At 39.4% G+C, this 129169-nt stretch overlaps 1 protein-coding gene across 2 annotated transcripts; it reads right to left on the reverse strand.

Moving 5' to 3' along the window:
* Positions 1-16611: 16611 nt before the first annotated feature.
* Positions 16612-121491, reverse strand: LOC100704748 (contactin-associated protein-like 4). Of its 2 annotated transcripts, XM_005464217.4 has the most exons (24): positions 120979-121491; positions 98345-98455; positions 80217-80410; positions 76354-76501; positions 74856-75062; positions 63988-64163; positions 63429-63575; positions 59870-60137; positions 58701-58850; positions 54120-54291; positions 46860-46966; positions 43145-43264; positions 42796-42996; positions 41918-42080; positions 40761-40888; positions 39959-40129; positions 37864-38082; positions 29834-30073; positions 26596-26820; positions 24547-24680; positions 23745-23832; positions 18785-19000; positions 18317-18388; positions 16612-17497 (listed from the first exon to the last, which is right to left on the reverse strand). In XM_005464217.4, the coding sequence occupies exons 1-24, from the start codon at positions 121058-121060 to the stop codon at positions 17301-17303; spliced, it is 3936 nt and encodes a 1311-aa protein (XP_005464274.1). In that variant the 5' UTR covers positions 121061-121491; the 3' UTR covers positions 16612-17300. The 2 variants fall into 2 exon arrangements, with proteins under 2 accessions (XP_005464274.1, XP_013122106.1); XM_013266652.3 differs by lacking the exons at positions 74856-75062; positions 76354-76501; positions 80217-80410; positions 98345-98455; positions 120979-121491 and adding exons at positions 64645-64723; positions 65907-66055.
* Positions 121492-129169: the final 7678 nt, after the last annotated feature.

Raw genomic sequence — 129169 nt, forward strand, 5'->3', positions numbered from 1 at the left:
TGCATTTCAAAAAGTAGGTCCTTCATCGCTTATTAGATGACAGATGGAAGTGAAATGCAAAAGGAGAGCTCATTGACCAAAGTTAAGTCAGACTTATATTTTACATATTTTATATATTTTATAGTATATATTTTACTGCTATTTTAGATATTTTTTTTTATATACTAGAGCTTCATAAATATTAATATTTACATTTCAAAAATTTAACTTATTAATTAAATTTTTTCAGCTTCTAATTTTCATTACTCAGGAAAGAAAGATGTGAGGCTGGCAGCTGACCTTAGATTCACCTGTACTTGTCTTCACTTCACACTTTTCATTATACATTATACATTTACGTTTCACATAAAAGATGGAAAGCAGGAAAGAAGTAGCAGCGTTGAGTGCTTCAAGATACGTTTGACAAATTTATCTTGATCCCCATCATGGCACTTATTGCTATGCACAGTTACTGAGTGAAAGAGTGTTCACGAATCTCTGTGAACATGCAGTCGGCACTCTTAAGGCACCTTTAAGTGTTTGTTATATTAATAAATTAAATTTATATATAGAGAGAGAGCTTCTTGATTAAATTTTACAGTTAACCATCCCAAATTCCTAATCTTATTTAGGAAAGAACGTGGCAGTTCACATTCAGTCCAAAATTCCTTTCATTCAAGCAGGTTATTTAACCATGTTACACTGACTGTTTCTTCTTCACTCACCTCTTTTCACTCTCAATGTGTTTTTACATCACTCTGCATTTAATCATTAGTTAATCATTAATCTCTGGCTTTCTTCCTCATGTCACAATCTGCAATGGCAGATCGTGTGGAGTGAATGAGGTGTGGACCCATAAGCAGACGATAAGACGCAGAACTGGACTTAACAAAAGGTGAACCTTTATTGCGGCGGATACACAAACGTAAACCAAATGAGGGAAACAACTAGAGGAGAGACTAATGTAAAATCTAAAGTGGGAAAACCTAAAATACACAAAACCTGGAAATAGTTGAATATCTGAATCATGGAAACACTGGGGAGATTAGCAGACAATCCGACAGTGAACAGAGGGAGACAGTGGACTTAAATACACAGAAAGATAAAGAGGAAAGTGGAAACACACGGGGAACACAGCCGACACAAATGAACAGGACGCCACGGGGGAAGCAAAACTAGACGTACTGAACATGGAACACGAGACTGTCAAAATAAAACAGGAAACACTGAGATGTAGACTGACAAGTGAGCTTCACACAGAAGCCGAATGTTAACTCAAAAAAACTCAGCTTTATTGCTGGATAATAGAAAACAGAAACCTAACTTAACTGAGAACATAAACTAAGCAACAAACCAGTCGACAGGCAAACCACACAGCATGGTGCACAGTAGACACAGACAGAGGAAAACACGGGACTTAAATACACAGAGGGAACAATCAGTGAATGAGAAACAGGAGGGAAACACAGCTGGGGCAAACGAGACAAGGGAAGCAAAACCTGATACATTAACCTGAGACACAGACTTCAAAGTAAAACAGGAAACATAACACAGAGATGCAGACTTGACAAGGAGATACACCAGACAGGGGAGACAGCAACTAATGAACACAGTCAGATGCCAAAAGACTAAAACTCTAACATAAACCACACAGAGAACCTAAACTCAGAACAACGCTATAACCCATTAGACAAAGAAAAAATATAATAAACTCAATCAAAGAACCAAAAACACAAAACCACTCGGTCAACGACCCAGGCCCCCCTGACAGAGGGGACACAAGAGAGTACATGTGAAAGCCCAACACAACAATGACATGACATGGAAGACAGGGGAAACGTTGCATGAATCATAGGGAGGGAAACAAGAACAAGGACTCACACAAACACACACAAACACAGACACTCAGAGAGGAACACAGGAAAAAGACACAAGTGGAGCCTAAATCAGAGTCAACTTAGGGCTACTAAATGAACTTTAAATAATATATCATAATAATGAATGACTCAGAACTACGACACCTCAGTGTGATTTTTGTTCTGTCTCCCTCCCATCACCCCCAACTGATCACAGCAGAGCCTGTTTCTACTGCTGTTAAGGGGGAGTTTTTCCTTCCCACTGTTGCCAAGTGCTTACTCATAGTGGGGTTTTACAAAATAAAGGGCCGATTGCTGTTCTGATTTGGTCCTATTGAACTGAACTCAACTACAGAGCTATGAAAGCCTCAAGGAACAACTCAAGCTAAAACCCTGAAGACTGCCGCTGCAAACTTCTTTTATCAACTGTGGCAAGGCCATGAACCAAAGAGGGAGGCGTTTGAGGCAGAGCTTACAAGAGTGTTTATTTTATACGGATGTTTGAGTGAAATGCGGCTGAACACAGCCTGAGGCAAACGCAACCTTTTGAGTTCAAGGTGATCTGAAGATTATCTTTATTTTTTTTAAAGCAGCTGAATGGCCTATTGTCCTTTAGCAGCACAAACCAGAATCACACTGGATTCTGAGATGATGGAACAAGGCTGAATGATTAGGTGTTTAGGTAAAAATGAAAAGTGCAAAGAAGAATTACTCAGGGGTGAATTGAATCAATGTTCTTAGCCCTCACAGGCACACTGCAACAATGAAATGTCAATGAAAAAAGGCCACTGTCTTCACAAATTCATCTATTGTTAACAACTGCTAAAGGACCCATTTTCATCAATTTGATAAGGTAATTGTGATTCCCGAAAAAGCAAAATCCATTTAGGTTTCCTTTAGCATTCGAGATGTATGTGATTTAGCGCTGTGTTTACTGCTTACGAGGGCTCACATCACAGTGCAACACTAGGAAACACCGAGGCCATATTTTCAGCCCGCTCCTCTCAAGTGTCAGAGAAAAGGGGTCTCAAAAAGTCAGTTTTTTTGTGGATTTGCTGAAATGTGTCAGTGTCGCAGAGAGTTCAAAGCCTTGGTAACTATTAATCCATCACAGGCTTGGCTCCCTAGCCCCTCTGCTCTGACCTTGGGCAATAAACAGCATTACTGATGTATTACAGGAGCAGAAACTGAATAATTACATGGAGGAGTTGAGGGAATTTGACACACAGCATGACAGGCTGGATGCTGCCAGCACAGATGGGTATAAATAGTATATGTCATTGGAACCTTAAAACGCCCACAGATCTGATTGTATTGTGGGGTAAAATCAGTGTGGGTAGTGATTATGGATGCAAGGAGTTTCACAGTGCTTAAGGATATTATAAGTACAACTGACCAGATATTCATGTTTGTATGTTTTCTACCAAAATTTTAATTCTACTCACTATTTTTCGCAAGTGAGACTATTTTAAAGAGCTATAGAGCAACGTGTAGGAATGTTCACACTTGGACTAAAACCAGACATTCACACAGAAATCTTAGAATATAAGCACCTTATCTCCTCTTGTTGCAACATTCAGCATTTGGTCTGCACAAAGTTTGTGTTACACTCTTAAGTTGCCATTGTCAGCACTCGTTTCAATACATGCTGAGTCATTAATACCTCCTGCTCTCTTTATCCAGTGTTTGTCCGCCAGTGGGTGTCTGCATGTTGTCTGTTTCTCTCTTTCATTTGTCACTGACGGTGACAGCAGATGTTAAAACCAACAGCAATGCTCCATATTCATGGTAGGAGGCTCAAGAAATAATGTTCATCAGCATATACCAAATCTGGACATTTAAATATACTTACTGTTTAGACTATTTTAGAATGGTAGGTAGCAGGTTATGAAATTTACAGGTTATAAAAAGCACAAAACACATAAACATTGATGAAAATATGGAGGAAAAAAAGCATCCTCTCAAATCACCATGAAGAATTAAGGCAGTTCTGAAAGCACAAGAGAGCCCAGCCTGGTACTAACTAACAGTCCTGTGAGCGTGTACAATATCATGCTGGCTTGGAGCTCACGTCCCCTCCTTGTGATGACATATGTTTGTTTTGCACTAATATTTTGTCAAGTGCACATTATATCTTTCACTTTCACCTGTGTGTGTGTTTCTGGATACATACTGATGTGACCGTGTTTCATGCATTCAAGGAAAGGAGCTGGAGCATCATCTACTGTGCTGCCGTTCAGTGTGTCTGACAAGGAAATTAAAGTGTATTCTTTTGCCCCACCTGCGTCACCCTACTTCTACAGCTGTGCCCCCAACAAAACAAACCGGTCAATCTCATATATGTATATATATATGTATAAAAATAGAGAAAGAACGCTAGTGAGATTGAATTAGGGCATCACAAGTAAGCTTTAAATTTCCAATTCATCAAATTTCACATGCCGAGCAGACGTAACCTTTGAAAATATCTCATCTTCTTCTCCTTTCCTGTGTTTCTTAGACCTTTCTCCATCTCTGAGAGTGTCGCACATCATTTTTTTCTCTCCCTGGTGAATATAGCAGTAAATTTAGCTATGGAGACATAATGTGTGACAAATTGCTCAGAGACATTATGTGTTTGCTACTATTTTTTGAGCTATTTGGAAAGTTACATCTGAAATAACCTGCCACTTAAAAAATGTTACTTCATCTATACTCATTTCTTTTCCATAGTGCTGGTGAGATGCTGAACTTTGACATCTGCACCAAAAACTCATAACATAACAACAGCATGAGATGTGTTGAAGGTGTGATCGGTGATAGGTTTGTAGCTTGAACCTATTCGCTGGAACGTTGAAGGCAATGTGATTACACAGCAAGCAAGACACGAGTAGGCAACATTCTTAATGTTTCACGTGCACGGGAGAGAACTGGACAGGCGCCGTTCCTTCGCTTGACCCCAGTTGCTCTCGTCCGCTCCCCCGTAACACTGCTCTTTTATTGTGGTTACATGAATATGCATAGGTTCATTAACATATGACATCTTATAGGTATGCATGTGAACAAAGAATACCCTGAGTGTGTGTGTGTGTGTGTGTATCTATGTGTGTATGGGGTCAAGATGTAACCCCAGGAAGACTCCCCAAAGCTGGTGCCAGGAGTCTAGCGGTACATCTGAACAAAAGGCTCTTAGACTCAAACAGATATACGTGTGTTTGCTATACCATATATCAGCAAGAGAAGATACGACCTCTCCTAGGAGGTGTGTGATCTATGCCAGAACACTCTGAAGAGGAGTGAACGCACTCCCCTCTTCATGCTACACAGAGTTGTTACAGACCTCCTAGGATGAGACATTCTTTCAATCTACAAATGATTATATACTTCTAAGCATATATGAGTAAATATTTCTAAGCATAAATGACAATCACAATACAAATCTAACAATCGGGACTGTGGTATGTCATTTTCTGATTATGGACCGAGTATCTCCAGGCGTGAAAAATGATATCACTCAACAGTATTATGCATTAATCTGCCTGTCAGATTTCATTACTCAGTAAATCCTAATTGTTTTGGCCCATTTTAACCCCTGGGTATTCTCCTCTATAATTTGTGCTCTGTTATTACTTGTTACTACTACTATTATACAGTTATTGCTCTATTCTTTAACCTTATATGCAATGGTGTTAGTATTGTTCATGTGACCTGGGATAGCTTGATAGTCCGATATAAATTTGAAACTCCTTTATGTCTAAATTCCATCATGCAATTCATTTAAAAAACACATTGATCAAACTTGTATTTCTCTGTCAGAAAGACAGATAAACCTGCAGAAATTACTTGTTTTAATTTGATTTAAATGCACCTGTTCGCTATTCAATCTCATGCTTTTCAACTTTAAACACCTTACCCCCTAAAAAGTTTCTAGAAACTTTCTAAGTTCCCTTGGAAGTGCGGGATTGTTCACATTAAACTCTCCTTAGTGGTAAGAAAGCCTTGGCGAGCACTGAACTGTGCCAAGTGAGGTTAAAATCCTTGAGACTGGAGCCAAAAACAAATCATACCCAACAAGGCCAGAGCCTACAGCGGAAGGCAGTAAAGACTAACAGGATCTTTTATTTTAAACATTAATTTTAACTAACTAGATTGTATGAATAGGACTTAGTGTTTCATTAAACACATATTAAATACAGAGGACAGGTGTTTTAGTTTAGGTAAAAGAACATTCCAGTAGTATGAGACTGCTGTCAATGAAAGGCAAAACATGAACCCATCATCCCAACACTGAGGAGTGCTTTTCTGTAAAAACATATTTTCGCTGGAAAAGGTTCTGCATTATTAAAATATGAAACTACAAAAGTCCACGAAGTACATGTTCAAAAACATAGGCTGAAAGACACAAAAGGAAATAACATGTTGCGCATGCTCATATACAAAGGGATGTTTTGTGTGTCATGTGACTTTTCTTCAACACAAAATGATCCCTGTGAGAGCCTCAATAATCAGGGACGTTATTGAGATGATGATGATAATATATTGATAAAAATCTACGAGGAACATAAAAAATTCAACAGCAAAATGAAACATTAAAAATAACATATTTAATGTGCAGTCAGTACATATAAATAACAGCATTAAACTATAATAACTCAAGTTAACTTTTATTTGACTACTCTGTGTGCTAAACCCTGTCACTAACTAACTGCAGCTTTAATGTCTTGTGTTATTTACAGTAGTGTTGCATTCTGTTCTTATATTTTGTATATCCCCATTGTATCCCTTGTATCCCCATTTTTCCATCATCATCATCATCATCATCTGATATTTGATTCTAGTGTGATCATAGGGGTAATTTTATGGTCAGATGATATATGAAATCCAAGAAACACAGAATCCAAAGCAGAAAGCCTGGCCTAACATGGTAAGATGGATACCAATGATATCCAAATGGGGTTTTAGGTTTTCTAAAGAGAGTTAAAACAAATAAAGCCTGACTGGCTGAGTGTAACTTCCTTTCCCCTCTGCTGTACCTCTTCCATAATAGGCCTTCTGTGTATATACACTCCAGTCCTCCCTGTGTCCTTTGTCATTGTGACTGTTGAGCTGCCGTCTGTGTTTCCTGTCCTGCCCTTGCACTTGTGTGTTTACTGGCACCTCATTGCTGGTTTTGATTTTGGTTTTGTTGGGACTGTTTGTATTAAATTTAGAATATATCTTTGTAACCAAAATGGTGTCCAGCTGATTCTACTGCAGATATTAACATCCCGTTAATGTATTTATTCAATTCAATTTAGTTTCACTGGTTTTATTGCACCAAACACATCAACAGTCACCTCAAAGTGCCTCATTAATTAATTTATTATCCCTGAAAACATGAAGGTAGCTCTTACCTACTAGTAATTTTTAAAATAAGGTGAATTATCGAACAATTAATAAGGATCAAGTTCTGACCCGCTTCTGTCTACTATGTACTTCGTATACACAGGTTGGTCGACAGGGTCTTTTGAAATTCATAACATGAAAGTCTAATTCTATTAAGTATGCCAAAGTTATTGTGTGAAAAATTACGACTTCATGAAATGACCTGTCAGTTTTGTATCTCAGACAATTGGATCTCTTCATTCACCTGATTGTTTTCTTTTTCCTTTTTTCTATTTTTCTCTTTTTTCTATCCTGTTTTCTTTTCTGAAAGATGACAAGAAGTTTGCAGGAATCATAAAATAATGATTTTTACACTCTTACCTTTATCTGAGCTTCCATTCTCTTGTCCTTGTCTCGTCCTTGTCCACTAAAGTTCTGTGATAAGCAGCTTGAAGAAACTCTGTTAACATCCTTCGTCTCGTTTCATAGTTTTGAACCTCTTGTGTAATATCTTTGACCTTTTTGTTTGCCTCACAAGCTCAAAAACAAGATTCACACACGTGCTGTACATTGCTACCACTTCTGCCTTCCATCATCTGTCAAGACACTTGGAGGTCGAAAAGGTGAGACTGAGGTCCTGTTGACATTCTGAGAGATGAGCTTTAGCGGTGAGCGGTCAGAGGGATGAACTCTGGCTGTTTGCAAGCACAATATCAATAATACATGAGGTGTTTAGTGAGTCTGTGTTCCCCAGATCACTTTTATTTATGGAGCTTCTTCTGCATAATGCAGCTGAAGATGTAATCAGTGGAACAGCAAAGCCGAGTGATCTATGTCTGCACTCTTATCGGATCACTGAAAGGTTGCACGCTGGCCGGGTGGGGACGATATGTACCAATATTCCTAATTAATGGTGGACATTGTGTAGATGTAGCGGTGTCAAAAACCATCCTCAGCCCTTCACCTCCTTCCACGTCATTATCTGCTGTGGCGATAAGAGACAAAGGTGATGTTGAAAAGTGTTCAAGAAAATTTATTATCAAACTTAGAGTCCCCAAGGTGGCTTGGTGTTGATAATTGATATGTATCAGGAGAAATATTAAATCCTCTTATGGAGGTAATCAGGGCAGACCATGAAGAGATGGCTAATCTTGAAACTTTGTCCCTTACTATCACAGTGCCCTCCTGGTGTAATATACGAATATTTCTCCAGCACAAGAAAATAACTTCATAATAGTTTGAACTTTTATCTTGTATGAAATATTTGATGAAATTACAAGAAAAGGTTATTTTTATTTTTAAAAATTTGTACGTTCCAACCCATTTACAGTCATTAGCGGTAAAATATATTGTGTCAAGTTAGCTTATTACTGTAAAACGATGTACAGGGTATTTATGAGCCGCGGAAATATAGCTGGAAAAGGACCTTAGTTCAAGGAGACCACTGAATAAATGCTTGCATCAGCTTACATAGGTCTAAGTCATGCCCTGTATGAGGATTACTAAGGATGCTTTTAAAACTGTCACTTCTCACATGCTATGCTGTTGATTCTCTCACAAAACCCTGCTCGATGCCACACGTCCCTCTAGTTTGAAAACTTTCCCTCATTCTTGAAGTTGGAAATGAATTATAGTTGGTATCAAAAAGCCATCTATAGTCAGACAAAAGCTTCAATATTCAACCTTTTCATGGAAATATGTGAATGGATGCTGCCTCCACATGTGTGGAACCAGATTCTTCAAAATATTCTTTAATCACTTGATTCTTTTAAATTTTTGTAAAAATTATTAAAATTTTTACAAATTGTATGTGTGATATTTGCACAGGGTATATACACCATGAAGTTTTTGGTTAGGGAAATAATGTGTTGTTCAGGTCAGGCAAACATAATACTTGTCCTCTCCATGTCATTGTGGGTTCTATCTTGGTATTCCAACTTCCTCCCAGATTCTCGATGACCCCCAAATTTTGATATCGATCCGATAAATAGTAAATATGGCGCCGGTATTGCCAATAGCAATGCTGATACTTTTAACCTATAATGGCAGCTTATGTAGGGGAGAGGTGTGTGACCTGACTGAGATCCAGAATGGTATTGGAACGTAAATGTGCCTGTCTCTAAAGCACTTTAGAGCCTATCCGGTCTTTAAGTCTGACGTCATTAGCCGTGCATGGGCCCAATCTCTGCTGCAGGTCCCTAAGACCAACGATCACTGCGTCATCACTGAGAGTTAAAAACCATCTAAATCCTTTCACCTGTAATAAAATGATCAGCGTTGCTGCTCTACCAGGTGTAACAAATAAAAACCGAGAGAGGCCAACAGTGATCACTGACTGTTTTTAGGGGCTTGTTGAGATTAAATAGAACAAGATACAAAGCATTAAAACATGTAAAAAACACAAAGGCCTTATTAAACGCGGAGTCATTTGGGCCCGGAAGCAGGATTCAACACGTCATCACTTAAAGACCGGATAGCACTGCTATTGCCTATAAATAAAATACACATGATTCTATCAACAGACTGAATGTTTCTATGTTCACCCTTTACTTTGTGTTTACTACAGTGTACATGGGATGGGCATAAAACATACTGCATTGTGCACATTTATAGTAATGGTATGGTATGATATGATACTGCATGAGATTTTTATATTGCACAACAATGGAGCTCCATCACACACAAATAAGCTAGTTAACTGCACGCCTTGGTACATGTGTTGTATGGGAAGCAATTCACTGTTTGTTTTATTTGGATTGTGACAAGAAAATGATATAATACTACCAGCCTTATCCTGCAAAACAGTGGAAAAATGGAGATATTGGGCTAATGTCACCTGCATTACCCTATGTTGCAACCAAACTGCTGGAAATGGCTGAAATAGCACAACAGAGTTCACATATCTACCTGTGTGCTCTTTGTTTGTTGCTCATGTTAGATTCACTTGCTTAATCATGTTTTTAAACTTGACAGTGTTTTGCCACCATAGAAGCCACGCTGCAATTCCAGATCAATTTTCCAGAACAATTATGATGGATACAAAGTGACAACAGAGGTCTGCGATGTCGTATATAATCAGGCGGGTGGCGATGTGTTTTCTGCCTCTAGTGCTGCAGTCTCATCAGATCACTAATCAGGGAGAAGGCTGCTGGTAATTATCCATCAGATCTCCAAAGTGCAACAGGAAACAGCAGCAGAGAGTCAACGCTCTTTCTCTCGCCTCTTGATTGCTGCTGTTTCACGGGAACGCATTAATCAACTCTCTTCATTCAGGTGAGAGCACGTTTATTCATAACACTTGACACCAACCTTGAGTGAGCAGCGTGTTAAATTCAATTTAGTCCACATGTTACATTAGAGATGAGTGGAAATCCTAATGGTATTTGGGTAATTTAGAGTCATGTGAGCATGGAGTGATACTGAAACAAAATGATTATTCAAAAGTGCCAGCAGTTACAGAGGATACTCCACGGGAGTGTGAAATAATCTGACAGACATGCAGATAGAAACAAAAGTGGGCAATACCATACATGAAACACACAGAGGCCCACCTTTTAGATATTAAGTAGTAATCCAAAGAATGTCAAGTAGACATGGAGACAGATTTAATTTGTACAGTGATTATCAACTGAACAGTCTCCCAGCAGCAGGTATATTATTCGTTCGTTATTAGTATTCAATCCACAGTAAAATAATTTCTTTGTTACTGAATGAAAAAAATAATAAACTGTTGATTTTTCTCAAAAATTATATCAATGATTTCTGAGAACATTATCCTTAATTAGTTTTATGTTTCTTTGTCTTCAGTGACTTAGAAAAACAAAAAGAAAAATAAGTGGGGACTACAGCTCAGGCTTTTGTTTTTCTGTCCACTGCCCAAGAGGTTGCCGGTTTCTCCCACTGGGTAAACAAAAATCACAGACATCACTCGATCAAAACATGCGACATCACCTTATGAGACCTGAGATGACAGTTTGAACAGAGAATCCAGTCTTTATTCAGGAGACTGCATTCTTACATAATTATCAAGTAACCATATAAATCTTGAGCAGAGAAAAAGAAGGAACATGTAAAATGATGTCTGCATTGTGGAGGGTGTCTTTGCCTTTAACACAGAAAAATAGGTGGGGAGGGGGTTAAAGTGGGACTGAGCAGGTATGGAATCGTAAAATCAGTTGTATTGGTTCAGAGTGCGGAAAAAACTCACACTAATTTCTATGGAGAGCTCCAGTAGATTTTCTTTATGTACAGGCTGTGATCAGCTGATCTGGGCTACTGCTGCTCTAAAGTTTACTGCTCTTTGTGGATTTACACATCTGAATTTAACAAGATGTTTCATAAGATGTCCTGCCTCATTTCCATCCTCTATACTGACAGTGCACTGTTTATACTGTCTTTATATTAGACAGTATAAAGTTGGTATGAAGGTGGAATTCAGTGGCTGAATCTCAGCATAATCAGCTTCTGCTACACTTCATGTAACCTAACTCTGACATGAAACCACAGCCACTATGCACCAGTCACAAATGCTTCTTTACTTTAAATCCTTCACATTACAGCAAACTAACCTGTCTATCCTGCACAAACCTGCAGAGGATTTTCATGCAGCCTTTAAATATCAGAAAGTCTACCTCAGTTTGTTTTGCAGCACAATTCATAACATAAAAAAACATAATGTCACAATTCTGTTTTGAAAACGTAAGGAATAGAAAGTACAGATATTTGTTTAAAATTTAGAGCGTAAAAGTAAAAAGTTGTCAAAAAAAAACCCAACTCAAGTAAAGTACAGATACCTAAAAATTCCACTTGGCTCTGGGAATGCCTTTGCTGTTTATTGTGATACCAGAAGTTCTAATTCACCTATCCGTGATTTGGACTGAGAAAACACACAAAATTCCAAATTTAATGCAAACTTGTTGTAATGAATGAATATACACACTGAAAAAATTTGCATTCAAAAACAGAGTTTGGAAAAAATTTACTTTTACATCAAGTAATAATGAGCTAATCCAGATGTTATGAAGAAGAAACTGAGATTCCAGGTTGGATGATTGTATTCTTGCTGCTTTTTTTGTACTTCTGTCACAATTGCTTAGGCAATGAAAGGTTGCAGGTTCGATGCCAGGCGGAGACAGGGAAGAGCATCTGGTGTAAAACTCTGCTATACCTGCTATAGCAACACCTTGTGTCAAGACAGCAGCTGAAATGAGCATATTCCCTTGTCAAAGTTTTCTAAATGACTTTGCTTAGAAGTTAATTTGCTTTCGGAACTTCTGTTAGCCATGTGAGTCATCTTTCCAGGATTTGCGGCCTTAAACAAGATGAATTAATTCCTGTGAAAGTTTGGACCAAGAAGTAACTTCTCTTCACTCTCCAAATTTTGTAATTTGGAAGGAATTTGGTGATTATAAAAAACACTTCGTTTAGTCAGCTTTGATTTTTATCTGTGTCTAGACTGACAGAAGCATATTAATACCCATCAATAATATCCCATAGAGCATAAAGAAAACCTTGCCTTAAAAGTTTAGGAACAACAATATGTGATGTAAATTTATGTTAATTTAATTTGCTCCAGAGATGCAAAGTACTGCTGTGTTTCAGCTTCATTTAACAGGGAAACAAAAGACCTCAGCTGCCTCTAAACACAGTTTTTCCACTGCATTTTCTGCCACAATAACATTTTTTTTTTAATTCAACTGGATTTAAACATATAAAGAATCATATATACAATGTAAAAGTTTGCTTTAAGGTCGTAAGTGGTGATTATGAGCACATTTGACACAAAGATGAGCCAAAATAGAACTGATCTGTAAATATCGGCAGGACTCTGGTTCAAAAAGAAACACATAAAAGTAACTTTAACCACCCATCCAAACAGCAACGGCTTCGTTCCAACACCAGACACAAATGCAGATAAAAAGCTTTGCATCTCTTCAATCTGACTGGGGGACAGAGACTAAACAAGCTCTCAGAGGGATGGAGAGGAAGTCGTTAAAAAGCAGTTACGCCACTTAAAAAGACGGTTTGCAGAACCCATATCGTGTAATTTCCCCAGTTGGTCCCAGGAGGAAATTTATTACCCTTTAACCTACTTATTCACCAGAGACTAAAGCTCTCAGCCTAGGTCTCACTCAGATGTCTGAATCACCTGGGCTGCTTCTGACAGCTGGACCCTAAACTAGCAGCTGTTATAGGACATGCAAGCAATATAGTTTCGTTGAATTGTTGCTATTTCTCTGTGTGAGGACAAATAGGAATTCAGGATAACAAAAGTAGGAACATTTTTCAAGCATTTTGTGTGTGTTTGAATCTCAGTTGGAACAACTTAAAATCCATACATCCTGTCACAGGTAAACACAGTTTCCTTCTGCACAGTGATAAGGCTGGCTGGTCTAATACGGCAGACAAATTAGTTCCTACGAGAAACTACTTACAGGGTTTGTCGAAATCTTTGAAGTTACAGGGTCATGATTTACACAAAGCAACATAGATACTGAGTTTTTCTTCTTGCTTTTGGTTTACATTAATAACTGGCCCTAAAAAAAACAAGTCGATGACAGGGTGAAGTTTCTCTTTAAAGGAGTCCTATGCTTTTTTACTATGCTTTGCTTTCTGTCATTGGTATTCTAAAGCCATTCTGGATACTAATGTCAAATACAGTCATTCACAATAATTTGGAATAACAGCACTGTTACATCACCCTGGTTAAAGGTTCTTTTTTTCTGCTTCAGTTCTCATCAGGAACTTGTCAGTACATGAAAATAGTCCACTGTCAGCTAAAACTGGATTCTTTCACCCCAGTTTAAATATGCAGATAGTAGTAGTGCTGGTATGTGATTGACAGGTGATTTGTGTTCAAACATTAATCTGCCTATTCCCATAATCCAAAGTAGGGAAACACGCCTACTGATGTCATTAAGAGAAGCAGAGTATTATAAAATTATGGGATACCTTGTGGATGTAAATACCTTACTCATTTTATGGGTGTGTTTGGGCAAGGTTTTGAGGGTTCAGGAAACCTACGTTGAACAGAAGTATTCCAGCTTTCAAAAAATCTTTCTTTCAAATACTTGGTGAATAATCAGGCCCCATCACATTTTTAAGACCTCATAGTAGCACCACGCAACACGTGGTACCTGAGATATTTAAAAGTAGAGTGGGAGGCAGAGCCTTGCGATTTCAGGCCCCTCTTTTGTGGAAGCAGTTCCCAGTTTGGCACCCTCTCTACTTTTGAGATTACGCTTAAAACTTTCCTTTTTAGTTAAAACTGGATCAGGTGACCCTGACTCCTTTCTTAGCTACACTGCGATAGGCCTAGGCTGATTGGAGCTTTGCTGCACTGAGCATTTCTTCTTCACTCGCCTCTTTTCATTTTTATACACCTATTTGGATTTAATATTAATTAATATTTAACTATAACTCTCTCTCACTCTCTTTTGTCCTGTCTCCCTCCCCTCACTGCCAGTGAGTCACAGCAGATGGCCTCCACTCCCTGAGCCTGGTTCTGTTGGAGGTTTCTTCCTGTGAAAAGGAAGTTTTTCTTCCCTGCTGTTGCCACGTGCTTGCTCATGAGGAGTCGTCTGATTGTTGGTGTTTTCTCTTTATTATTATAAGATCTTTCCCTTAAAACATAATGTACCTCGAGACAACTGTTGTTGTGATTTGGTGCCAAATAAATAAAACTGAACTGAACTGAAGTGAAAAAGTAGCTGCAGCTATAAAGGTTAGTACAGACTGAATAGATTAACTAATGCATATAAATGATGTTGCTATGACTGTTCGGTTGGTGAGTCGTCATAATTTTATTTATAGGGTCAGCATTTATAAATGCCCCACTGTCTACAGTCTGCAGTGAATTAATCACACTTTTCTCCATGAACAAGAAAACTGTAAAAGAAGTACAGCCTTTGTTGTGTGTGACTTTTAGATTTATTATTGGTATGTTGTTAAAGAAAAACATTTGCTTTTAAGAGACTGCAGGCTGAAGGAGCAGAGACTCAGCTATGAAGCAGATCTAGAAGTACTGAGACCGGGTACTTTGCAGGAGAACATTTCTCATTTTCTTGGGATTCACTTTATACACTTTTATTTTATTTCATCAACCAAAATGCAGACGACTGCTGTTTTGTGTAGAAGACTTATTCATAGTAGTCCTCTGACAGGAGCTGTGTGAAACCACAAAAATTACTTTCTTTTTAAGCTATTTTTTCTGACATCATCCATACCGTTCCTCTGTTTACCTCCCCTCTCATTGGGCATCGCTGTGCTGTTGCTTTCCTTTGATTTTCTAAGCATAAAGTTTGCATTTGGAGCACTTTATGGTTTCTCAGCTACATTGGAAAAGACAATGCATCTCTTTATTTGCTCCACGGGAAAGACAAAAACACCAGCAGTCAGCTGATGTGTAGAAGAGCAAGTAACCACTTTCATGAAAAATGTATCATCGCATTTGCGTGGATGTTCTGTGCTAAAGAGCATCAACAGAGACATTTATTTGAATGGCAATGACAGCTTTTGAGAGAAATGAGCGAAAAAGAACAAATAGCTAAATTCTGCAGTAATGACTTCATGTTGTGATGCATGAAACCATTAAGGAAATGAAAAAATAAAAGCACTCCCTTTTTTCACTTCTTTGGTCAAAATCCCTCCAATGCATCAGAGTTTTGCATAAAGAGTGAAAAATATATATAACAAACATCAATACTGAGTTGGTTGGCTTTCATTGCATCATTTCTACACAGCTGTCTCCTTGAGTTCATCCTAATTCTTTTTCTGATTATCCTTAAGGGATCCTTTCTCGAACTGGGGTGCACCTGCAGCAAGGCTAAGATGAAATGATCTATAGCTCTGCAGCGATAGACAAGTTTGTAAAAGGACCACCGGGTAAACATAAAAGGGCCGATGAATGTACACCAGATGTCACAAAACTTGAACATGTTTTTATCTACAGGCTGGGGCGCTGCCAGGCTCGGCTGCCTCGTACATTGATCGTGCACATTTGTCCCTCCCCTCACCCCCCACTAGCCTGACTCACACTGCGCTTAACTTTCAGAGTCTGAGTATTCTTCATTTTTCCTCTCATATTCCCCATCATTTGTACCCATGCTTCCTTTCCTTTATCCCGAAGTGAATGGAGCATTAAAGCTTTAACTTCATGGATTATTTGGGTGATTTTTGGAGGGCACACAGCAGTCTCACTAGTCAAACAAACTGGACTTTGGGGGTCAAACATGCTCGGGTGTGGTAAGAATGTTCTAGTGTGGTTATGTCCTCAGGACACTTATCAGGCAAAGACAGAGGCAACAGCAAAAACAGATGAAATGTCTGCAGAGTGAAAGCAGGGAGATGGTGTTTTATGGTCCGTGTCGCTTTGAGTTCTCGGGCTGGCTGCTCACTGCAGGAGGTACAGGTAGGCAACTTTAAAAAAAAGACCCTTGGTCTCATTGTAAAGCTTTTATTTTGTTCATGAAAAAGTACACGGAGTAGCATAAAAGCTTTCCGACCAACTCAGTGACAAAGGGTTGACGTAAAGCTTTGGACTGACTGACAGTTTATTATTTATATATACAGCAGGTGTTGAAATTATGTTAAGTTAAAACAGATGGATTTTGTTTGATTCTTGCACTGTGCTTTGGCTGAGGTTTCACATGTTAACCACGCATATCAATTCTCCTGTCAGTAAAGTCCATCTTCCCATCTTTTAAAACATCCTATGGCTCTGATGTCTCAATTTTTTTACATAAAAGTCATCATCCTCGTAGAAAAGTGTTTCTTTTTTCTTTATAAATCAAGCATAAATGTGCCATTGCCTTTTGATCGTCTGTTTTTCTGTTTAGTAAATTAATTGTAGCATTTCACAATGGCAGAGAATTCGAGTAATAAGCACAGAAATCACCATTTATTGTGGATCTTTAAATATTATGTACATCAAATTAACACCATTGATTACTTCCAGGGGAATGGAGTCCAACACATTTCCCAGTTTTTCTAGCAAAGTGTACAATATTTACAAAAAAAAAAGGTAACAAAGAAAAAAGCTCAGTGGTATTTTGTAAAGCACTGAGAGTAAGTCCTCCTGATCTGTACAGGGTCAGGTCAGTGAGCGGTTATTTAGCAGTCCTGCTAAATAAAATACTCCTTCTGGTTTTCACTGGGAGCGCTCGGAGAATCCGGCTGGCCGCTGAAGGGGAACTCGTTGCTGTCTTCAGGTTGAGCTGCTTTTACTTCCTGGTTCCGATATGTTTCTTTCCTGCTGCATATGAATCTGGCCATCACTGCCAATGCGGATAGGGTGACAAAAATCACAACAGCAATCACCCCTAAAAACAACAGAAAGGTAAGAAAAAGAAAAATAATTGTTAAATTGTTTCAGATGTTGTGCACTTGTGTTCATTATTGTCAAAGGTTAAATAAACTGAAAAAAAAATCGCTCTCTAATTTTTAACCATATGTTAAAAATCACATAAGAGTAGCATGACATGTTTACTTTGATTGCACAAACATAGGAAACATACCTAAACATGGGTAAGGCAAATTTCAATGGATTGTTAAGTTGGCCCGACTCTACACGCCTACAAAGTTTTATTCATTCAAATTTATTCAAAACTTTTCAAGCTTACAGACAGAGTGACACCGTGCATGCAAGTGTTACCAAAAACAAAACCTCCTTGATGGAGGTAAGAGCAGCTTTCTGCAGAGTTGAAGAATGTGCCCACCAGCACCTCTAAAACTAACTTTCTCACACTTGTTTAATCTTTAGCCAGAGAAGACTGCAGGCCAACACTGTGTGTTTAGATGCACTTAAAGAATGGATTAAAGTCTGCCGTCCGCAACAACCTGTCATCGTGGCTGCCCCGCAAATGAGAGACTTGGTTTCTATAAACATGGTGCAGGACAGAGAGAGAGACCTGGCAGTTCACAAAGTTTCTGACTGCCTTCAAGCACACATACGCACGACGAAACAGCAGTGAGTCACACATGCAAAAGAAAGCTCGCATAAACACAGTCACAAGAAAAACTGATGAATAGCCAAAAGAAAAAGTGTTCAGTTCTACAGAACTGCATCTTCCCAAAGGTTTTGATTCAACTTTTATAATCTTTTGATTTGTTCTTATTCCTGCTGAGAAGAATAGCATTACCTCCAATTAGAGCGGAGTCACTTCTGATGGTGTTGACTAAAGGCTGACCTGGATCCACTGAACCAGGCTGGCCTGCAAATAGAGGCAGAGGAGAAAAATGTGTAGAGTGAAGATGAGAAGGCAAGAACACACACACACATCTATATATATGAAGTAAAGCGACAGAAGGTAGAGTTACTGAGAAAGCCATCAGTCAATACTGAGAGTGCTTGTTTAAAGTCTCAGCACAGCCTTAAAGGACCTCACTACAGTTGTCTGACTAATCTCATCTGTCGCTGTACCATCACTCTGTTTACCGAGGAGGATGGTTAATGAGCCAATAAGAAAGTCTAATGAACAGCCATAAGAATAATATTAAAGGCGTACCAGACAGATTCCCACACCAGGAGAAGGTGGGTGGATGGGAGGGGGCTGGCCAATGATATATACATAAACTGAGCACACAGAGGCTGACTTTGCTCCCTGTACCTGACAAGGAGTGTGTTGTTTCTGCTGCGTAGGTGTTGGCTGGAGAAGAGGAACCACAGCTTGATTGCACCAATGGGCCGGTGACAATAACAGGGCTGTCAGGATGGAGCAGAGCAGCTTTCAGAGGACTGATGGAGTTAAAATGAACACCTGACAGGCAGCCAGTGAACCCAAGGGAGGCCAGCTCGGCCATCTCGGCATCCAATCCATCAGGCTCTGAATCCAGAGAGAGAAACACACAGCAAAGAGAGGGAGAAGGGGGGCAGATAAATAAAACCTCGACTCTGACGACAATGAACAACCACTCATTATGTTCAAAGTGTTTGATTGCTTTGAAAGAGTTATACAGTTATACAGCATTTGTGCACATCAACTGCAATATGATGACAGTATCAAAAGGTTGGGAAAGTGAAACAAACTTTAAAGAAAAAATAAACGTCAAAGGGCCGTGATGGTCTGCTTGCCTTTGTCGCTGCTCTATTTCTTTTCTATTTCCAGCATAGCGTATGAGTGGGGCAGGATAGATCAGGCTAGTTGGAGACACCTGAGCCCAGGGTTTCCTATATAAACCCCACTCTTCCTCACACCTTTGAGTGCTCTTCTTCAACATGTTTCATAGTTTTGAGTCTCATGATGATTCGACCTCAGCACTGTTCACTCATCCACTCACACACCCTCACTCCTCTTCTTAATAATAACACCTTGTCTCTTTCTGCTTGTGTTAATTCGGTGTTTAGTTTTTTCTTAAATGATCATTCAGCCTTTAACCTGCATGTTTCTCTTTTTTGACATGGTGTCTGAGGCGGGTTGTGACGGGGCATAAATCATAGCATCCAGCATCAAAGCCACACAAATTATGTTGTGCATTCTTGTGCCTGTCGTGCTGCATCTGTACAAAATAGTGGCAAAGAATTTTAAGTTACATTGAACGTGGCACAGTTCTTGGTGCCTGATGAGGCTGGTCTAAGTATTACAGAAACTGCTGATCTGATGGTATTATTGGGGATTTGTAACACTTCTGGGGTTTACAGAGAATGGCCTGAAAAAAAGGGAACATATCCAGTGAGCGGTGGTTTGCTGCAGTGAAAATGCCTCAGAGAAGAGAATGGCTAGACTCTTGCAAGCTGACAGGAAGTCAACAGTAACTCAAATAACCACTTGTTACAAGCAAGGTATCCAGAAGAGCTCTGTCAATGCACAACAGGTCAAACTTAGAAGCAAATTGGCTACAAAAGCAGAAGACCACACAAGGTGTCACTCCAGTCAGCTAAGAACAGGAAACAGAAGCTACAATTTGCACAGGCTCACCAAAAGTGAAGATTTGAAAAACATTGCCTGGTGTGATTCTTGATTTCTGCTGCAACATTCGGATGGTAGAGTCACAGTTTGGAGTAACAACATGAAACAACATGCCTTACATCAACAGTTCAGGCTGCTGGTGGTGTAATGGTGTGGCAAAGATTTTCTTGTCATATTTTTGGGCAGCTGAGCATCATTTAAACACCACAGCAAACCTGAGTACTTTTGCTAACTGTCTCCATCCCTTTGTGACCACAGTGTGCCCTTTAAATGGCTACTTCCAAAATGATAATGCACCGTATCACGAAGCTTAAACACGTCAAACTGGTTTCTCAAACATGGGCAGTAAGTTCACTATACTCAAATGAGCTCCACAGTCACCAGATCTCAATCCAATAGACCACCTTTGAGATTCAGTGCAATGAAAGATTCAAATCATGGATGTGTAGCCAACAAATCTTCAGCAACTGTGAGACACTATCGTGGCAATATGAACCAGTTCTCAAGACAAAGGCAGGGTCCAGCCCAGCATTAAAAAAACTGTACCTATTTCTCATGTGCATACCTCTTTAAGAAGTGAATCTTACTTTCTAATATAGTCACATCCCCGCTATGTGTGGCAGCAGGTGCTAAATAAAATCTTAAGCAGCTATAAATGTCAGTACAAACCACAATTATTCCTGCAGTGCAATTTGATTACACAGCACATCACTGGCAGTCATCTAAGTTATTACCAGAGAGAAACAACTTTTCACCACATTAATGGGACACTGCAGAGTGGCCTGGTTGGAGAGGCCAGTTTATCAGCTGCATATTTGATCAGGCGTTGAGTTTTTAAATTCAGCGTAAATTGACTTTGATTTAAGTATCTTGTGTCATGTGCATATATGCATGAGTCAGCAAGGTATGACTGAGGACAGGAAAAAAAATAAAAGGGAAAGCTGTGGTGGTAGAATAATGGATGTATTTGAAAGAAAACTAATTTCTTTAACACAGCGTGCAGGCTCACAAGTCTGATTACCAATGTATTAAGAAGACAACATCTCCTCTTGTGCGGAAAAATATACAAGAATATATATAAAAATATATATTAAAAAAATTAAAATATGTGGAATTGAACATCTCAAACTCAACATGTATTAGTAAAATTACAGCTGATGTGGCAAAAGTTTTGATACTATTCTTACACAATGAATAATCCTTGGGTGCAAAATGCTAAAAAGAGTCAAAAGGTGTTTATGTAGCCAAACCCTGACAGTATATGAACTGAAAAAACTGCTGTTCACCTTTACTTCCACCTCCTTTCACTGTCTCTCTCTCTCTCTTTCTGTGAGCATCTGAATCTCTCCATTCTTTCTTGGTCCATTAGTTAGGCTGATGGATGACAGGGCTGGCAGGGAGCGACAGTATATCAACTATTTTGCTGCCTCTCTGATACTGATATGACTGCCTGAGTCCTCTGGCTCAGCATGGGGGCAGCGGGGTTACATACTAACACAGCCTGGGTCAAGAATAAATTTTAAAAAAAAAAACATAACAAGGAGAACCTAAAAACAGCAACAGCATCAATTTATATCTGTTTCTTACTTGTGAACCAAGTGCAGGAAGGAGTTCAGTAGCTTCCTGACAAAAACAAAATACAGCCCCCATTGCTTAATAAAGTTGGGACACTGTGTAAAACATCAATTAAAACAAAATGTAATTTAATCACATTTTATTCACAACACAACACAGAAAGCAAATGTATTTTATGTTCATTCCATTTATGCTCCTCTCCCACTCATTGTCATATTTCATCAAAAGTAAAGAAAAAAACCTACACACAGATTTATAAGGGAATAATGAAATGAGAGGCCTGATTTGCAAAAAAAAATGTATGAGTCAAAACTGGTTTCAGAAAGCGTTGCTAACCCCTTGGCTCATGTATGTAGGGTCAGGGTTAATGGTCAAAAGTACTGGGCCACTCGATATCACGGCAAAATAGGCACGCCGGTCCAAAGCATGAAATGGACACAGATGTAGAAGTTGCAGTAACAGCAGAGGGAAATATTTTGTTTTCAGCTGACATGAAAATAACCAAGGGAAAGCATTTAGATAGACATTGTTATACATGTTAGCCATCTAACTTTCTGTCGATTAAGCACCCTGGAATAAACTTTATACTTTTTTTGTTCACTACCAGCCTCTTGGCTTTAGATATTTTATCGCCCCCACTAGTATGCAACTTCTGCATGCAGCAATACAATTCCTGCATGCATGTCCAGTTAACACTTTGGAGAGACAAAGCGTCAAATGGACTGGTGGGCAATTTACACATTTTGCTGTGATACTGGGTTGTACTGGGCCTCCTACACATTACACCTACAGAAGCTGCTTGGCCATGGAAACCCATGCCCTGAAGCTCCTGGCGCATACTGTTTGTGCTGATGTTAATACCAGTGGAGGTTTGGACCCTGCAGTTATTGAGTCAGCAATATGCAATATTTACGGGGTGACCCCGTTCTGTTACTTTAGATGGTCTGCCACTGTATGGCTGAGTTGCTATGATTTCTAAATGCTTCTAAATGTTTGCAATAACAGCACTTACAGTTAATTGTAGAGGGAAGAAATTTGACAAACTGACTTGTTTCGGTGGTGGCATCCTATTATAAGACCACACTTTAGTGAGCTGTTTATAACAACCAGTCCTTTCACAAATGTTTGTAAAGACAGACTGCATTGCTAGGAGCTTGATGTTTTACACCTGTAGCTTTTGAACTGAAAACACATGAATTCAAAGGTTAAGAGGTGTTGCAGCGCTTTTACCCTGTGCTACCGCCATCCTTTAAGAAACAGTGCTGTTCTAATTTAGCAATATAAAATCCTTTCTAACGTCCACAGGTTCTAGCAGCAGTGGAAAATCCCAAGTGATGCTATTCAAAAACGGCGTAGGGAGTTCACTTAAGTGTTTCTTTCTTAATGAGAACCCCTTGCAGATAAATCAGCTGTGCAACTACTGCAGCGATGCTGAAATACAGCATTCTGTCATAGAGGAATAGGGGGATCGGCACCTCCTGACTTCCTGGTTTAGTTTGACCCTACCCACTGCAGCTCAGATTTATTATTATTTTGGTTGTTATGCTGAATCGAAGGTGCTGACTCCAATCTTCTAAGTAATTTGTTCTTTTCATTCTCTCCTCATTACCATACAAAGTGAAGGACCTTTTTCTGAAGTTGTTATGATTACAGCTGTCTGAAGCCTCGCTCAGCTAGACAGATATAAAGACTATGTTACTCACCGCCCTGATACCACAGATAAAACTGCAAAAACACGCAGGTATATTCTGAACTTCTGCACTACTGCCATTTACACAATTATCTTAACCTACCATACTTTTAAATGCATCTACATCGCAGTGACTTTCGCAGAGTGCTGTCCTTTTCTAATCTCTTCAAGAAAGTGCTCTGTTTGTGACCAGCTGAATATGGATGTTAGCTTGATTTGCTTCACAGAGTCACAGCTGTTGCTTGGGCTGCAGCTTTCCCTCTCTTCCATACAACATGATGACCAGAGAACAGCACAAGGATCCAGAACACCACTTTGCCACATGAGGCCAAATATCTCAGTACTGTTATTCAAATGAGCCAGTACTGGTGCATGTCCTAACATAGCCGCACTCACCCTCCACTCTGCCCAGTACGAGTGATTTGATGCTGTTGAACTCCACATCAGATGTCAAGTTCAAGTTCTCTCTGGCGTTCTGGTCAATCTGAAAACAACATTAAGCAAATACTTTTATGTCAAGTGTTTAAATGATGATGGCTATGTGAGCCACAGTGAAGGAAAAAGCATAACATGTGAGGATTATATGCTCAGCCTGTAGCCTGATCTGCATATTCTAATGAGAGGCAGTCTGAAATGCGACTGTGCACTGCTGCTGTTCACAGCCGCTGAGCAGGAAAAGACTGAGGTGGCAAACGTGTCTGAGAGAGATCCTCTTTATTAAAAAAAAAAGAAAAAGGAAACAATGACATTTGGGCTTTAGTCTCATTTGTCAATAAGACATTTGCTAATGCTGAGACTTAAGTGGAGCGACAGAAAACAGAGAGGCTGTCATAGCTTGACTACAGAGAGGAAATCTGCCATTTATTACATTTTATTCTACTTCCAAAAGCATCCTTGTGGTCAGGGTTGGTTTTTAAATTAAAGAAATAGCTCCAAGCATCAGCCCACAATACTTTCCTTCCACTCAGAGTCTGCCAGCAGACTCCTCTTAGCACCAGCGGCTAAAGCAGTGTGAGCAGCAGATTAATTAAACAATGTACTCTTTAGCTCTTAGACTTAAATGTTGGTGGAGTTCTGGGGGAAGAAAAACCTGTGTGTCCTTCCATTTGGTGGTAACAGCCCAGCTTGCTTATGTCCGCAGAAACAGCAGAAACCTGTAAGAGAGAGTAAGAAAAATCTCCCGTGTGTTTGTATTCACCTGCACAGAGACGATATCTGCCAGTCTCCTGACGGTCACTGTGTGCAGGCGCCCATCAGCCACGTTTATGACTATGCTTCTCAGCGTCTCCACATCTCTGCCGCTGTGCAGCTTGTACCTCAGTTCCAGCTCGTCTTCACAAATACAAAGCAACAATACAATTGTAGTCGAATGGATACACAATAAAACAGTCAGAAAGTCGAAAGCGGTCATTTGGTCAAAGTGTTCTCAAACGATGATGAGAACGCTGTTACTTCACCTCTCAATTGACATTGAGGTTCAGGAAAAATATAATTTTTTTAAAGACCACAATCAACAAAGTAGATCTATTCATGGAATAATGCAAAATATGAATCTGTATTATTCTTTAAATGCTGATCTTTGGGCTCAACATGTCTGTGGTTAAGATTGCAGTTGGCACAAATGGAGCGAAGCCTGTGATAAAGTAATTAAATTTAACTGCACTGTGTCAGACATGCGCACATGCCTCACTCTCTTCACATCCTATCGCTGCAAAATCCCCCTCCTAACATGCTAGTGTCCCTCCTAGTATGTATCGTGTTGCAGGGTTGAAACAGCAGGCAGTGCCGCACCCCACCCACACCTGTAAATCCTTTTCTCATGACTTCCCTTATTTTTTTTTTTTTATTATTTTTTTTTCCTTATTTTAAACGCATGAAGTGATGAGCTCAGAGGCCAAATTTGACTGTATTTTACTACTATAATAAATGTTAGATGTCTGACTAAATTAATGGTCTCTCATTGCATCGCCTCCTCTAACTACTCATAATCTGGCCTGACAAAACAACTGCAAATTTTCTCAAACCTGAAAACAAACAAGTTGATGTGCGGGAGTCGAGTTCTACAGTCACCTGATTCACAATATGCTGAATGGTTATTGGGATGTTAGGTTATTAGGCCAAAAACTCAGGTTAGCTCGGGCTAGTAGATGAAAGAAACTATTGTTTATTAGCACTTAGGGCACAAAACCAAAGAAGAAAACAAGCCACATATCTGAATATTTTAATAGATCGTTCTACAAACCATGCAATACTGTAAGGATTAACACTTTATATCTAAGAATAAAACTCCATGATACAAAATTGATTATGTTTCAGTGTTACATTTATATCCCTTGGCTGCGGATATAATTTGAATGTTCTGAGATTCTTGCAGGCTTAAAAGATGAACAGAAATGATAAGAAATAATCTTTCTTTAGAATCACTACACATATAATTTGATACTCTATGCTATTTCTCTCATTTTGACTCTTTTTTCAGTATGGGCTATTAGTGATTAATTCCCTTATCATAAAGCAATATATTTATAATAAAAGACTCTTACAGCTGGAGCAGTGTCTTGCAGGCTTTCAGTAACTGAGTCAGATGGGAAAGTTTGTCTCTGTGCAGTAGAAGAGGCCTTAAGGAAATTGTTTTGATTTGTGCTTTGGCACAATCAAAATAAAAGTCTCCCTGGGATTTAATTGGATACTTCAGCAAGAGTTCAGATACATGATATTGGCTTGATCAGCTAATTTAAACCTGCTTTCTTTGTGTCATTAAAAAGCTTCAATATTGTGTCTACAAAGCAACAACAACTCTATTCATAACAGTGACAAAAAAGTATATTTTCAGTGGCTTAGATGATAAATCTAAATATTTTAATCAGCTCTTTTGGAGTTTTGATTCTGATTGGTATTTCCTATAATGCCAGTTTACTTACTTTGAATGCAATAAATGACCTCAACAAACAAAACAAAGAAAGAAAAATAAATAATTCAAAAAAGACCTCCCTCTCAAATAAGATTTATCATTTTATCATATCTGCACCAAATATTTTTTTTCAAACCCAACCCCGCTAGTCAGGCTCTGTGGAAAAAAGCAGCACAGGACAGACAGAGAGGGAGGAGAAAGCAAAGGAGAGAGGAGAGGCTTAACTCAACTAATTGCAGGAACAATGAGATGAGAAAATAGGTTGCAGAATTAAAAAGAAGCAATCATTTATCAACAAAAGACAGCCAAGAAAAAAAGCCATTTGAGAGTCCTCACCATTCTTGTTGATGAGCAGGATCAGGTACTCTCTGTAGAACGAGCTGACATAGAGCAGAAGAGCAGGACTCTGATTGGTACTGAAGCTCAGGGAGATGTTTTCTCCTCTTAGTGTGATATCTGAGTAGATGGATGAAGGCAAGCCACTGCTGTTCCTGCTTAGTTCAAAGGGCTCCTTCAGGATGTAGGTGATGGATGTTGTTGACTTAAAGCTGGCTGAAACCTCTGGGAGTTAAGAAGTTAGTGAGAAGTGTCACTGTCAGAGCTGAATGTGCTGGTTTAAAGATTAAATTCAACCAATGCTCTTTGCAAATTCTGTTTTGATGATAAGCATCACATCAACTGAAGAAAGTAGAAAATATTTTTTAAAACTCCAGGTGGATTGTGGGTGGACGAAATGGATGCAAAAATTCAGACTTGACATCTTGAGCTTCATATGATAGAGCTAAGCAGCAAATCATTTTGGTTGAGATTAGGGAAACAGTGTGGCTTTGATTAAATGTTAATGAGCATCTGGTTGAATACTTTAGTAAATTTGGAGTTTTTCAGTATCTGAAAATGTCTATTTTGTAAGTGTTGCAAGTGACCTACCATAACCATAGAAAAGCTTCTGTTTAGTTACATAAAGAACAGAAAAATATTATCTTTGGTTCAGTTTGCACTTTAGTAAAAGCATTTTTTCACATTCTTTCATTGCAAATATTTCTTCATCATGGCTTTTAGAAAACAAAAAACAAAAACAGGAAGAATTGTGTGTGTGTGTGTGTGTGTGTGTGTGTGTGTGTGTGTGTGAGAGGGGGGTGGGGGGGCTGTCCACACCCACACAGTCCTGATCCAGTAGGTCTACATGAAAGGTTGTTTGTATGTTTTTTCGATATGTTGGTATGTACTGGAACACAAAACAATACATTGCTAATATTATCTAAGTACTTTTTGATGAATAACTCAACAAGTTGCTTTGTGAGTTAATGAGCTAATTAAATGTCTTAGTTTAAACAGTACAACATACTTTACCTGTGGCATTTTATCACAGCAAGCAACCAACATCATCTGATGTCTTCCTTTAAGTTTGTGTTTTGAGCAGTATATAAAGAAATTACAGGTGAATTGAGAATTTTGCATAATAATGTATATTAATGTCTCTTCAGTGGTGCAGAAGGTTAAGATAGGTCACTGAGTGCTTTGCCTCACACAAATCAACACCTGCTCTATTCTACTCCCCTATCAAATTTCCAAAAGTTTTTATTTAGTTTCTCTTGTTTGCTCTTTCTCTCTCTCAGGCATGTCAGACCTGACACACTTTAATTACCCCCTATAACAAAAACTAAGTGCTGTCCTAATGTGTGGACAGTGTGTTTGTGTCCTCTACTAGAAGTTGCAACATTGCCAACACCAGAGTTTGCGTTTTCATTTAGCTCTTCCACTGCATATAGTGTTTCTCCACTGCATGCCCTGAACGCTGCCAAAGCAGATTGTAGGCTAATATTAGCTGCCCTTACCCTACTGCTTTTAGAAAAGGTCAAACTCATTAACCTGAATAGTGTAACAAGACAACACATGGTCCTGATCTTTTCTGGTGTAGCATTAAAAGTGAAGCATTATGTGTCAAAGTATGAATAGCAAAGCATAAATCAAACTTTTGATTTGAAGTTTTATACTTTTTTCTTCTTTCTTTCTTCTATTTCCATGTTTACTATAACAGTGGGTGTTAGAAGATGTCGTTCCATTGAGAGTTTCACTAATGTAATGCCTGCGACTGATATATAAAATTGGCCAGCAAATCTCTTTCGCTTTATTTGGAGAGCAGCTCTACAGGATGCGCAGATTTAACTGTCAAAATAAAGTGCCATAAAAAAACATAATAAGCTGCTGTTAAGACAGAAGAAAATCACTCTTGATTTTCAAAGTCATTCAAAAGTTGGTACAAGTGTTATAAAATGTGATGAAAGCATCAGGAATATATAAATGTATAAAGTACCAAGATGTTCATTTATTACAGAGAAAGAGAAAAGAAAAAGTCTCTAAACATATTTTATTGTACTTATAAAATGTTGCCATTCAAGCCTGAACCAGACATCAATAATGCCAGAAAGCTGATTCTATTTTTCTGGATGTAGCATTTCAGTGGGAGAAACATATGAGAGTCAGAAGTCGACCCTTGGACAGGTGATGAAATATTTCTCCCATGGACAACACTACATCCAAAAGAACAGAATCAGCTTACTGTGATCTGAGCCAGACACTTTCTAGGTCTCTCAATATTACAGGAATATTATGCAGGGTTGTAAAATACAACACTGTGTTTCAGAATAACTATTATCTTCAAGCCATCAAATACCACCCTAATATTTCTTTTTCATTCCTTATCTCATGAAACATCCTGCATCTAAAAGTGTACTCTGCCTTCCTTAGACACAAACCTATAATGAATTTTATGCTGAATTAGTCTTTCATCTCTTATGCACAAAAAAATGAAATTGTCAAGGCAATAGTAGGGACAAAAATATGGAGGGAGCCAATTTCAACTCTAGAGATTTCCTTTCAATTTCATTATGATATCAGACCATGGCTCCCTGAGGTGTTTGCTGCTGCAGCTTGTGATCTTAAAATATTAGTCGCTCTTGTCTGGAGGCTGCTGGATATTGAGATTTCTGGGTCTGCAGTTATGAATAAAGTTCATGTTAATACTTTTGTTTAATCTGTTAAATATAGAAGGAAGCCTTGCATTTGCTTTCAAATATATTTAGTAAGGCACAGAGCCAGAGATTGTGCACATCCTAGCTTGAATTGTCAAGGACTTTGACCGTCGCCATCTTGGTCCAAGGGTCACTGCGCACTGCTACAGTGGTGTTATATTAATCAAAAAGTAGGCCAGCTCGAAAGCATACCTTGCTTTCTTTTTGTTTTTCTTCTTATTTTTTTTGACTCAAATGGATACAATGATGTATGAAATAATTATCATCCTGTATTTTATAAGACTTAAAAGAAGGTATTAAGACAATAAAGTGATACAGTGTTTACTGAGCTCATAAATCAAGTGATCCATACAGCCATTTTCTCACAGGCGTACATACAAATACAAAGGATGTAAGAAGGCAGGTTTGCCATTAGGTTTTCAGGCCAAGAAGCTACGTCAGTCTTTTATAAACAATCTGCACAAACAACATCAATGAATTGAGTCTTTGGATCTGTGTAATCAGTGGCAGAAAGTCTCCACTGTCAGTGTTAATGTCTGTACCTTTGTGGCAGAAGGCTCCAGTGTAGGCAGAGCGTCCACAGTCGCAGGAGAAACCGTTGGCTTTTTCCTCACAGCGACCCTCGTTTTGGCACAGTGAGCCATAGCTGCTGCAGTGGCCTGGGCATCCAGGTAGGACTCCAGGCGTGATCTTAGCTCTCTTCTCCAGGTCCAGAGTGACGCCATTCAGCTGCAGAGAGCGGATACAGCCCAAAAAGCCTTTCTGTCTGGATGCAGTGCCTCCTGCCAGGAAAGAAATAACACTTGATACACCATTGCTCTTTTTCTGCCTACTCAGACTCAAACCTCTTAATGAAAGTTCTATGCAGTACAATCTAGTTCCTATAGACTGCAGATCTATAGTTTTTCATACTTCTCAGCAGTAAATTATGATTGACAGCCATAAGTTGCCACTGTGGCACAACACCATGTCTGCACTGCAGGGCAGACACAGTCACACAGCCTAAAACTGGTCCTGGCTCTTGATGGACTAACTACTTGGCTGTTGAGCCATCTGGTGTGTGCTGACGAATCCCTGCTTCCTTTCATTTTCCTATTAACATTCGAATATAGGCAGTTCACACAGGGTCTGGGCACAATTACAGTTCCAAGCTGGCTGCATCTATTCCTGACAGTTATTATTGTTTTCATAGACAGTTATTGGCAGGGTATTACTGTCACAGTCGATGTTCGGCCAAAGCGGCTTTTCATACCGCAAAATCGATAACCTCTGTGTGGCTCCGGCTTCCTTCTGCAACAAAAGTTATAAAACACTGACACATTATGAGCACACAGGGTAGGAAAATTAATTAACATCTTTTAACACGTTCTGTGAAGATAAGCTTGACTACAAAGAATGAAATACAGAGAAAGGAAAACTCCTGCTTAATGATGATTTAAAAAGCCAAATCTACACTGTGATTCTAGAAAGTACTGGTTGTGACTGTTAGGAAAGGAAGAAATCACAGTGCACAAAAAGAACAAGGACGGGGTCCTGAGGGGTGCCACCTCTGACCAAGGGAAGAAACAAAGGACAGATGCTGCAAGACGAAGAAGTGCTGTAGGAGGGAAAAGAAAAGCCTTGCATGACAACATGAATTTCAGCCATTTAAGCAGATTTACTTTCCCACTTTATGGCGAATAATCCAGATCCCTGTTTTAACTCCAGTGCAACAACAAGCTCAGAGTTTTCTTTTTAGGTCATTGCTACGTGCTGTAAGTGCAAAAGGGCAGGCTGAAGTGAATTATAAATCAGATGAAATGACGTGACTAATAATTTCACTCTTATCCAATCACTTCACCAGTCTCCTCACTGCACAGCTGAGACAATCACAGGTTTCAACAGCTCAAAAACTGAGAAGTTACTTCTGGAGAACTTATACAAAGCTTAACAAATGTATTAGACTAACTGTGAGAAAAACAAGAAAACAAAAATCATTTAGAAATCTGTCAAAAGAAAACTTGTTTAAAACTAAAAATTGAAATGTTTTTTTTATTGGAAAATTGAATTCCAGGTTCCAATTTGAGCCTGAAGTCAGAAATTAATCAAGGACTAAAACTAATTTTTCTGTTTATTAACGCAAGTGAATAACTGCAATTTGGCAACTTTATCAAAAGATAATAATGTCCTTTTCTACGTCTCTTCTCTTTCAGAAATGAAAGATTGTAGCATTAAAAATAATAATTTTGATTAAAGAGCTTGCACATACTGGTGGAATAACCATAACAGATGATAACAAACAAAATAACAACATTAAAAAATGATTTTGGTAATCACCAGTACTGTTTATTTAGGGTAGTTGTGATATAAACTATGCACTGGGTGGTTCTCAAATAAATTTGTTAAGCAGTATATGTTTAAAGCAATGGCACACAGTACTGCTGTTAAAAGAATAGTAAGAACACTGAACTACAATGCTTAATATTCAATGCTGCAATGCTTAATGCTTTGGAACGGCACCACTAAAATCAGAGGCTGTGTATTTTTCCACCTTTGTGTCCTACTGCTTTTGAATGGCTGCAGACATTTAATAAATGGAGGGGAAAGTTTTTAATGTAGCACAAAACGCACTGCAGGCTGATTTCGACCAAATGTGCTTCCTGATCGAAGCAGCCTATGATGGTTTGCCTAGTCCTGCAAATTTTCACTCTTGGGGAAAAGACCAACACGCCTTGGGTACAATGTTTGGGTGGAGGATTCAAACCCATCTTCAGCAGCTGCCCAAAGAAAGGATGCTCCCGGTGGTAGCACAAGCAGGTGCACAAAGCAGATGCTGAGACGCCAAACCTCAGCAGTCAGTTACAGCAACAAACATAATCCCAAGAAGACCAGCGCTTTGATCAAGGCTGAAGAGAAGCTCCTCGCAGCTAAAAGCACAGACAGACTTTCGCAGCTTGGAAGAAGATTGGCAGATGGAGCGAAAGACCATACTGCCATATCAACACTCCGCTAGAATACTGGCTGTGAGCTGACTGAAGCAAGCTGCTGAGGCTTTGCAAGATGGTCATTTTGCAGAGTTTTGACCTAATTCAGCATGGCTGGGCATGTGGGCATTTAAACAATAAATGCACATCCATTTTCTGGTGCTTATCCTTGTCAGGTTTGAGGGGGGGGCTGAAGTCTATCCCAGCTACCATAGGGCGAGAGGCAGGGTACACGCTGGACAGGTTGCCAGCCTGAATTTGCTGATTATCGGCCATATAAATACAAAGCTGCCTTCCTCTGTATAGCCTTAAAAGAATCAACCAGAAAACAAAAAAACTATTACACAACCATGACCAACAATAAATTACAGGGTTATGAACACTTCATTATCAAGCTACAGAGATTTAATAGCCCAATACTCGTTCACCGAAGCAGTATGCACCATTAAAGTCAGATATGCCATGTACCAGTACGCTCACCTATGATTTATTAAAGCATTGATTAATGTAGCTACATCCTAGGCCAAGTAACAATGATGCAAAACATAACCCATAATGACATCCTCCTTAATTTTGCTGAATTGACTGTATTATATTGTTCATAAACTGCAAGCCTAAAAACAAGGAAATATTAAGGTTTATTTATTTAAACTAGCAAACATAATTTCTTATTAAGTTACACAATTTTATATATTACAAATGAGATCCATTATTCATAGTAATGTCTTTGCAGTACTGTGAGTTATGATTCCACAGAGGGCATGCTGTGAACACTGGATTAACAATAAAGCTGCAGAAAGAGCGCAAAGGCACCCAATCCCTGACGTTTTACTGAAAACAGAGTCACGTTTTTAACAGACAAAAACACCTTCTTAAAAAGCATTGTCCTTCAAAATCCTTTTAATCACATTTCTATTCAAACAAATATGTCCCCGTGCGTTGCCGGTAAATCCCGCCCAAGTAAAGAAAATGACTGATGTTCATTTCTTTTTTAGCTGCTCAGAGCGGATTATTAGCTTCACACTACCAGCAACTCAATTCCCGCTTCGATCTCTCTGCAGCCTCTCAGTCTCATCACACTTTGTTCAATGATTTTGTTTCTCTTCAAAAATTTAACACCTACAAATATAAATGAACCAGTGTTCATAATATTTGAACAAAGCCAAAGCCCTACAGTACAAGACTGATTTTCAAGCACAGTTCAGATAGATTAATGTGTAGGCATCTGGATGTGTTCGGAACAGACGGAGGGAAGTGGTGAATTTAAGAGGAAAATGGTGGACAAATGTATGCAACATCTCCTAAAAATGGCCCAAAGCTATTGATTTAATAAAAAAAATGCTCAGTCAGTTTAAACTGTAATGATAAAGAGGCAATATTACATCTTCAAAAGGAGTAAGTGCTGCTCATACAGTTAGGTTTATCTCCTCTAAAGGATAAAGCTGCTTCTTACAAATCTCATGAAAAGAAAAACTGCTAATAAGTATTCACATATAGCCAAAGTCTGACATCGCTCATTCCCCTGTGCTGCTGAGCTCTGCTAATGCCTCAAAATACACAGAGCTGCATTGTCACACCAGGCGACATGCTCCTTCATTGAACACAAGTGATTTATTTTGATTCAGTCCCACAAACACTCCCCTGGTAGTATAAACACTCACTAGAGGACCAAATGACATCTTCAGTGTTTCCTGTTGTTTTGGTAATGTTAAAAACTACAGCACATAGCTTCATTTGCCATTTGAATTTACATGTAACGTTAAAAGTGTGACCCATTTTCATTTGTGTTTTAGTGGAAACTATCCAACTTTTGGTTACACAGAGTGGGTAATGATGAAAATCAGACAACACATCTGTTTGGTTTTGGTTTCTTCTCAGGATTTATTTGGATTTGACATTTAGGTCCCATGGGTCACCTAACAGTTGCCTCTGGCTGTCCCAAGAGCGAGGCTGAAGAACGGGGAAGGTCTTTTCAATAAAAGCCCCCAAACTTTGCTTCTGTATGTGAGGTACAGAACAGCAAGTGTTTGCAATAACTGACTATGAGTCTTTCACTTCCCTGTGGAGGAATTTTGGCCCACTCTTCTTTGCAGAATTGTTTTTAATTCAGCCTCATTGGAGTGTTTTCCAGCATCAGCGGCCTGTTTAAAGTCTGTTTAAAGTGTTTAAATTCATGCCAAAGCATGTTAATTGGATTTTAGTCCAAACTTTGAGTAGGCTTTCAAAACCTTCAGTTTTATACGCCATTCAGAGGTGGACTTGCTGTTATGTTTCAGATTATAACAGCACATAACCCGATTGTGCTTAAGCTTCAGGGGATGAACTGATGAACATTTTCCATCAGGATTCATAATTTCATCAATAAGGGCAAGTTGTCCAGGCCCCGAAGAAACAAAGCAGCCCTAGACCATCATACTATCACCACCGTGTTTGATTGTTGCTATGATGTTCTTTTTATGAAATGCTGTACTAGTTTTACTGCAGATGTAACAAGACACAAATCTTTTGTGTTGTCAGTCCACAAGTCTTGGAGATCAAGATGTTTTTGAATGTTTGGATTACTTTTGGTCAGCAGAGGTTTTTGCCTTGGAACTCTCCCATGGACGACATTTTTGTTCATTTTCTGTCTTACTGATGACCTTAACTGAAGCAAACGAGACCTTCAGTTCTGTAGATGTGGTTCTGACTTCTTTTGGGACCTCCTACATGAATTGTTGATTACTTGGAGTAATTTTGGTAGGTCTGGCGAAGGTTCACCACCGTTCCAGGTTTTCTCCATTTGTAGATCTTTACGATTTTTACTGTGGAGTTCCAAAGGCCTAGAAATGGCTTTAGTAACCCTTTCCATGAAAATTGATGCCAATGACTTTGTTTCTTAGCTGTTTCTTTAGATTGCAGCACAGTGTGTTGCTTTTTGAGATTTTCAGTTTGGTGGACAGGTTTCAGCAGGTCTGGCAGTAATCAGATATGGGTGTAGATAGTGAAGTTGAACTCACAACCCTGTATCCCCATACCATGGCTCTTAACTCACTAGGGCTATGGCAGTTGCTTTATTCCTTTAAACTTAACTAGTTAGCATTACTGCACAGGTTTCAATGTAGACTCTTTTTGCATTTACTTTCCTTGTAACTGTCAGTGACGTCTAAAACATCTTCAGCTGTCTAACAGATGTGGTGAACTTAAACTCTGGGGAATAATAATGATATATCTCAATTATTGGAGCCACAGCTCAGAAAAATATTGCATTTCACTCACGAAACAGGAAGAGAAGAAGTGAAAACAGGAAATGATTGAACTTTCAGAGACTTCACACTCTTTTGCAGTAGGCTGTATCTTTTAGGTGTTTCACCAGTCTCCCTTGGTATCCAATTTCCTGCACTGATGCATCATAGAGGTGTCTGTAGAAGCCAACCTCCTCACAGACTCCTATCTCCAGGTTACAAAATGTCATTTCTTTTGTGCTTGTAAAACTCTTCACCCAGTATTATTGATCTTCTACAGTACTATAAAATAGTTTTGACCCACCCCTCATTTTTTATACTTTCATGTAATTTTTGCAAGTGGTCTTGAGCAATAGTTCTCCAGACTTTCTGAAGGTCTTCCAAAGTTTTTCTTTGTATATTGGTTGCTTTTTCACCCATTCTCAGTCCAGTCCTCGCTTCTGACCATTTTCACATCAATATTTTTTCAGTTTGTTTTTCGTTTAGCCACTTACCACTGAGTCATGAGTTATTCAACCAGAAAAATGCACCTAACAGAAAGAATGAATAAGTGTTGTCTCTACATATAACAGACAGCTTAGCAAAGAACCAATTTTAAATTAAATTAAATTAGACACTTTGTTACTTTATTTGCTACATTTCAGCCAGTGGTGTTTGAGATTTTGTCAAAATTGACAAAAGCAGTGTGGGACCTTTGTGACAATGAACAGAACAAAAAGTAGCCAACATCTAAAGAAAAGCTTTGAATGTGCCTGAAGACAATTACAAGAAAGTTTGTCTAGCATAGCTCAGACTATGTTCAAGAATAAGGGCGGTCGTACCAAATATTGACTTTCAAGCTCATTAGAAATGTAGTATTTTTGGTGTATTTACAATATTTCCAGGTATTTTTGCAAATTTTAATAACTGGCTGCACTTATTTCCCATTTTCCGAGCAGAATGCACAGTTGGTTTGTGAAGGTGATAATCACACACACCAAACATTACATTTTCTCAACACACACAAATGGACATTACTTATCCAGAGTAATTGCTGTCCAGTAATTACTGTTTAGAACAGGGGTGGGCAATCTCAGGACACGAGGGCCGGTGTCCCTGCAGGTTTTAGATCTCACCTTGGGTCAACACACCTGAATCACATGATTAGTTCGTTACCAGGCCTCTGGAGAACTTCAGGACATGTTGAGGAGCTAATTTAGCCATTTAAATCAGCTGTGTTGGTTCGAGGACGCATCTAAAACCTGCAGGGACACCGGCCCTCGTGGACTGAGATTGCCCACCCCTGGTTTAGAAAAACTGAATTCAGCACGTCCTGCATACAATATAGCAGAATTATTTCTCGGTAAAATCAAAATCATCAGCACTTCTAATCACTCCTCACAACTTTCTAAATACCTAAAAACCAACTGGATTGGACTCTAAGAGCAAGGCTTGCTCTTATTTTACATACACTATGCAGATAATCAGTACTACTACCTGATTTCCAACAGGTGTCCATGTGGGACTTGTGTGGTTGGGTAGAAACTGCAAGAATTAAATTGTGTTTTCATCAGTGTGTCTTTGCATGTGGGCACATTTGTATGCTTGTTTGTACAAATCCAAATCTGAAAAACACTGTGTAAAATATAAATAAAAAACAGAATGATGATTTGCAAATGGTTTGCAAATCTCATAAACCCATATTTTATTCAAAACAGAACACAGAAAACATATTTAAACAAATTTTTAAAGTGAAAAACGTCTAATTTTAAGAAAAATCACATTTGAGCTCATGTTGAATTTGATTGCAGCATCATCTTTTAACAACAGCCTGGAATTGTGGGAGAGGAACGGTGTCATGTTTTTGTCTGATATTATTCTAGCAGCTAACAGTGCTGTTTTTTTTATGTCATGCTCTAAACATCTGTAGCTGCAACTGCATGCAGCCAGTCAGCACCCAGACTCTTCAGCCTTGTCCCTTGCACACAGAGATTTCTCTAGATTCTGATTTGATGATATTATGTACTACAGATGATGTTGAGAAATATTCACAACTTTACAGTGTGGAGCATTATTCTGAAGTTGTTCCATCTGCCCACCTTTGCTGCTGAGAAACTCTAGGATGCTTCTTTTTTTATCTCCACTCATGTTGCTGAGCTATTGTCAGCTGTTTCTTTTTAGTATCACTTGCCCTTCTGGCCTTTTGAGACTTTTGACATGCGTTGTTGCCATCAAATTCAAAACGAGACAATAGTCTTCTTAACAAAGTGCCTAATCTTGATAACCTTAAATTAACCCTGACTTATTTGAATCTAAAAATCTCTTTGACATGTTCTGACTTTAAATGTTCCTCAGGTTTCTTAAAGCCTAAAAATCTGAAAAACAAAAAAGTCAACTTTTGCTCCTCACCTATAAATAACTGGCTGTTTAGCTGCAGATGCATGAGTCCGTCAGTGGGAGCTTCGTGCGTGGCGGCGGGGAAATTATCGACACGCAGCGATGCTTCCTTCACATTTCGCTCAGCTCGCACTCTGTGCCATCGGCTGTCATTCAACGGGAGGTTCGTCTTCACTCGTACATCCAGTGGCCCGTTCCCCACATCGAAGGAGAAGACAACCTCCGTAGAAGCTGAAGAGGATTATTCACAGATAAAAAGATCATATAAAAGCCTTAAAAACAACGATTAGGTGAAGAAGCCTTCACAGTCACAAGAGATGGTCACATCAGCAGACCACATCCGATTCCTGGAAATCTTCATTGAAAATGATCAAAGGGTGCTTATTTTCACTGCAAACCACGATTCTCCAAAGAATCAGTCCATAATCACACTGTGTCCAAAGCTGATGACACTCTTGAAGATAAGGTTTAAGAAGTTAAGAGGTTTATCATTGATCATTTATTTATGGATGACAAAAACTGCACATAATGTAGAGCCAGTGTATGATAAGTGCCAGTGCCAGACCATGCTTCATTTCCAGTCTGATACACCCAATGTTTACTGTCATCTTCTCATTGTTGGCTGTCCAATAAAGGCAAAGCTGGTAGTAGTTGGAGTGGAAGGATGAAACTCTGGCTAAAATCAGTATAAAGCACATGATAGTGTACGTATATTCAAATCTAAAGCTAACGTAGATCAGATGGTATTGCTGGTATTGCTGTAACTGGGAAAAATGAACTGATGAGCACATGCATGCTATGCTTTTTTAAATTAAATTATAGCCAAATAAAATAATTAAACAAATTTCAAACTGTATTAGTTAAGCATGTGGGCAGAGTAGAATGAGTGCAAGGAGTCAGATTCTTGCTTTGTATTCAAAAAGAGGAAAGAAAGAAAAATCCAAACACACTTGAGAAAACAAGCTTTGACTTGCAAGAAATCTCTTTTTTTTACTCATGTTTTTATATTAGCAACTAAAGTGTATCAGACTCTTTTGTGGCTATTTTCAGTGATATTTTTAATAGACTTCTTTCTCCCTGCAGTCTGGCTGCAGACTGTGCCGTCTTTCACCAAACCCATTAGTCAGTCATGTTCGTCCATCATCATATGTTGGCAGAAGTGTGAAGTGACTTCCTCCCACCGGCCCATCTGTTGGCAGCATGGACAGACAGCTGGACGCAGATCTGAGATGATTTAGAGACCAGCCGAGGGCAGGAAAAAAGACTCACATCTGTTTGTTGCTGTGTGTGTCTGTGTGTGGGAAATTGCATGTGTGCCGAGACTGTTACAACCAAGCCTCATTTGAAATCAAAAGTAATGATAATTCTAATGTTCAGTAATAAATTTCTAGGCTCACTGAGAATCACTCTGTAATCTAACTTTAATTTTCAGATTTTTTTTTATTCAGTTGGGTGGAAAAATATCGCAATTACAGGCCAATTAGTTGGAACTTCCTGATATATACGATCAGATATTTTTTTATCCAGCTCTTGTACTGTGATGGGCTTTTGTGGAACTGCTGCTGTGATTTTTGTTATTTGCCTTGACTGGACTGTCAACTGCAAGAAGATCAACAAAAAACATGGGACAATGTAATCATCATAATTGCCAGCCTGTAGTTTGCATGCGGCTACTGACTTCTATGCACATATGTGCTCTATAAACTAAGAGCTGAGCAGTAGTAAAACCTGAAAACCTTTGACACAAACCGGAAACTACAGGCGACTGTCGCAATCTTCTTGCAACCAATTTAAGGAGGTTTTTGACAAACAGTCAACGTTTTTCCCTAGCGAGGGGCAGTTGCCAGGGAGTCACTCACCTGTCTCTAGGCATCTGTGGCTAGAGGCTGAAGTTAGCAGTGTCTGAACAAATAAAAACATTTGTAAACACTGAGAAACTTTTCCCCTCTGCCAAGTTAACGTGAAACAAACTGCACAGTTAATCTCAAAATAGAAGCAGAAATACAATAATCCCTCTTATAAACTGTCATTATCAGTTATTTAGAATAAATCAAGAAAGCAGTGAGCATTCGATAACAATTATCCAGGACATTAAGTTCTCACTTACAGCTGAGTTCTATCCTAATAAAGTCCCTGATGCCCAAATTCTCCAGGAAAACCCCAGAAGACGATGTCGTTTTAAACAGGAAAGAGATGTCTGCATTCAACTCTCCCTGAAAGGTGGGGAAGTGAAGGTAGGATGTCTCCTTATCAAAAAATGCAGCATTCCAGAAGTTCTCTGCAGAGAAAAAGAAAAATCACTTCTTAAATGTGTCATATCATCTCTTTATGTTTGCTCATAAAAAAGGGATGTAAAACTTTCTTTTAAAAAATTGATATATCACTTTGGAACAAAGCTTATTAAAAGCAAACTCATTATGATGGCTATATAATGAAAATCGCATGGTAAACAAATGAACCAACTGTTCAGCTAATTAACTAAGAATAAAGGCATAACTCCAGCTATGCTATCTCATTTAGGCTGATTTATCTAGCAAGCCATTTATTTATGTAGTCATTAAACTAAGTGGTAAAATTAAAAGCAATTAACACAAGGTAAATCTATCACTTACATTAGTTTGGTATATATCTTTGTGTTAGCGGTTGTTATTAAAGAACAAAAATAAAGTCATATTTTAGCTACTAATTAGCTTGTGCAGACTCTTTTCCCATTAACAAGTTAAATGGTGGGTGATTGGATACACTAATTACTTGAATTCCCTTCACTCTGTGGTTGAATAACACCTACTTCTTGAGTACTCCATCAAAACATCATCAATATGTATGATATTCACATGGAGAAAACTGAGGTCTCAATATTTAACATCATCCCCATCGTGCTAAACCATAACCAATTGAAATGAATTTACTGTCTCCGTGACAACGTAGCGGTCCGACCCTATAGGCAGCCTCTGACCCGGGCCGATGGATGTCTCCCAGCACCAGAGACCTGACTGGGAGGGTCTCTTTATGGGTGAGCAGGCCTGTGTCCTCAGTCCTGAGGTACAAGGATGAAAAGAAGAGACAGCAGAAGGAAGATAAGAAAAATCAGAGAGGACAGAGGAGGAGGGTTGGGTAAAAGGCAAAAAAATGCAAGAAAGAACAGGAAGAGAGTGTGGAAGGTGAGAAAGCATCGGTATTATAAAGCAGAATAGTCATGCATGCAAAGCTAAGGTAAAACTTGTCACCACTAAAACTCAAACAAAATTGTGTTTGAAAAAGTGGGACAGGCCGTATTTAGATTAGTAACTCCTCATTTCTCGACTGTGCTTGTCTGTTCTCTGAGGCTCACTGGTGGATGTTGAGAAAAGCTGACACAACATGTCTGAAACAATGTCTTGTGAAAACCGTCTCTGAACGAACGCAGGTCGAGTGATTAATCTGTAAATTCACCACACGCGCTCGGCTCTGTGGTGCTTCAAATTCCAGCAGTCTGCTTTGTTGCTGTGAAATGTAGTCAAAAAATAAATCTGGGACTGTAGGCAGCATTCAGCGCCCGTGTATCTGATGAGATATTGATGGCAGGAGAAGAGTCTGTAAAAATAGAGTCCCACAGTACAGATTTAGGCTAAGAGATAATAGAATGAAGGACCTTTGGCTATGCAGGCAGCAGCAGGATTGGTTACAACATGGGTCTAACTGCAGAATTGGTCACAGGATTGGAGAAGGTGACCTAAATACAGAATTGCTTACAAGGTGGATGAAAGGATTTGAATAAAAAAGGAGTGGATAACAAAAAGAGAGAGACGTTTAAATATCTTTGGATTTGTTGTTTTATGGCTCTTTGCTGTTCAGTGTGGCAGGATGTCATGGGAAGCATCCAAATCAATTTGTAAAAGAATCTCAGAGACATACACGTGTTTTCAAAATGCAGCGACACACTCTGCCTGCTTTCCATGATACAGTAACAAAAGCTATTTTCTTTTAAAACTAAGAGAATCAAAAAGCCAGATTTAAATAGACCCCAGAACTTACAGCCTGGAGTGATACCAAAATAGTTTACATTTGCAGTTCCAAAGTACAGTACCATTGGTCGTAGTCGGCATCACAGTTGCAGTAGTGACTTGGATCCAGACAGCTGTCCTGCAGACTGCAAGCACACTGCCGGGTACCGGTTAGTGCTCCACCCCAAGATGTCTGGATCTGACCTGGTCCGGAGCCTCCCACCCACCAGCTGAAAGGAGCACCCTCTTGAGCACACACAGATAAAGACGTGATTAAGCGTTAATTTATTTTTCACTACAGGGAAGCGTTAGCCTGCAAATGCAATCAATTTCACAGTCATTTTGAAATGGTATGAAGAAGATGATTCCTATAAAGATAATGATGGCTGGGAAGGGAAACATCCCCAATAGAGAATTTATCATTCATCTGTTTTCATTCGTTTATTTTTTATTTTTTGTCATTTCAAAAAACAGTGATTAGCACCGTTGCCTTACAGCAACAAAGTCCTGAGTTTGACTCCACCACCTGACCAGCTTTTCTGTGCAGAATTTGCATGTTTTCCCCATGTCTGCATGGGTTCTCTCTGAGTACTCTGGCTTCCTCCCACAGTCTAAATACACACAGTTAGTGGAGTCAGGTTAACTGGTGTTTCTAAATTGGCCATAGGTGTGAATGTCTCCAGGGTGTACCCTGGTGTACCCTTCTATGTTAGAAGATGGATGGGAATCGATGGATGGATAGATGGATAGTTAAATCTTTATTATAAAACCAAACAAATCCACTTAATTTGTGTTGTAAAATTAGAAACAAATGTGCAGCAGTATTGTAATCTTATTTCTAATTTCTTACTAAATTAAATACATCAGCAGTTCACACCTCCTCCCTTCTTCTGAATATCTTATCTTAAAAAGTTGATGAATTTAACACATAATAACTAACAACTCTTTCTCCAGACGTTACCGAGTGTGTTGGAGAGGCGGGACTTCCTGCAGTGATAGGACAGCTCCTGCTCGCAGTGCTCTGATTGGCTGATGACAGCCACTAATTGCTCCTCTTCAGAGGAATAGTCAAAGTAGGCAAAATGTTGGTTTCTCTCAGCGGAGGACTGAACTCTGGTCAGCTCTGTGTTATTGTGCTGAATCACCATCCACGTCTTATCCTCTGGTGGAGAGACAGGGAGGGTGGAAAGACCAAGAGAAGGTGTGCACATAGTTACGCTGGGAGCCAAACAATCTTTCAAACTAAAAAAACAAACAAAAACAATGTGCATTTTCTTTAAAAGGAAATAGAATACGTTTGTGTACCATACCTGTCATGTTACAATAAATCAGCTGGGGTTTGATTGGTCCGCTGCCATCCACGTCTATATAGTAATGCCCTGACATGTTGCCTTTGTGTTTGTATGCCTCACATGACTGTTCATATATTGCTGAGGAAGAGAACACAATAAAAAACGTCAACTTTAATAAACTGGATCAACACTTATTGATTTCTTAGCTATGCTTGGGACCATTAAACCGTAACATGCATCCTAATAAATGGCAGTCAGATGTGGGACGGCGATACAGTCAAACTGAATTCACATGATGTAACCCTTTTATTATTTCTAACATTGGCAATTGAATGATACAAATTTCAAACAACAAATACATTATTGTTTATTTGTTGTAGCTACATAAAGAGCCAATACTACCAGTTAATACAATATGTGTCACATCACATATAAATAGCTCACTTGCTTTATGGCTCAGTCACACTAGAGTAAAAATAAGACTGCAACTCATGAAAAATATTTTATTGCGGGTGATTGCTTTCACTTTTTTGCATTCAACAGCCATTTTCAAAATGTTCTGTCCAAAACTTTCTACCGCAAGGCGACTGCACAGATTTGCAACAGACATTAAATTTATAAATCCACATTGATTGCCAAAGTGTTGCAATCAATCTGAGTTACTCTGATATCCACTGATATCTTTGCAATAGAACTTAAATCAACTGGTTACCAATTCAATGTATTCTGGTTATGTTCCTATAAGAAAGCAAGGTTGTCAAACGCCAGTACTTTTCTGTGCAGAAAGTACTGCACTATTTGTGGGGAATTTTTAAATTTAAATTTCTGTTTCAGACCTATGAGTTTCTGGCAGGATTCTGAATATGGAGACAGTAAAATAGTTGTATTTCCTTTTAATTGAACTTCAGTGTATGCAGATGGCAACAGATTTGCAGCTTTCGGATTTATCACAAATAGGGTTGGATGTAATTGTCAAATTGACCCCATGTAATTGCATATTGATAGCAACATCTCAGCATCTAAAGTTGCTTTAAAGACAGCGACTGACTGTAAACATTTGCAGATATGATTTTGAAAGAACGATTTCAAAGGCAATGAAATTAAAAGTTCATCAAACACAGTCCCAATAATTTTCCCTAGAGTGACTGTAGTTACATAGGCACCAGTTACATGGGCAAGTCACCTAGGCAATTGTTTGCTGAAGAGTGCCAGCAGTTGCAAGATAAAAGTGGTCATAACTTCCCTGTGGTTTCATTGTTAGCAGTAGTTTGCAAGAAAGATGCTCATTTGTCTGCAAACACTCAGCAACTACTTGCTGACTAGTAGTGAAACTGTGAAAGGTGCACCGCAACCTGGAACTAGAAAGTGTTCGCCTTCAAATGATATATGACAAGTTTTTAAAATTCAGTAGTGAGGCAGAACTTTTACTTTCAAGGCTAATGTTCTCTGTTTCCAGTCCGATTTGTTCTAGTTTTTCAAGTCTCATTACTGTTCTACTATCATCTCTACACATTTCTTAATCTCAACAGGTCATCACCACATAGTCACTGACTGTTTTCAGTATAAAAGTCAAGCAGACTACATGCCCACCAGTACATATGTACATGTATACCCAGAGTATGTGCATAAAAAATTCATGGAAACATGAGAAGATTAGTGATTTTTAAATAATTAAAAACATCCATCAATTAAAATTGTAATAATAAAACTGGCAATTGTGGGAAAAAAATAGATGAAAGCAAATTATATAAAGCCCTACGGTTTCATAATGCTTGTTGTGTAGAATACAGACACACATCCACAAGGGAATATGTCGAGTCCATCTATGAGCAGCAACAGCCACGTCAATGCTTGTTTAACTTTTCCCCAAGATACTGCCCTGATACAGCTGAGGAAAGGTTTTGACCCAAATTCAATTAACACAGCTGTGTGTGTGTGTGTTTCTGTGTGTGTGAGAGTGAGGTAGAACTGGCCCTAATCCAGCTCAGAGCTGTTCACACCACCAGCGTGTAGAAGGATTCAATTAATGCTCAGCGGTACAATCAAAGCAAAAAATCAGTTTAATTTCTAATCTGACTCACCTAAAATACTGTAAGCACTCTCTCAGTTGAAATCCATTTATGTGGAAAGAATAGTTTGCCTTGAGACGTACTCTCCTTTTATTGACATGCTTGCTATGTACCTCCCATTTACTCCTATTCTAACCCCCTCTTTATATATTTTTTTTCCAATCATCGTTGTATCTTTCTTGATTTCTCCCTCTGTTATTTTTTCTAACGCATTTAAGGCCAACGATTAAATTAAGTGATTTATTTTGAATGTTTGATTGCAGTTCATATGTGGCGACCCATATAACAATTTTAAAAACTTTTTGAGGAGAAAATATTTTCATACATAAGAGTGTACATTATTTTTAATATCTGGGAAACCCATACATTTAAAAATCAAACTATTAAGGAAGCAGGAAGAAGTCACAGTCGGATATTGACGCTGCGCTTGATGCGTGCTCTTTGAAGTGAGAAGTGGGAGAAAACTGTGGCTTTCATCTGCAGCAGGATGCCATCCCTTTGTTCTTTGTTCAGCTTTTCCTCGGTGGATAAAATGACACTTTATTTCTGCATTATGTATTACCAACCGGGCTATTTCTGTTAAGAAGCAGCATATCAAATTTGGGGCAAAGTTATTCACAAGTCTCCACAGGCCTGCAGGTAAAGTGTAACTTTCAATGAAAACCAACCACAGCTTTTTAGGCTTTTTTTTTTTTTTCACTAAAAGCATGTTTAACTTAATTCTAAAGTACCTAATGCAATCGGGACAAGCTATTTAGAGCACCTTTCATCCCTCTCTGCACTGGATATGGGTTAGGTATAAACTGATATCACATATAAAACTTTTCCAGTTTAGGCACGTTTTTTAATCTGATAACTTCTCTGCAAGACAACCTTATTCATTATTCATTATGAAATGTACATATTATGTATTTTTTATGCTGGATGGGTGTTTGATTTCAGCGTGAACTTTTGGCTGATTGTGTCCACTGGGAGTGAAATCCAGTCTGTCACGTCACTGTACAAACTTCAAACACACACCTTCACGTGACATTAATACATACATATATTCAAACTGAACAAATACACCAAGCGAAGATGAGAGATAGTGGGATATCTGCAGGTGTCAAAAAGCAAAAAATACGACCTTTTAAGACTTTTGAATAGAAGTCCAATTTACTCAGCATAATGAAGTACCACCAATCTGACCGATATATTCCCATTTGAACATGGCTAATTAAAGTTCTGAAACAATGGCCCGAAAAGAAAAAGGGAAGTGAAATAACTATTGGAGGGCATGTGGCCTCTATTTTATTAAGTAAATAGTACAAAGACCTAAATATTAACCTTTTCTTATAGGAAATAACATAACACGCACGTATGAGCAGCCTTCTACTCTTTTCGCTGTAAAAGTTATTAACAAAAAACAGACAAAAAGACATGGTCTGCACTCCAAAGCCATGCCGAGAGAGCTGGCGGCTAGTTGATGAGCATAGAGAAGCAACACAAGAGAGTAAGGGTTGGACTTACATTCACTTACATTTCTGCTCAATGTGTAAGTACACAAATCTGTGTCACGTAATAATAAATGAAAAGTTAAAGGAAAAAAAAATGTCACTACTTTTTCCTAGATAAATTTTAGGCTTCAGGCATTTTAAAGAGCTTCAGATGAAGTGGTTGCTTACAGCTGTGGCAGGTGGCTCCCCTGTAGCCACTGTTGGAGCAGTTACAGTGAAAGGTGCTCCATGACTGAGTACATATTCCTCCATGTTCGCAGTGACTGGGGTAACACCTTGGAGAATGAAAGAGACAGACAGAGAGATGTTTAGTGTTTTTTCTAAAGTTATCTGAAAAAGTTTCTTACGGATGTCTGCACGGAACAACAGACCTTCAGCATGCCTGACTGTTTTGATGAGGTGTGTAGGAGAGACGGGGAATATACAAAGTCTTTCAATAAAAAACTTTCAGTCTTAAAAAAAACAACATTTCAGAGGGCTTTATTTCAGTGTCAATGAGAGCACAGGTGTGTGTTCTCAGATGTAGGTGGCTTGAAACTTTCCTTTGTTGTGTTAGTATTGTTAACTAACATTGTGGGATCCACAGACAAAACTCTTGAACTCCCACCCAACCTGCCACTCAAAAAAAAGAAAAAAAGACACAATTTATTGTTTGTGTTTCTATTTTTTTTAAAGGCATGAAAGAAACACTTTTGTCCCAGACACAGAACAGCATTTTTCTCTTGTCTGTCTGCTGTGGTGCTCCATAGCTGCTCCTCTTTTGCACCCCTTTATACAAACACCTTCTGGTTATTGTCTCTCACAGACTAAATATATAGCCTATAAATACACAATAATGATTTTACATGAATTCTTTGTCTTTTCGTCTGTTGGCTTAGGCAACCAATCCACCATGGCTACATTATTTATCAAACTCATACCTCTCTTTTTTCATTTAATTCTCCCACAACACAGCATACAGCCACAACAGCAAACCTTTCCATTCTGTGCAGCCTGTGCTCTGCATAATGTTTCTCACAGGATCACAATGCATGTGTCCTGCTCCTAATAGAGGTGAGATTAGCAACTTGCTCCTGTGAGCCTAAAACATTAAGAGAGCTGCAAAACAGTAATTTTGTGTATATTTAGCTGGGACCCAGTGCAATTACATAAACTGTATTTATAAGCACTTATAAGTTAATTTGCATGTGCACTCCACATGCATGGCACAACACACAAGGACACTGCAGTAATGGGCCTTAGTTTTCTTTTGCAATCTGTGAAATCACACATTAATGCAAAATTTGCATTCAGGAAAATTTCATTCATTAATTTTCTTAAGGCTTGACTACTCCAACTCCTCCCTGTCTACATTAAAAAAGTCACACTCTAGAAGTGCTGCTTTTTATTGCTTTTTACCAGATGACATCATACTGTCAGAATTCCTTCCGTTGGCTCTGAGGACATTTTAAGATCTGTTTCAAAACAAGAAATATAATTTAATTTTTCTTTATTTTTACTACTTTCTACATTGTAGATACAAACTGAAGACATCGAATATATGAAGCAAGATATATGGAATTATTTAGCAAATCAAAAATTGATGAATAACTCTACCCTTTGCTTTGCTGACAGTGCTGCAAACCCTTGGCCTTCTCTCAATGAGCTTCATGATGTAGTCACCTGAAATGGTTTTCACTTCACAGGTGGGCCTTGTCAGGGTTAATTTGTGGAATTTCTTACCTTCTTAATGGGGTTGGGACAGCTGACAGTTCTATTTGACAATTGTTAGAATTCATATTATGGCAAGAACCAATCAGCTAAGTAAAGAGAAATGACAGTGCATCATTACTTTAAGAACTGAAGGTGAGTCAGTCTGAAAAATTGCTAAAACTCTGAATGAGTCTTCAAGTGTGGGCGCAAAAACCATCAAGCGCTACGTCGGAACTGGTTCACATGAGGGCCGCTCTGGGAAGAGTCACCTGTGCTACTGAGGATAAATTCATCCGAGTCACCAGCCTCAGAAATCGCAAGTTAACAGCACCTCAGATTAGAGCCTAGATAAAAGCCACACCGAGTGCCAGTAGCAGACACATCTCTAGAACTGTTCAGAGGAGACTGAGTGAATCAGGCCTTTATGGTCAAATAGCTGCCAAGAAACCACTACTAAGGAAAAGGAACAATCAGAAGAGATTTGTTTGGGCCAAGAAACACAAGGACTGGTCATTAGACCACTAGAAATCTGTCCAAAGTCCAAAATCGAGATCTTTGGCTCCACCCGCTGTGTCTTTGTGTGACGCAGAAAAGGTGAACAGATGGTCTCTACATGCATGGTTCCCACCATGAAGCATTGAGGAGTTGGTGTGATGGCGTGGAGGTCCTTTGCTGGTGACACTGTTGTGAATTTATTCAAAATTGAAGGCACAATGAACCAGCTGCTGGTGCTACCACAGCATCCTGTAGCGACATGCCATCCCATCCAGTTTGCGTTTAGTTGGACCATCATTTATTTTTCAACAGGACAGTGACCCCAAACACACCTGCAGGCTGTGTAAGGGCTATTTGACCAATAAGGAGTAATGGAGTGCTGCGCCAGATGGCCTGGCATCCACAGTCACCTGACCTAAACCCAGTGACATGGTCCGTTTTCTAGATGGTACCATGGTCGATCAAAATTTGATGTTATCTTACTCCATTAATAGTTCCAACATTGTTTCACCATTGGCTGAAATGTAGCCCCAAACCATGACAGAGCAATAGAATCAACAGAATGACCATCTCTCAGATCTTAAGGACAAGACTTTCAGAAACTGTTCATCTGCTGTAGACGCTTTTTTAGATCTGCCACTTCTTCTGTCATCAACTTATCAGTTTCCTCAACTTTTTTAAGGACACACTGCATAAAATGCCAAGATATGCTAAGTTCTTTGGGAAAAACTTTGTTGGTGCAAAAATACTATTTTATATCTGTCAAACACTTTTTTTTAGATTCTACTACAAAAAGTTATTTTTTTTATTACAGGTTGCTAGTGACAAAGTGCCTAAAGTTACAATTTTAAATCGGTTCATTGCTGAGTTGTCTGTTATGTGTGGGCACAACTCTGGTTCATCCCTTGAGTTAGGTGCCTTTTTTCATGGTTGATGACAGACATGAACAGACATTTCTCTGAAAATAGTCAGGTCTGAAAACTGGGCTGAAAATAAGTGAAAAAGCAGCCAATATTTAACAAAAGACCTTGAAAGAACTTCAGTCAGCCTGGTCAACTATTGCTCAAGCCCACTTTAACTTTGAATTTGTCTAAGCAGGACTTTTTTGCCATAAAAAGTTGGTTTCCAGTCAATTCTAACTCATCACACTAAGCAGGCAAAAAAATAACACAATACATTCCATCTCCACAACACTTACCCATGAATACACTATTTAACAAGTCAACTTGGGGTACTTGGAGCTTCACACAGAAAGCAGGGGTCTAATGTGGAAAGTCTGTGAAGTAAAAGTGTGCTCAAGTGTCCATGGTACTGCATGGTGGACTTTAGTTTTTTCTGTATTCTTTCATTGCCCAGAGTGTGCTTCTCATCTACCACACAATAGCAGAGAGTTTTCTACACTGTGGAATTTCAGCATGTTTTGGCAGCCTGTCAGTGAAGTAAAAGGCTGCCTCACACAAAGGCCATGGAGAGCATGGGAGTCAAACAACAACCAAACTCCTCACTGCATAAAAGGAAAACAGCATCGGGAAAGAGAAAAACACACCCTTCACCTCCTTTCAGTGCAGCCATTTAAAACACAGACACTGCTGCATCCATCACTCCATTACTGCTGTTAAACACCCCGGCAGCAATAATGGATTATTTATTGATTTTTAGAATACTGTGTAACTACTTTGTATGTAGGTATTAATGAGATGAATGATGTGTACCAATGTTACAGTTGTCAGTAGCAAACAACATCAACTTTGTGCATACAAGAGAAATTACACTTGGTACAGTAAAATCTAATCTCTTGACTCTTATAAAGACTTTCTTTTTAACTATGAAATGATGACTAGGAGCTGTGTTACATTTGTTGAATGTTGTGTGTGAAAAGGAGCTCTACAACAGCATTTAACCCCTAAATCAGTTTTAACCAGCTGTCAACACACACAAGCACACGTCTGTATATTTGTGAGAACCCTCACTGACATAATACTAGACTTGAACCCTTAACACAACTTGCCAAATTTCCTGATGGTAACCCCACTTTTCAAAAATATCTAGTTCTACTCGAAAGTTCTTGGGTACTAAAGTGAGAAAATCTTCCTCAGCCATGCAACGCATCCGAAAAGATAAAAAAAAGAGTGAGGGTGGGGCGGGATGGGATGGTGGGAGAGAAAATCAGAGAAGGTGGGAAGGAAATGGTGAAACTAACAAGTGGGGCGGAGGAGAAAACAGAGAAAAACAGGGACTGGATATCAACAACATCTGGAAAATAAACAAGGGGGAATAAAGAGGTAAAGCAAACTTGGTGAAGAACTGATTTCTAACTGTTTAAATCATAAACAACAGATTCAGCGACTGCAGACTGTTACGAGGGAAACATCTGTCTCCAATCTCCAATTAGTTTTTTTCCCCAACTTGATTGACTTGATGAGATCCTTTTACCATAATTTTTGGATGGACTTTCATGGCACTTCCATACAAATCAACAGCATAACTTTATCTTCATTTAGTTGAGCAAACTAAACTTTTCTTGGCTAGAACTGCTTACATTCACAGAGAGTAATACTTTCCAGAAACATTAGTTTTCTCTCAACTGTCTCAACATTCAGGAAGTTGTTTGCAGCCTCAGACGGGAACACAGACAACAAGTCTTCAGATTGGGTTGAATGGTGAGATGCCCTATAGCGTTTTATCACCAAACCCAGTGAAAATCCGGAGTTTTACAAACTCTATGACCACTATAAGTCTCCTGGGGGCTCCTAGCTTGACGATTTGCAATGCGACTTGGTCGCGTACTGCACGAACTGCAGTCCACATCACAGGAGTCCTGGATTAACTCAGTCAAGACTTTGTAGCTTATCTGAAACTTTATAGTATGGAATGACAGTGTGCTGTAACACAGCTTGGATCACAAGACTCGCATCCAATCTCCCTGGTTTCCATTACTGCCTCTGGCTAAAGCAACACGGCACAGAAACTTCCCTGATCTGAAAATTATTACTGGACAGCCCGACTGGAATGTCCAACAAAGACTTCAAATAGCTGTAGCGTGCTGTATTGCATGAGCAAGAGAAGGGAAAGGTATGTATTTTCACTCTTTTTGCCTGCTCTGCACTTGCTCCTAGATATGCTTTCACATCACACACACACACAGTGACTTTGCATAGCAAATTCTATGTTTGTGAGTCCCTGCTCACGCTGACAAACCGGTGTGTTTGTCAGACAGATAGACAGACACAGAGACAGTCAGACACAACAAGAAGAAGAGTGGATCTCTTAGTGACCTGTGTTTCTATTTATTTGAAAATGTGTGTGTGTTTGACAAGGTGTATTATTAAGTTGTCAGCTACCTGGCAGAAGCAAAGAGGTCAGAATTACTGCCTTCTGACAGCTTCATCTATCTGGCTTCAAAACATGCACTCACACACACACTCGCTGTGGACAGAGGTCGAGGTGGTGGTGGTAAGCTCAGGAACTTTATAGACTTGGAAAGCATCTGCGTCCTAAAGGTGTCAGTATGCTTCAATCAAAGTGTTTGTTTGAAACTGCCTCCTCCCACGCTTTTGCTTTGGCAAATTTTGGGCAACAACTTTTGCGATTTTCCAACAGCTGACAATCGAGCAAACAGCCCTTTCCTTTGCTTTTTTTTCTTTCATTCCTTACAAAGGTGAGGAGTAACCTACAAGCTAGATGAAGCTTGAGCTGCACTGCATCATGCACATGTTACAGTCCTCACTCTATCAAATTTGGTCTGTTTGAGATGCAAAATTTTCCATCTCTCCCTCCAACATGCCAGTACCTCTTGCTGCTGCTGGATCACTACCTGCTGTTTCCACTCCTCCACTACCCCTACAATCCACATATAGGCTCCCCAGCAGTGGCAAAGAAAGAGAGAAGAGTTGAGATGCTGAGACAAAATGATGCGTATGTGGACCCAGATCATTAAGCGGCCAGCAGGGGAGTGGGGAGGAGGGACAATTGTGTTCAGGCATGGTACCAGGCAACCATGCCCGGTCTGAGTACACACAAAGTCCACTGCCAATTCCTTATTGAATAATGTTGCCTTTTTTCTTACTTTCAAAGTCTGTTTTCTCCAAGGAAACATGGTAAGAACTTAAAATGCATTCTTTTTTTTAATTTGATAATCGCCTAAACAAGCTGCCCTGCTATTATTTGCCTATCAGTGCCAACTAATTCCCTAATTGCACAACAAACAAGGTTTTAGGCTCTCCTAAAGCCTTGTTAAGCAGCAAAGGAAAAGAGCTCTGCATAAGTGGCTAGTGGTTCTCCCATTTCAATTTCAAGGACTTGACCTTTTACCTAAGTGTGTGATTTAATTTCAATATGATCCTTTTTATCAGTTATTGTTACTGTAGTCTATCAAAGCAGCTGGTGTGGCTTTATACACACTGCCTAGACACACCCGGTTAGTAAGATGGGTCTGTCATTCTGACGGCAGGGTTTTAGTTCTGAACAATTTTTTTAACCCCAAACTACAATATTTTCCTAAATCAAGCCAAACTGCTAGAGCCGGTTTGTCAAGACACCAAAGTTGGTGCTGTACCCCCACAATTACCTTACATAAATATATATTATTTTTTTTAATACATAACAAAAGCTGGTTAAACAGATTTATTTAGGTAAATGCCAGGTAAAAATAATTTTCTAGTATGTTTAGAAAGTATCTCTTGCTAGTATCTTAATAGGTTTTTCTTACAAATACCTTCATGGTAACAATGAAGAACTGACCATAGCCACATGCTAACTGTGTGTTAGTGGTTGTGCTAGTGGATATTTGCCCTCAGGTATTTTCCGCTGTGCATTTGCTGCAAACACATGAAACGGACAAGCTAATTTGCATATAAATTAGCTTGAGTCTATTCTGAAACTGCTGCACACTCACTGGCTAAGGACTTGTCAATCACGAATTTCACGGTCAGACCTTTGACATCTTGTAAACATCTGTTTTTAAAACGGCAACAATGGAAACTCAAGGGGCCATCATCATTATAGTGTCTATGGATATATACACTGGGTGGAGAACACTGAAATTCAGAAAATTACTGTCCATGTTCATGGTGCATCTCTAATTATTACCCAGTACTTAGTTATAATTAATATTAGGTGTTATTCTTACATTGTCATTTGTATGTCAGTTGTAATTACTAACAAATAAAAGTCACTTCACTATGTCTACACTCAGCCTGGCACCATACTTACATATGAAAGGTGGCACTTTTAGGGACTTACCTGTCAATGATGCCACACATGTCAATCTGCAAGTGGCTGTAGTTTCCCAGCAGCCTTTGCTGCACTTTGATCAGGTCAACAGTTTGGTCATCCAGAGTCAAGAGACGTATACATCCTTGAAATGTGTTGAAGGGGTTCTTGCACTTTTGAGCGCTCTCCTCAGTGGGACAACCTGAGAAGGGAAAAACATCTAATGGTTGGACTTTTAAATTATCCAAATGATTCCACATGAACTCGATTATTATTTTTAAAATAAAAAATTCAGAGATAGATTTTCTCCAAAGTTTTCTCAACAATATTTATTTCCATCCTTTCTGAGAATTATCTCTTCACATCTTAATTAGGTGCAAAAATACACACCAAAAAAAAATCTTGATTCACATTTTTGATTTTAAAAAAATTGCACCTTATAGGACATTCAGAAAAAACTTTACTTTAGCCCACAGACGTCTCATGAAAACCAGCTCACAAAAACACACATTAACATTGTGGAAACAAAGAAACAGTTTGAAGTATGTTTTTAATATCCCTTGGTTTTTTGTTTTGGAACAGGAAGTTGTTTTCCATCGTAGTGCATCAGTTCTGTTTTGAGCAATACCCTGTAAGCAAGAACTGAGGAGACTAACCTCCGCGGTTTTAAAAGCAAAATATTTTCTCACTCCTGTTGGGGTGTCAGCTGTTTAAGAGCTCAGTGCTTCCTTTGCTGTATTTTTTATCATGATGCTCCAAAAAATTTTCAATGGGTGATAGGTCGTGACTGCAGTTAGGTCGATTTTGTACCCCTGACTATTTTAGAATGCAGAATGTGGAGAGCTGAGACCTCGTGTGAAACCTAGCAGTGAACTACAGGGACTAGCTGAGAATGAATGCAAACAAAGTCAGCTGCGACAAACAGGCACTGCAACTGCAGCTGTCATCTGAAAAGCAGCTCCTTCAGAATATTATTAAAAACTTTTATATTATATTTTATTATTCATCATCATTCATAAGCTTAAATAAACACTCTCAAGTCATTTTATACTCTTCAAAGTTGTAGATTGATCACTCTGAAGACTGCACCTTTATATAAAGACAGATTGTTTGGAAATGGTAGGGGTTTCAAATATTTGTGATTAAGTTTTCACAGAACTCTACTCTGTGATAAACTAAGTACATGTCAAGATTCACGAGCTTTAAGAACTACCTTCAGCAGTGTAACTGCTGATCATTGTACTGTTGAACAACCCAGATCAATCGCAGCAAAAATTTCTGGCACAACTTCACCTACTTCCAAGGTGCATGGTGACCCTGATGAAGGCCACAAGCCGAAACGCGTCGGTCACTTATTAAAGTTGTTCATCTTCCCTCAAGTGTTGCTGGAGTTCCTGCTTTGCACAACCCAGATCAGCCAAACTTCATGGACATCTCAGTGACTTCAAGGGGCCCAAGTCCCGTTTTTACAAAATAAGCCCAAATCATCAAACCTTCACCACTGTGCTTGACAGCTGGTATGAGGTGTTTGTGCTGATATAATGTGTTTGGTTTTGACCAAATATACTGCTGTGCATTATGGTCAAACATCTTGATTTTGGTCTTGCCTGCCCGCAGACATTGTTCCAGAAGTCTTGTGATTTGTTTAGATGCAATTATACATTTTTTTTAGAGTAGAGTCTCTGTGCAAGCCTTCCAAAAGAGCCATGCTTACTTTCAGTTTTTCGTAATTGAACTATGGTTATGATTATGAACTTTAACATTTAACATGTTGACTGAGGCCTGTAGCATCTTCCTGGGAAGATTGTGTTAGTGTGTTACCATACAGTTGTACTACAGATCAGCAAACTACCAAATCTTCTGCTCTGACAGAATTCACACTTGCTAATGACCAGTTGAATTGATTAGCAGCACCTGGTTGCCACTTCCCCTTTTAATTCCTATAGAAGCAATAAGGGTGTACTTAGTTTTTCAGATGACTGCATAGGATCCTGTGAGAATGTAGTTTTTCACATGAAAGCACAAATGTTGAACAGATGGAAATGTGACATCAGCAGAGAAAACTTAAAGAGAGCTAAAATCAAAAGTATTCAGCCTCTTCAGAACACAAATACTTAGATGTTGAGATATTTTGTCAACCTATTTTGACCTGCTGGTTGCACCAACGCAAAGGTTTCAGTAAGCTTTCTTTTTCTTTTTGACACTACTGATGACCTCATGCACAAAAGAGTGGCTGACCAACAAAGGCCCCCGCCTCCCGGCCCACTCCATGTTTATCTTATTCATTCACTTGAAAAAGCAGCTCTCAATATCATTATGGTCTAATATCTACTTTTTCTTAGGCAGTTACCCTCAAAATGTTTTTGCTTACCACTACCTTATCTTGCTCTGTGTGATGAGCCTTTGCACAGTCTTTGGATTCTGTGTATGAACTCTGATTTAAGCCCTCAGCACAACCAGTCCAGAGGTGGCTGTCAGATAAATCCTCTCTGCCCAATCCTGTGAATGAGCCCCATGTTTTATCCATCAGTGATTCATGCTTCAGGTTGATCCTGGATGGCAGCATTCGGTGACCCAACACAGCATTGTTGCTCGCGGCTCTGTATTGCTCTAATTACAGTCAGTCAGACACACAGTTTGGCACTTCTTAGCACAGGAAGGGGGAAAGATGAGTCACTGGTCGCAGTCACTTTAAATTTTAGAAGCTCGGAAGAAGATTTTGTTGGATCTGTTTTGCTTATGGCAGTCAAGATGACGCAGCAGGAAGTTTAGTGTTGATCACAATGTCATAACAATTGAGTTTCACCTGAAATTAGGTTAAGAATTTAAAAGTTTAACTACAGCTGAACTCACTGCCATCCTTTCCCCATTATACTAAAGCTGCTGTCTCTTAGAAAAACTGGAGCACTCCTTTAATGTTGTGATACCATTCATAAGCAGTATATAAACATTAATGCTGCAGGCAAAGGTGTGTGAACGGATAATGCATGTAAAAGAAGTTTTAAAAAAATCTCTTCAAAAGATATATCCTGTACATTAACAAAAATGTGATGTATTTTTACAGCTGCTTACAGTGATACACAGTAGTTATGTTATAGAGTTATTAATCAATTTAATCTACATCCTATGAATGACAAACAGGGTTATTTAAGGTGCAGTGTTACTGACAGTGTCAATGAAAAGGGGGTGTCCAAAGCAACCCTCATTACTAGGTTTGTGCAGTAGGCTAGTGTACTGCAGATACACCAATCAGACACATCATTCAAACCACGGGCAGGTCAAGTAAATAACATTGATCAATAAAATGTTTTGCTGCACCTTGGGCCCTGGCATTCATGTAAATGTTTCTTTGACACAATCTCCTGAACATTGCTTTATACAACCACCCAGCACCACAACCCAGAGGATCTGCTGAAAACAATCTAATGCACACCCCCAGAGGGCTTTTGTCCACTCTGATATATGCTGTTGTGGCATGGAAGTGACCTGGACAATATTAGACAGGTGGATGTAATTTTGCAGCTGATCTCTTAAAAAGTTTGTCTTTAGCTCCATGTTTGTACATGTGTGGGGGTTGAAGAGAGAAAGTATACATGTGCTACACTGTAAAAAAAAAATCCTAATATAAAAGTATTTTACAGTTTTGTTCTGTTCTTCTAGAATATCATTAAATTTACATAAATAGACTGTGACTTCACATTTCAAATGTAAATTAACGTAAAATCACTGTAATGTAATAAAACATAATTTTCTTGTTTTTTAAATGTATTTGTCTGTACATATGCATATTTAGATTGTTAACATACATTCACAAATGTATCATGATTTCACAAATATGTGTCCGTTATTTGAAAGATTGAACTGTTAAATTCAAATGTAATGCTATGGAAAAATATATAAAATGATTCTCATAAACTTTTTTTACATCAAATAATAATTATTTAATGTTTAAAATAACTTGAAAAAGGCCAAATCCCATGTACAATTAGGGCAACAAACCGTATTGTCATTACTGAAAATAACCGTATTTTTATGAGAAAGTTATTTTCTGTTATTTTCTGGTATTATTTTGGCGCCCCAGCTGCCGGAATATTACTGTTTTTCTAGGATTTTTATTTTAACAGTGTACAGTAACAGGAGGGAGAGAAATGAAAAGAAGAAAACCTCAATTTTAAAATAAAAACAAAGGTGATTGGGAGAGACAGAATGAGAGAGCGGGAGTAGTGGATTCAGTAAGGACAAGAAAGGAGGCAAAAAGAAGAAAGATGGGAAAGAAGTGGAGCAGCCAGAAGAAAGATGAAAGAAGAGGGGGGTGGGGATTGAGCACCGAGCAGCTTTATGACTTTGTCCCTCTCTGGGTGGCACTAAACCTCCAAAGGAGATCTGGAGATGATAATTATTACCCGAGTACCTGCATGAATTTTAACTACCCCTGTCTGTCGATGTCAGCAGATTCCCTATCTCTGGCAGCAAAGCACTTGCACATGCTTACAGTATGTATAATCTGTTGACTTTGACCATAGAGAACTTTTAGAAACGCTGAAAATCTGCCCCCCAACCCCCCAAATCTCTTTATATAAAAGTAGTACATGATGATGCTGGTATTCTTACCACCAAAGAAGAGTTGACTATCTGAGGTGAGCGGAACCGAGATGCTGATGTGAGCGGTGGCTCCTTCATCTTTGTCCACTGTGATGCTTAGATGATCATGTTTGAAGCTCAGCTCCACATAATGCCACTGACCATCATTCAGACCTGAGCCTGAGAATTTCCAGACACACAAATACACACATACAAAATAAGGAACAGGGTGTGGTTGAGTTTAAATCAGGATGTGACCTCGGTTTAATTTTAATTTCAAGTATAAGAAAAATATATATTACTCCATTTCCATTTTTTACTTGCATACACTTGTTGGCCACTTTGTTAGGTACACTTTGCCCGCAATATGTTCGACCTCCTTTTGCTCAAAGAACTTAATTCTTCGCACCACGAATTCAAAAAGGTTCAAAACTTTCCCTAGAAATTTTGGTCCATATTGACATGACAGCATCAGAGTTGCTGAGGATTTGTCAACTTCACATCTATGACGCAAATCTTCAGTTCCACTACATCCAAGGTGCTTTATTGGATTGAGATCAGGTGACTGTGGAGGTCATTTGAGTATACTGAACTCTTGACATGACTGTGGCCATAAAGGGATGGTCATGGCCAACAAAACCCAAGTAGACTGAGGCGGGATGGATCCATGTTTTCATGTGGTTTACACCAAAGTCTGTTCCTTCCCCTTAATGTTACAGCAAACACAGAAACTCATCAGATCCGCAAATATTTTAACTTCTGTTGTCCCATTTTGGTGAGTCAGTGCTAATTGTAGCCTCAGTTTCCTGTTTTTAGCTAACAAACAAGCATCCAGTGTGGTCTTCTGCTGCTGTAGCCCATTTGTAATGAGTTACTGCTGCATTCCTGTCAGCTTGAAGCAGTCTATCCACAGAGTTCTCCTCTGACTTCTGGCATCAATGAAGCATTTTCTGCCAGAGAAGTGTTGCTCACTGGATATCTTTTTCAGACTATTCTCTGTAAACTCTAGAGATGTGGAAAAATCATGCATGTTTTGCTGGTCTTGCACCAACAACCATGCCACAATCAAAGTCGACTATGGCTACGTGCCTAAATGCTGCCATTGCTGTTGAACTGGTGTACCTAATAAAGTGACCATTAAGTGTACTCAGTGTATGCACAAATGAATGGAAATACATCCAGATCATGACTGAACCCACCTGCACTGAGATCCAGCGAGGATCTGCCTGCTTTAGTGATCTGTAGTCGAAGCCTCGCCTGGCTCAGGTATAGAAAAACTGTGCCATCCTGCTGCGGGAGACCAAAGGTCAAGAGCAGACCTCCCTTGTTCCACGTCCTGAACTGCAGCGTTACAGACACTAGCCCTGTTGACCATGATGTAAGGCCAGGCAACTGAAGGAAGCTGTGGGAGTCAGTGAACGTCACAGCGACTGAAACTGGCTCAGCACAAGAAAAGGTCACATTGCCCTGAGAACAGGAGGAGGGAGGAGAGAGAGAAAGAAATGATTATGAAAGAGATAAAACATGAATATTCATCAACTGCAGAGGCTGACTTGGTTTGACTGGGTGTCACAGAGGTCTCATCGGCACCTCTCTGAAAAAGGACACCTGTATTTCCATACTGATATCAGCTGAACAGCTAAAACGCTGAAGGCTTTCTTTGGAAACCTGAAACATCAGAGTCAGAAAGGCTTTGCACACACTGCCTTTTTGTGCCACATAATCAAATTTCTCAACTACATCGGGAAACTGAAATAATACAACACAAGAAATATAGTTTTAAAAAAACTAGTATGGTTCAAGTTTTCTCCTTTTTTAACTGCCACTTGTCTCATGCAGCTCTTTTGCTTTGGGCTTTGTAACACCAGAATGTACATGTGATGACACTGGTGATGATAATGAAGGAGATTATGATGATGCTAATGACGCTGATGATGATGATGGGTGTAAAAATAGGGAGGAGGATGATGCAAATGATGAAAATAATGATGATAACAATAGTAATCATGACAGTGACCGTTAGCATAACAATTACCATGATGCAGAAAAGGCAAAGAGGAAGGCTGGGGAAAAAGTCACTAAAAGTCTGTCGTAGGGAATAAAAGTTTGTAACTTGTTCAAACTTTCATCACGGAAGCATTTTAACAGAAGAATGATGAATGCTAAATGATTAATTACTATCATAATAAATTGACGGCTTTCACAGAAGTTTAACACAGCTTTACTAGAAAATACTATCATCACTATAATAAAACACAATTTTTTTCTATGAAATATTTTTTTTTACAGAAGACTTTTTATTTACTATAAAAATGTCACTTATTCTTAAGATACAAATACATAAACTGAAAGTTGATTTGAACTTGCAGCTAATTTTTGATTTTCACAGGGAAAAGAATGAACGATTGACACACTGCAGAACTCCAGTTTCTTTATTTAATGGTAAATGGCCTGTATTTGTATAGCGCTTTACTAGTCCCTAAGGACCCCAAAGCGCTTTACATATCCAGTCATCCACCCATTCACACACACATTCACACACTGGTGATGGCAAGCTACATTGTAGCCACAGCCACCCTGGGGCGCACTGACAGAGGCGAGGCTGCCGGACACTGGCGCCACCGGGCCCTCTGACCACCACCAGTAGGCAACGGGTGAAGTGTCTTGCCCAAGGACACAACGACCGAGAGTGTCCAAGCCGGGGCTGACAATAATATACAATCACAACTACGTCTTACATAGGACAAACAACTGATGAATACATTTTCGATGAATAAAACATTGCATTGGAAGAGCAAAGCAATATGTGGAAGATGTATATGTTACATTTTTGGGCTCTGTAACTGCTCAACAAGGTGGATTTCCTAGAGGTGCAGTCTACTGGTGGATAAAAATAGGACCAGCCAGACTGACCTATAACCAATCAGAGTGGTGGAAAAAAAAAAACTCTGTTGCAGTGATGCTACCCCTAATATCCATATTAAACCCTAGATATAGGGTTATGGCTGACATTTATAAAAACTTTTTAAAACTTTTTTAGGAATTCCATCCCAAAAACAAATCAAACATAAACTCTCAAATTTGCCCGATTACCTTGCTAAAGTGCCCTTCACATACAACACTTGAATGGCACCGCTGTGCTCTGAAATGTATTCTTTTCCTGGTTGGTGAGCACTCGCTGGTGACACGGTGTGACATTTGCATGACCAATAGAAAACATAGAATGGCAGGGAGCGTGCACATAAAATCCACATAAAGACCATTACTAGCTGCAAAAACAGTACAGGCAGAGCACGGCAGCCATTCCAATAGCTAACCAGCACATCCTGCTTTCTGTGTGATAGGACCATCTCATTGTGTCCATGTTAACTGCAAAAACTATAAACCACTGAACACCACACAATTAGACACAAATGTATAGCTGATGAGTGAATTATGTGAATTAATGAAGTACATTTAACTTCTACACATTGGTTCAATCGATGCAATGGCCCAGTAAATTATTCACTAGAGATGCAATAATGATAGATGTTAATGCATTCTTACAAATAACACACAAAGTGGATCATATCACCAAACACGATTTAGAGTGAGAAGAAAGTGTAAAACAATACAACAATAATGATCCATCCATCCATTCACTTTTGCTTATCCTCAGGGTCATGGGGGACAGCTAGAGCCTATCCCAGGCACCACAGGGTGGAAGGCTGGGTACACCTTGGACAGGTCACCAATCTGATGCAGGGCTAACACAGAAAGATGGACAACCATTTGCACTTACACCTGTACGAAATTTACAATCACTAATAACCGAATCCCACTAAATGCATGTCTTTGGACTGTGGGAAGAAGCCAGAGTATCTGGAGAGAATCGACACCGTCATGTGGAAAACGTGCAAACTCCACACAGAAAGGCTTCAACTAGATGGTGGAGTCACTGGACTCAGGACTAATATTGAATGTTTAGTTTTTGCAAGAACTGCAATGCTGAGTCCTACATGCGTTACAAACCTACTAGAAAAGAAGTGATTTCTGAAGATACATTTTGAAAATATTTCTTTTTTTTTAGTACACAAAAATGAATTAATTTCAATGTATGCTCAAAAATCTCTTCTTTTCTCGTAGGTTTGAAATGTCATATAGGACTCAGCATTGCAGTTCTTGCAAAACAAAACAAAAAGCTGAAAGAAAATATTTACAATACTTTACAAATATTACAAATTGATTGTGGAGGCAGTCAAGGCACTTGCTGCTAAACAACAGATGAATGTGCCATACATCCTACACAAGCAGAGACGCATGAAGATGAACTGGCAAGTGAACCCCAACACAACAATGAGTATTGTACTGACAGAACAGATGTTATACTCTTTGAGGTGGCTATGGACTTGGACTCAGCTTTTCTCTTTTACGCACACTAAGATGAGGTCATTTTTATTTTTAACATATTTAACAATGAAAGCTTTGTGTAAAAGAAAGGAGTTACTACACTAAATGGTGACATATAGCAGTCGTTTTCAATCTGACACTCCTCAAAAACCTTTGCTTTTTTTCTACTAAACTTTTTAAAACTGCGTGTATACAAAGAGATGTCCTCAGAATTATTATAATAAACATGTAACACTTAGATTAATAACATTACAGCTTTAGTTCGGCGTCATGAGTGACAAGCGATCAGTAGGCAACATTGTACCACATTATTACTTTAAGTGCATGTGGTGAACTTAATTCATAAAATGCTGAAATATAATGACTCACCACTACCGCGACCTGCGGACTGCTGTGTTTGGCCAGGTCTATTAAGTTGATGTCGCTGTACAGCAGGTTCTCCAGGCAGCCATGAAAGTTCCTGTTGGACAGGATGGGTTTCTGCAGTCCGTGGCTCTGGACAGCTGCCACCGTCAGCTGTACAGTAATTCCAAAACACACTATAATAATATTACCGTCTCCCTCTGAATGGCATCAAGGTTGCTGTAAGAGGTTCATTCACAGAGTACGCTGCCTTTTAAAGCAGAAAAATAAGCTCAAAAACACCTCTTCATTGCCTCAGTACACTCACACAGTTAAATTATGCACTGAATAGCCCCTTTGAATAACCCTCTCAAGCTGGTTTGGCACAGAAAGCTGCCCACCTTCTGCCTTTTCATTCACTAGGAGAACTAATATGACTTGAATGTCCTGTCTGATTTATTTAACGAGTAACTCACTCACGCTGGTGAACAAATGAATATTTCTGCAGGAGTGGATGCGCTTTTGACACGTTTGCTTCAGAACGTGTGTGTGTGTGTGTGTGTGTGTGTGTGTGTTTTCCTCTCACCGTGTGAATGTGCCAGTGGCTGAGCTCAGCCGGTATTTGAACCTGCTGTGTATTTTTATCCACGGTCAGGTTTAGGTGAGTGCTGAGCCGCTCCAGCTTTACATGGTGCCAGTGCTGGTCATCAAGCAGACTGCCCAGGGAAACGAGAAGCTGACCACCAGAGGATGAACTCACACCTGCAACACAGAGGGAGAGAGGAGCGTGAGAAAAGTTGTCATGTCGGTGCCATGGTACATTTCAGAGAAGAGCAACGTCCCCGGCCAATGCAGAAATCCCATTATGTGCATCTCCTGCTGAGGATCTTTGATTTTTTTCCCCTGAAGTTTATTACCTCCAAAGCACTTCAAGATGAACATCCATAAAACATTTTTAACAAGGACAAACATCCGTGTAGAAAATAGTCAGTGCTTTTTCCCAGCAAAAACACCTATAGGAAGGGATTGTGTTCGATCTATCAAAACAAAAAGCGCCACAGAAAGATTGCTGCATCAGTGGGATATTTTTTAATCTCTGTTTCAAAACAGGAAGCAGGTCACTGAGGTCACCCTCTTTCATTATAGAGCACATTTCTGTATGCTGAGAGGGAGGAGGAGAGAGCACGATAAATGATGATGCTACAAAATGATAGCAGGACATAATTAATGACAGACCCAACACCAGCAGGTCTAATAGGTGGATCCATCTCTACGTCCCCCAATGTGTTGGGAAGGAAACGAGGTTCTGCTGACAGAAAGAGCTACAACAGAAGGAGAGATATACGCCAAGTCATTAATTATGAAAGGTATTTTCTTCAAGATAGAAAGACAGTTCAAATTACAGAGCTCCAACGCCTCATTGTGTGTTTAGGGGTCTGAGGGAGCGCTACGCAAAAGGCTGGTAAATGCTGGAAAATTGGTGGCTGGGAGTTAGAAAGAAGAAACCTTACAAAAAATCTGCAGACTTCTCCCCAACTCAGTTTGAGGCGTTTAACAACTACTATCATAAACCAACTAGTTTCTCCAATCTAAAATAACTGTCAGTGATCAACTTGCCGAATATATCAAACTGTGGGTACCAGTTTCAGGTTTCAACAAGGAAGCACAATGCATTCAAAGTTTGCATCAGTGACTTTATTTTTTTCTATACTGGCTACATTTCACAGATATATTAGACTAATCCTAAATTGTTTTTAGTACTGTGCTCAAGCTATGAATCAAAGGTGCAATGACAGTTTTTTCTGTATTATTCTCCCACTACTGACAATCAAATGAAAATTAAAATCTGAAAAATAAATCTAACATGGAAGTCACAAAAACTGCAGGTAGTCTAGAGGCAACGTGAGGCAAGTTCTTTAAAGCTAGTTGCCCCCTATATATTTTCCTGCAAAAATGCTCAATTTTGCAATGGAAATAAGCAAAAAACTAAAATAAAAAATTTATATACATAAATCTCATCAGTATTTTTTTATAAGAACCAAAAGTAGATTAAAAATACACACAGGCTGTTAGCTATCTCATGTTACAGTGCTATGGTTAAATGTATTGTGATTCAGTTTGGTTATGCTAGTATTACTTTATTCCTGTGTTAGCACTAAGTAGCCTGTGTGTTCTGCTCATAATGTAGCCTAAAGAGGCACCTTGCTAATGAAGCTAGTTAATGTTAGCTGATGAGTAAGCATTCCAGCTTCTCCAAATATCGTTATTTCTACCTCCTAAAAAGTGCAAGACTGACTAAAACGGCCAAATTGAGGAAAACAGTATTAATATTCACAAACCAAAAAGTGATCAGTGTCTCTATCTTTTACATATAGTTTGTGATTACACAAACAGTCATGATGAAACACATTAGCTGTGTATTTCATTCTAAACAAATAAGTGGCAACATAATGCTCTTAACTTTAACAGAGATCGTGATTAATGTTAAATAGTATCCAAACTTACTTCCAGTTTGAAACCAACTTTTCAGGGGCTTCAACAATGGAGCTTTGATCAGGAGATAACTACCTTAGCTTAGTTTAGCACGGAGATAGGAACATGGGAAACAGCTAGCCTAGTTCCATCGACAGAAGCTTGTCTCCCTCTTGCTTCCAGTACTTATGCTGACGATAAGCAAGTAGTTTAAGAGAAAACAATAATAGAAACACTTCACTTCCATTAATGAATCTCTTTCTCACTCTCTGTCAGTCTTGATTCCCTTATTCCCCTTCTCCTTGCCTGCAAGTTTATTAGGAAGCTGAGAGAAAGAAGGTTCAATTTAAGAGAACCGTAACATGCCATTGCCTTAACTAATCAATCTAAAGGAACAAAGCTATGTAACACTACAATAACAGCCTAATTTAACTTGACTGAATGCACAAATATTGAATGTTCTTGTGTTTAAGCTGATGGCTTTGCACTGAACACTCTACTATGCAGGAGCCTACTGCCCTAGACAGGTCCCCAAGGCAATACTGCCAGATCATTTTCTGTCGGCTATTCCATTATGCCTCTTCACTCAAGCTCTAAATCTGTTTATGAAGGATGACAGTGACAAGTCTTATCACAAGATACACTGTTATAATTATTTCAGGACTGTATCATCATGTGGTGCCAGCATTTAAAATACAACTTCTCTGCAAAGCTAACACACTTTCTCAAAACCAATTATTAGTTTTAGTCACAGTTACAATGGGGAATTTCTTACCATACAGAGGGTAAAGGAGCAAGACATCCATGGCAAGAATTTGACTATGAGTGGGTTTCAGATTTGTTTATTTCATGTATTTGCATCCTTGTGTATGAGGATGCTAGGACACACCAATGGTGTCAAACCATTTCACAGATCACTGGCTTTGAAAAAGATTCAAGATTAATTTAATTATCATTATCCTACACAAGGTTGCACAACAAAATTGCAGATGCAGTACCTTCCATGCTATTAATGAAAAATTCAAAATGAATTGAGTAGTTAGTAATTAAAAATCTAGTTTAATGGCTCTGAAGTTTTAAAGTTTTATTTAAAAAAAAAACAAAACACTACAATCCATCAAATGGCAGGTTGGTGCTGGCTCCAGAAGGAATTCAATTCCCTAAGACTCCCATGTTAAAAAAGCCCATTTGTTGCATTAATGGGCCTGGTTATATCAAGGTACAACATGTTTTGGGTCTGTTCTTTTCTCTTGTTTTCTCATCATGAAAACAAGATGAGAAACATTTTTATAGGTTATTACCCACCTATTTATATGAGGGTTATATAATATGGTTATATTATTATAAATTAATGGCTGTGGCTGTTTTGAATGACAATTTGTGTTATTTTTTACCAAAATACTTCAGTTTTTCCAGTAAATACAGTATCTTTTTCAATAGCCCAAATTAGCATCCCATTTGCTGTCAGAGAGAATAAGGAATCAAACGTACTCAACGTGCCTCAAAGAGATCACTAAGATCCTGAGGGGAACATAAATGTGTTTAATTGTTTTTTAAAAAACATTCTGTAAATAAGAGAAAACATGAAAACTCTTGAAATAACATCAAGATCAAAGTGCTAGATAGTCCCTTGTAGACACAGAGTAGTAGATAATCATAGCATAGGTTGGCATTTATACCCCAAAGATGATATTCCTATGCTATGCTTTCTTGAATTACTCTCTAGACAAAGTACGTCTTCTTTGGAAACATTCATTTTAGCTTACCATAAATTTGAATGAATCAAATCAGTCCTATAGTAAGTGCGAAGGGCAAGAAGTTATAGCAATATTTACCATCTACAGTCAAATAACATTTAGAAAGAGTCCTCCATTTGTTCTCCTTTTTTTCTGCCACAAATCTCTCTTTCACTTCCCAGTGTCTTCAAAGGCAAACAAGAGGGCAGTCATTTACATTTTTACATTTGCCTTTAAACAATGAACTATGAGGTTTTTTTAATTGTTTTAAATTCTATTTTAAAGATATATTCTTTATTTTTCCTGCACTGAAAAATTCAGTAGTAATAACCTATCATAGAGCAGGGGAGTGCAGTAAGAGGTTTCTTTTCATTTCCTGGCTCCTCTGGAACTCTTAGGAGGCAGCATACAACACGAGTAAATCGCTGTAGACAAAGTGGAATTGAGTAAGCAAATGCAACAGCAATCACCGCAGTTCATTGTCTTCTATTTTCTCTGCCAACTGGCACACTTGGTCCAAAGACATTCATCTCATTTCAGCGGCGCTGTTCAGATGCCTGGGGGGAAGATCTAGTTGTAGCTTTTGCTGCTCTGTACACTGAGCAAAATGCTGATTGTGGCAAAGTCGTGCTACTGTAAACCCTGAAATATTCCATTTAGTATGCCAGAAACCAGACAGTGAACACAGCATGTCCTCACTGCTGAGAATACGGAGACAAGAAAGCCTTTCACTTAACATGCAGCCTGCCCTGCATGGATCTCTGATGCCATCCTAATTTCGTCAGTGATACTTAACACTATTTGTCCAAAAGGCACTGGAGCCCTCAGCGCATTTACTGCTGTGTATTACAGCTTTCCAATGGCAGTTCAGAATTGAAGTGAATTATGAAGCAGCAGGCTACATTACAGCAAACTGACATTTTGATAAATGTAAAGCATAGAGGAAATGAGATGGTTTTGGATAGCGGACATAAATCTTAATGAGCCAGTCAATTTATTCCAACTGCTTGGACAGCCACAGGCACACAGAGAGGGTCTAAGTGTCTCACTGCATGTGTTTGTTTGACTGTCTGTCTCCTTGGTCACTGTCTATTGGTCTGTCTGTTATTCCTTTCTTTGTGTTTCCATTCAGACGTGTACTTATGCTAATGGGTGTTGCTTGCTAATTAATGAAAACACTTGCACCCTTATAAGCTGTGCATTTACCCTGTTCACAGTCGTTACCCACCTCTCTGTCTCAGCCAGCTTGCTGTTCTGGTGAAGTGACATGAATCACCGTTAAAGAGAGGACCGGGACTGACAGGATCAGGCCGGCAAAAGGGAGCGATAACTGTGAAGAGCTTCAGAGTCTCTCACATTCTTCAGTGTTTAGATAATGCATCTAAACCTTCTGCTATTATCTCTGCTCTGTTAGTTTGATCTTCTCTTGTCTTCCAACAGCTGACTGTGGAGGAGCATGCTGTGGCTCAGGGTGGATGCTCCAAGCTATTGATCTAAATTACACTGTCTGTAGACTCCAAGCTCCTTGGAGATTCAGAGGGAGGAAGAAGAAAAAAGATGAATACCAAGCAATTGTTAAAGGTAAATAATTCAATCTGAAAAAAGAACTAGCAGAGGCAGAATTTGGATCACATATGAAAAAGGCTTTGATAAATAAACATGAAGATTTTTTTCTATAGCAAAAAAAAGATAGGGTAGGGGATAGACAGAGAGGCAGGGGAATAAAGAGAGTGTGCAGTGTCAGTGCTGTGACTGAGGCAAAGTACGATTTTTAGGATAATCGCAACTTAGCTCAATATAATCTCTGCACCGTTACAACAACAATCCTATGTTTACTGTCGTTCCCAGCCACCCAAAGTTCTTTGAGCACTTTGCTGACTATCGGACTGAGTCTAGCAGGGATGTGACAGGCGTCACTCAGGGAGCTGATGTCAGACTGACAGCTTTTGCAGATGACGCCTCTTTCCAGCTGACATATACTAGACAATACCACCAGGGAAATAAACTGCTTCCACCCAGTCATAACTAATGGGAATTGGACAATATTCTGCTTTTTATTTCAAGAATGCAGAAAAGGGAGGGTGAGACTAGAGTGAGGGGATGTAAAGAAGCAGAGAGAGGCCTGGAGTTGGAAACAACAAATTTAGACTTTCACAAAATCTTAGAAAAATAGCTGTGGGAATCTGGGATTTTCAGCCTCTGTGTATGTGTGTGTGTGTGTGTGTGTGTGTGTGTGTGTGTGTGTGTGTGTGCGTGTGTGTGTGTGCCTGCATGGCAAATGCTGAAGAATAATGTTGTGTATAGTAAATGAAAGGTCCCTTTTTCAAACATTAATATAACACCGAAATGCAGTTGAATTATGTCTTCTCTTGAAATGCTTTTGATTATGGTTAAGTAAATGGATGATGCAGGAAGTTTGACAATCGTGAAACGTGAACTGAATGGTACAGCATGTATTGTATTCAGGTTTTGCTGTCATGTGATCACTAATCATATGATGTTGACTTGTCTGTCATTTTGAACATGTGCCACTGTAGGGTAAGTTTAATAAAGCCCCATCTCTCAGGCCTAGTGACACTCAGTGACCCACCCTGGAAGCTACTCTCCACTAAAGCAAAACATATATTTCCTACCTGCAAACACCTTGCTTTGGTTGCTAGCAGACTGCTATGTGTCACTTGTAGTATGCATGAAAGACACTGACTTGTTGACATGTATTCTCCAAGTTACAGTGAAACTGTGGAAAGTGCAACACAACTAGAAAACCGAATTTGTTAGCCTTCAAGGTAAAAGTTGAGCCATTGCTGCACTATTGAAGCACACTTTTACTTTGAAGGTGGAGTGTTTGCAGACAAGTCTGTGTCTTCAATGCAAACTACAGGCATCCATGGCAACCTGTTAATGGCCAAAGCAATTGTAAGGATGTTTTTTTGCACAGCAACCTCTTTGCATCTGATTTCACCAGCAACTGTCAGGAACCCAAGGAACCACTGGCCAACAAGTTTGGATGACATATTTTTCCATAGAGGACATATTTTGTATCACATCCAATCTGGTTGACAATCTTCAAGCAATATATGCATGGAGCAAACTCAGCTTTGCTTATAGTGATGTTCAAAATATTCAGTTTTCCACAAATCAAAACAGGGCAGGAATTGTGGGAAATTGGGTGCTTATGTTGCATCTAAGAAGGTTTTGATCGATTATTAGTTCTAACAGCTGCATGCTCTCTGTTGCATCATACTCCTACTTGACCTTCTGGTGTGTGCTACCATTAGTTCATCAATGCTCTAACCTAATCTTTCTTTGAATTCTCCTTTCACCCACACGAACAGCAGGTACCGAGTCTCACTCAGTTTTTCAGCAACCAAACAACTAGTCTGCAAATTTTCAACTATACTGCATGTCCCGTTTTTGGATAAGAGAATACTGTGATTAATGAAAAGTACAGTGACTAAGTGGTGCTTTTTATTTATTTATTTGTTCATTTATTTCCACATCAAAGAAAGTTTAACTTTAGAACAAATTATTGCTCTGTTATAAATATAACCACACAATCTTATATCACAGAAATAAATAAATAAACACATAAAACTAATTTCTATGATTAATCATCTGCAGTTTCACTTTTGAAATATAACTTCATTTAGGACCACAAAATATAGTTTTCTGAGGGAAAGTGATATATTCTCAGGAAGCTGCACTTTTAATTTCAGCTGTAACCGAAAGGAAGGCCTGGCTGATGAGCAGAGCGGCAGAGTACTCCAGCAGCCAGATGGCACGGCTGATGAGAGCTTTGCCATATGGTGATAATACGACAGGCTGGCAGTCCAACAGCACCTCAGGTTTAACCTTGTTTACACCAGATACACACACACGATGTCTCGCCTTGCACCTTGGGTCATGTTTTCTATTTTCCTGTCATTCATCATGGTTTCCTATTTTATTTTAATACACGTGTTTTAGGCACTTCAGTGTTGTGTCAGCTCCACCACCATGAGTGTCATCTGTGCCTCATTGTCCTATTCCCAAAGTGTATTTGATATGGCTGTACCTCTCTTTCTGTGCCAGACTGTATTGTGTGCTCCAGCCTCTAGTTTCCAGTGTACATTTTTAGGGAATTTGACTTCCCAGTTTCCCTGAACTGCCATGGCCTGGTCCCTGTCAGCGGGCTGAGTGATTACCAAACTTTTTTGCTAAAGTCAGGAGTGTTTTTTGTTTTTTGTTTACTTTTAATTCTATCTCTCTTAGTTGTGCTTTTGAGTCCTGTGTCTGTAGCTTCATGGTCATCACAACATTTTACGTTCATTAGCTTCCACACAAGCAGTGGGTTATGTTATGCTAACCCACTGTGCTCCACAGTGTTCATCCTTGACACATGTTTATAGCATCCATCATAGATTATAGATTAAAAGAGAGAGAATCTACATGAGGACGTCAAGCTGGGAGAGAAACAGCCAGAAAGAGAGACCCCCCACTAGATAGAGGCGAAGAGTCTGGGAATAGCTAAGAATCAGTGAGACAAACAAGACAAGAGAAGAACAAAGCGAAACACAAGTTCCTTCTTCACAGTCAATCACCAACATTCTGATTGCCTGTATCTGCCAGATACGGTCAAATGTACAAATCCAGATAACAACAGTAGGGACGCTGTGTAAAAGATGTAAATAAAAACAGATTGGAATGATTTGCAAATGTCATACACCCATATTTTAATCACAACAGATTAAATATAAGACATATCAAACGTATCCTTTTTAAAAAAGTATTTCTTCATTTTGAACAACATGTCAAAAAAGTTGGGAAAGGGCCATGTTTCCCACTGTGTAGGATGCCGTGTTTTTCTAACAACATCTGGAAACGGAGGAGACTGACTGCTGGATTCCTGTGAGAGGAATGTTGTCCTAATCTTGTCTGACAGAGGATTCAAGCTGCTCAAAAGTCCTGGATGTTCTTCGTGGCATTTTGTGTTTTTTATGTTTCGTGATGTATCAAATGTTTTCAGTTAGTGAAAGGTCTGGACTACAGGTCAGGTTAGCTCCCATTATGAAGCCATGTTGCTGTAATAGATGCAGTGTGAGGTTTAGGAATCCTGCTGAAATGTGCAAGATTTTCCCTGAAAAGGTATTGTCTGGATGGGATAGTAGCATGCGTGCATTTTAAATCAGCTTTCCCCCAGAGAGATTGGGGGCCTTTCTGGATACTGCTCAGGCAGTGGCTTCTTCTTTGAATGATAGAGCTTTAACCTCTACTTGTGGATAGCGCAGCAACCTGTGTTCACAGACAATGAATTTTGGATGTCTTCCCAAGCTGTGCAGTGATTTCCATAACAATATCGTGCCTGATTTTAATATGCTGCCCTATAAGCCCCAAAGATCACAGGCATCCAGTATTGATTTTGTGTCCTGTCCTTTGCACACAGAGATTTCTCCAGATTTTTAGAATATTTTTATGATGTTATGTACTGTACATGATGACATATTTATAGTCAATTTTATGTTGATGAGCATTATTGTGAAATACACAATTTACAGATTGGTGATCCTCCCCCCATCTTACCTTCTGAGAAACTCTGCCTTACTAAGATGCTCTTTTTATGCACAGTCATGTTACTGATCAGTTGCCAGTTATTCGAATTAGTCACAAAATGTTCCTCTAGCTATTTATTGTTAGTACCACTTACTTTTCTGACCTTTTGTTGCATCTGTCTGAATGTTTGTGAGATGTGTTGCTATGGAATTCAAAATAAGCTAATATACTTTACATTTTTAGAAAACAGTTAATATGTTTTTTATGTTCTATGGTGAATAAAAAATGGGTTTTGAGATTTTCAAATGACTGCATTCTGTTTTCATTAACATTTTACAAAGCATCTCAACTTTTTCAGAGTTGGATATATAGCACTCTTTCAAATTTCTTCAAAGCCTAATTAGTTTGAGACATATGGATAAACAAACAAGCACTGTAGTGAGCTAAAAGGCATATGTAGAAAGAAGCATGATTCCCCTGAGTTTCATCAAAATTGAATCAGAGGTATTTCCCAAAATTGTTTCTGACAAACATGCAAGTGAACCAGCAGATGGGTTGAGAGTGACTTCAAGCTTGTTCCATTTCATTATAGGGACAAAACATGCAAGATATTAAATTTGCTATACACAGACGGGATGGTTTAAGCTCTGGACCCTGAGTGAGTGCATAATTACAGTTTGCGTGTTTAGCTGACATTTACTCGCAGCACTAAACAATGAAAGAAAAATGAATGAACAGATGAGTGGAGCTGCAGAGTTTGCCAGTGCAGTTGGCTCAAGGAACTTTCAAAATATTGAATTCAATTCAAACATCTGAAGTTTCATTAACTCTCCAGCACAGAGTTTCAGTCATTGTCCTCAGGAAGTCGACTATTGCCAATTTGGTCCTTCGAAAAACATTACCATGTTCAGTTGGTGTGAATATGTTGCTTGCAAACTGTTTGAGGTGTGCAAAATAGGCCCTGATTATATGGTATGACAACATGACAATCAGGCACACTATTAAGATCAAAACAGATGTCATCACAGTAGACAAAATCCCTCTGAGAGGCACGTTTTTTCCCAAAAGGGTCAATCTTAACAAGCAATTTGTTAAATCGGTTGGGCTGCCCTAAAGCGTACCCTCCTTTATGTCTTTCTGGACACCAATAGGACCCTTACAGGTTAGAGGTCAAATTTATACCATCAGTACATCCAGTGGGAAGCTGAGGGGTCACACTATAGATATATATAAACACATTTATACATATATATGTAAATTACAAACATTCAGCTGTGACAGACGGACAACACAGACTCAGGGAAAAGGCCAACAGATGGACTCGTGCTGGGGTTTAAACTAATGTTGTCAAAAGAGGCTTGTTAGAGAGCTTGGCAGCTAATGCTAGTGCTAGTCCGTTGGGACCACAGACTTTCTACATATGTGATGGTACCGCTGCCTGTTCAAATGATGGAAAATGTATGTGTTACATCTCTGCTGGCAGTGGCATTGTCAAACCTTTCCAACAATGTGTGTTTCAGCATCACAAGCTACATGTGCATAAAAGACCTGATTTAAACAGAGTGAATATATTTATCTTGCACAACCAATTAGGCAATGTCACTATAAACTGCAATTTCACAGAATGATTCAGTATTATTGGGGTTATGTTTATCATGTAAGAAAACACAACAAAGCATGAATTTATGGCTGTAGATCTGGGAGACCGCTGTCCTACCCTGTAGGTGGTAGAGTAGCAGCTTTCCTTTCTCGAGCACCAGCGTGAGGCTGTGATCTCGCAGTCCCTCTGCATGGAGCAGCGTCCCAGAATTCTTCAGGGTTTTAAACTTCAAAGAAATAGTCTCCATCACAGTCCAGCTTGCCCTCACACTCAGTCTGTAGACCAAGCTACTTCTGCTCCCATCAAAGCTTGCCACGCTAGAAGCTACAGAACAAAATTAAGTGGGAGAGGGAAAAGTTTTATTCTTTACATCTCATTCATTTTAAATAACATACTAGCACCAAATACTAACACAATTGTGCAAACTCTGTCTTTGCCACCATTTCTCATGAATTTCACAGAATTATAAGAATATTTCTAGGCAGATTTGGATCTCTTGGTGGAATGATTTACTCAGCAAGCACATGTAACCCCATTAACATCACTTTTCCATATGATTTAGCCCAGAGGTGACCGTTACTTGTGGTGTCTGATGTGTTAAACAATGCTATGTTTGATTTGTGAAACTTCTTTAGTATATTTTAAACTAAAGAGGCGATGGTGATTGATCAGTAGGCTTCAGTACTTGAATTTAAGCCCTGTTGTCACTCAGAGAGAAGTACAAGTTTACAAACCATAGCTTTATTATAGTTAGGGTACAACACAAAGTAACAGGCCTGACATTTAGTTTAGGAATATTACAAAGAAGCAAAGCTTGCTGCTGCTGCCTTGAAATGCTTCGATTGCTTGGAGGCATTTTGCATGTACATTTCTATTGTTTCCATTCTTATTGCACTCTGTATTAAAACCATGTGGTCTCTTTACATCTCACACACAGCACCCAATAATTCTAGTGCATGGCCATTGTCTTATTGTTTGAACAGCACTGCTTATTTTTCTCTAATGGTTTCTAAGCTGGCTGCAAAAGGTTGGTATAACTCACATCACACACCAGAGCAAAATCAAACCAAAGTCACGTTTCTGCCTATAGAAATGTGGGAGTATTTTAAATCTATTATTCTAAAAAACAATGAACAATTTAGTTCTGTATATAATGCTGCAGGATTAATATAACTTTCAAGGTGTTCCAGGCACCGTTTCTTATTTTTCCGCACCACATTTAGACACAACATTCCTTCCAAATTTGATAGAGATGATCTGTGTAGATTTAATTTAACAAATCAAGGTATACATTCATTTACTAAAGTTTAACTTTACATTCTAAGATACAAAACTAGCTGCTAGCAGAATACTTGTAATAAGATGACAAGCCAAAACTGCCATTTGTAATATTTTAAAAGAAAAAACTTTCAATGCCATAACACAGTTACATTTTTAGCATTCAAATAGAGTTGAATCCAGTCGGGCATTAAAGACTTCAAGAGAGGCAATCAAGACCAATTAACTGTTGATAACACAATTATATGTCACTTAAGGTCAAAATATTCTATGATAAAATAAACATTGGATATATTTATAATTGCTATAACATAACACTTAATTCACAGTTACTTACTATATCGACATCCATATATTTCCAGTCTGAGGCCAATCCTCCCACTGGGGTTCCAATCCAGTGGAATTAAACGAAGAAAGCGAGCTATCACCGGCTGCTCCAGTTTGTACTGGACCACAGTGTCAGCATTACTGTTGCCTGGAAAAGCCTGCAACAGTACAGTTACATGTTTGTTACAGTTAGTTTTCTTCATTCTTTCACTCTGTCTCAGTCAGCTGATTGCTGTAACAACAATGTAATAATGTAATAATGATGTAATAGCAATAACAAACACTAAAGGGTGATACCTCTATCAGGAAAGCAGATATGCTTCTCATCAAGTGTTCATAATGGTGACTAAAAGCTAGATAGAACCATTATACATTGAAAGTTTTCCATATTTAAGGGGTGCAGCACTAAATCTCCTTGTCTGTGGAAAGAAAAAGTCTCCCAATCTCCTCTGCCCTAAGACGGTCTTCATTTTCAAACTCTGAACTCACAGAAGCCATTGATCCCAAGTAATGATAATGTCTCTCCCTCTCCCTCATCTCTGTCCAGTGATCAATAACTTGGACCTATTCTGTCTCCGTAGCAAGCCTCTCTTTAAAAGACTAATGGCTTCTATTTTTCCCAATCAGCTGCCTGTGGGAATCCAGCAGGGCTCACACACACAGAGAAACACAATAATACGTGCAAGAAGAAAGAAAAAAAAAGAACAAGGTGCATATACGGTATACAGTAGGTGTCCATGTGTTCATGTGCATGTCCTTTGCTTGTGTCCTATCTGGAGAGTTTGTGTGATGCTGCCTGTGTGTTTGTGTGAGAGACTCTGCTGAGGGTGTACCGATGTGACTGTGTGAGAGAAATTGGCTTCTCTGGCACTGCATAATTGTGATCTCAGTGCCGTCTTCAGTGCTTTGAAGGGCTGAGCCGGCTGGGCAGCGGAGCGTTAAGCTCAACAAATGGCTCTGTTTCCTGCTGAGGAGAGCAGCATCTCATTTACTTGCCGGAGCATCTTTTGAAATGTGAGTAGCCTCTGACAAGCCTTCAGTCAAGGAGAGAGGAAAGGCTAGAGAATGAGTCGAAGAAGAGGAGGAGAGGGCGTGACAAAGGAATCGCAGAGAACCTGTGTCTGGCAGAGTTGGTACCACGACGATAATATAAAAATACTGAATTATGCAATAAAGTCCTTCATTAGAAGGAGCTACAAGAAAAGAACGTTTGGAATCAGCAGTAAAATAATGTTGGCAGACATGTTATTCAAGTGACATTTCAGTCAGCATAGGCATTTCACTGCATAGCTGCCCACAGTGAAGCTAGATTATTCACTTTAAATTAAATGGACTGTTTGCTGAAATATACTTGTTGCCATGCTAATGACTTTTGCTCCTTAGGAAGTTCTGAGGAGAGCTGCCAGCTTTGTTAACCTCATTTGCTCCTCTTTACTTTATCAGGGAGGTAAATTATCATAAGTGGGCTTTAAAACAACTTTTAAATGACACACTGACTTTTATATCTCAACCAAACTCTTTTGCCTGCTACCCCATGGGCCAAAATCAGATATACCTCTTATGGTGGTCTGATTTTCTGACAATGTTTGTATCGCATCCCAGAAGCATGTTTGTGGCACAGGAAATCCTGGGGATGCTGAGGGATGCTTTCATAGTGCATAACTCCTTAAAGGTCAAATTAGATGACAAGTATTGTTTTGGTCATGCTTCTGACATGATTGGGATTTGAGATTGCTGTTTGGTATCTGGGTTGAAGCCAGAGATATATAGTGAGGAAAATAATTCTTTGATCCCTTGCTGAACTTGTAAGTTTGCTTACTTCTAAAGAAATGAACAGTCTCTTATTTCTTTGGTAGTTTCATAAGGCAGAGAGACAGAATATCAGTGAAAAAATCTAGAAATAAAACACATTACATGAAAGTTCTAATTTGATTTTTATGTCACCGAGTGAAAGAAGTATTTGAACTCAAAGCTTCATCTCTCTCGGCAGATTTTCTAGCTGACTGAAGTCTGAAGACTGGCTGGGCCACTCCATGAGCTTAATGTGCTTCTCCTTTAGCCACTCCTTTGTTGCAGTATGATGGGGAAGGATAGGTCATGATCATGGATGGAAGACCTGCCCACAACAAGTTAGTGCATACTCAAGTTTGAAGAAAAATGGTGAAATGCAAATGGTCAGATTGGGACTGCAAGGAAGCATCCAAATAAGTAGGAGTGAATGATAAAAGGCAAATTAATGCCATTTTTGTGTTTGTTTTCTATGGGCACAGTCTCCTTTTTAATCACACTTTAAAACATTTGAAACATGTGGCATCATAAAATAAGACTCCACATGCAACTTGCTTGATGATGGAACCTAATTTCATTCAATTTTAAATCCATGAAGTAGTTAGTAACTCTAACCAGGGCAGCTGTGGCTACAACTGTAGCTTGCCTCCACCAGTGTGTGAATGTGTGTGTGAATGGGTGGATGACTGGGTATGTAAAGCGCTTTGGGGTCCTTAGGCGGGGCTAGTAAAAGCGCTATACAAATACAGGCCATTTACCATTTACCATTTAACCATCAAATAAATGAAAGTAACCTGAGTAGAGACTTTGTTTCTACCTTTACCTCACAAGTCAGTGAGAAGCTGTGACTGATGCAGCTGTTTTTGCAGTAAAATTCCCACCATCACAGAGACACTAAGCAAGCCTGACTAATATACGAAGCTTTAAAAGTGCTCTAAAAGCTGATGTGGATTCACTGCCTTTCATGCTGACTGTCAAATCAACATGTTTTTAAGCTACAAGGAGTTTGTTCTTTAGTGATGACTTAAAGGGCTTTGGAGAGTTTGTATCCTTCACTGTGAAAAAGTTGTACCCAGTCAAATGTGAGGAAAAAAAAGTTTTCTTTGGGTTGCTGCTATAATGAAAGCTGCACTTTCTTCCACACAGGAGGGAGGAGACGCGTGACTTCCTCTGAATCATATCAAATGTTGTTCAGTCAGCCGAGGCTTGCGTGGCTGCCTGTCATTCTGACATCTGTACTTTGCTCATTGGTGATCAGTCATTCTCCCAGTCTAGTATTCTCTTTTTTTATTGAAACAATGCTGGAAAAATCAAAATTCAAGAGAGAAAAAGAAATGGGGAATATATTTAGACGTAAAGCAACCGCAATACTAGGTACTTAAGTCACCGCATGCTTGTCTCAACGAGCTTTCTCACCAACTTCTTCTGCACATTTACATTTTAAGAGCCGCCACACTTATCGAAAGCGGCTGAGCTCAGAAGCGCCCATTCAGCGACCTACTCGCAGACTGGTGATGGACATCTTTGTCATTTCAGGCATCAAAGCTGGGAGTTTTTCTACGCCAGGCGGTCTTTCTCACAACAGCACCAGCCTCCTGTCAGCACAGGCTAAACTGTCTGACAGCAGACCCACACCGTCAACAGACTCCTGCCCAAGTTCCTTTCATTGTTCCATGTATTATTAATAAATAGTGAAAGGCTCCTGGTGAGCACGCCATGTTGCTGCAGGCAGCACCAGTCCCCACATATAATGTTAAGTAATGTCTATGACAGTTAGGTTAACTGTGTGTGATTGTAGAGTGTCACTGCCTGGACAAACTGTGTTTTTAGCTGTTAAAATCTGTATTATATAACACATGTGGGGGGTTTCTTTTTGTGTGCACTTTTTGTTAGTGAGCACTATTTTCTGTTTTACTTAAATATCTATGATCTTTTCACAATCAGTTAAAAAATATGTACTTTTCAAGTGAAACATGTCTACATCAAGATGAAGGATTGACATGGACATCAATACTCCCATCAGGTGACTGCACAAATATGTTGCACACCCAACATACATAATCCCAACACCAGAAGAAGAGTTACCCCTAAGCTGTCTTCCTGCCGGTGTTGTCTCCAGTTGTGTCCTGTGTCACTGAACATCAACAGATAGGCCGTGAGCCAATCAGAGCTGCCGTAGCGGCCCTGCGTGGCAACAGCAGTAATTTGTGTTCTCCTCCCCAGGTCCACCTCCAACCACTGGTATCGGTCTGAGACAAGAGGAGACCAACCTCCAGCTCCTGCACAGGGGATAAAAACAAAGACTGGATTATAATAATGGGTATACACGGTTAGTGTGAACTTAGTGTGAGTATTATTCTTGTTGTGGGACCATGACTCTAACACAGTCACACTGCAGGCACAATGGTTATCATAAGGTAAAATATTACATTTTAACAAGAAGACCTGGTTTAAGATCAAGATGAAGTTCAGGCAAAAAGCAGTTACAGTCGACAGTGAAAGAAATGCTCTGTGTTTGTGTGTGAAAACATTAGCATACAAAAACCATTGGTGTAAAGTTTGACCAGTCGGGTGGTGATTAACTAATTTGACCAGCTGACCGCTGTTCACATGCATAAGTTAGTATTGTGGATCACATTTACAAAACAGTATTACTAATAATCCATCCAAGCATGTGTTATTTGACTGTTTGGTTAGGCACAGCTCTGGAAATGGCGTCAGAATCATTTCACTTGTTATTCTGTGTTTGCGGCCTATAACCTTCCTAAGGGTTCATTAACTCTGAGCTGTGTGACTTTTGACTGACTGGAGACATTTGTATGAGTGTGAGTAGTGAGTAAAAATGAAAAGAATGGCAAGGAAATAATACCAGTTCAAACAGCCAGTTTGGAGAAATCATTAAAGAACAAGAAATCAAAGACAGTAACATAAATTACCAATAATCCGCTAATGCCTTTTCATGCCTTAGGTATCTAAATTAAGATTTAACAACCACTTCAGCATGAAATCTTCAGGTTTTTCATATCACAAAATGTCACGATGGTCAAAGATGCCAAGGAGCCATTGGCTCCCTTTAATCGACTTGAAAGGAAGTTTAAAAACTATTTGCCAAAAATGCAAATCCCTTCAGAGATGACAGAAACATCACAGAGAGGGTTTAAGTTACTGGAAAGGTATATTAGTTAATGTTCCTTTTCTAAATGTCTTATTAATAATAAGGAGACCCTGCTTTGAACTTTAAATGTTGCAAATCACAGTACAATTATAGTGCATCCCTTTTCTGGATTTGATTGAAGTCCACATAGATGCTCACAGACATAAAACCCTAGAATATGTCAAAATTTGCCTGGTTTCATGATGATAACTAATAAATCCTCAAGACATTAAGTGGGATATATCTGGGCCACAAACCCTTTGAAGAAAAATGGATTAGATGATGCAGCACCAGAATGGTATTTATGAATCTCCACAACTAAGTGTCAAGATTTGTCCTGCCATTTAATGGATCTGTTCTGGTTTTTATGAGCTCACCAAGGTGACAATATGAGAGAAAGTGAATGTGATTCAACTTCACTTAAAATATCTTCTCTGACATGAGACAAATCACTGAGCTGAAACTTTTGTCTGTTCTCCAGTGATATGCAGAGTACTATCGTATTTTTCAGGGGTAACGTGCTCCATTTTTGTCTGGGCAACATCTGTTGCAACAGCTGGAGAGGACACTCAGGGATGTGTGGGACTAACACACACTGTGTTCATCCTGTAGTCTAAAAAAGGTAGCAGTGGTATGTCTGACACTGCTATACCATTTTTTTTAAGAAGACGCAAGTGTGGAGGTAGCAGCAAACTGGAAGGACAGAGTCATAATATTGCAGCTAAATGCACTCATTTAGAAATCCTCATTAGAATGAAGGCTGATAGTCTATAGTTAGATCTGCACATTTGTTTGTTTCAAAGGGAATTCAGATGAAGCTAAGGTTATTGAGCCATGTTCTAAAATTTAGAATCAAAAAATCTTGAATAGTCAGGCACCATCTAATTTTACAGACCTAATAGTAGCATATCACTCCAACATAGCATTTTACTCATGGACTGCTGGCTTACCTGTGGTTACTAGGATATTTAAAAGTAGTATGGGAGGGAGAGCCTTCATCTTTCAGGAACCTCGTCTATGGAACCAGCTCCGAGTTTGGATTTAACTGTAATTAGGATTAAACATTCCTATTTGATAACATTTATATTCGGGATTGGATCAGATGAACCTCCTATCTGCACTACAAACGGCCTAGGGTGCTGGGGGCTTGCCATGATGCACTGAGTGTTTTGTCTTCACTCACTCTCTATGTGTCTACACACCACTCTACATTTAATCATTAGTTATTTTTAATCTGGCTCTCTTCAGTAGAGCATCTTTTGTCACACTCACTTCAACCTGTTGCAGCAGATGGATGGTTCTCCTGCAGGTTTCTTCCTGTTAAAAGGGAGTTTTTCCTTCCCACTGACAACAAACTGCTACTCATAGAGAGTCATTTGATTATTGAGGTTTTCTCTCTATTACTGTAGGGTCTTTATCTTACAATATAAAGCACCTTAAGGTGATTTGGTGCTATATAAACAAAGCTGAATTGAACTGAACGGAAATGACTGTTCAGTTTGAAGCCCTTGAACTCAGCTCTTTGTGCAAAAAGTACAGCTATAAAAATAAGTTTTTTGAATTTCTTCTAGTGTTGACTTTTTTAGCTACAAACAAAAAATCAAGGTGGATTTTTCAAAACAAAGGAACTTTAATATCCAAGTAAATTAATCAAATACAAATATATAATGCAATAAACCAGTTTAAGTAGCGATAGCAAAACACCCTCCAATTAAGTATCACAAAATGTTGTGGTTTATTTGACAATGTATCACTGTTTAGTGTTTTTATTGAGCTTTTTTGAGGTGAAATCAAAGTAGGTGAAAGTTGATTTCACTAAATGTTACACAAGGAATAACGTGGAGTATTCTCACACAGATTATATATCCGTGGGCATCTTAATCAAAGAAGGAAGATTCACTGTGGTGCATAGTAAGCAAAAATCTAAATGAATCTGGATTAGAATATTGAATATAAGAGCATATAAGGAGAAACAACATATTTGTTTTGTGGTACTCCATTTTATTGAGCTAGTATGTTCTTTTTAATGTTTTGGCTGCTGTAACACAGTAATTTTCCAACTTTCTGGCATAAACAAAATATATCTTATCTGAAATAAGCTGCTGAATATTTATGCACCAGACTCCATCAGGGATGTTTGAGTCTGATAGCCTCCATGATTTGTTTTTCTATAAGCACAGTTAGTTGCCTCTAATGATCACCTCTAATCACCTCAAGCTCATGTTTCAAATGAAAAGGTTTGGGAAAAGAATAAAATATCTGCGTTTGAAAAAAGAATGGTGTAGATCAAAACAGGAAAGATGGCAGGAACACACAGCAGGAATCCTCTGGATTTACAGAGTCTGAACTGTGTCATATAAAATACTGCAGTTAACCAGGTGGGTTTGTATTTGGGAAATTTGGGAACCTGTCGCAGAGGATGAGTAGGTTGGAGAAAGGGAGTGAAGAAGTGAACTGGGCCAGAAAGCGAAACAAAGGCAGAAAAGGACTGAAAGGCACAGACACAAAGAGTGGTGCCTTGATGCAGTTGCTAACCTTTGCAGAGACATTGCCAAAACTAACCCAGTTGCAATCTGATTTTTTTTACTTTGGATGCTGCTGGTATCCCTGACTCAAAGGAGTGTGTGTCTGTGTGTGTGTGTGTGTCTCTGTGTGTGTCTGTGTGTGTGTGAATAGTATAGTGGAAAAGAGAGAGAAAGAAAGAGAGCAGGGGGAGCTTTGGCCGAACCTGATTATGAAGAAACATTGGAGGTGATGGAAAAGGCTGCTTCGAGATAACGACACTTTGAATACTGAGAAGAGTGTGTATGTGTGTGTGTATATCTGTGTGTGTGTGTGTGTGTGTGTGTGTGTGCGTGAGTGCGTTTGTGTGTGTGGGGGGGTGAGTGGCTGTGTGTATGTGTGTGTGTGTGCGTGAGTGCGTTTATGTGTGTGTGGGGGTGAGTGTCTGTGTGTGTGTATGTGTGTGTGTGTGAGTGAGCGGCTGTGTCTGAGTTTGTGAGTCTACATGTGTGTAAGCTTAATAAAAAGTGCTGAGTAAGGGCAAAGCAAATCCATGGTGCCCGAGGAGCAGATGGAGGGATTTCTCCCCTACTGAGGGTACACACATACACACAGCCACACACACACAATAACACAGCCACCCTGAAGAGCACTTGAGATTGTGTTGTCAAAGTGATGTCATGCTGCTATTAGGAGAATGTAAATTAATACTACAAAAACTTCCAAAGTGCCAAAGTGGACACAGTGTCTTTTTATCACATCTATTATTAATCCTCCTTATATCAGTTTCCTGTGTTAACACAACCCACCACGAACTTCATTAGAATTGTTCGACATAGCACGCTGCAGAACAGATTGCTAAAGTACAGCAGTGATTGGTAATGCCAGTCAGCTTCATAACTGATCATAAAGATTATGAGCCTTTAAGAACAGCCCACACTTTCAGTTGTAGCTTGAAGGAGAAACAGATCTAACAACTTTAATAATGGCTCAATTCCAGTCTGCCTCCCAGTATAATATTTCAGTGAGAAAGTATCCATGCTGCCAGCATGTTGAAATCTCTTAATCAAATTGGCTGATTGCTATGAGATGAAGTGAGATGCATGGCAACATGCTAACATTCAACTCAAGGAACAGTAGAGAAGTCACTGTTCAGCTGAGCAACATTACAAAGAGTGGTTATTTTAATTTGCAATTAATTTTAAAAAGGCAAACATGTGTATTCATCACAACTAAAGCGAAATATTTCAAGCCCTTTTTGTTTTAATTAAGGTGATTATAGCTCACATAATATTTCCTAAAAACAGCCAAAAAGAGAACAAAAATCAACACAGAAATCTGTTGTGTTGAAAACCTCTGAAAAGCAACTCGTTTATACCGTTAGTTCTTAGTACCCCAAATTACCACTTCAGTGTGGCGTGGCGTTAGCGCGTGGTTCTGCAGAAGTGTTATTGAAGGCTGGGCTGTTTTAAACGCAGCTTTCAGCTTCTCTGTATTTTTTGTGGTGGGTTGTTTCTCATCTTCTTTTTGACAATCACTCATCGATTCTCTGCGAGGTCAGGTCAGGTGAGCTGCTGGCCAGCACAGTAATAATATGGTCAGCAAACCATTTGGCAGTAGTTTTGGCACTATGAGCAGATGCCAAGTCCTGCTGGAAAAGGAAATCAGCATCTCAGTAAAGCTTGTCAGCAGATGGAAGCATGAATAAAAAGCATGCAATAAAATCTCCTGGTAAAAAGTTGCAGGAAACTCTGTGGTATAACCACAACTAAATGCTGCATTCCAGATAGCTTGGGACTTTGATGTCGGAACTCGGGAGTGACGTCATTCCCATTTTGGTTTTCAGCAAGATAGACCAATCCAGGTATCGATAAACATAAACTTTTTTTGCACTTAAAAACCACATTCATGGGGAGAGGCTGGTCAGTGCCCTTTGTATGACTTATTTAGTGAGTCAAAAATAGGCAGCAGTGTCAGTAAAGAAAAAAAGTTCACAGTTTTAGTACTGTTTGCATTCAGTGCCACTGTCTTGGATCGCTAACTCGGTGTATGTTGGTCTGCTCTGACTTTCCCAGTGAGGATTCCGAGTTGAGGAGGCATTTAACAAAAACTTTCCATCTGGGAACTCAGAATTTCTGACTTCTGACTTATTCAAAAATGGCACCCTCATCACAGATAGTAGATACTGGATGGCAAACATCTCGAAGCCTGTGCATCTCTACTCGTCCTCCAAACTCTAGGTCCCTCATGTCTAAATGAAATATAAAAGTTACTTCCACCTTTAAAGAGGACTTTGGACCACTTTAGACCTCTGACTGAGACGTATTGTGGCTTACCCTCCTGTGGACGGTATTGATCATCATCCCCTGGGCAACTATCTTCCCCATGATTATACTTCCTTTATTGAACTAGACCAAGAGACGCAGTGTTTATACTGTTTGAATAGTACTTTATTTTAACTACATGAAATATTGTTATAATAAGAGGTACTAGATTCCTTATTTTTCCACGCTGTAAATCATACGCATTACGAATAAACAAAAAGGCTTGAAGTATTTCACAATATTAGTTAATTAATACAGAATTTAATTAACTAATATTTTGAATTTAGCATTGAAAAAAAAATTTTTTTACAGTATGCAAATTTTTTGAGCTGCATTAGTAAATGCTTGCAAAAAAACACCTTGGCGTCACGTTTACCCATGTGAGTAAGCATTATTTATCAATGTGCAGAGCTAATGTTGTAGAAGGGGCGTACTGTAAACCAAGAAATGATCTTTTCCTAGATTGAATTAGTTTTTGGTGCCTAAACAGTAAGCAGCGAGTAAAAGCAAAGGCTATAAGTATATGGGGGGGAAAAAAGCAAAGCTTGAGAAACAAAGCAGCAGTCTCCTGGCTGACAAACTTGTGACTTCACTTGAATTAACCGTGTCTGAGGTCATCTTCTTTTCTCTTGCTGTGCTTCCTGCTTGTTAGGGCAGCAGCTAAAGGCCAGAGCTAATAAGTACCTCAGTAACAGACATGGACACTGACAGCGCAAGAGGAGAGAGCAGACAGGCTGACCTTTACTCATTACAGCTGGAGTGGAGAGGGAAGAAGTGACAAACACAAACAAAGGAAAGCAAGAGACTGAGAGAGTGACAGAAGAAGGCAGATCAATTGACATCTATAGGGCTGCAGAGGAGGGAGACTTAGGAAGAGAGAAGGAAAGGGAGAAACACCTGGAAGAGAGGAGAGCAGAAGGGGTCTAAATAAAAGAGGGAAGAACTGGGTATAAACTGTTTGGGAAAAAAAACTGATGACTATATCTACCATGTTTCTCCCATATCACCTGTTTGATCAGCAGCATAATTGTTTCTGTGAGTTCTGATCCTGCGTATCTGCTTGTTTTCTCTGTCGCTAGCTGCCTGTAAAGCCACCTAAGCTGCAAAGTTGTACTTTATAGCACTTTTGGACATTCAAATTGCAACGTTACCTGAATACTGTAAGTTAGCTAATGAGTAGACCAAGACTTCTGGGGGCAACTGACTAAGCATGTCAAGAGGCTGGTGATCAGAAAAGCTGATAAAAGCCATGAATCAGAAAAAAATGTGACCCATTCTTCTTCCCACATTTATCATAAACCGTTTAATCACCCTTGAATAAGCCAAATAAAGAAGTTCCCTGCAAAAAACAGGTTGCCAAGGAGTGGCACCAAGTATGGCAGGCTTGCGAAAACGTATTTAAACTGGTACACGCACATTGTTTGGCCTGTTTGTGTAGTTGGCAAAGTAATAAACAGATATGCAGATGTCACAGATTGTATAAATGATAATGACAAACCTACTGTGATGTCATCACCACAGACTTCTATAGGACTGGACGTGTTTTTGCAACCACAGCTGGTGGCCTTCAGGTAGAATGCAGATTTAAAGCACTTTGTTATTCTGACCCAGTTTATGCTTTGTCTTGTTTACATTAAAATATTGATTTGAGATATTTAGATTTTACTGTAGAACACTGGCTAAATAAGAAAAAAAAATGTAATGAGCAAATTTCCAATTAAAACACGAACGCACGGGAAGAATTATATAAGAACTACAATTTAAAGCAAGAGTTTTTAATTTTTGGCACAAAGCAAATTAGCTTTTATTTTCATTGCATAAAAACAAGACAGACACCTTTAAATCTGCACCAACAACAGTATCCAGGTGCAATGCTTCTTGAGAACTTAGGAGTAAGTTAATGCCAAACAGTCTGCCTGAACATGAGATTTGAGGTGAGGGTGTTTTTTCAATGATGTTTTTACTTACTGGGAGACTGTGCAGTTTTGATTTCTGCATGGTTGATCAATAAAAAACTGGATAAATTGTAGTATTGATTGCACAATGTTTTATTATTAAAATGTATTCATCTGCATCTGGTAGATTTTGAAAAGCCAACTATTTGTCTTAGGAGAGTGTGATAATCTACTGAGAGTACCTAGTGTTTAAGTGTGATTCAAGTTCTACTCTTCCATAAACAAGCACATCCTTTCATATAAGTTAATATGTGTCATTGCGGTAAATCAGGCATGGTTTTATTTGGGCTAGCATGAAAGCATCAAAGGGGGTTTTATTTTAGAGGCTTCCTCCTGGCTCAGTGCTAGGATACAGGCCAAGGACACGTGGTGTCAGCTATGGATTATGACTTTTTCATGGTGGGCAGGAGTGGGAGATGGAACAGAAACTCACAGATATCAAGTTCAGTTCCCACAGCACCAAGTTTGTGCCCATCAGAAACTGCAAATGTTTCACAAGTGTCCTTGAGTCACACCAAATAAGAACACCATCTTAGTGCCTAAGATTATGTTAAAACAAAATAAGAAAAAAAAACTTGCTGAGAAACTACACACAACTGGGATTATCTGAAATGTGGAGCAGATTCTTTTTAAAAGCCTCATATGAATTAACAAGCTGTATCACAGCATGACACTTGTTACGTTAATAAAAAAAGAAACAAAATCTTTACACCCTCTAAACCCATGCACGTACAGTATCTCACTCTGTGATTAGTAAACATGAAACATTGTCAAAATGATCATATTTTAGTTCATATGGATAAAGAAGTAAAACAGAAATAGTCCAACACATCTACACACATTTGTTTGCTATAAAATTATGGCAAACAAATTACAGCAGGCGCCTTGAGGTGCTTTCTACTGCAAGGTAAAGAACTGACAACAACAGAGAGAAAACCCCAACGATCAGACAACCGCCGATAAAGTAGCACTTGGCGACAGTGGGAAGGAAAAGCTCCCTTTAAATAGGAAGAAACTTCCAGCAGAGCCAGGCTCAGGTAGGGGCAGCTATCTACCATGACCAGGTGTGGGTTAGGGGAGGGAGACAGGACAAAAGAGAGCCAGAGATTAATAATAGCTAGTGATTTAATGCAGAGTGATGTATAAACACGTACTGAATGAAAAGAGGTGAGTGAAGAAGAAACACTAAGTGCACCATGGGAAGCCCCCTAGGTCTATTGCTGTGTAACTGAGAAGGGAGTTCAGGGTCACCTAATCCTAAAAGTAGAGAGGGTATCTGTCTCCCAAATCAAAACTGGGAGCTTGTTCCTCAGGAGAGAAGTCCGAAGGCTGAAGGCTATGCCTCCTATGCCCCTTTGACCACACGTAAGCCAGCAGTTCGAGAGCAAAGCGCTCCGTTGGGGTGATATGGTACTATGATGTTTTTAAGATAACATGGGGTCTGATTGTTTAAGACCCTGTATGTGAGGAGAAGATGTGAGGGGTGTTATTTTAGAGGCTTTTTCCTCTGCTTGCTATTGTTTACCTGCCTGGTTTTGCAAATTTATGTAAGAAAAACTGTATATGTATATGTGAGCTTATGTATCACAACCTGCTTCTTTTTATGTGCATTTGAGTGCTAGCAATTATCTCCGATGGCACAACCATATTTACAAAGGATGGGCACTACAGTTTCATTTTTGTCACTTAGACTTAATGATACTGCAGTCACGTCCTGTTTATATAGCTGACTGCTTTTGATTGGAGAGCTATAAATTTTCTCAGCAACCCAATTACATGTCCCTATAAAATCTTTAGTATCTATGGTATTTATTATGTTTTAATGGTGAAGCTCTTGTTAGTAAATCTCTAGTTTGAAACTAGCAGTAGCCACTAGGAATTTAACGGAGAAATACCTGCTGCTGCAGTTACTGTATGTTCATGACCACAGTCTGTGGCTTGACCACAGAGAGACCAATCAAGCCAGTGACACAGCTTTTGTTGCAACAAACAATAGAGCAGTGCCCCTGGTGCTAGATAGAGCCATCTCCACTTGCAGAATTAACTTCAGCTTTTGTCTCTGCTAATAAGACGGTAAAAGAACTCAACATCCTGCACGCTATTCCTCTCTGTTCTAATTGCCATCTCCACCATGTTAGTGTCAATTGGGAAATAGATGGTGACACAACGCTTGTCAGGGCAGTGGCTTTACAAGGAGGAATAGATGTGTCTGCCAGATAAATGTACTGTTTGGTTAGCACTGGTGCACAGTTGTTCATGTCAACAGAAGGTTGGAACAAGACGACAAAAGCAGGACTGTGGTAGAGGGGAAAGGATACGAGCCATTACAACAAGGAAAAAAAGTCACCCAAAGTCAGCGGGTCTCAAAGATGCAGTAAGTCACAGATAACTAAGCAGGCACACATGGCAGTATTAGTAGGCCAAGATCTATAAATGTGTCTGTCTGGTTTATAAACTGATTTGAGGGAGAGAGTTAAATTTGAGACAGAGCTTGAGGTGTATTTCTGACAACCTGGGAGATAATATGCAGCTATATATAAAACTGACCGGGCACCAGAGCAAATAAACAGTCTAGGAAGTTAAAAAAATAGAAAAGAAAAAAGAAAAACCTGAAAGATACAGAGGCCAGGTCACTGGAATCTTTTATGAAAGCCTTTAATACAAGTACAGCAAAACCACTTTTAGTGTCCAAATGCAGCAAAGAAAAGTGCTTAAAATCCAATGTGATTTTTTTATATGTAACAAAGCTGATCCTTGAGTTATACAGAATCTGAAGGGGGGTCATAGTTCATCTTCAAAATGAGAAAAATAGGACCCTTATTCCCATGAACCTGTGATTTTTATTTTTTAAGTGAATACTCCCTGTGAAAGGACAGTGCTTAGAACTTATGATGCTTGGTTGCCTTTATTCTGCTTCAAGATGCATCAAACATTTTTAAAACTTACATTTGAGTCTCCTGATTTACTTTTCTGCATGAAGGGCTTATGCTGGGCTTAACCTGGGCTTATGATCATTTCCATACCACTGAATATATTGGAGAATTTAGAGCTGGGCATTTTCTCTAGTGGATGAGGATGAATTTGAGCTAAAAGTCCTTTATTATTGACCAACATTTGCTAAGTTGAGTGAAATAAATGGTAGCATCACCCCAAAACGTGCTGGCTGTATAAAAATAAATATTTCTTAACATGATTTTTCATGTATGACCTGGTTTCATTGCTGCCGAGTTTTGATCAAGTTTAAGCATGTGAAGCTTTTAGCTTAAAATGTAATTTGTGTTTATTTCAAACTGTCATATTTCCCATTAATAGCGTGACCCTCAGAGTTACTGAGCTTGGCAGTGGTGGTACTGACACTTCCCACATCCATATTGCAGATTTTGAGAAGTGAGCATTAACAATGAGCAGTGTATATCAGAAATTAGCCTTCTTGACAACTCCATTAGGAGTCTTCATCTACGGGTACTTGCCATCTGAACCGTGCATAACCATGACCATGCATATCCATTAATAATATACAGGTTGTTATTAAATATATGATATTTCATGTGACTGAACACAGTAAAAGTAGACTTATGGACCCCAGATAGTTTATTAACAGCAGTAAATTGGGGGTTAGTCACAGCATAAAAATGTGATTTTTAATGAGCTGTCATGGATTAGTTACTCTGACTATTTTCAGTAAATTGACTGAAGGATGTAGAAGCAATGTAGACAGAATGCTAAGATTAGAGGCTCTTTAGCTGCATTTTGTCAAGGAATGAGGCAATATTTATATATATTTATCCATATAATAAGATTTATGGGGAGGCTGACTACCTCAGATTAGAAGGAACTGAATGGAGGAGCTGTGGAATTTAACTAGATAGGGTGTTTAACAGTAAGCAGTAAGTGGGCACCTGGGGTGGCAAAGTTGATACATAAACATATGACACTTAGATCAATATCTGATTCTACATTTAATTCCACGTAGTTTATTTTAACCTTCAACACCCCCCCACCCCCCACCCCCCACCCCCCCCACACACACACACACACACACACACACAAAAAGAGAGCACTTCCAGAAAATGATTACTGGGGACTGATGGAGTGTTCCAAGCCTGTTTCAGCATAATTACAGTGATTCTAATGTGCAATTATCAGTATGGCCCACTGAAAAACAGAAACTGTTTAGATGTTAAATACTGCCATTAACATTTGCCTATAAATGTTAAATGCAGCCATTAACATTTGGCTTTAAGATGAAATGGAGTTATCTTAATGTTTTCTTGGCAGTCCAAATGAGACTGAGTTTAAATTATAATTACAGCTGACCACACTGTCCAAAGAGCAGCAAGAGAGTGGAACTGCTGGATTTGACTGAAAAAGTGAGGAGGGAGGGGCTAAAGAATTCTATTGTTATTCCCTTTATATGGAGGCAGATTTCAGCTCAGTATCTGTAATATGAACACCTGTGAGTGCACCCATTTAACATTAGCTTGATCACCCCTGTGGGAAATTTCCCCTGTGCTTTTCTTTAGTCCTGTAACAGCATTAACACAAAAATGAGACTGTTAACTAACTCAGGAAGGATCGCAGGTTACCAGACATACATCATGCATTTTCTAATTTTTCAAATGCCTTATCACGGAGCAAACTCCCACTAGGATAGATGAAAATTCAGTGTGTGTGTGTGTGTGTGTGTGTGTGTGTGTGAACTGGCTGACTTTGCCAATAGCAACGAAATAGCTATTTTCAAATCTAAAGCCCTGTTCTGGACTTCACTTTGCTTTTTTCACACACAAGACCCTCAGCTCCAGTTCTAGACCTGACGGGTGGAAAAAGTCAAGCCCAAAGGCAGTAACAGCAAGGCACTGATCAGCTTGTACAAAGAGTCCTGGCATCTATTAACCTTTATGTACCTTAAGAACCAGACTGCCACTGTACAGAAGATTTGAGCGTGACTGACCTCATTATTTTGGATTTGAAAGGTGTACCTTGTACCCCGTTCTGCCTTGGATTCACTTTCCATCAGGTGCTATCAGTGGTGTGAAAATATTTCTTGATTAAATAACTGGTTGAAACTGGACAGATGGCACCACACTGCTCCTCAAACACGTTTTATGAACAGAGATTTCAAAAATGTTATCCCCAACTCTGCGCCTCTGTATTGCTTTAGGTGTCTGAACTCACATGGGTCAATATAAGCTTTGTTTTCTACTTAGGCTCTGATAAGCTGCTGCACCACTTGCACTAGTCTTACTCCTCCAGTAAAGTAGTTCAGCTTAGTCGTACAAAAGTGTCCTTCTTCCATAACTGATGGCAAAAAACCCCCAAACTTGCTCAACATATTGAGGACCATTGCTCCTTGGCCTTTAAATTAAAGCCTTCTGCTTGAGGGCCTCTGCTGAATTCTGTGTCAAAGCCTCTCTCTGGCCCCTCCCAAGACTCTTTTTTATAGCTTCATCAGGAGGAGCAACTCTCAGTGCCAGGGCCATTTCCCAGCCTAATAAATTGGCCACGTTTAATGTTCAGCCAAACAGTGCATACAGTGAGGCACAGTACTGAAAGTGGAGGCAGCACTGTGATCCTTGAGTGGGATTAACAGGGCACCATGTGTGAGCAGCCCATCCAGCACCAGTCCCCATATGGGCTGAGCAGCCAAGATGCAACTCAAGCGGTGGGAGCGAGAGCCAAAGGAACCGGAACTAGTGGAAACCAACAATCACTGTTGTAGAATCCTGAGAAACTATAAGCTGAGTAAATAACTCAGCGATCATGGCTCAAGAGTTGGGAGTTCGCCTTGTAATTGGAAGGTTGCCGGTTCGAGCCCCGGCTTGGACAGTCTCGGTCGTTGTGTCCTTGGGCAAGACACTTCACCCATTGCTTACTGGTGGTGGTCAGAGGGCCCAGTGGTGCCAGTGTCCGGCAGCCTCGCCTCTGTCAGTGCGCCCCAGGGCAGCTGTGGCTACAATGTAGCTTGCCATCACCAGTATGTGAATGGGTGGATGACTGGTTGTGTAAAGCGCTTTGGGGTCCTTAGGGACTAGTAAAAGCGCTATACAAATACAGGCCATTTACCATAACAGGATGCTGTTGCTGTTGTTCCTTAAAACAACAAATGAGGGTGGGATCAAGAACTTTCTGGAATCTGCTTATAAAAAACAAAACAATTTAAATTTGGCTTGTAGAGCTCTGGGCCACTTTCAGATGGATCTTTACAAATCCTGTTATAACTATTGCACCACAGATCTCAAATGTGCGCAATCAGCAGTGGCTTTCTATGTCAGACTGGTCAGATTTCCATGTTCAAGGTCGTAGTTTGGGGCTCAACTTAGCAGTTAAATGATGTATGCATGTATTTCTTTTTTTTAACTCACAAAATTGTGCATTGTGAATTCTATTTTAAAGTTAAAAAAGGGAGCATGCTCAGCAGAAGAGACCCCAAAACGCTGAAGGGTTGCTGTTTTGACACACATGAAGGAGATTCAGAGACACATCATAGAGACACAAGTGCACGGCGTCAGAACAGGACTTCTTGTTATTAATCTAAAAATAGCCTCACCGGAAGCTGTCCAGATATGCCTAACAGTTGACTTTGAAGAGTTTTAGTTTTAATGAGTTATTCCCACAGCTTTGTAATCATACCTCAAACAGAGTTCTACTTATGCCACTAAAAGTACATGGGACCTGAGATGGTACCTTGTGGTGTTTGGCACTGGGATGTTGCCTTTGGATTCCTTAATGTTATTTGTTGATCATCTTGTGAATCCTGCGGATGCTTCATCAGACTAGGATCTGGGGATTCTGGAGGCTGGATCAATTCATTAGGTTCTTCATTACAACCCAAAAGTCAATCCTGAGGAGTTTCTGCAATGCGCCAGGTAAATGTTGATGTCTAAATAACATGCACATAAATGACAGGAGCCCAGCACAATGTAGCATTTCATTGTCCCATAAATGTATTGTACATGTACAATGACGATAAAGGTCTTTTCTGTTTTATTCTATTATAATGCTTTGATAAGTGTTATTCACATTACTTGTCAGTGGTTTTAATGTGGCAGATAAATTATGTATTTTGCAGATATTTCCTAGCTCCCAAGACACATCCTGAACCTGCCCTGAATGAAATTACAAACTGAGCAGACACATCACATGTTACACTAGGCAGTTGGAAGTGGTCCAATAAGTGCCTGGCTTTAGTGTTTCAGTGGAAAAATGAAGACAATAATTCCTCTGTCTCAGTCTAATATCGATCATGTGTTTACAAACAACCTTATTTAGAAAACAACATTCTGGTGGCTCATCTCCCATTTTTCTCCAGCTTGATCAAATTATTCTTACAATGTGAGTAAAAGATGAAGAAATCTCCCGCTCACACTGACGATGTTGTCCACTGGTTCTGCAGTCTGCAAGTGGGCTTTGTAAAGCTCCAAACATGGCATGGTAGCCCTTTGCAAGTCCAGCATCAGCATCCAGTAGAGATATCTCTGTTGAATTTTTACTGTGCTCTGTGAATCACAACCCAGTTTTATGTCCCTATTGCGAGCAGGTGGCCCGGTAGAGACTTTTGATGTACTAGTGTAATATAATTTCAGTGTGTTGTACAGTACAAATCGTTAGCAGTAACTGTTCTTTCACTATCTATCTATCTATCTATCTATCTATCTATCTATCTATCTATCTATCTATCTATCTATCTATCTATCTCACATGTTAGAGTCATTTATTATACAAATGATAAATTGATAAATGTCTTCTTCTTCTCTTTGTTTCGATATCCCTACAGCCACCACAGATGTATTTCTCACACTCTGTGAATCCAGCTTAGGCTTGCCTTTGATGTTTTGTGCTCAGTGCCCTGTAGGGAGGCAAAGACTCTCCTGCACCACTGACACCCACAGCACTGAACACATCTCAGTAAAAAGACAGAGAGTCCGTCAAGAAGCACTGCTTTTTTGTTGTTGTTGTTGTTGTTTTTATTCTCAGTCTGTTCCTACCATTTCATTGGCCTGAAGGTGCTTCTAGTTGATGTCAACAACTGACCAAATGTATGAAGTGTAAAGCTGCACAAGGTAAAAACTTTTTTATGGATAGCCTGCACCTCAAACCCCTCACTGTTAATACTATCAAACACAAATGTGAAAAATGGAAAAGGTCATTGCTGTAAGGGAAAAGGGTAGAGAAGAATGATAACCATGCAGGTTGAGCTAACACAAATTTTATATTTAGCCCTTTTCGACTGAATAGTTGCAGGAAATACGAAACCGTTCCTGTTTTTTTACCAACAACATTTTAGTTTTTAGTTTAAAGAACTTGAGGTAGGCAGTGATAACAAAAGCACAGAGTAACCTTAATGTTCTTTGCCTTTTGATTTTGTGTATCATGCATGTTAGAGTTGGATGTACTGGACAAATGAATGGGGGTTTTTTGGTGGTCAGTACACAATGAAACTTGTTTTATATAAATAAAAAGAACTATCCCAGTCTCAAACCAATATTATTATTTACACACTTTCTTCTAAGAAAGTTTGTGAAAGTTGCTTTGTGGCCTCTCATTGTTGCTTTGGGGTCAGCCATCCAAGTTCGGCCTCAATTGTCACAGCACTGACCAGTGACCCAGCGTTTTGTGTTGTTTAATTTATATTCCTTAATAATTGTTATTCATGGTTTTGGTTCTCTTGATTGTTTTCTGCTCACGTTATATTTGTGGTTGCAGCTTTTAGTTTCGGCCACTGTGTTTTCCATGTGTTCAACATTTCGTGTCCAGTCAGTCATGTCTCAGTGTCAAGTCCGTGTCTCTGTGCATGCTTTGACAGTCTTGCGTCCTGTGTTAGTGTGTTCAGTTTTGCTTTCCCTTTGTCTTGGTATGTCTGATTAGTCACAGCTGTGTTTCCACCTTGTTGCGTTCTCCACGTTAGCTGTGTGTCATGTGTAATTCCATTTTCCTCAGTCATGTCAAGTCTTGTCCAGTCACTAATGACCAGGCAGGAGTTTCCTAGTTCTAGTTTGTGTTTGGTTTGTTTCTTTAGTATTCATGTTTTGTTTATTTTTAGTTTGCATTTTCCAGCATTAACGCTGCCGCCTTTAGTTAAGCTTTCTGTCTCCGAAACCGGCATTTGGGTCCAGACCCAGCCTGCCACATAGCTCACCATGACATCAATAGCACTTTGACCTTTATAAAGTTTTACTACTGAGAGAATTTTTTAACAAAAAAAATAAATAAATAAAGGAACTAAATCCATTGGTTGATCCTTTTCAAGCAGTTTTACTTCATGACAATAGTTTTTGTGTGTGGGTGTGGCTTAAAAACATTACAAAACGTGTGCGGTTTGGAAGGTAAATCCAGTGTGTCACGCAATCTGGGTCAGATAAGATTCAAGAAGAATATAAAGTCCCGGTATGATGTCATAAGCTACACTGCAGAAAGACATATGTTGATATTGTTTCCACATACAGCAAAAAAAAAAAAAAAATGCAATACTAACAGGAAATGCATGCGTCATCCGACTGTCAACGTATTTGGTTACCAACCAAGTGTAGACAGCCAGATGACATCTGCTCCACATACACAAGCTAGTATTACCAGATGGCCATTTAATTTTAGAACTATTTTTTTAAACCAAGAGCAAGAACTCAATCCAATCAAGACCAAGAAAAGACAGTCGGCCAGTCAAGACAGTACTTCAAACGTCAAAATGTTTGCTGGTTTCTGTGTATGCAGATGCCTTCCACATGCACAAAACATGAAGAGAACCATCTGACAGAAGAGGAAACAGTTCTTTGTTTATTCTTGTTGGCCGACGCAAAAAAGATCAACCACCAAAAACAACATCTTACAAGAACTGGGCGAAGGGTGTGTGAAGCACAGTATAGCAAGATACATATGAAGCCCACAGTGTGTGTACCTATTATCTTTCTGCAACATCCACAGTTGTGGGCTGTATGATGACTACACCATGAGGATAATTGAATTTTACTGTGAGTGCTCTGTTAGGTCTGCCAAATGGATTTCTTCACAAGGTGGCAAATAAAACAAAAACAAAATAATTGCCTTTACAATAAGAGAGCACTCCCCAACGAGTTCAGCTTTATGTTAGAACTTTTACTGCTATGTGGGATTAAGTTTGAGTAATGAATTCTGGATAATAAAGTCACAGTTTCACTTGGGCTTGCAGTGGCGCACAGATTTCCGGCTTGGATCATCTCTGTTAGCATTTATGACAATTACCAGGGTATTAACAGCAGATGGTGAAACGTCTAAGTTTAACAATAGCAATGAATAACTACTCACCTTCTCTCCTGTTGACCTTAGCAAAGACCGGCCCATGACTACTGGACAGCTGGGAGGAGCTTCTGAAGGATGATGATGGAAGACTGGACATCAGTGGGTTGTCACAAACATCTGTTATCCAACCACAGGAGAAAAGACAGAGATGAGTGTTTACACTCACGGTCTGTTTCACTGGACAGACCGTCCAGGACTTTCTGTGAGGAGTTTGCATGTTCTCCCTCTGCCTATGTGAGTGTTGTCTAGGTGCTCTGGTTTCCTCTTGCAGTCCAAAGACATTTAGGCTAGATGGGGGGAAGACCCCCATCCACTCTTCCAAAACAGTTAGCCTAAAGGAAAATTGAAAGTACATAGAGATTAAGAGTTTAGAGCTGTGTAAATGAGGCACATGATGTAGGATGCTTTGTATGGTCAGTAAGACTAGAAAAAGTGATATATAACAGCCCATTTCAATCAGTCTCATAGGCTAATATCTCAGTGTGTTTTGCTGATATGATAGTGTCATCCCACCTGAAAGGTTAAACTTGGACTACCTGATGCCCAAAACAGATGTAACCCTAGGTTGTGGGATGGATACGGGGCCTTAAAATGCTATTTCAGGCAATAAGACAGCTTGGTTTCATAGAGAGACGTTTACACACCTCATACACTCTCATGTTTATGGAAGTCAAGGACAAGAAATAGAGTGGAGTTCAAATTTTATATGAATTAGTGACTCATGTACCTGCAGTTGAGTCATTGACACAATGCAAAAACTATATCATAAAGTGAAGAGCTTATTTTGATGTTATGGATGGCTTTGGTGATCGAAGGATCTACACTATGACAAGAGTTTGTCCACAGGACTTTATTAGAAAATGTAAATTCTGCAGTAGTAATATAAAGTGTATATAAAATACTGACAAATGTCTGACTATATTCATTCAGTCTTTAAAATTATTCAGTGTTATGCTTATTAAAGAAACACTGGAAAAATTTTACCAGACTGTTAATACAGGGTTTAAAGTGATAAGAGGGGGAAAAAAATCTGATTTGGATACATTGTTCAGAATTACACAACGTGTACACAATTATTACACCTTGCAGCACTGAAGTGTGCATATGAACTATACAGTTTCATTGGCTTTTCTGCTTTAATAGTGACACTGCTAGGATGAATCTTAAATACTGAATCAGTGAATACAGAAAATAAAATTTGTCTGTTGCTGTCAAAGTCAAATGCTGGCGTGCTGAACTTTAGTGATGTAAATTTATAAAAAATTCAATCAGCACTAATGCCAACAGGTATTTCAGTAGAAATACTACATATCAGAAAAAAGTCTTGTTATTGCAACATATGTAACACATACTTTTATTTGTAATTGATCATTTGCATTTATGATGAACAGCATCATAAATGCTGTTTCTCATCATCAGTTATAAGCGGTATACATGACATTTTGTCCGATGTACGAACACTACAAGTGTGTCTAGCGAGTTTCATGAAGTGCGTATAGACAAATCAGCCACAAAATGCTTGAACTAAACTGCTAACCTTTAAGACCCAGAGGATTCACTGCCAAAGGCAAGATGCCAAAAGAAACCAGAGATCCTCTTTCCATGATTCAGTGGTCCAGGACAAATTTTAAAATATGTCAGAAATCTAAACAATATCAGTGCAGTGATTTTAATGTTGTGGCTCCCTGTGTTTAAATTTGTAGCGTATATCTGCCAGTGCTACTTCACGGTTGTTGTTGTTTTTAAAGTGCAGGAACACATTAGTGAACAGGATTACTCTTCGGTGGAGGACCCAGACTTGATATTTCTGTCTGTCAGAATCTGTCATGCTGAAGAACCTTTTAGTGAAGAACTGAGGGCTGCTGTTCTCCTCATGACTGGAGTACTTATAAGACAGAGGCTGTGACTAATATGTTATTTATTCACAGGGAAGCAGTTTCCCCAGAACACCTGACTATTAGATCATTACAAATGTTCACTCATTTCTATGACTACTGTGTAATCTAACACTTTTTAATGGATTTCCACCAGCAAGAAGAGTCGGCCCAAATTATTCACAATCCCTTCAGAGATGCCTGGTCCTGTCTCCCTACCATGACAACAAGACTTCCTCTGAGATTACTTTGTCAACATTATTGTACTTCATTTCAAGCACAGAGGGATTTTCATTACCTGAGACTATTAACCAGAGACTGTTGACAGTTTTGAATAGCCTGTCATATCCACCTAAGCCTTTTCCATCTAACACCGCTCTTCCCTGCAAGTACTTGAGAGTTTGTCCATTTCTGTTCAAGCTCAGGTGAATTTATTGTAGGAAATCTGAAGAATACTCTTTACTTTGGTTAGTCCTGTGCAAGAAATTGGATAATCACAACTGTCATTACTTTCAGTAGCCCATGTTTTAAAACAACAGCAATGCTTAAAAAAAAATACAACACAACCAAACAGTTGCACAAAGTAATAAAGTAATTTTAGTAAACTACGGAAAACAGGAAAACATCATAGCATTTTTTTTTTTGAAGCCGTAATGCACTGATGCAAATACCATACGGACAGCAGTGACTTGTAAGCCCTTCATAACATAGGAAACAGTAAACATGTTTCTCACCTACAGAAAAATTAAGATTCAAGAACAGATAATTAAGCTATGTAGTATAAAAATGAAAAGTAAAATGCCAGGATGTTTTCCGTAGTTTACTAATATTACGCGTAACCTTGTTTATGTGTCCTCCTTAACAGGTGAGCCAAATTTCATCAAACCTCTGCACAACATTGTCACACCTAAAGCAAATAGTAATATCTATATGTTTTAAAAAAAGATTTATTATAAATCCCAACCTGTTTGATTTTCATATTTATAAACCCCTGTGAATAAGCCACATTCTCCAACTGCCTTTTTTCCCCCACATACCCGTAAATAACTTAACAGATACCAGAATTTGTGTCTGCAATAGACTTTTGTTTTGACTCACCACTAAATACTGAATAAAGAATTTGAAAAAGCTGCTGTTTCCCACCTTATGGATGTGGGTTTTGCTAGTTATGCTAAAAAGATTTTTCTAACTTCTCGTTTTGAACAGCAATTATATAGTGTAGCTAAGTTACATGTAGCTTTAGCTTGTTAGCAGACAAAGGTTTTAGCCCAGGTGTAGCTAGCAAAATAATCAATGAATATCTTAGTCAATTAGGTTAGCAAAGCAGACTAATTTAATGACTGAAGTGACCCATTATATTAAAAACTTATTTTTTATGCCAGTCATTATTTTAACAAAACAAAGTAATATAAAGGTACAAAGAAAGGTGTGCAACTACTGTCACTGCTATGTTCTTGCAAGAGGATAAAACTGTGCTGTTCATGTGGTAGAATGAACTCTTGGACAACAAGCGTCAATAATCCCATCATAAACAGTAGAGACTGGTAGTTTGGAAGAATAGATGTGAAGTAAATCACAAGTCTGTCAGTCAGGAGACTGCAGTTTGTGTCCTGTTTTGAAGCTTAGCATTTTGAGTTTGTTTTCAGTTGCTAAATAATCTACAGTTTTTACTCCCTAACGTTAAAATATGCTGCACAACATTAACCCTGCTGCTTAAAATTATGCTTACTCAGTGCATTTAAATGCAGCACCCAGGGGTCCTCTACAAGCATCCATATGTGAGGAGTTGGCAGTGAGACTTGGCCTAATAACCTCGTGTATCATCCACTGTGGCAAAAAGCATACATGTGACACTCCAGAGGCTTCAAGGAAACAGTACAGTTGTCTCGTGTGTGCCTGTTTCAGCAGATACTTGCTCGAGCCAGTGGGTGAGCATGGACTCAAGCTCGAGCGACTGGATTCTGATTCTATTTCACTAAATGTGCACAGTCATCATTAATAACTAGGGATTTCAGCTGTTTTTTAAGCAGCGAATCTTTCCAGATTTTCATTTCAGTTCATTTATGGAAACAACATAAAACCTATGCAACATAACACATTTCATGTCATTCATTCTTATGCCGCCGTGTCTAGCTTAGTCCAAAGCAGACAGAGATACTAAACAAGATATAGATGATGGCAGAAAGGGCATGAGTGCTGTAAAACATCATCAGATTTCTGAATAAGCAACTCTGATCTTCTTTAGAGTTGCTGTGACATTTGAAAGGTGGCTGTGAGGGGGGAAAAGTACTGATTAACACAGGCAAACATGATATAACGTGATATAGCAATCATATATAAGATGCTTTGAAATCCCAGCCACTCACTAACTTTATTAGACTGAAAACCAGCTTCAAGTTTTGCTTAGAACTTTTACTGAGGACTAAACTGACAGAAGGACTAACTTGATTTGACAGCGGAATAATAACACAAACACTGATAGAGCCTGTAGTACCGGAAACCTAATATAATACTATTACAACTAAACTAAAGCTATGCTTGAAATAAGTCTTTATTATTTTGAGTCTCTGAATTCTGAGCCTTAATTATTTAAGTGTATGTTTTGTCACTTAGTAAATTTCCACATAGAAGTGGAATAAGTCTGTTTCAAGAACACTGTTTCTCTCAGCAAACCAACAAATCAAACACATAACAACTACAGACCTTGCTCCTTTGCCATGAAGCTCCCAGTGCATAGTTTATGTGCTAATGTTAATACCAGAGAGCTGAGTGTTTTACTCAAACTTTTACTCAACTTTTACTCAAAGTGCGTCGCAACAATTGGCATCTTTATATGCAACACTTTTGCCAGATTTACTAATCTAAGTAAAATAGTCTATGAATGCAACCCCTGAATAGCGCTTATAGGTGTGATTAGTTGCACCACTTTCTAAACACAGGCACAATCAGTCCATTTCAATATGAAGTGCAAAAAATAAGACATGCTTTTTTTCTGCACTAAATATTGGTGCAATTAGTAGTAGACTGAGTGTTGAAAACATTAGTAAATCACTTTGCACACTTTAATTAAATATTTGTATACTTCTATTTAGTACCGTGAGAAAGGAACTCGCAGGCAAATGCAACAGGATCAGTCACAAAAATTTCTCTGTTTCCACATCTTACACACAATCATGTTACTGTAAATACAGACGGTACTGTTTTTAACCCCGAGACCTAATTTGCACTGGTGCAACGTGGTAGAAAATACCGCCTCAAGTGGTGATATGATGCAGAAATCCTTTTAATCAATTTTGTCATTCAAATTTTAGGAATTCCTATTTACATTGTAAACAGAATAAGGCACGAATTTAGTTAATCTAGAAATTAGTCTGGTCTCCAAATTACAATCAGTAATGTAAATAAAAGCGCAGATAAAAACAGATATGTATTTTTTAATTTGTTTCCCTTGACTGGTGTATTCCTTTTAGACATTGTGTTATTTAATGACCACTAAAAACATACATATTTCTACTTTTACATACCATGTTTCGAATAATTCAAGTTAATCTCATATCATACTATTGAGAGCTATTTGTGTTGTGTTCACAAATGTGTATAGTATCGTTTAGGTCTAGGTTTAGCTTGTGCAATACATGTCACAGAAATTACATTTCTTTACTGACAAATCACTTTCCTAACGGTGTTTTGTGCAGCATAATTCCTAGCTGGATTGCCTTGTAAATAATAATAAAGTATTATTATTATAAACATATTTACTGTCGTGGTCCTGGGTCTGACCCAGAGCTTTTGAGTTCTTGAACTTGTTCACTATTTGTTTGTTGTATTCTTTTAGATTGTATCTTTGTATTTTCCTTAGTATTTAGCTGTAGTGCTTTGTTGCTGTTGTTATTTGTATTGGAATTCATTGTTCTTCTGGGTTTAATGACTTTTTATTTATTAGTGTCTCTTATTTCTTCGTTCCAGGTTTTGATTATTTAGTATTTGCTTATATTCTTTCCTCACAATTTTCATTAGCTTGTCTTCCTTACAATCTGTTTTCTATGAGCCCTTGTTCCCCCTCATATGTCAAGTTCTCTATACTCAGTCTTTCCAGTTATTTACTTCCTGCTTTATTTTTGATCATCAGTCGTCTCTTGTGATTTGTATTTACTTTCACTTCCTTATCTGGCTGTTTTAATTAGTTTCAGCTTCCCTCGATTTCTTCATGTGTTAAAGGCTCTGTTTGCCGAATCATACCGTTATCTCTTCCTTCCTCATTAAGTTTGTGTTTTTACACCCTCTATATTTCCTCCTGGAGTTATTTGCTTCACCTCAGTAAAGGTCAGTTTTTTGTTTAAGTTGTCTGCATTTGGGTCCTTTCTACCTACATGTCATGACACTTAAGGAGGGAGGAAAATACAGTCTTTTGCTAAAGAGCTGTCACCAGAAATCTTCTTTACACTGCATTTTGTTTGACCGTTGAAACTGTTTGATCAAAACAAAAAGGTTCATCAAAACGCTAAATTAAAGAAAATCAAATGATGCATAATTTGTAAACATAATTTTTGTGGTTACCCCAGAAAAGGTTTTTTAGTTTGTTTTGGCTGTAATGCATGTACATAAATCCAGGCTGCTTTTACATAGATATTGTTGCATTTGTTATTGGATATCTAATAGGAAGACAGGCGTTGTCTTTAAATCTGTACCCTTTAAGTTTTTGACATGCTCAGAGACACAATCTGAGCAAAGAGTGTTAAAACATGTAAAGGTGTCCTACAAGTAAAGATTCTGTCTGGTCTCACATGTATGTATTTATAAGAAATAAAGAAGTAATATTCAGACCTTTAGAAAAGATGGTAAATGGCCTGTATTTGTATAGCGCTTTACTTAGTCCCTAAGGACCCCAAAGTGCTTTACACTACATTCAGTCATCCACCCATTCACACACACACATTCACACACTGGTGATGGCAAGCTACATTGTAGCCACAGCTGCCCTGGGGCGCACTGACAGAGGTGAGGCTGCCGGACACTGGCGCCACCGGGCCCTCTGACCACCACCAGTAAGCAATGGGTTAAGGGTCTTGCCCAAGGACACAACGACCGACACTGTAAGAGCCGGGGCTCGAACCGGCAACCTTCCGATTACAAGATGAACTCTTGAGCCATGATCACCCCGAAAGCTGCATATGTTGTGCTTGCAATAAGAAATAAGTTATGCATAATATTTAAAGTGTTTCTCTGAGGCTGCAGTGTTAGCAGGTGAAGAGCAGCGAACAGTTTCAGACTCAGCGACATTAATTTATCTCCTGCACAGAGTAGCGACAGGCTGAAATTTCTGAGTGACATGTCACATGTATGACCTCGCACTGTCACACTGCACCATTTGTTTTGGGTCTTGTCATCTCTGTGTCACAGCGACTGACAAAATATGTCAGGAATGTTGAGAATTGTTGTTGTGTCAACTATAAAAGTGGTTAGAAGTATTTATCCTGGAAAAGAGAAAAAACAACATTTCAGTTCTAGAAGTGGCAGTGCCAGTTTGTGGATACACCATGCTGATTAGACATAAATACCACAACTGTTAGATATACTGCCATGATTTTGTGTGGACATTCATGGTGCCCAGAAGATATACCCTACACTGGTAATCCCCAGTGTTTTTCTCTGGTTTTCTGTGGTTCAGCGTAAAATGTGTTGCATGATTGAACACATGCAGTGAAGACATTCCTGCTGAAGCACCAGACAGGTCCATGTGACATCACATTCAAGAAGTTACGTTTTACCACATTTATTTTGAGCAAAATTAACAGAGCAACACACATGAAGCTCTTGTGGCTCTGATAAGTTTTTGGATGCTGAGAATAAACTGTGAAGAGCCATTTGGTGCAGAGGCTGCAAGTGTGTGTATGTGTGCGATAGAGTTGAAAAAAAAATTACAAAAGAGTATTTACTGACAAAAACAATATGCATTGCATCATGAAGCAAGTGGCAACTTTCCTACCATGCATCCAAGCATTCTCTTTCACTTATCCACTTCATGTTCCAGTTGGGGAGGGCAGTGTACACCCTGGACTAGTCACATGGAGGAAGAAAAACAATCACATTCTTTCCTCACAGCCTGTTTAGAATCACTTGAGACAGTGTGAGGGCCAGAATACCTGGAGAAAGGCCACACAGATATGGGGAGAAGATGCAAACTCCACACAGAGAGGCCCAAAAGCTTGTTTGCCAACCAACCCCCTACCGAGGCCACTCATTTTTGTACATGTTAGTTTGTTACAATGTTATGTATTCAGTTCATCTGGAAATTTAAATCCAGTGGACACTTAGCTGGTTCAGTTAAACATGTACCTCTGCACAGTTAATCACACCATGATATATGATGGGTCAGCATGTGACCATTCCTAAAGATGGCCCCAAATAATCCACAAAATCATGAACTTGCCCAGACAAACCAAAGCATACCTCTTTAAGTCCTCTCTGTGTTCTTTGGCACAGTTCCAGCTGCTAAACCAATAACTAAACTCTCCAGAACAACTTATGTTGTCATTGAACGGAACTGAGCTACGATTGATCTTTTCCTAAAGCCTTTTGGAGCAAACTCACTTCTCCTGTTGTGTCTTCCTATCTCTCTTTTCCCTGCAGAAGTTGTGAAATAAGACTATTCTGTTGAGTCATCCATAATCATTACTATTTCGCGGCCATGAAAGTCAAAGGAAAAGTTTGCGTGGTAATGCAGTTTGGCTGAGAACGATATGAATCCTGTGCCTTCTTTGGCTGCAGACCACAGCTTGACAGTCTGACAGCTCAAGTGAGATGCTGTGCTGCAGGGCTGACTGCTAACAATGAGAGAAACGTTAGTTCCTCCATACCAGCCCTTCATCTGTCTATTAGCAACACACCTGGCCAGTAATTCTGCTGACTCATGATCGAAGCCCTCCGAAGTTAGAAAATCACATTAAGCTATAAAACACGCATAAATTCACCTTCCCATGCAACATAATCAACCGCTCTTTTTTTGACACTGCATGAAAACATCACTGCCGTTTAACATGAGGACTCATGGGAGGCAGACCCAATCAGCAAATTATATCATCAAAAGGGACTGTAACAAAGGCACAATTAAAACATGTGTAAGCTTTAACCCTTATCATATTACAGCACATGCTGAAACTAGTAATTAAAAAAAAATGAATGAACACATTGGTAGTAAGCAGGAAAACTTAGTATCATTCACTATGAAATATGTCAGTCTTATGCAGATTGGAAGAATTGCTGCTGGTTACATCACACTTACTAATGGACCCAGAAGGAGACATGTGGAGTATGTGATGAAAATATCATTAATGGATCATTTCAGCATTTCAAAATAAGGAAAAATACACTGAATGGCATACTTTTCCTTCTAGACATTCTCCCTTAGAGAATATTAAGTGATATAAAAAAAAAAACCAAACAGACTTACAAATTATAATCGGCTTCCTCCTTTCCTTTTTGCCTCCAGCATTCAGGGTTGGGTAATAAGTTACGTTTTTTTCTGTGTTTCCTAAAGATGTTTTGCAAAGTATTGTTTTTTCTTTCTTTTTTTTAACCTTTTAAAAGTACATTATCTAAACCTCAAGTTTCACAAATTCTGTCAGACAATTTGGATGTATTACAACTCAACAGATCTAAAAACAACTATAGTGTGTAACATTTGGATGACAGTAACCCTTTCCTTTATAAACTATAGTGGCAATGCTTCACCACTCCCTCTGAAGTTATCAGTGGACAAGAGTCTTAGTCCCTATGGCCACTAGAAGGTTTTGTCACTTGAATGAACATCATTACTGGGCATCTGCTAAAATGACTGTTGTTCCTCTGCCAAGATGGAGAGCCAAGATGGAGCATCAACAGAAGTTTGTTTTATGTGGTGTTTGTTCATTTCTCTGTCGGCAAGATTTTGCAAAACCCACAGCTGAATTTCACAAAAAAATGGTGAAACTTGGACAAAGAAAAAACAAAAGAAATTTAAAGTGGACCTGAAGAGCTTTCTTTAAAAACATATGGTCATGGCCTTAGGAGATGATTACACTCTGCACGACAGTGTTTCCCAACCACCAGTGTGTGAATGTGTGCGTGAATGGGTGGATGACTGGATGTGTAAAGCGCTTTGGGGTCCTTAGGGACTAGTAAAGCGCTATACAAATACAGACCATTTACCATTTACCATTTACCACTATGTGCGCGGAAGATAATCTGGTTCCACCTGATTAGTACTCTAAGCGATCGGCGTAACGTGCAGAACAATTACATTCTCTTCCACTAGAGGGCAGTACAACTACCTGCTCTAATTAAATGGGTTGCCAACTTCCAGTAAAACAGAAGAAGACAAAGAAGAAATTATATAATAGTCGTGCTGTGAGTGAGACAATGCAGCGTGTCATAGCAATAGATAAATATTTGAAAAGAAAAAGTAATCAATTTGACCTGAGTCCTGGAGAAAATTCTAGATGAAGGCCCTAGCATGAGTAGTAGTCAGAGGAAAGCAAAAATGGTATACTGCGGACAAACGGAGCCAATTCCACTATACCTGGTGCACGGGGAAAAATTATTATGTTTTTTGTGATGTTTTGTTTGGTGGTGTGCCGTGTGATTTTTCTAATGTGAAATATGTGCCGTGGCTCCAAAAGGTTGGGAAGCACTGCTGTACAAGACTTATTATTTTGTTGAGAGCACAGTCACTTCGATTGGGTTGGAACTGCTCCTCTGACATTAACTGCAAATATAGAGACATTTGGTATTCTTCATATTTGATTTGATTATATTGTTTACTCCCAAAACTCCACTCAGGCAGAACTTGCATCTCCACAGCTGGTGTGGTCAAACCTTCTTGGTGCAAGGCAGCACTGCTAACCACTGTCCACACTAGGAGCGTACAACTGAGAAAACAGAGGAACACGTCAAGTAGCTCACTTGACATGTTCCTCTGTTTTCTCAGTTCTTGCAGGACATTTACCCTCCAGAGACAGTACATATCTTGACCACAGAAAGTTTTTTTTCACTGAACAAATTCATCTACTTCAACCAGTCATTTTTACTGATCAGTGTCAAATCACACACAATCCAGCAATAGGGAGCCACAAGCCAGCGTATTCATAGTGTCAGTCCAAAGCCTGGATAAATGGGGAGGGTTGCATCAGAAGGGCATTCATCATAAAATCTTTACCAAGTCAAACATGCAGACAATAAAGAATGTCTGTGCAGGATCGTTAAGGGCCCGGGTTAACAATGACCGCCTCTGGTGCTGTTGGCCAACAGGGTGTCAGCGGAAAATGTTGGACAAAAATAAAAAAGATGAGAAGGAAAAGTGTGTTAGGAGATAGTGAGAAAGAAGGAAAGGCAGGCTTGCTGAGGTGAGAGTAGGAACTAGTAAGGGGAGAGAGGTGTCTGTTATTGTGGAGAAAGGTAGGTATATTAAATGGACATGAAGGTGAAGGGAACAGGCGTGGATGAGGAGGTGTTGGGTAGGTATGGTGTTAAAGAAAGAAGTGCAAAAGGACTGATGGTACTAAATTTTGTGAAAAGGGTGGAAATGGCTATAGTGAACAATTACTTTAAGAAGGACTGCATCTTATTAGAGGACAGTGTGTAGGATGACTTTGGAAACTAAGGAGAGAAAGTGAGTTAACTTAAAGCCAAGGATTAAAAGATGGAAGCTGAAATAAAAAGAATGTTGCACAGAATTCAGGGAGGAAATGAGACAGGCTCTGGATGGTAAGGAAGAGCCAGATGACTGCGGAAGTTCAGCTATTGGTGAGGTAAACCAAGAAGGTGTTCAGTGTAACCTCTGGACAAAGAAAGGAGGACAAGGAGACTTGGTGATGGAATGAGGAAATAGAAGAAAGTATTCAAAAGTTAGAAAAGAAAAAGTGAGCAGAATATAGAATGAGAGAATGTTTGAGGAATGGAGAAGAAGTGTACTGGTACTGATTTTCAAGCACAGAGTTGATGTGCAAAGCTGTGGTAATTACAGAGGGATAAACCTGATGTGCCACACCATGAAGACATGGGAAAGAGTTGTTGAAGCTTGGTTAAGGTGACAATCAGTGAGCAGCAGTAGTGGTTCTCAGCTTCACGCTGAGAAAAAAGAACCACCCATGTGGTGTTTACTTTGAGAGTGTTGATGGAGAAGTACAGAGAAAGTCACTGTGTATTTGTGGATTTAGAGAAAGCATATGATAGAGTGTTAAGAGAGGAACTGTGGTACTGCATGAGGAATACAGGAGTGGCTGAGAAGCATGAAAGTATGGTGCAAGATATACATGAGGAGATTGAGAGACTGGTGAGGTGTGGGAGCAGACTGACTGATAGGTTCAAGGTGGCAGATGTGTTCAGGCAGGAGTCTCTGTGTACTATGATGTTTGCAGATGACATTGTGATCTGTAGTGAGAGCAGGGAGCAGGTGAAGGAGAACCTGGAGAGGTGGAGGTATGCTCCGGAGAAGCTCCGGAGAAGCTCAGTAGAAGCGTGACAGTATGCACATGTGAAAATGACAGAGAGAGGGGGGTGACAGAGAGAGGGGGGTGACAGAGACGATGCAAGGAGTAGAGGTATAAAAGGTACATTAGTGTAAATACATCCAATGCAATGGACAGTGCAAAAGAGAGGTGGAGAAGAGACTGCAGGAGTGGGTGGAAAAGAGTGCTACGGATGATTCGTGACAGAAGGATAGAGTGAAAGAGAAGGTTTACAAGACTGTTGTGATACCTGCTATAATGTGTGGCTTCAGGACAGTGGCAAAAAAGAATAACAGGAGGCAGAGCTGGAGATGTTGATATTTTCATTGGACAGACAAGATTAGAAAAGAGTACATAAGTGGGACAGCTGAGACTGAGTGGTTTGGAGACACAGTTAGAGAGGCAAGGTTAGGTGTATATGCGTTGAAGGATGAATAGAAAGGATGTTGGATGGGTAGCTGCACGACATGAGGAAAAAATGTGGAAAAAATTCACGAATGTTGTGGAGTGGAGTGTAGTGACAGGTTGGCATGAAAGAAGAGGCTGCTAAGGATATAGCAAAATGTAGGTAGATGGGCTGCTGTGGTGACCCCAAATAGGAGGAGCCTAAAGAAGAAGAAGAGAAAAAGGTGTCAAATCACATATAAAATGTGAACTTCCAGAAGCGAGGGGTGAATTCTTTTATATTCAGGCACAATAATTTGTGTGACAGGCAGTCATTTCCAAATAACGTTTTATTGTAATGTTTCACACTAAAATGTTGTATCGACGTGCCTTTGACTCATATTTTATTGTATATATTGATCTGTGAGAAGCAGAGTTTCCTTGGATGACATCCTGCAACTGAAAAACCTTTCTGTTTCTCAAGGCCTGTCTGATAAATAATAGCCCACAATGACAATATTGCTTCTCATACAAAGTGACATTGAGGGTTCCTTTCACAATCTTTTCTTCTCTTTGTGGTTTTTGACACAGCATTCCATCAGTTTTAACAAAACTTAACAGAACAGAACATGCTAATAAAAACACACATTACTGTAACTATGAGTAAACACTACTACAAAGCAATGCAAACAAACGCAACAAAAAAGGCACTACTGAGAACAACAAAGGAATCAGCTGATGACTCAGTCCAGTTTAATTCAATTCAGTTTCTAATCATTCTAATCTAAATCTAAATAATTCTAAATAATTCTAATTACAACAACAGGCACCTTGAGGTGCTTTCTATTGTAAGGGAAGAACCCACAATAATACAGAGAAATCCCAACAATTAGATGATATCCCTTTGACCAAGCACTTGGCGACAGTGGGAAGGAAAAACTCCCTTTTAACAGGAAGAAAACTTCTTGGCGAGAGAGGCAGCCATCTGCCGCAGCCGGCTGGGGTTCTCAATATATTTTAAGAGGTTCTTACATATTCATTAAACTGAAAACAGAGAAGGTCACCGACTATGATTAGGTTTGATGTGACGATGATTTCCTGTTTACCTGGTTTAGAGAGGAACGAAGGAGAATGCGATACATGCGATACTGCACACAGGGTAACATGATTAAGAGTCAAATTTTTGTTTTTTTACCAAAAACTTCAGTTTGTTTTTCTCGAGGCAGTTCGAAGTGGATTTATACAATAATACAAGCAGTTAAGTAGGTTATTATTCACCTACCACCCTGCTACTCCACCCCCAGCCTTTGTTACAGTAATACCATACAGAGTGAGATCGTGATGCAGGACTGAACAGGACTTCATTGGTGGGACTTGTGTTGTTGTGCACCACAGAGCAGCAGCTGTGTGAAGGTGAGATGAGGAGAGACAAATGAATCTGAATGCACACACACACACACACACACACACACACACACACAAAGAAAACCCACTGATGGATGAAATGAGAGAAGGAGCTGGTAGTGTCACTGAATGGATTAAAGACGAAGGGCGCAGGCAACGAATGTCCATGCAGGGCAGTGAACCAAACTCCTCCACTTTCTTGGTGATTTCTCAGGCCTGCTACCACCATACGCTAATCTCCTAAGCTTCTCCTCCTCCATTACGTTAACAGAAATACAGCGCATTCTTCTAAGGGTCAGCTCGCATGACCCTTCCTTTAATAATAAATGACTTTGTAGCCATATCATCTATTGAATTTGGATGGAAGAACACATTATTCTCCACATGAGACTGTCAAAAGCAGTTGGGAAACCTTAAAACTGTGAAGAGCAGTAGGAAAGATCTTGGGCTCAAAGCAAGCACATAAACATTAATTCCACTAAAATATTGATGCAACTCTTGCATTACTCACTGAAATAATCGATATTGTTAAGATGGCAATGACTTAGATGGTTATGTCAAAGGTGTTGCATATGCTGACAAAACCCACAGAGAGTTATGCAAAGCTGTTTCCTTCAGCTCTAAGGAATATTTTAGCACCTTTTAAGTCACTGTTTTGGTTTCTTAGCTTGTCACTAACAAGTGTTTCAGCAAAACAAAGCAGTAAAAACCTGCAGTGCACTTCATTAGGCATTAAGTGGTTGAAAGTGTTTCCTCAGGATGGCCAAAGCTGAGGTACGATCCAGAGACATTTGGTTTACATTTGGAAAGTGGCCAAATACATGTTCATGCTCTCTCTGGGAAGTTCCAGGTCAACAAATCTGTTAATCGCAATTGTTTTTTGACAATTAGTCACCGTTAAAATCCTAACATGTTTCCCTGTGCTTTATATTACCAGAGAACAGCAGAGAACATCCCAATATTTTTTGCACAGTTCCTGTGTCTCTTGAGCTACCTGCTAACTGAAGGAACCCAATCATACTGCCGTGTCAGTGTTCATGGGTGGCTCAGCTGGTGAGGTGACACAGGGACAGCCTTTATGTCATTAAAACTACTCGCATTACATGAAGTTCATGTGTAAAACAGACAAGAGCACAATAACAGGAACTTTCATAGTTTATTGTATGTAAGACAAGATAAGATAAGATGACCTTTATTAGTTCCACAGGTGGGAAATTTGGTTTGTTACAGCAAAAGTGCAAAGTTATGTAGCAGAAATTAGAAAACACTGGAATCCAATAAAATAAAATAAAATAAAATACTATCTACAATAGAATAAAATAGAATAGAATAATATATACAATAGAATAAAATAGAAATACAAATGCTATATACAACTGAGTAAGAGAATACAAAAATACAACTTCGTCAGAAGAAGAATTGCACAAGAATTGCACATATTGCACATGTGAGGGTTTGTGTGTTTGATCAGCTACAAAAGTCTTTATTGTGGAGTCTGACAGCAGTGGGGAGGAAAGACCTGCGAAATCTCTCCATCCTACACCGCGGGTGCCGCAGTCTCCCACTGAAGGAGCTGCTCAGTGCTGTCACAGTCTCATGCATGGGGTGGGAGATGTTGTCCAACAGGGATGACAGCTTAGCCGCCATTCTCCTGTCACTCACCACCTCCACTGGGTCCAGAGGGCATCCCAGAACAGAGCTGGCCCTTCTGATCAGCCTGTTCAGTCTCTTCCTGTCCCCAGCTGCCGCCCCAGCAGACCACACCATAGAAGATGGCTGAGGCCACCACAGAGTCATAGAAGGTCTTCAGGAGTGGGCCCTCCACTCCGAACGACCTGAGTCTCCACAGCAGGTACAGCCTGCTCTGCCCTTTCCTGTAGAGGGCGTCTGAGTTATGAGTCCAGTCGAGTTGTTGTTCAGATGAACACCAAGGTACCTGTAGCTGTCCACAGCCTCAATGTCCATACCTTGGATGTTCAGTGGTTGCAGTGGAGGATGTTTGTGCCTGCGGAAGTCTACCACCAGCTCCTTGGTTTTACTGGCATTGATCTGGAGGTAGTTCAGCTGGCACCAGTCCACAAAGTCTTGAGTCAGTCCTCTGTACTCCTTGTCGTCCCCATCAGTGATGAGGCCGACTATTGCAGAGTCATCAGAGAACTTCTGCAGGAAGCACTGGGTGGAGTTGTGGGAGAAGTCTGCAGTGTAGATGGTGAACAGGAACGAAGCCAGAACCGTTCCCTGTGGGGCCCCCGTACTGCAGACGACCCTGTCCGACACACAGCCCTGAGTTCTCACATACTGTGGTCAGTCGGTGAGGTAGTCCAAAATCCAGGTAGTGAGGTGATGGTCCACTCCAGAGTTCTCCAGCTTGTCCTTCAGAACCGAGGGAAGAATAGTGTTGAAGGCACTGGAGAAATCAAAGAACATGATTCTCACAGTGCTCCCAGCGGTCTCCAGGTGAGCGAGGGAACGATGTAGGAGGTGAATGACGGCATCATCCGCTCCAATGCCAGGTTGGTAGGCAAACTGAAGTGGGTCCAGTGATGAGCTCACCAGGCGCCGAAGCTGAGCCAGGACCAACCGCTCCAGGGTCTTCATCAGGTGGGATGTCAGAGCCACCGGCCTGTAGCTGTTGAGGTCCTTGGGGCGTGAAGTCTTTGGCACTGGAACAACACAGGAGGTTTTCCAGAGCTGTGGGACTCTTCCCAGCCTCAGGCTCAGGTTGAAGAGGTGCTCCATCACCCCACACAGTTGGTCCGCGCAGGACCTGACGACCCTCGAGCTGATGCCATCTGGGCCCGCTGCCTTCTTGCCATTAATCCTCCTCAGTTCCCTCCTAACCTGGGTGGTTGAGAGAGACAGGCTGGAGCCTTGTGTTGATTGTGTATTGGATGCTGTTGTTGGGGGTGGGGAGGAGTGAGCAGGGTGAGTAGAGGAGGTGTGAAGTGTCTGAGGTGTCAGAGGTGGAACAGCAGCAGTGGGCGTGGGTGAGTCTGCAGCCAATGTTGGAGACTGCCTCATGGCTGAATCAAATCTGTTGAAGAAATGATTCAGTTCATTTGCCCACCTCACATCCCTCCCAGGCAGAGAGTTCTGATGTTTGTGGCCTGAGATGGTTCTGAGGCCTCTCCAGACTTCACCAACGTTATTTTGCTGAAGCTGGTTCTCCATCTTCTGCCTGTAGCTGTCCTTCCCATTCCTTATCAGTCCCCTCAGCTCTCTCTGCACCCTTTTCAACTCCTCCTTGTCTCTGGATTTGAAGGCCCTCCTCTTCTGCTTGAGGACAGCTTTAATTTCTGGGGTAATCCAAGGTTTGTTGTTGGAGAAACACCGTACAGTCCTGGTAGGTACGGTGTTATCCATGCAGAAATTAGTATAGTCAGTAATGCATGTAGTAAGGCTGTCGATGTCCTCTCCGTGGTCGTCACAGATCACCTCCCACACAGTCGACTCAAAACAATCCTTAAGAGCAAGTGAGGGATGTAGCAGAGAGGTGGATCTGACTGACAAATCAAGGTACATGGCGTGCTAATATAGTAGCCACTTGTCAAAAGCAAGGCAAGAATACTTTGAGGCCTTTCTTGTCACTAAGAAAACACCTGATGAGTTTATGGGCTTGGTTGCAACCAACTTGATCTTTATTATGGTCCTTCTGAGCTGATAGACAAGCAATATTAGGGCTGTTCTCCCAGAGTCTTCTATGAAGAAGCAGTCAGAAAACTGTTATCATGGATTATCCTGACCACCCTGCACAACACTTAGTGGATGGGGAGCAGAGAAGCATCTGTAACAGACTGAAACCTCCACTGTTACAAGGACAGATACAGGAAATCTTTATACCACACGCTGTGACTTTCTAGGATACAATAAAACACAGAGAATTATCTATCAGATATATAATATTAATAATATATTGTACAATAACATATTGTGTAATATATTATTGACATTTCTATGTATTACTATTTGTATTGCTATTTTTTTTAGTTAGTTTATTTTGTTTTTAATATAACAAATTATTATTAGTGTCGTTATTATTAGTATAATATGCTGGACAGAGTGCAGCTTTAAGGTGCTTTTGCAGTGGCTTCAGTTTTCAGACCGTGATGGTAAAGCCGTCTTTTATACAGGCTATGAGGGTTGCACTGCCCCCAGGTGGTTAAAATGTAATGCAGGTTTGAAATTTTTGTTTAGCAACAAAGCAGAAACATAAGTTTTTGGTAGGTTTATTTCCAGCAACCATGGTTGAAACTTTCTGCTCAATGCTGTAATATAAAAGAAGGACTGTAAGAAAAAAAACTTGAGTTAAAAAAAAGGATGTTGTTTTATTAATTATTAATTATTGCTTCGTTTCAAAAATATGTTTGATCAAAAGGTTCAGACTACACTTATTTGAAACAGCAGATAAGAATCTCATCACATCTTTCATTTAGCAGCTTTTTCTGCAGATTTGCTTGTATTGCAGAGTTTGCCTAACTTCTACAATTTAGTGGCAACATAAATAAATAACTATAGAGATAATGTGATGTATGACTGAAAGCTCCAGAAACACAACAAAGGAGACCTTAAGTAAGACTAAGTTTAACAAAAGTTTTGAAGTTTGTAGTTTTCCAGTATTTTAGTTCCTTCTTAGACACAAACATTGGAAACCTAAATCATCAAAGCTGAAGACAGAGTCAAGTATTTCTCACAGGCAGTCATGTGACGGTAATCACAGTGTGGTTTTGCTAATAGCTGATGACTACAGTTTCTGCTTTCCTGCTGCTCCAGAGAGTGACAGTGAGTAGTGACCTCAGCAGAATGTGGCCAATTCTTGGACCGATAACAAGTCATCTGATATAATGACAGGCCCATTTGATGAATGGGTCTGTTTTTAGGCAGGCAGACGTCCGCTGGGGAGCTGGCCTTGGGCAAATACAAAATCCCAGAGGTTACAAAGGCAGATGGATGGACTGCAGTTCTCTGTCACTTTTATGGCTTAACTACTTGTCCCTGGATTAATAAATCTAGATTCATGACTGACAGCTCCAGGCTCACACCACCAGGTACTGCCACCTTTGTGCAACCTTGGTTTAATCAGAACCTCTTCATGACTCCACATCTGCTAAATACATGACATAAAAATAAGGGCAATTTATACTTAACTACTTTGCTCTTTTGCCACATACTGGCTCTCTAAACCTCACGAACCATAAAGGACAGTGATGGTTTGCAGAGACACATTCACATCAAACTGATTTTATTCCGTGGTTTTAGTTCTCTCTGTGCAAACCACCAGCTCATTGAAAAGTAATAAATTCTGATGAGACAGGGCTGTTCCCATATGAAGCGGGGAGCCAGGCACAAATTTAAATCAACTTCTCCCCCAGCATATTTTTTTATTTTCTGTCTGGCTGAGACTGGTGGAGACGAATTTCCAGCACTCTTAGAAAATAACAACACCTTAAAGTCGTCGTCGTCCCAGCCTCGGCTATTTAAATAATCAAACATCTACCCTCAGCCATCTGAGAGATGAAACGCATCCTGTGCTACCTTGGTGCCCCTGTCGGTGCAATAATCAAAAAGAAGATAAAGAAAAATTGTGTTTTCTTTCAAGTTTGAGAAAAATGCAAAAAGAAATGTGTCTACCTGTATTGTGAAATAAAACAAAGCAAACAGGGAAGGTGTGTGTGGGAGGAAGGAGACTGTTTCTCACAGATGATAATGGTGGTGCCGCTGATGATGCTAATGATCTAAGGGGTGAAGATGCCGTGCTGAGAGTCTTCGCTATGGGAAAAAATAATAGCCTTGGTCATTTACTCAAATGTTTAAAATGACATATTTATCCAGCAGGTGACCTCTGTTTGTTACTAGCAGCAGCGACAGTTGCATAATGTTCTTAAACGGCCATTAAAACCCCCAATTAGAAATGTATGTTTAATGGTAAGAGAGCCTTGAAAAAAAATTCTCCTCTTTATGAATTGATTAGCAGAGGATGAGTGCTGGGTGAGAAAGTAAAACTTTTCATTTCCACTGTGGCTGTTGACAATCACGACACAAAACACTTTTCTTGGCCTACTTTGCAACTTAGGTATGAAAAATCATTGGATTTGTCTGCATTATTCTCACCTTAAAGTGACTGTATTGTACTGTAAATTCGCTTTAGGTATCACCATCTTTTGTGTTAGGCTTGTGATCGTGAGTCAGTGGATGAAAAACGTATTTCAGTCAGGACTACGTCAAAAGATTTTTATTTCCATCTTCAGCAATTTACATTTGTTCACATTTGCTCTTTCTGGGACCTCTCTGTCCTTCTCTGTGCATACATGCAGAGCGAGCTCAAAGAGAACAGAGCAGGCATCAGCGACAACAGATATGACGCTAATGAGGTCAGGAGCACCGTGGAATGAAGCAGCTGTGGTGGAGGTGGGTTTCAAAGTAGCTTGCACATCTGCAGCAGCTGTATGCAGGCTAAAGCAGCATAAATACCATGCCTGATATGACTTATGCCGATTGGATTTATAGATGAATGGCAACTCAGCCACGGGCTTATGTATGCCGGCACTAAGATCAGCTGTTCTGCCTAAACTGATGCTACACACAAATAGCAAAGATGATTTCAATCAAACTCATTGTTTGGTCATTAAACAGCATCTAAAACCTTCTACCTCAGCACCTTTTGTGTCATCACAGATACCTTGACTTTAAGTAGAGACATAAGACAAACATCTTATTGTCTCCAAGGCTGAAGTCTTTGCTTGAGCTTTGGGAGTTAGTTAGGGTAAGGACTGGGTCGCTAAAGAAAGAATTAGTTTGTGTAACATGTTGTCTGTCCACATCGCAAAATGAACCGACTCATAGCTGTTCTGAAAAGTGACAAGTTCAGCAGTTCACTTCCTCACCATCACACAGCTGTTCATTTAGTTTGTCAGGTGGGTATGTTATATTTTCATTTTGGAAAAGTTAGAGAAATTGGCTCAGTGTGTGTGTGCTTGTGTGACAAAGTGGGTATATTGACAGATAGAGACTATTACAGAATGGACAGAAGCATCCCATCCTCCTTGTAGGAAACATGATGAATGAGATGGCAGTTCGTTACTGAGCTGACACCTGCTCATTGCTTAGGAAGCATAATATGGACAGACGACAGATTGTTAGACGGATGATAAAGACTCCCACTAATACACATTACTCTGTAGATCAACTATATGAAGCAAAGTGAAATTGCTGGCTTTGCGATTGTTTCCTGTTTGTCTTAGGCTTCATCAACCAGAACAAAGTGGGTCCGCACCAACACTGTCTTTTCATCTAAATTTAGGTCATTTTCAGTCAGTAATATAAATACGTCCACTATCTATCCAAACAATCAATACAGCTGAGAAAGTGCTATGCCTGTGGATGCCCATCTTTACAGTCGTCCTCCTGATTTTTTTTTTTTTTTTTAGCCAGTTGTGTGCACAAAACCATCTGATCCTTTTGTTTTGTTTTTAAATCTGAGATGTCACATACAAGGCTCCCCTTATTTACAGTATCGGGGAAGTAGAGTGCAGTCATTACAGTGGGAAGGACGGGGCCATGACATCTTACTGAGCCACTTCAACTGTGGAGGTCCTGGAACTATTCACTAAATTCCTCCCATCAAAAACTAACAGCTCATATGTACTCACGGACTGAACAGCAGCAGTGAATAGGAGATGTAGCACACTTGTTGCAGACAAAAATTCTATATCTGTAATACAGACATGTTCAGTGATTTCTTTTAAAGAAATCTCCTCACACCAAGAAATCACTTTTTAAGGATCTTTTTCTGAACCTTAAAGAAGCTCCAGGATCCTATACAGCTTCCCTGCCTCTCCAGAACGAGCGCACAGTCTCTCCCACTCTCCTTCTCATGAGAAAACATCAAATGCTGAAAAATGATAAAATAAGAAGGCAACTTGAATTCCCTATCTCTTAAAACTTGACAGCCGTAAATCCCCAGAGGATGTGCGCTCCCTTTCAACAACAAGCCCCCGTGGTGGTCGGATAAGATCCAGCCAACTGTTTAATTCACTAAATTTACTGCGCTGAGCTTCTCCTTGCCAAACCCGGAGAAACGGGTCAGATCAGTTAAAGCTTTCGCAGGGCAGACACAAAATATTTCTTCCTCTTAAAATCATTTGTACCATAATGACTCGAAAAAATAATCAAGAAATTAAATCCAAATAAATAAACTGTAATGTGTTTTATGAGTTATTAGAGTTATTTATAATAGCCCTTTCAGGTTTTTGTGAATTAACAATCTGCTGAATATATGAGAACAAAGACGAAGATACATTTTGTCTACTTTTTCTTTCTTTTTTGCCAGCTGGCAGGTTAATTAGCGGGCGTGTTTACAACCGTCCAAACATATTTTTCTCATTCATTAGAGATGAGTGAGTCCAGGTGGAATAGTAAACCACAGGGATGACTTTCAAGAAAACACCACACTCTACATCGCTCCTAAACAGCGCCAGAGGCGCACGGAGCCGCTCACCTGCACCTGTCCCACAAGAGCCGAGCAGCAACGAGGCGATCAGGGCGGTAATCCCAGCAAGTCTTTTATTCCCCCGAGGCATGTTGAAGCGACGGGATGCTGTGGGGTATAATCCCGCCTGTCTGAGGGTAGCAGTCCGTCCGTCCTCCACCTCCTCCCCCTCTTCTGCTCTCCTGTTCGCTTCTCCCCTCTGCTCTCCTCCAGCTGCGCTCCGGTGCGCTGCGCCGCACCGAATAGCCTTGCTGTTACAGTGTACAGAGGCAGGCCGGTGCCCAGCGGAGGGAGGAAGAGGATGCTCAAACGCCACCTGTCCTCCGCCAAGTGATGGAGGCAAAAGAATGGAGCCGTGAATAAGAGGAGGAAAGGCTCCTTTTTTTCTTTTTCTTTTTTTTTCTTCGATACTGTCGCAGGTCCGAGTCCAACGCACTGCCTCCCTCACTGAGATGAAAGAATATTAAGAGTTCCTTCTGGGAGTCCCAGGACTGGTTTAGTGCCACCACCACGGCGCAGTGAGCGCACTTGATGTTTAACTCTTTAGGAAGCTTTCCCCTGTAGGAAGCTGTTACAAAAAAAATCGCTATAACTTTTTTTTCTTTAAAAAAATTGTATTCAAATGTGTTTGCTTTACGGTGGACACCAAACATTTCCCACTTTATAAAAAAATCTTTTTTAGCATATATCAGGCTGCATACATGAGAACATCACAAAATTACGCCCATACCCACTGATCCAAATCTCAGATTTAAGGTGAACTTGTTCTTCTAACAGCCTTCTGGTGTCGAATCCTGCATATCTATCATTCTGCACCATGGAGGTCTAACAGCCAACTGAAGTTACAATGAGCAAAGCACATTTTTTAAAATTAAGGTTCTTCAAATTTGTTCCTGCATCAAAGCTTAAGCAGCAGTTTTATTAATAGGGTCACTTCAATAGCTTTTCTGTTCTCTAATGTTACACATCACTGCATCATTTTTGTCTCGTTTTTTGATGTTCCTTTTATGCAAATCAGTTTATACAACGAGCTTTTGTATAATTAAAAGCAACAAAGAGGGGGCCTGGGCCTTCACAGCCATATCTGAATAATGCACTTTATGCAGAGATCAGTAGGGGAGACCAGGGATAGTTGTAACGTGGGTCAGTTGTAACACCTCCAATTTCTCCAATCAGGACTAAGTTTCAAATGATGTGATTCATCCTGTACATGCCCAATTCAGTTTTGCTATCACATGTGAAAAATCAGCACATTTTGTCAAACACAGACAATTTAACACAAAAAAAGTAATTTGTAGGCCAAAAAGTAAGTTTTTCTACTTTATTTCAATTTGTAATAGCATTATCTGCTTTGCAGTTAAACTCATCAAACTTAAATTATGTTATTTGTATGTCTATGGGGATATATTCTGTGTAGGTCTTTAGTGCTAATGTTTTAGCCATTGGCTGTAATGTTAGCTAGTTCATGGCTACAGGAGTCTGGGTTGTAACAGCAACAGTCTGGGTTAGTTGTAACAATAATGCAGATGTTACAACTTACCACACTATTACTTTAACTTACATTAAACAAGTTGGGGCAACGACATCAGCAGAGAGAGGTTCACTGGTCACCTTTGTATATGCAGTTAATGCCATTGGCAACACAATTCCTCCACTGTTTGTGTTCCCACACATACATTATGCAGACCACTGTGTCAGAGATGGACCAGTAGGAAGTATTGGTAGTGGAAATAAATCAGGATGGGTCCAAGAAACAGATTTCCTCATCTTTCTGAAGCACTTTGCAAACCACACTAAGGTAAACCATGATAACAAGTAATGGAATTGCGATGCTGGTGCACAACTACATTTTTTCAGCTTCATTGTTATGTTCAAAAGTTGGTGCAAGACTTGTAGGTTATAATGCCCACTGAGCCAATGAGGCCAAACTCAAGGAAGACCAACCAAAATTAATGAAATATTCAGTTGCAGAAAATTCCATCATTTGTCTTTTTTGGGGGGTTGGAATATGTTCAAAAGCTAGATTTCTGCATTCTGTCACACACACATAGCTACATAAATGGCTCTAAGTGCATTCATGTGTTGAATACAAAAGATTACATGTTAATGTTTTGTCAGTACCCTTATTTCACTGTGTTACATTTCACCCCAGGATATGTTACAACTAACCCAGTCTATGAGGTTAATTGTAACATTTCACTCTTTGTGTTTGAGACCATACCATGCAATGGGTAATTGTGCTGCAAGAAAATAGCTGCACTATTTAATAGCAGAGACATGTAAATACTTTGCATTACATTTTGAATCCACTACCTTAAAAGAGCTCCAATTTACAGACAGAAATGTCAAAAATGCTACAACTATCCCTGGTCTCCCCTACAGCGATCACTACATTTTTGGTTTTTGTTTTGTTTTTTCACAACAATCTGGGGAGGGTACAGTAGGTCACTCAGGCACTCAGACTCAGTCTACTATAGCAACAAATAAAATCTCCACAGAGAAAATACAAGCATCTCGAATATTCGTGGAAATTTAATACACAAGTATTTCAAGTGTTTTTGTGTGTATCGAGTCCAGTAACCAAGAAACACTTCGAGAATGTTACAAGCACAGAAACATTCATCTTTTAGAAATGATTGAAATTTGTCTTACTAAGCCCGAAATCTGCATTAAAAATAGAATGAATATGTTCCTTCTCTCAATAAGAGGTCAATGTTACAAGTACGCAACCCCACTGAAAGTTCATGGTAACCTGAGAAAGTACAAACTATTCCAAATAAAATCTGGTAGAGGATATGTTGTCGTCCTTGGGTTTCGTGGGGAAGTACCGTGTAATATATTTTTCCTCACGTCTGTTCTGGCTAAATATGAAAATGAGGCTGAGTTGAGAAGAGGAAAAATTGAAGGACACCAAAGAGTGAAGGCTGGCTTTGACCCAGAGACATAAGCACTTGAGCCAAACAGACACCTTTTAGATGCTCTCTAACTCAGTACATATTTAATTTAATGATTATTCTAGCCTGACACACCTCATCAGTCATTTTGATGTGCTGGAGAGAGGTGAAATGCCAACTCGATTCTCTGGCACAGCACCAATACATTTGGTAATTATGCATGTACTTTTTTCAGTATATATTCAGAGAGTGAGAGTTTGAATTTCAAAATAATAATCAATCAAAACTACATTTAATCCCCAAGGTAGCATGAAGTCTTGTACAAACTCACTGTAAAGGTCCACAAATATGTCCAGTATTTACTGCTGACCTTCACAGTTGTGAAACTCCAGTGGAGCTTCTGCTGTTCCTCATGAAGGTCACTGGTGGGTGCAGTAATAGTTTAGCCTTGAATGTGATTGGACACCTTCAAACAAAATGCAATTTATAGACATGGCTCTAGGTTTTGTTTGCATTTCAGAGGGGAGCACATGGGTGGGTGTGGAAGTGGGGGAGGGCAGGTGAAATCTCTGGGCCTCCTGGATGATATTTTGGGCATCAAACAGTGGATGCATGCTGATGCTGCAGTTTGTTTGCTGTGAATGTTTTGGGGGTTTTTTAACATAGCTATTGATTCAATTTAGTTCACTTCATCCATCCATCCATTCTCTTCCATCCATCCAATTCAGGGTCGGGGGTGGGGGGCTTTAGGCTATCCCAGCTGTCTTAGGGCGAGCTGGGATAGGGTTCAGTCACTTCATTTTATTTAATCACAGCAACAATCATCTCAAGGCGATTTATATTGTAAGTTAAAGAACTAGAGAGAAAACCCTGAGATTAGATGACCTATGAGCAAGCACTCTGGCAACAAATGGGAATGAAAAACTCCCTTTTAACAGGAAGAAATCTACAGCAGAACCATGCTCAGGAAGAGGCGGCAATCTGCCACGACTATTTGAAGGGGATGGGTGTGGAAGAGAGTCAGAGCATGAAAAGACCAGGCAACGAAAGAAGTTTGACTTTCTTACTGTCGGAAACCACAGCAAAGAATGGAGAGTGTCCTCAGTGGCCAGAAGAAAAAAGGATGCCACACGGAGGATGTGGACAAGTGGGTGAAAAACTCACCCAAACAGTGAGTTGTCTGTCAGGTTCAAAAGGGTTGAACTCTGCTGTGACGCCAAGACAAGTCTGGCTTTTGGAACTGATCACAGCCACAGAAACAGAAATTTGAAAGAACGACATTGCAGACGTTGAAGCAGAGCAACCGCAAATGAAAGTTTCGGCCTGACTCGGCAATGCACAGCCCCCAGCATCCAACATCAGCATGGAGGAAATGAAGGCACTCATATTGCTTAGTAATGACAACAACACTATTATTCTTCCAGCAGACAAGGGTAGGCGCACAGCTTTGCAAAACCAGAAAGACTATCATGAGAAAAATTTGTAACTGCTCAGTGACAAAAATACTTATGAGCCCCTGAAACGAGACCCAGGCAGTGGTTACAGGAAGAGGGTTGACAGATTGTCTGAAGCAGTTAGAACAAGACAATCCTTTTGACCAGACCTCGTACCACAGACTATACCCAGGGGAAGCTACACAAAGTTTGTATGATTTACCAAACATACATAAACAAGGCATACTTCTAAGACCAATTGTCTGTATAATCAACTCGGCAAACCTATACTATGTTAAAGTTTATGGCTTCAATCCTCAGCCCGCTGGTAGGCAGCTCTGAACTCTATATCCAGAACACCTTGGATTTTGTTGAGAAGGTGAGAGATGTCATTATGGAGGTAGATAAAACCATGGTCTCGTACAATGTTGCATCTCTCTTTACTTACTTTCCAGTTACTAAAGCGTTGGTGGTAGTTTATAAGAGATTACAGGATGACCCCAACCTCAGCAACAGCACCACACTCAGCACCGACCAAGGGTGTTTGCTCTTTCATGTTGCTCTTCATCTACATGTTTCACATACAAGGGTCAGTACTACAGGCAGAAACATGGGTGTGTCATGGGTTTCCCAGTTTCACCCATTGTGGCTAACTTGTACATGGAAGAAGTGGAAAAGGGGGCTTTGTTATCCTACCCTGGAACACCACAAAGTTCAGGTTCAGGTATGTGGATGATACCTCAGTGAAAATCAAATCTCAGGACGTACCACAATTCACAGATCACATGAACTCGGTGGACCGACACATCAAATTCACCAGGGAGGATACGAAAAGTGGCAGGTTAGCTGTCTCAGACTGTGAGATTTCCATCAGTAATGGGGGACATCTAAAAGTTGATGTGTACAGTAAACCAGCGCATACGGATCAGGATTTAAGGTTTGACTCTCATTCATTATGTAAATGTGCTCTTTATAAGGTTACAGAAACCTACAGTCAGCTGAGAGTAAAGAAGTCACTTGGATGAGTTTTTTCCACTGAACACGCTACACCCAGATGAACAGAATCAACTTTTTGTGAGAGAGACAAATATTAAGCTTAACTAATGATAAATTGCAGAGTGGTGTATAAACGCATAGTGGCTGAAAAGAAGAAGTGCATTGTGGGAAGCCACATAACAAACCGAGACTTCAGGGTCACTTGATCCAGTCCTAACTATAAGCTTTATTAAAAAGGAAAGTTTAAGGCTAATCTTAAAAGTAGAGAGTGTGTCTATCTTCTGAATCCAAACTGGGAGCTGGTTTCACAGAAGAGGGGTCTGAAAGCTGAAGGCTCTGCCTCCCACTCTATTTTTAAACACTCAGAGCAGTATTCTCTTAGAGTCTCTCTTGATCTCACAATTATTAATAATCCAAAGTCATTTATAAACCCATGGGGTTTTCATAACAAAACATCTGCTTATGTTCAGATGGCTTTGATATCAAATCATATCAACCATATCTGTGTTGTGGGATCATTCTCAAGAATCATGTAGGCTACATCTCACGTTTCAAAGTCAAAGTCATAGTAACATAACACAAGGAAGCCAAATAGCAAACAACACTTTAAAAAAATATTACAGAGTAGCTCCTAACTTGGCTGGCTTTGAGACTTTTTGAGGGACAAAATGCTCTAATAAGAGTCCTCCTCCTCCTCCATCTCCACCACAGTCTGAATGCTTGGTGGTAGACGAGATGCTGTTTTGCTGATGCTGACCAAGCTGATAAATCTTTACACTGTGTTGCAAATTGTTATGCAAATAAGATTTTAGTGTCATAAACATTCATTTTTTTGTTTTCAGTTAAACTCATGGGTGGTATTGTGGCTCGGGGCTCTGTGGATCACTGATATCGATCTCAGACAGCTGTCATAATTAGTTTGGAACAGGATGAGCCCAGTAAGATAAAAACTACTTAAGAAGAATGTTCCACATCATTAAGCATGCCACAGGTTTCAAGTAATATGGGAAAGAAAAAGCATCTCTGCTGCAGAAACGTGTTAAATAGAGCAATGCCTTAGATGAGGTCTGAAAACATTAGATATTATACAAAAACTTAAGCATGATTATCGTACTGTGAAGAAACTTGTGGCTGAGTCAGAGCACAGATAGGTTCGTGCAGACTAAGACATAGAGATGAAGGTTTCTGCCAGACAAATTCATCAGATTCAGAGAACAACTGCTAAAATGCCATTACAAAGCAGCAAGCAGGTAATTGAAGCTGCTGGTAGTCCCACGAGTAATTTTCAGTCTTGTTAACTGATTAGTGCCACCCAACTATGGATGGTCCTGATGGATGGAGTAGTGGATGGTTGGTGGACTGCCACCATGTCCCAACAAGGCTGTGACATCAGCAAGGAGGTGGCAGAGTCATGGGGAGAGAGAGATGGTAGGTCCCTTTAGGATCTCTGAAGGTGTGAAAATGACCACAAGTATGTAGAGTTTCTCACTGACCACTTTCTTCCACGGTCCAAAAAGAAGAACCGTGCCCTCATTAGCAAAATTATCTTCAAGCATAATAATGTCAGGGTTCACTGTGTAGCAGGGTAGAACCCTAAAGCAGGAAAAAAAAAAATCCGAGCTTTAACAGCAACTTTAAACTTTTGCTGACACTCCCAAAGTTGGCTAAAATAAATCTTTGGCATGAACATCAATTAAGAAACATGGTAACCTGGAAATAATAGGGAAAACTAAGACACTGGGACTGCTAGAGCTAGAGAAAAGAGGGACACAGAGGGAGAGAGGGAGACAGACAGAGCGAGGGACAAGACGAGAGAGGGAGCATGCACGGGAGACGCTGAAGACAAAACACAGGGAAAGGGAAACATTAAGGGAACTAACCTAGAACCACAAGAGTTAAACACAATGAGCAGGAAAACTCATAAAAGGTAAGAAAACTAAATTAGGAAACATAAGTCACTTTACCAATACCATGATAATGATTAACTAAGATTCAAAGGTCCACAAACACAAAACACTGAGTCAAAGCACCAGAACCATGACAGACAATGTACCATCTGATGCTGCAAAAATACCTCAGTGGCATTGGCTGCTATGGGCATAACCTTACTGAGAACTGTCGGAGCATCTGAGATCTATGATGGATGGTTGCAAGAATTGTGAAGGTTATATCAAAGAAAGGGTTGATATGTAACTTGGCCTGTTAAGATGTTTATAATTGAAATAGCTTTGGTTTCAGTAAATATGATCTCCTAATGTTGCACTTTAAACAAATAACCATTTTCAGTTCTTTACAACCAGTAAAATGTTTTGAAACTCTGTTGTGCATAATAATTTGGATCAGTGGGGGGCTATTTGTGCAAAACCACAGCTATCATTGGGAGGTTTGTTTAAAAAAATTTGAATTGTGCTCTAACGATTGATTACTTGAAAAGTATACTGACTGTCATTTGAATAGACTATGTAGGAAAGTCAGCGACAAAAATCCTTTGCATAATAATTTGGAACCCGTCTATGTGTGTTTGCATTTATGGTTTGAATAATTATATTTGCAACCTGTGATTCAGTGGCTGCAAAAGCTCTGCTGCTGAAGAACAAAAGCATCGGTGTGATTTTTTTCCCCCTGAAAAAAACCTAAATAAATTGCACAATACATTTTTAAGCAATTTCAAAAAAAGCCAGCTGTAGCAAATACGACTCAAATTTAAAGTTTGTCAATTGGTTCAATAAACTCTCCACTTTCACATAATTTGAATTTTCTGGGAATTATTTTGTGATCAAGGCTTTAAAGGGTTAACTGCAAAATGGCATAGTCGCTCAGCTACCCTGTTTTGTATAGAAGAATATTACCAGAATACAACCACTTGGAAAAAAGCTG

The sequence above is a fragment of the Oreochromis niloticus genome, linkage group LG17 (assembly GCF_001858045.2).
Source record: "Oreochromis niloticus isolate F11D_XX linkage group LG17, O_niloticus_UMD_NMBU, whole genome shotgun sequence".
NCBI lineage: Eukaryota > Metazoa > Chordata > Actinopteri > Cichliformes > Cichlidae > Oreochromis > Oreochromis niloticus.

Excerpts from the sequence above, each read along its gene's own strand:
- LOC100704748 (XM_005464217.4), bottom strand. The coding sequence starts at position 121,060 with ATGCCTCGGGGGAATAAAAGACTTGCTGGGATTACCGCCCTGATCGCC. Across the intron at positions 80,411-98,344 it reads TAAGGTCAACAGGAGAGAAG|GAGCTGGAGGTTGGTCTCCT; the intron begins GTGAGTAGTTAT and ends TCCCCTGTGCAG. Across the intron at positions 23,833-24,546 it reads CAGATATCGTCTCTGTGCAG|ATTGACCAGAACGCCAGAGA; the intron begins GTGAATACAAAC and ends TGTTGTTTTCAG.